This window comes from Colias croceus, chromosome 16 (genome assembly GCF_905220415.1).
Source record: "Colias croceus chromosome 16, ilColCroc2.1".
NCBI classification, from domain to species: domain Eukaryota; kingdom Metazoa; phylum Arthropoda; class Insecta; order Lepidoptera; family Pieridae; genus Colias; species Colias croceus.
The window spans coordinates 29,653-173,831 of NC_059552.1; the positions used below are offsets into that span (position 1 = coordinate 29,653).

The 144,179-nt window shown below is 35.8% G+C and overlaps 4 protein-coding genes and 2 long non-coding RNA genes across 8 annotated transcripts; 5 read left to right on the top strand and 1 right to left on the bottom strand.

Moving 5' to 3' along the window:
• Positions 1-9,803: 9,803 nt before the first annotated feature.
• LOC123698658 lies at positions 9,804-11,066 on the bottom strand. The gene is made up of 2 exons (XR_006752439.1): positions 10,737-11,066; positions 9,804-10,498 (listed from the first exon to the last, which is right to left on the bottom strand). It is a non-coding gene; the product is annotated as an uncharacterized LOC123698658 (long non-coding RNA).
• A 2,442-nt stretch (positions 11,067-13,508) lies between these two features.
• LOC123698775 (poly(U)-binding-splicing factor half pint) lies at positions 13,509-29,020 on the top strand. Of its 2 annotated transcripts, none has more exons than XM_045645562.1 (9): positions 13,509-13,850; positions 16,231-16,303; positions 17,154-17,207; positions 18,224-18,443; positions 19,274-19,477; positions 21,942-22,082; positions 22,758-22,906; positions 25,437-26,171; positions 28,881-29,020. In XM_045645562.1, the coding sequence occupies exons 1-9, from the start codon at positions 13,842-13,844 to the stop codon at positions 28,988-28,990; spliced, it is 1,695 nt and encodes a 564-aa protein (XP_045501518.1). In that variant the 5' UTR covers positions 13,509-13,841; the 3' UTR covers positions 28,991-29,020. The 2 variants fall into 2 exon arrangements, with proteins under 2 accessions (XP_045501518.1, XP_045501519.1); XM_045645563.1 differs by lacking the exon at positions 13,509-13,850 and adding an exon at positions 16,389-16,470 and having other exon boundaries at positions 16,253-16,303.
• Positions 29,021-34,491: 5,471 nt separating this feature from the next.
• LOC123698776 lies at positions 34,492-71,875 on the top strand. 2 transcript variants are annotated; one of them, XM_045645564.1, is made up of 7 exons: positions 34,509-34,642; positions 50,978-51,226; positions 66,986-67,122; positions 69,959-70,271; positions 70,558-70,754; positions 70,904-71,090; positions 71,605-71,875. In XM_045645564.1, exons 2-7 carry the CDS (start codon positions 51,175-51,177, stop codon positions 71,718-71,720), a joined length of 1,002 nt encoding a protein of 333 aa, XP_045501520.1. In that variant the 5' UTR covers positions 34,509-34,642; positions 50,978-51,174; the 3' UTR covers positions 71,721-71,875. The 2 variants fall into 2 exon arrangements, with proteins under 2 accessions (XP_045501521.1, XP_045501520.1); XM_045645565.1 differs by lacking the exon at positions 50,978-51,226 and having other exon boundaries at positions 34,492-34,642.
• On the top strand, positions 59,199-59,932 carry LOC123698778. The gene is made up of 2 exons (XR_006752445.1): positions 59,199-59,358; positions 59,522-59,932. It is a non-coding gene; the product is annotated as an uncharacterized LOC123698778 (long non-coding RNA).
• A 3,067-nt stretch (positions 71,876-74,942) lies between the features above and the next one.
• On the top strand, positions 74,943-76,812 carry LOC123698676 (cytochrome P450 6B2-like). Its single transcript, XM_045645420.1, has 2 exons — positions 74,943-76,302; positions 76,637-76,812. The coding sequence occupies exons 1-2, from the start codon at positions 74,943-74,945 to the stop codon at positions 76,810-76,812; spliced, it is 1,536 nt and encodes a 511-aa protein (XP_045501376.1).
• Positions 76,813-89,078: 12,266 nt separating this feature from the next.
• Positions 89,079-92,489, top strand: LOC123698677. Its single transcript, XM_045645421.1, has 6 exons — positions 89,079-89,122; positions 90,006-90,282; positions 90,704-90,949; positions 91,056-91,198; positions 91,511-91,649; positions 92,127-92,489. Exons 1-6 carry the CDS (start codon positions 89,079-89,081, stop codon positions 92,487-92,489), a joined length of 1,212 nt encoding a protein of 403 aa, XP_045501377.1.
• Positions 92,490-144,179: the final 51,690 nt, after the last annotated feature.

Genomic DNA, 144,179 nt, shown 5'->3' on the forward strand with positions numbered 1-144,179 from the left:
GATCTGCCCCTTTCGAGGGGTGGTGAGACCCTCGATGCCCGGAGCTCGGCAGAACTGTTGGCGGAGACCTTCTACCCCGAGGACCAGGAAAGTGGTGAAAGTGAGGGGCATCGTCGGGTGCGCCGGTGTGCGGAGTCCTTGGACACCGAACCACCGGCGGGCCCGGACGACCCTCCTTTCATCATGGAGGAGTTGAAGAGATCCGTAAGGTCCTTCAACCCCAAGAAGGCCCCCGGGGCGGATGGCCTCACGGCCGACATCTGTCAGCACGCTGTAGATTGTAACCCGGGATGGTTCCTTGCCTTGCTCAACAGATGCCTCTCTGCCGCCTACTTCCCCGCACAGTGGAAGTGGGCGACCGTGGTTATACTGCGAAAGCCGGGCAGGGAATCATACCGGGTACCGAAAGCCTATCGACCGATCGGCCTCTTACCTGTTCTCGGCAAAATCTTCGAAAAGATGCTGGTCGGCCGACTCAGGTTTTACCTGTTGCCCAAAATAAGCCCCCACCAGTATGGCTTTATGCCACAGAGGAGCACCGAGGACGCCCTCTATAGACTAGTGAACCACATCAGAAATATGAGGGAGGAGAAGAAGATTTCTGTTGTGGTATCGCTGGACATAGAGGGAGCCTTCGACAGCGCCTGGTGGCCAGCCATAAAGGTGCGGTTGGCTGAAGTTGGGTGCCCGGCGAACGTGAGGCGGGTGATCAGCAGCTACCTGAGTGAAAGGGGAGTGAAAGTTAGATATGCGGGTGTGGAAGTGAGTAGGGGGACCAGCAAGGGGTGCGTGCAGGGGTCCATAGGCGGACCAATCCTGTGGAACCTCTTGCTGGACCCTCTGCTATGGATGTTAGAGGAGATGGGAGTATTTTGTCAGGCGTTTGCCGACGACATTGTGTTGGTCGTTGAGGGGGACACGGCCCTTGAAATCGAAACGAAAGCGAACCGTGTCCTTAATGTAATAAGCGAATGGGGAAAAGAAAATAAATTGAAATTTGCACCTAATAAAACGTGTGCCCTCCTCTCCACGAGGAGGCTGAAATATGACGTGCCGCGGCTCGCTATGGGGAATGTGGAAATTAAATATTATTCTTGTATAAAAATACTGGGCCTTACAATCGACAGCGGCCTCACCTTTAACGCCCACGTCGGGACGGTATGCCAAAAGGCAATCGCCCGGTATAAACTCTTAGCTAGGGCAGCCAGAGTTGGTTGGGGACTTAGCCCAGATATTATTAGGACTATTTATGTAGCAGTTATCGAGCCGACTATTATGTATGCATCGGCAGCGTGGGCACCCACCGTGGAAAAGATGGGGGTCCAAAAAAGGCTGAACACCGTTCAACGGGGTTTCGCCCAAAAGATCTGCCGAGCATATCGGACCGTCTCCCTGAACTCAGCTATGCTGTTGGCTGGGATACTCCCCCTTGACCTCAGAATACTCGAAGTTTCGAGATTATATGGGATCAAGAAGGGGGTGTCGCACCCAGCGTTAGGAGACAGGGAGGTGGAAAGAATGGCTCCGGCGATTGAGGACCCACATCCGGCAGAGCAGGAAGGGCTGGGGTTCGGGCTGGTGGACGAGGACTCGTATTCCGACGTGGCTAGTAGCCACGTACATAGGATCTATACGGACGGCAGCAAGATTGAGGGTCGAGTCGGAGCCGCCCTTTCCGTATGGGAGGGGGAGGCCGAGACGAAGGCCGTCAAGCTTGCTTTGCCGTCGTATTGCACCGTCTACCAGGCCGAACTCCTAGCGCTCCAAAGAGCAGTAGAAAGAGCCTGCAAGAGTGGAGTGGCGAAGGTCGGCATCTTCAGCGACTCCAGATCGGCTCTCCAGGCAGTCACACTCGGTTCCCCCCACCCCCTTGCTGTGCAAACAAGGGCGGCCCTCCGAAAAGCTGCTTCGCAGAGGCGGGAGGTCGCTCTGTTTTGGATTAAGGCGCACGCAGGGCTAAGGGGGAACGAAAGAGTGGACCAATTAGCCAAGGAGGCCGCTCTGGGGTCGAAGAGGAAACCCGACTACGATCTGTGTCCTGTTTCATTCGTCAAGCGTATCCTGAGACAGGATACGATCGGGGAATGGGACAGGAGATACGATGTGGGGGAGACGGCTGGAGGCACGAAGCTCTTTTTCCCAAGCGCTGCTGCTGCATACAAAATAGTTCGGAAAATAAACATCACTCACCACACCACACAAGCACTGACTGGACACGGTGGATTCGCCTTCTACTTGAACAGATTCAAGCTGAAGGAGAATCCATCGTGTCTGTGTCAGCCCGGAGTCGACGAGACGGTTTCTCACCTGTTGCTCGAGTGTCCGATTTTTGCAAGAGATAGATATGTTATTGAGCAAAAATTGGGCATCGCGATGACGGGTGAGAATCTGCCCGCGGCCCTGGGGGATAAAATGAGAACTGAATTTTTGAATTATTGTGAATATATTGTTGGGGTGGTAAATAAAAGACATAGTGATAAGTAGTGATGTTAGGGTTAAGTTTTATAAGTGTTGTGCCGTATTGTTTTATTTTTTTATTTTATATTATTGTCGTTGTAATGTTCTAATTTATGTAAATTTTAAATGCAATGTTGAATTTTAGTATTTTATAATTATTTTGTAAATTTTAGTGTAAATTGTTAATTTGTATTTTTTACTTTAAAGTGTATTTTATTTTTAGGCCTAATTTGTGAATAATAATTTAATGGTATTTTATTGATTAAAAAGAAAAATAAACACCCCTGGACAATATTCCAGGGAAAAGCACACAACACCCTGAGATGGCGGGTGCTTTTAAAAAAAAAAAAAAAAAAAAAAAAAAAACCTAACCTAACCTAACCTAACCTAACCTAACCTAACCTTACCTAACCTAACCTAACCTAACCTAACCTAACCTAACCTAACCTAACCTAACCTAACCACTGACTGGACACGGTGGATTCGCCTTCTACTTGAACAGATTCAAGCTGAAGGAGAATCCATCGTGCCTGTGTCAGCCCGGAGTCGACGAGACGGTTTCTCACCTGTTGCTCGAGTGTCCGATTTTTGCAAGAGATAGATATGCTATTGAGCAAAAATTGGGCATCGCGATGACGGGTGAGAATCTGCCTACGGCCCTGGGGGACAAAATGAGGAATGAATTCCTGGAATATTGTAAGTACATTGTTGGGGTGGTAAACAAACGAAACTGTGATAAGCTGTGATGTTAGGGTTAAGTTTTATTTTTAGGCCGTACTGTTTCAATTGTATTTTTATTGTAATGTTTTAATTAATGTAAGTTTTAAATGTAATATTGAATCTGTAATTTTATGTTTCAAATGTAACTTTTTATTATTGTATATTGTAATCATTTTAAATTTTTATTGGACATTGTGAATTTGTATTTTTATTTATTTTGTATTACTAATTTGTAATTGTAATTTTAATTGTATTTAATTATTAAGGCCCTAATTGTTAATAAATAATATTGTGTTTTTATTTGATTAAAAGGCAAAAAGAATACCTCTGGACTATATTCCAGAGACAAGCACACAACACCCTGAGATGGCGGGTGCTTTTAAAAAAAAAAAAAAAAAAAAAAAAAAAAAAAAAAAAAAAAAAACCTAACCTAACCTGAGGGAAAGTGAAAGCAAAATGGAAAGATTGAGTTCGCTTCTGGAGGGCAGCATGACTGCCGCCAAAACGGCGAGCTATGCGAGCGTTGTCTCGAGGGGAGTCACTGAGAAACTCCCTGAGGCAAGGGCCTTGCATTCAGTCATGGTGTCGTCCAAAGATGAACAAGAGACAGGCGATGAGGTGCTAGAGAAGATTAGGAAGACTGTGGATGCAAGGGACGGATGGGTAAAGGTGGAGAGAGTAAGAAAGGTTAAGAATAGAAGGGTAGTCGTCGGCTGTGCGAATGAGGAAGAAAGAGTCAAGGTGAAGGAAAGACTGAGTAAGAATGAGGGACTAGTAGTGGAAGATGTTAGAAATAAGAGCCCCCTTCTGGTATTCAGGGATGTGATGAAATGTGACACTGCTGACTTTATCACTGCGCTGAAGAACCAAAACGCAGGCATACTTGAGGGCTTGAAGGGGGAAGAGCGAAATGTTGAGAAAGCATATGTGATGAAAGCTAGGAACCCCCTCCAAAACCACGTAGCGGTAAGAGCGGACCCACAGGTATGGAGAAGATGGATGAATGAGGGATACGCCCACATAGGGTTGGGCAGAGTGAGAGTAATGGATCAAAGTCCCCTAGTGCAGTGCTCGCGCTGTCTTGGGTATGGGCATACGAGGCGGGTGTGTAGGGAAGAGAAGGACCGATGCAGCCACTGCGCTGGTCCTCATATGAGGACTGCATGCGACAAGTGGTTGCGGGGAGAAGCGCCTCAGTGCATTAACTGCACTAAGGCCAAGAAAGGTAGCGCTGAGCACAGCGCCTTTGATCGTGAATGTTTTGAACGAAAGAAGTGGGACGCTCTAGCCAGATCGGCGGTAGCGTATTGCTAGGGTTGCCCAAGGTGAGTCCTTCCAGTACCGAATATTGCAGGCTAATCTCCAGCGGAGCCAAATCGCCACAAGGGAGCTACTGCTCGAAGCCACCAAGCGTAAGGCATGCGTAGCGTTGCTGCAAGAGCCCTATGTTGGTGGGGCGAAAAGTATGAGGACATACAATGGAGTGAGGATCTTCCAGTGCGAAGGGGAAGGGGGTGGCGCAGTAAAGGCGTGTATTGTGGTACTCGACGACACACTGGATGTCGAACTACATACACGCCTTAGCAGTAACAACATCGTTGTGGCCACCCTCAGAACCAAAGCCTGGGAGATGATTGTAGTGTCCTTCTACTTCGAACCCGATAAGCCAGTGGAGCTCTACCTGGACCATCTTAGGCGGATAGGGAGAGAGCTGGGTATCCATAGGATGGTCCTGGGAGGCGATGCGAACGCAAAAAGCCCGTGGTGGGGTGGCGAAGTGGAAGACCCGCGAGGAAGAGACGTGTCTGCTGTACTGGAAGAAATGGGAATGCACATACTCAACACCGGGGACATCCCTACGTTCGATACCATCAGAGGTGGGAAAAGGTACTCCAGCTACGTGGATGTGACAGCGTGCTCCGACGATCTGCTGAACCGAGTGGACAACTGGAGGGTTGAGGAGTGTCTCACGAGCTCGGACCACAACGGCATATCCTTCGGCATCAGACAACATAAATCCACAGGCACGAACATAATACGAACTACACGCATATTTAACACACACAAGGCAAACTGGACTCAGTTTCATGAGAAACTGACCCAGCTGATGTCGGGCAGACAATTAACTATACAAGACATAGACACAATACACAGCACACAACAAATAGATGACGCAATAAACAGATACACTGAAGCAATCACACAGACATGCAGAGACACAATGCCGACCAAAAAACACACGCAGAATTTCACCTTGTCGTGGTGGAATGATGAGCTCGCGCAGATGAAGAAGCAGGTGGCCACGAGGAGATGCAGGATCCGAAACGCAGCACCTGATCGCAGAGACCGCGTGGTTGGATTGTACCTGGAAGAAAGAGAGATGTATGAAGAGGCGGTGAAAGAAGCGCAAGAGAAGAGTTGGAAGGAGTTTTGCCGGAAACAGGATAGGGAGGGGGTCTGGGAGGGCATCTACAGGGTGCTTAGTAGAGCCACAGGGAGAGAGGAGGATCTGCCCCTTTCGAGGGGTGGTGAGACCCTCGATGCCCGGAGCTCGGCAGAACTGTTGGCGGAGACCTTCTACCCCGAGGACCAGGAAAGTGGTGAAAGTGAGGGGCATCGTCGGGTGCGCCGGAGTGCGGAGTCCTTGGACACCGAACCACCGGCGGGCCCGGACGACCCTCCTTTCATCATGGAGGAGTTGAAGAGATCCGTAAGGTCATTCAACCCCAAGAAGGCCCCCGGGGCGGATGGCCTCACGGCCGACATCTGTCAGCACGCTGTAGATTGTAACCCGGGATGGTTCCTTGCCTTGCTCAACAGATGCCTCTCTGCCGCCTACTTCCCCGCACAGTGGAAGTGGGCGACCGTGGTTATACTGCGAAAGCCGGGCAGGGAATCATACCGGGTACCGAAAGCCTATCGACCGATCGGCCTCTTACCTGTTCTCGGCAAAATCTTCGAAAAGATGCTGGTCGGCCGACTCAGGTTTTACCTGTTGCCCAAAATAAGCCCCCACCAGTATGGCTTTATGCCACAGAGGAGCACCGAGGACGCCCTCTATAGACTAGTGAACCACATCAGAAATATGAGGGAGGAGAAGAAGATTTCTGTTGTGGTATCGCTGGACATAGAGGGAGCCTTCGACAGCGCCTGGTGGCCAGCCATAAAGGTGCGGTTGGCTGAAGTTGGGTGCCCGGGGAACGTGAGGCGGGTGATCAGCAGCTACCTGAGTGAAAGGGGAGTGAAAGTTAGATATGCGGGTGTGCAAGTGAGTAGGGGGACCAGCAAGGGGTGCGTGCAGGGGTCCAGGGGTCCATAGGCGGACCAATCCTGTGGAACCTATTGCTGGACCCTCTGCTATGGATGTTAGAGGAGATGAAAGTATTCTGTCAAGCGTTTGCCGACGACATTGTGTTGGTCTTCGAGGGAGACACGGCCCTTGAAATTGAAACGAAAGCGAACCGTGTCCTTAGTGTAATAAATGAATGGGGAGAGGAAAATAAATTAAAATTTGCACCACAAAAAACTTGTGCCCTCCTCTCCACGAGGAGGCTGAAATATGACGTGCCGCGGATCGCTATGGGGAATGTGGAAATTAATTATCTTTCTCAGATAAAAATACTGGGCCTTACAATTGACAGCGGCCTCACTTTTAATGCCCACGTCGGGACGGTATGCCAAAAGGCAATCGCCCGGTATAAACTCTTGGCAAGGGCAGCCAGAGTTGGTTGGGGACTTAGCCCAGATATTATTAGGACTATTTATGTAGCAGTTATCGAGCCGACTATTATGTATGCATCGGCAGCGTGGGCACCCACCGTGGAAAAGATGGGGGTCCAAAAAAGGCTGAACACCGTACAACGGGGGTTCGCCCAAAAGATCTGCCGAGCATATCGGACCGTCTCCCTGAACTCAGCTATGCTGTTGGCTGGGATACTCCCCCTTGACCTCAGAATACTCGAAGTTTGGAGATTATATGGGATCAAGAAGGGGGTGTCGCACCCAGCGTTGGGAGACAGGGAGGTGGAAAGAATGGCTCCGGCGATTGAGGACCCACATCCGGCAGAGCAGGAAGGGCTGGGGTTCGGGCTGGTGGACGAGGACTCGTATTCCGACGTGGCTGATAGCCACGTACATAGGATCTACACGGACGGCAGCAAGATTGAGGGTCGAGTCGAAGCCGCCCTTTCCGTATGGGAGGGGGAGGCCGAGACGAAGGCCGTCAAGCTTGCTTTGCCGCCGTATTGCACCGTCTACCAGGCCGAACTTCTAGCGCTCCAAAGAGCAGTAATTAGAGCCTGCAAGAGTGGAGTAATCGCAAAATGGCGGTTTTGAGATAAACGCGGGAAAGACATTTTTACATATTTGAGGAAGATGTTTATATTTTATAGCCCTTGAAATCTATCAATAAAATTGGAAAAAATACAAGCTTTACAAAGATAATTATCTTATATTTCATAAATTAGTATATCCATTAATAATGCGTATTATTGCGTTTAGGTTTAGCATCAGGCCATGTGAAAATCACAGGACACTAAGTCTAAATACAGTACTTGCGCTCATTACTGCATTATGTTCTAGCGCATGTTGATTACTGCGTTATTTTTTAGTATTTGATACAGGTTTTTAATGTCCGGGGCTAAGTAGATGTACACATAATATCTTCTCACTTTTACACAGATTTAAAAAAAATGCTATACGGTTGAAACCTACTGCGGGGATATTAAAATTAAACAATTTGTAGAAGAAAATTAAGTTTTATTAAGACAACATTTATTTTAACATCAGTTAAACTGACATGTACATGACTTAAAAAACAAACAGCGCGCAGGAGCAGCACACGTGCCGCACGTCTCACTTCACCGAACGACGACGACGCAGAGATTTGCTTCAACAAAACGCAGCACTGTATCGTACGGTTACGATCTCGCGAACTTTTACCTGTGCTTTTACTACACACAAATGCAGTAATGTGGAGAACTGCGTTTTGACGTAGCAATTGGTCTACAGACACTAGAATAAAATGCTACAGTAATGGCTATTACTGCACTTTGTTTTAGGGTATCTTAACAAGAACTGCATTATTTTTTAGCACATGTTTAATACGGCGCTTTTTCTTATCATTGATATAGTTTTCATGTAAGTACTGCAAAAATCGTTAGCTAAAAAACATACTTCCGGGTACTTTTTTTTATGAAATTATTATTTTTTCATGTTAATCCCCCTTGGGATCCCATTTCTTGCAAAAAGTAAAAATCCCAAAAATGTCGATTACTGCATTCTTTGTTATCAGGGCAGAATACGAGGACTGAATTTTTGGAATTTTGCCAACAAATTGTGAGGGTGGTGAACAAACGAAATTGTGATAAGCTACTGTGATATTAGGGTTAAGTTTTATAAGTGTTGTGCCGTATTGTTTTATTATTTTCATTGTAATGTTTTAAATTGATGTAAGTTTTTAAAATGTAATATTTAATTTTAGTATTTTATTATTATCTTAGAAATTTCATTGTAAATTATTAATTTGTATTTTAAACTTTTAATTGTATTCATTTATTTTATCCCGTTTTTTATTATTCTCATTGCAATGTTTTAATAATGTAAGTTTTTAAATGTAATAATATTTAATTTTAGTATTTTATTATTAATTTGGAAATGTTATTGTAAATTGTTAACTTGTATTTTTTATTTTAAATTGTATTTATTTAGGCCTAATGTGAATAAAAAATTGTTTGGTATTTATTTGATTAAAAGAATAAAAAACACCTCTGGACTATATTCCAGAGAAAAGCACACAACACCCTGAGATGGCGGGTGCTTTTATTAAAAAAAAAAAAAAAACCTAACCTAACCTAACCTAACCTAGTAGATTCGTAGTCTATTCTATTGAACGCTACGCTAACAGTAAGCCACTTGGCTAGGGGGGCTGATTAGCGAATTCGTCGGGAAACCTTAGTTGCGTTGTATATTATATTTTGCATTCAATATATTAAATATGTTATATAATTTTTCATTATTTATTTATGTATTTATTCATTTATTTCATTAATTTGTAAATGTTAATATTTTATAAATACAAACACTCACTTATTTATTTAAAATCGATGTTTACCATTAATAAAATCGATTATAAAAAATCTACAATGGAAAAAAATCGATTAAAATAATAATCGATTATTTATTCACTTCCCTAGGTCGGTGTGGATTGAAATTAATAAGAGCATAATGTCTAGGCCCCCAGTTTGATTTTCTCTCCGTTCGTGATCGCCTTGATAAGGAAATTGGACATATTGGACAGGAATTTGGACATTAAAATGATAGGTAGCAGGTAATTAAAAAAACGTAACTTTTCAGAAAAAAAAAACCGATATCTAAGTGACAATAACTTGCCAAAAAATAGATGTAACCTTTTATTATGTTTCAATATAGATTTTATTACTTTTACTAAATGAAAGCCTATTTTCCTTGGTCACGGCATCACATGTGAAAGGCTGAACCAATTTTGTTAATTATTTTTTTATACTATTCCTAGAAGTATGAGGATGGTTTTAATGAAGAGAAAAAGTAAATATGTACCACTGGCGAAGTGGGGCCGACCGCTATGCTAGTATAAAATAAAACTATAGTAGGATTAAAAATTTCTAATCAAAATAAATCTCAATCATTGAACATACTGTATACATGTTGTAAAACAATTGGCAATTGCAATATGAGATACACAAAGTTACTAATAACTATCACAGCATTGAAATGCCTTATAATTTTTATCAGAACCACCACCAGTGGGTATGTGGTATGGTAGAATCAACATAAAAATTGTCAGGACGATGACCAGTATCAATCCATATTTTCAAAACTCTGTCAAATTCATCCACCTCTGACATACTTTCTAAGTCAGCTAAGATATTGTTGAATTGGGGGTCAATGTTAACAAAACCTCGCAGCAATACCTCTATCCCTGAGCGAGTTGTGCAGATGTCTGCAGCTGAGCAGACCAAGTCTAGGTTCATTCGCAGATTGGGATACATGCTTATAAAGCTTTCCAGCCAATCTTTGTTTTGAGTCACCAATGAAATAATAGCAGCCGTCTCCTCTTCATATTGAATATCAAAGAAGTTCCATCTCTGCTGTACTCCAAGATTATAAAAAGATGCAAATACTTTTTCCCCCACTTTAATCCAATCATTAATTTTTCTTCCTTCTATTACCTTGTGTTTTTCTTTAAAATTAATTAACTCTGTAGAAATAACTCTCATGTGTTGTTTAAGCGCCATATTTATAAGATAAATATTTTAAGTCAAGACGTGTAAATAATTATGAACTGAAACAAAAAATTACTTATGACATGTCAATCATGATAATAAAAACAAGACTAAACTCAAAATTGTAATTTATCCAATAAATTTCTTTTGAAGAAAGAAAACTAAAAACTATTAATTATTCATCAGCCATGTCCAAACCATGTCACAACATGGTCATATCACAACTCATTTTCAACTCAAAACAAATAGGGATATGACAAGGATTTCCACTTTCCAGGGAACTGAGGATATACCTACCTAGGTCTTTTATTATTATGTAGATAAATATTAGGTACTAGCAGTCTACCAACACATTTTGCGATTCATTTTTATATTATAGATTAGTCATAGAGATAATATTTTAGTCTTGGACTTTTCTACTGCGAAATTCGGAATCATCTCACATCTGATCTTAGATCTAATTTCATAATTCTAATCACAGAGAAAGTAAACTTTCTACTTTCGACCTTTGGCGAAATTCGGAATCATCATCTGATCTTAGATCTAATTTCAAAATTCTAATCACATTATTCACAGTCCACAGAGAAAGTATTAATTAGATAAAAATACCTATGTAGAGCCATTTTATTAGGCAACATTTGACAGTTCAACTAAATTCAACAACATAACCTAGTAACGACGACATAGAATAACATGATATTTCGTTTTGTTAGAACTGCACATTTGCTTAACTTTTTTCAATTACGATTACATATTTATAATAATAATGACCGATAGAAGTTATTTTAAGATTTCATTTTACTGATAAACCATCCTAAACATAATAAACAATTTCTGAATTGAAGAACTGACGTCGCTACAATTTTGTGTCAATAAACCTTTTTTCTTTTTAAATACTAGAGACGTTACTTTAAAAATCGAAATCTGACATCTAGAATCGAATGCATTGATTACTAGTGAATAAAAATCATCATAAATTAATAAATTCGATTGACAAATGTTTCAAATCCGTATCGATTAAAACACTTTAATCGATGTTTTTAAGCAGGTTACCTCTTTTCGAAGATAAAATTGATAGACGTCAAATGTTGCCTATTAAATTGGCTCGACTATAAGAATAATTCTGATGCCATCATTCGTCAAATCGTCTGTCCAAAGAGTATAATAATATATAATTATATATGCGTCTCTTGTGTCTGTCGTCAACAATGAACAATCGTCAATCGCGTCGATTGTCATCTCGTAAACGTCATTTTGACTTTGACGACAGATCGTTGAGATTTTACCTTGGATTTTACCCCATTTTATTAATTTACACATAGATTTTACATAAACCATTTTATTAAAAAAAATCTCAATATATAATTTGAACGCATACGCATGTTGAAATCTTAATTTGGATCTTAAGACTTTAGAGTCTTTAGTCTTTTAGAAGTCTTTTAGATTAAATGGCGCAAAAACCGGTCCAACTAAAAGCGTTTTTCATTCCAACTTGTCTCTTTCTAACTAGGTGACCATGGCTTAACAAATTATGGGACAAATCGTTTGAACAGCGAGCGGGTAATTAATGTCTATTAGATATTATATTGATGATACGCTAGTCGCTACCTAATTTATGTAAAAGTAACTAAAACATAGTGTACCTATGTATATGGTACCGTAAAAGTGTAAAACCCCATAAACCGGCCACATACATCAGTTTTCCTGATTCGGAAACCGTATCATGAAAAATTCCGTACGACTACCATGCACATGCGTTGCATGCATGCATGCATTAGTCTTGGAGAAGCTTCAGTGGAGTGCACACGTTTGGAAGAAGCATGAATTTCGACGACGATTTCCTCCTTGCAATTGCATTTTTACTTTCTCAGAAAAAGAAAAAGCATCGTCGTTACTGGATACGTATCCACTTAACACTAGATTAACGGAGGGCCAACATTATGTAAATAGAGCTAAATTACGAGCTTATCCAGAAAGGTTTTTGGTCTTTTTCCGTCAGGAATTCCGGATGCATGGGCTTGCATTCGGAAAGAACGGACGGAGAAAAAACCGTTAGGAAAGTTATCGAATGTGTGTGACATGCAATTATAGTCGAGCCAATATTTTAATAGGCAACATTTGACGTCTATCAATTTTATCTTCGAAGAGAGGTAACCTGCTTAAAAACATCGATTAAAGTGAATTAATCGATACGGATTTGAAACATTTGTCAATCGAATTTACTAATTTATGATGATTTTTATTCACAAGTAATCAATGCATTCGATTCTAGATCTAGATTTCGATTTTTAGAGTTACATCTCTGGTATTTAAAAAGAAAAAAGGTTTAATGACACAAAATTGTAGCGACGTCAGTTCTTCAAGTCAGAAATTGTTCATTATGTTTAGAATGGTTTATCAGTAAAATGAAATCTTAAAATTACTTCTATCGGTCATTATTATTATAAATATGTAATCATAATTGAAAAAAGTTAAGCAAATGTGCAGATCTAACAAAACGAAATATCATGTTATTCTATGTCGTCTTTACAAAACAATTTTTGAATTTAGTTGAACTGTCAAAATATGTTGCCTATTAAAATGGCTCTACTATACTTTTGTTATGAATGTACTGCGTTCGGAGGCCCGGTTTTGGAAAACGGATCAGGAAATCGTATCAGAAAAGTCAAGTCAAACAAAATTCATGGTTACCCTAACTACCATTTCCAGTTTCTACACGTCGATGATTGGTTGATTATTGAGTTGTCGAACGTTAGACAAGGACTTAGGATCATTTACCGTTGGGAAACATCTCGCTCGGACCGTTTTTGCTTAGCTTCCGCTTTTATGGAAAAAGTAACACTAGGTTTATAGTAATAGATCTCATTTTATCAAAACAAATATTTTCGGTGTACTGTCTAGTTAATAGAATAACCTCCTCGGGAAAAAAGAAAAACTTACACTATGGAACTCGGAAACACGCAATGTCATTTTGTCATTGTCAGTAATTCGACTGAAGGACTTGTATCCATGGTTATGAATAAATTATTAAAAAAAAAATTGTCAATAATTGTCAGTGTCAACTGTCATCTTTCACGGCGTTTGAGCATTTCTGAGAGCGTTTCTTAAATTCCATAAATTCTACGAAAGCCACATACAAAAAACGATTTGGGATTTGCCTGTGGGATTTGCCTCTTACAATAGTTGACAGTTTTGAAAAACGATTCTTAAATTTCCAACGAAAGCATTGAACATTTCTAGAATCATAGCTGTTGTCACCACCAATATATTATATTTAAATTATAATATAAAGAACAAGTGTTGTTAAGCAATGCGTGATGCAATGAAATAAATAATTCTGGATTTATTTGTAGGCATCAATTATTCTACTGTGTTATGATTTAGTTGTAAACTGTATAAAATATGGAATTGGTAAGTGATCATAAATGTTTAAGTACCTTGCGCTTTGTTGTTTTAATTAATCTAAAATGAGAAATTACTTCTTGGAAATTACCCACATTTGCTTGACAAAAAAATACCATAAACTTCATTTTAACCTCCAAAGGTTAACTTTACCTAGTCAAAAATATTGAAATAAGTAGTCTAAATGTAAAATATGTAATCACACTAGGATAAAGGTTAGTATAACCTCCTTGATATACCTTACTGTTAGCTAAGCTAAGGTAAAAGGAGCCTCCAACCTCTATATAACTATAAGAAGTTTTTAACCAACTTCAAAAAAAAGGTTTGACACTGTTGATAATCAAAAACTATAATGTAAACTGCTATGTATTGAGTCATTTGGAAAGAATCAATTAATGAAAATTTACCAAGCAATGTTGACTGCCTGCTTGGTATAGTGATTGATGCATTTGAGTAGAAACTAGGGGTCTTGGGTTTATTTCCGTTGGGGATGAAGAATTAAATATATCTGTCTGGCCGATATGGCATCAATAATAATTAATCTCTCAGAATTACACAGCAAAAATGTTAAATTAAAATCATTGAAACTTTTACAAGTGTAGAGAGTATTTTTTAAGTATAATTTTAAAAAGCAGATAAAGTTATAGTTTAAGTATATATTTTCTTCTCAATGAAAACAAGTAATAATTTTGATAAATAATAAATAATATATATGGGGCATTTCACGCGAAGCGGACACAGATTTCAGGGTCAGGTTTCAGATTTAGGTTATATTTTAGTATGTTACACCTGTATGTATCCTCGGTGTGTATACGAAATTTTTTTGTATTTAGAAGCTTAGTTTTCAAAATACAGGTCTTTGAAGATGTCAGTAAGCGCGAGGTATGAGGGACTTTGAATGTAATTATCAGTTCAAGAAAAGTAATTTTTAAATAAATTGATGACTGAATAATATACCCCATTAAATAAACTTTTTATCCTCATATTTCGAATTTCGAATTTATTTTTAAATTCCTTATAAAAATAAAAAAATATTTTTCTTTGTCATTTTTTACAAACTTTGCGTATTTTTAATTTAATTTAAGATTGTTAAATAAAAGGCTTATATTATGTTTAAACTTCATGCAAAGTTCAAGAGTGGTCATCGCAAAAGTTTAGAATCTACATGTATTATAATGGCAAAGCGCGGCAATATCCCCATACTAGCGCCTAGCGCGACGCACTGCAATATTCATACAAACGGGGACAAAAAATAAATTCGTGAAATTTGAATTGAATAAGGTGTCAACAGATAGGTCTTTAAAAATTGATTGGAGGTTTATAAATAAGTTTTATGCTAAAATAAATAATTGTAAAAAGAGATAAGTGATATTCACATACACTGGAGATATACAGTGGTGAACATATAATTAGAAACACCTAATACTATGAATTATTATAGTCCTTTTCACGTAGGATGATTCCTGTGACACTTCGTCGTGTTCCGAATTACGTATTTTATGTTTAAAACGCCAAAATAATTTTAGTGCATAGTATTTTTATTTTATGGCGGCATTATTACCAAAAATATAAAAATGAAACATCTTAAGCTTATAAATCAAAAACAGTAATGTTTAGTTTAATATAATGAAAAATAAAATAAAATAACACAAAATTATAATACCTACGCAATTCGTGTACATGAAATGGATCGTTGAAAAATCATAGAGTTGGAAAACATATAATCGGCGCCCATCTTGTGATCGTTTGTCAATCGAGTCAATCGTCTGTACGAGTGCGTCAGCTTTGTATACCAGTTGCATTTTTATATTGATATTTTACGTGGTATTCTGTTATTGTTACTAATTGTTATTTTTGAATTTTTTTTTTGCTGTTGTTTGCTAAGTTTCCTTAGTTAATTGTTGGCGAAATGCCGAAAAAACTAATTTTAGTACTTTATTCAAATCGATTTCATTTCCATATAAAATATTATCGATTATCGGAAACAATTGATACGATTTCAGTAAAGACATCTCTACACGTGTCAAAAATCGATGTGTCACAGAAATCATCTTAGGTGGAAAGGACTATAGTCATCAAATTGATTTGACATTTGTGTAACAACATAATATTAAGAGAGCATTATTTCATATGTAATAGAACACTCGTTTATCTTTTTTCATAAGAAATAAAATTATATGTTCACTACTGTATATAAGTTGAGTTAGTTCATTCATAACAATCATTGCTTCACCATCAAGAGACATTCCATCTCAGTCTGCTAGTGACCATGCATGCTTTTAGCAAAAAATAATTTATTAAGATATTTCGAGAAAATTAATTGTAAAAAATACAATGTTTTTAGAATTTAAATGTAAAGTAACGGTTGCTAATGAGTAACGCGATGCAGTTGCAGGGCATGGAGGCGAGCGCGGCGGGCGCGGGCGGCGCGGCGGGCGCGGGCGAGCCGGCGCTCGGAGACGGTGAGTGTGCCCCAGGCCACGTGCGACCCGCTTGCCGCACTTTGCTCTCGCCCTCTAACGGCCCGGCCTGTGCTCGCTGTTGCAGGCGCGGCGGCGGCGGCGGACCCACGCCCTGTTGCAAACCACCTCGTTATCCCCTTACAGATGAGACGACGTTAAAATGAATAGTGAGCCATTATGCCGTTGACTATGACAGATAAGCACTTTGTTCTTATAATCATGTTACAGTTGAATTTTCATTCAAGTATACTAAGTCGATGATTCTTTTAAGATTTCACGGTTGTGAACGTGAACGAAGAATAGATTCGATCACGGAACCCCATAAAAATATTGGATCGCAAACGTGCGATGCGAGGGCCCGTCGGCGACAGGGCGTTGGCGGCGCGCGACCGACCACAGTGATCCGTTCTGCTTTCTGTTCCAGGCTAGATATAAGTTAGGTGGGCGCGGCGCGGGGCGGCGCGGCGCTCGCTGCACGCAGTGTGCTTACGGTAGTCGGTCTTGTACCGCGCGACGCCCGTCTGCTGGCGGCGGCGCACTCGCGCCCTACATTATGGAAACTGCTTCATTATATTTCATAAACATACCTAACGAAACAGGTCATGCAGACCGCCCCATCTTAATTGTTCGCTTCCGATATTGAAACTGAGAATGAAACACAATAAATATGACGATCACATGGATCGTAGTTCATAAAATTAAAGAATATAAATCTTATTTACCGTTATAAATAATATTTATATGTTTTAATTTTGTGGTGGTGCGCCCGGAGCGCCCGTATGCGATCGAGCCCCCAATTTTCGGATAGGATTTTCTTTACTTTGATTAATCTTTCACTCTAAATTTTCAGGTTTTCTCACTGCGCCGGTGTACGATCTGAACCAAGTTGGAGACGTATACACAGGTAAGACAAGGGTATGGAAATAAGGAAATAAAACTATTTTAACGAATTTTTATCCCGATAAATGTTTATTGTATAAACATTATAAGTACCTATACCAATATCACCCCGCAACCTCGTACTCAGGAAAAAGTTCAAAACTTTGGTGACGTACAGGGTATGACGTTAAAATATGAATGGATAATACGGTAACTGTAGATAGAGGACGTTCTGACACGAACGTTCAGAAAAATACATTTTGTGTTTAGTAAGAATTAGAGATATTTTACATGAAGCGTAGAGTGAACAGGTACCTTCCACCTTAGACCACATATCAGCTTAAAATCAGGCTAGATTGTGGTCATGTGCTTCCTTATTCTCAATAAAAAAAAGTGCCAGTTGGACTTGAACAAACCTATTATTTTTTATGTTGTAATTAAAAAATCTTTTTTTTTCGCAATTATACCTATATCTGTGTTATAAGACATTGCTTAGTACCAAATTTCAAGACACTTTGTTCACAGGAATTGGTACCCTGTAGGTATTGATTCCCTTGCGAATGTCTGCGAATGAAAATAATATTTTAAATCAAATAAATTACACATATTAGTTGTAGATCTTTTTATTACCTACAATTTTGTCATCTTTTTTCCAGTAGACTTTTAGTTTTGTCGGAAATCGAGATAAAACATTTTTTTACACTCAAAAGTTCCCCCCTCCCACTCCCCGATCTCGAATCGACTGTAATTTATTTCCTTTCATTTTTATCACATTCTTCTCCTTTTCTTATGTTTCTTCCTACTGTGATTTTTTTTTTGTGTGAAAAATCATTGACCCTGGCCTATTGACCACGTGATAAACGCGATAAGAATTATTACACGACGACTTGTGTGAACGCCGCTTTCACGACTGATAGCAACGCGACCGCGACGACCGTTTAGGAGTCTCGTGGATGCGCTCCTTTGATATGCAGAAGTGAGTGAGCCGTATCGCACGTTAAGTGGGAAGTTTTTGTGTTTGTAACGACGCGGTGGTCGCAGGGCCGGGCGCCAAGTGGTCCACGCTGCCGGCGATCCTGGGCGGCTCGCTGCCGCGCCTCGGCTCGGAGCAGGCGGACGCGGTGGCGCGCGCCAAGAAGTACGCCATGGAACAGAGCATCAAGATGGTGCTCATGAAGCAGACGCTGGCGCACCAGCAGCAGCAGATGGCCTCGCAGCGCACGCAGGTGCAGCGCCAGCAGGCGCTCGCGCTCATGTGCAGGCGAGTGGCCCCTCCCCCACCCGACTATCTAATCGACCCGCAAAGCTGGGCTAATCTTTTGAAAAAAGTTACTTAACCAGAGAAAAATCCAATAGACCTAAAATCATTTTAATCCTTCCGGTCATTCGCCGACTCGAGCAGACGTGACTATTTTTTTCTTTAATATATGACGAGCTATGCCGGACGGTTTCACCCGCAGGAGAAATCAATTATTTCTGTAAATCATGTGTTATTCCTACCGCCTCCCTGGTACAGTGGTTGACGCGTGAGCGTAGCACAGAGAGGTCCTGGGTTCGATTCCCGGTGGAGACGAAGAAAAAAAATGTCTGGTAAGACACAGAAGACTGATCACCTACTAGTCCCTAAAAAGAAAAATCGATCAGTGAAACAGATGTATAATGCATCTGCCCCTTACCCCACTAAGGGGACACGGGACTTCACATGTGTTATTCTGATGATAACCTATTATACATATTATACTGACGATATTAATGGAAGGTTTCATTCGAATCCGTTCAGTACTTTTGAGCCGATACAAACATACAAATGTTTCCTCTTTATGATATTATTTTAGATGGATATCGAATTATTTTATATTACTAAATTACCTATAGTTTATTTTATAAATACCGAGGCTCCTCGCGTCCGCTTCGACGCGAGCGCATTTTAGTATCGTCATTGAATACGTGATGAGAGCGATATCTGGAGATTCCCCGTTAAGGGTCGAGTCGATGAGTCCAACAGCTGAAAAGATCTGAGCGTCGTGCGGCGTCGCGCGGAGTCGCGCGGCCCCGTGCGGCGCCGGTCGGGCTGACTCGTGCCGTCCGCAGGGTGTACGTGGGCTCCATCTCGTTCGAGCTGAAGGAGGACACGATCCGGCAAGCGTTCCTGCCGTTCGGGCCCATCAAGTCCATCAACATGTCGTGGGACCCGGTGACGCAGAAGCACAAGGGCTTCGCCTTCGTCGAGTACGAGATCCCCGAGGCGGCGCAGCTCAGTCTCGAGCAGATGAACGGCGTCATGCTCGGCGGCCGGTGAGTCCCCTCTTTCCTTCTATCTTTGCTTTATGAGTATGCTCGGAAAACGAGTTGCGATATAAAGTTATGTTTCTTATTAAAAATAATGTTAGCTAAAGAAAGGAATAATTTAATATAAAAGATTTACTTAGACTTTTTTTAGAAGATTAATTCGAAACAAACAAAAACCAAATATATTAATGCATGTATTATGTGCATAATATTTTATAATATATGTTTACCTTCCTTCTTTTTCCTTCACCTTTTCGATTGACCTTATCGATAGATGCGATAAAAGGACAGGGTGCAACCGGATTTTTGATTTGTACCACACAAGTGGCAAGCTAATTTTTGAAAATATTTGAATGTCAATTCCTTAAAAATAGACGTATTGTTCATACACTTAATTTTAATTTGAGGAAAAATAAAACTGAAACTATTATTTAATATATACATAAATGACTTCTCTAAAGCCACTAGAAATAGCATAGTTATGTTTGCTGATGATGGTACTGCAATTTTCACTTCGGAAGACATAATAAACCTTAAAGACAATGTGACAGACTCCCTTGACAAAATGATTACTTACATGGCTTAAAATGAATAACCTGACATTAAACTTAGAAAAAACAAAACTAATGACATTTACTAGACATAAATTAAGTAACCCCCTGAACATAATGTACAAAAATAAATTATTAACGCAAATAGATGATACAAAATTTTTAGGTATATATACAATCTGAATTGGAAGGCTCACATTGAACATATTTGCTCGAAACTAAGCAAACTATCTTATGCCCTTTATATGCTGAGAAAAGTAGCAAACGAGGCAACTCTAACTGCGTATCATACCTATGTGAATTCCATATTACGCTATGGTATAATATTCTGGGGTAATAGTACAGATATAGAAACCGCATTTAAATCACAAAAACGGTGTATAAGAGCTATATCTGGTATAAAGCAAACAGACAGCTGTGTTCCATATTTCAAAATGTTTTTTCTATTAACTCTACCATGTTTATATATATACACACCGGCACAATTAGCGTAACAAAAAAAAAAAGTGAGACTATGAGATAATAACGCATATATTTGACGAAAATGTAATTAGATACAAAATAACAAGTTGATTAACATCTTTTAACAACGACTTTGAAACCACCGTTTTAACAAACAGCCACCAGTGGCTGTTTGTTAAAATTTTCATTCAATTTAAATTCATTTAATGTGACTTGTAATTATTACAAGTCAAATTAAATGGATCTCCCATTGAATATGTTAAAGACTATATTTACCTCGGACATCTTATCTCATTTAAGCTATGCAACGAAAAAGAAATTGAAAGAAGAGTCAAGCAAACATGGAATAAAAATTTATAATATAAAGAGATTTTCAAACGACAACTACCAATTCCACTAAAAGCTAAAGCCATATGGATATATGTCTAACACCTTGCCTGACGTATGCATGCCAAACATGGCCCCTTTCAAAAAAAGCATTTGAATAGAATTAGCATCTGTCAACGAGGCATGGAACGAAACTCTAAGAATATTAAAGATAAAGATAAAATACGAAATAGTTATATAAGAAAAGAACGAAAGCTCAAATGCAGTAAAGTATGTCTGTAAATTGAAGTGGAAATGGGCATTGGGCAGGTCACCTGCGCAGATTGAGAGATGACAGATGGTCACATTCGGTAATAAATTGAATGAAAAAAAGAAAGAAAGAAATAAATTTAAATTGGACACCTTTATATAAAAAGCGTAAAAGAGGAAGACCAATCACACGATGGAGTGATGATATAGAACAGGGATGAGTGGAAGAAATTGGAGGAGGCTTGTACCGCAAAAAGCGGTCCTTATTATATTTAATTACATACTATCTTTCTAATTTACTAACACTTAATTTAATATTTAAAAATATAATTGTTACAGAGAAATATGAATAATGTTAATACTAACCACACTAACAACAAATAAAATTTGTAATTAGATATAAGTAAAGGGATGAATAACGGCTTTATTTATTTTATTTAGTTATCTTATTTTATCAAAACAAATATTTTTTGGTGAACCGTCTAGTTAATAGTGTAACGTCTTTGATGTTAGACTTCTCGTATCTAAGAACAGAAAAAGAGGTTTGAAGGGTAGGCAGTAGGGGCAGGCGCGCCACTCATATTTTAAAACACTCAGATTATGAGCATTCTTATACATTCTCTGTTTCTTATCAGTCACTTTTACTTAGCACAACACAGATTTTTCTGAATCGCAATTACGTCACAATGACAAACGGACACAGTCTCATACTAAGCGAGCGATCGCGCTTTATAAGACTTCCATAATTATTAAATCGAGGTAAATATCGTCAGAAAAGCGCGACACGAGATCCAATACAAATCAGTCACTATTTCCTTCATAATCTCTTTGATCTGTTCCGGGCTCGCGGAGCTCGCTCGCAACGGTCGGTCGGCTTGCAGGAACATCAAGGTGGTGGGGCGGCCGTCCAACATGCCGCAGGCGCAGGCCGTCATCGACGAGATCCAGGAGGAGGCCAAGCAGTACAACCGCATCTACGTGGCCTCCGTGCACCCCGAGCTCACCGAAGACGACATTAAGAAGTGAGCCCCGCATATCGAACGCCCACATACATAATATAATAATAATATACATACAAAGAGCTCTAAAATATAAGTTTCACGATTATTTTTTTTCCTTTTTAACCGACTTCAAACAAAGGAGGAGGTTCTCAATTCAGCCGGTATATTTTTTTTATCTATGTACACTGATTGCGCCGAGGTTTCTGAACCGATTTGAGTGATTCTTATTTTGATTCATGCGGAATAGTTTCGAATTAGTCCCATAAAAAATTGATTGGATATTTGATGATGGAATCGGAACGTGGCCATAGGAACTCAGTAATTAATTGACTCAACTTTATCGAGTTTGGGCTCGTTTGATTCGTGTTGAAAAATACACTAATAAAAATAACTACGTTATAATAATAGGTTTGAATTCGGTGCCGAGCACTAAGCGCTTAGTATTAAGCCTGTGCACCGACTTCAAACCTATTTAGTAAATAGCACATCTAAATAATATGTAGTAATTCATAATATGAAATCTTTTTCATTCTTTACTTTTCCGTTTTTGAAGTCGGTTGTTTTTAACGTAGTCATTTTTACGCTGATGAAATCGCGATGACTATGTTCCGTCTCTGAAGACACACACGTGCCACATAAATCTATCACCGTCATCGCGTCATTTGTGCAAGAGAGAAGGTAACGCCCGTGTTGCAGCGTGTTCGAGGCGTTCGGGCCGATCACGTACTGCAAGCTGGCGCACGGCACGTCGGCGCACAAGCACAAGGGCTACGGCTTCATCGAGTACGCCACGCTGCCCGCCGCGCTCGAGGCCATCGCCTCCATGAACCTGTTCGACCTCGGAGGTGAGGCCCGATGCGCTGTCGTTGCTCGTGTCGATTAATTACACTGGTCTGCAAAAAACATTTTTTTCGCGCTCCTTATTTTTGCACAATATTATTATAGAAGTGATACTTCTGAACAGAAATTAAGTTTAAAAAAATTTGTATCACATCTAGATTTTTTGTGGTTTAATTTGAAAGAAACCCATTTTTTTTTCTAAGAATACATCGTTATTTTAATAATTAGGTTTAAATATTACAAATAAAGTCAAGAAAACTATTACAAACTATAAGAAAATATAATTACACATTATTTACATTGTTTCAATTAAAAGTTTTCTTTTCTTTTAATATTTTATGAGGAGTTTCGCGACGAATCGATCAAATAAAATTAGCAAGCTTTGTTGCCAACTTATTATCTATATTTTCAGTTAGCTTTTCCGTATCTCCTCTCAAACTTCTGGTGAAATCTTTCATAGTGGTCACCAGATACTCTTTTTACAGCTTTAGTCCGCTTAATTTCATAATTTAAGTAAGTTTATTATTAAGTAATATTAGCTCCCGCATTCGCTGTCCTATAAAGACTTGCGCTTACAATGTTGGGTCGTTGAAAAATCCATAACACGTGATTCAATTTTGCTTTATGGTTGAAATTATACACAAATTTTCATTAAGGTATCAGTACAATATTAAAATTTTACCCAAATATTAGGTTAAAATCATCAACCATCACCTTAAAACTTTACTTTGAACTGAGCGCCGCGGAGTCATGATGAGAACTACGGAAGCCGATAAATTCCCTACAAATTAGTGTAAAAATAATGTCTTCAGTAGATATCGTTCTTGCTTTTTATAAATTCGATTCGTTTTTGTGATTAAAAATATGATATAGACCGAATAAAATAGCATTATTGCAAGAGAGACTACCAAACAATACAGAATTTTGAGGTATTTAACCTTTTAACCGCCTACGTCGGATTAATCCGACAAATATTTTCGGGCCCATTTCGCCAGAGTCGTATATTTACGACCAAAATATGAGTGCTCGTTTAATCAGCTTTTTTAGTTAATTACGCTGCATTCTATCAAAAATATGTTTATATTAGGCAAATAGTTAACTAAGTAATCATTTACAGTTTAATACACTTTAGTCTCTTAATTAGAAGTCCTAAAAATAATGTCCAAAGTTAGATGAATTACTAACATTATTTTTAGAAAATTGTATTGATGTGCAACGCCCATGACGACAAAATCCGACATGAGTGACGGGACATATGCCAAGATTTTTCGATACAAAAATAAATATCAAAATATTTCTCGTTATACTGACTAATTAACTTTAAAACAAATACAGCAATTGTTAATAAAACATTTGTTTACAAATATTTGTGAGTATTTCATTTAATTCCTTTAAAATTAAGTATATGAAATGTCAGCGATTCAATTGATGGTTCCCATCCCTAGCCTACATGTTCCGAAACTTACTTTGTTAGTACGCCCTGCGCTACTGTCGGATAAAGACGACCGATTCTTACGTCATAAACGAGTGCCGACTTCTGGAATTTTCCATCAGTGTTGTGCTTGTGCATGAAGTTTTACGTTCGTATGTCGATAAATGTACATGATAGAAATGTATCATGACGACTACTGAAGAGTTAATACGAATTCTAGAAGGCGATGAAAATAATAAATCGTTCAAATTTTTAAACACTTGGTTTTACTGACTTGCGAAAAATGTCGAATAATTTCGTAAGGTACCTAAGTAGTATTCAAGTAGGTAGGTACCTATATCTCCACCAAGCTAAGTTTACACCTCGCTGGAATGCGGCATGTACCCGTATAATATAATGTTAAAAACAACAAATGCAAAGTAAAATCTAACAAACATTTGTTTACTTTTAGTCATAGCAAATCATTTTTTACAGCCCGTACCTACCTAAGTCTCAGTGTGACGTAAACGACGCGAGGTGCAAACTTAGCTTGGTGAGATGTAGTTGTTAGTTAACCACACTCGCAAATGCAAATGTCGTTATTAAAACGAAATATCGACATCACAATGTTAAGTATCGCACATCCCTCTTTCTTTTAGGTATTTAATTTTCGATTCACTGTGCCGGGCGCTAGGGACACGCCAACTGTTCTGAAGTCGGGCGGTTAAAAGGTTAAAAATGAGAATTAAAAAAAAAATTTAGACGTGATACAAAAAAATGAAAGCAGATCTAGATTCAGCATGTTAAGATGTCCATGTTTATTATCATATTTTTATTCAAAGGAGGATTTCTTTGCAGACCAGTGTTATTATTGTTTTTGAAGTGAAACTTCTTTAAGCGCCTCTAGAGTAAAATTTCAAGGTCGCGTCGCGGCAAAACCGTCACGTCACGGAGTGAGGCTAGGATTTCGGTATCTTTGAATCTTTATTTATTTATCTCATTAAGGATGCTCCACTTCATACATTAAATTCGTATCTTGCGATAGAAGTTTCACTTCTGACACTTTTTTGTTATTTTACGTCGACCGCTCGTCGCCGCCGTTCTCACTGGCCCGTCGCTCTCAGGGCAGTACCTGCGCGTGGGGCGCGCCATCACGCCGCCCAACGCGCTGCTGGGGCCGCCCGCCACGTGCGCCATGCCCACCGCGGCCGCCGTCGCCGCCGCCGCCGCCACCGCCAAGATCCAGGCCATGGACGCCGTCGCCAGCAACGCCGTGGCGCTCGGGCTCACCAAGCTCAACGCGCTCGGCGTGCCGCCCGCGGCCGCGCTGCCCACGCTGGCCGCCGCGCTGCCCGTGGCGCTGCCCGCGCTGCCCGTGCTGCCCTCGCTGCCCGCGCCCGCCCTCCCGCCGCCCGGCGTGGTGATCCCGGCGCCGGCGGCCGCGCCCGCGCCCGGCCCGCCCGCGCCCGGCCCGCCCGCGCCCGGCCCGCCCGCGCCCGGCCCGCCCGCGCCTGGCCCGCCCGCGGACGCCGACGGCGGGCAGGCGGCGCTGCAGCGCAAGCTGCTGGACAGCTCGCCGGACACGCTGCAGCAGCAGGAGTCGCTGTCCATCTCGGGGCAGTCGGCGCGGCACCTGGTGATGCAGCGCCTGATGCGGCGGCGCGCGTCGCGCACGCTGCTGCTGCGCAACATGGTGTCGCCGCGCGAGGTGGACGACGCGCTGCACCACGAGATCCGCGACGAGTGCGGCAAGTGGGGCCGCGTGCGCCGCGTCGTCATCTACAACGAGCGGCAGAGCGAGGCCGACGACCCGGCGCGCGCGCACGTCAAGATCTTCGTCGAGTTCGCCGAGCCCGACGGTAAGGGAAACTTGGGAATCACCCGACATCATAATTTAAATTAACTCTAACTGGGAATCGAATCCGTTGATTTTGAAAAAAAAAAAAGAAAAACACCTATAATATTATTAAATCCATAATCGATAGTGTGGATACACTAGTATATACAGGTGGCCCGTTTACTGATTTATAACGACTTGTACGGCAATAAATGGTTCTTTAATCAAAAATTGGCCGTTCCAAATGATTGAAATTAAATTATGGTAAATTTCGTTATTTTTCGATTGTACATGATGTTGTTTTTGAAGATGTTACAATCGAAGGACAACTATGATTTTTTGTGTAAAGAATAACCATAATATGTTAAAGTAGTTTTTAGCAGTACCAGCAAAATCTTGGTAGTACATTTTTTTTTCACAGGATTTTTTCCAAAAATCAATATTTTGCAGTTTAATTATTTACACAAAATGAGCCTATAGCGCGATAGATAGGTTATTGCGCTATACCTATACCAAATTTCATTCAATTCGGTTCAGTAGTTTTCATATCAGAGTGGTTTTGCGTCAAATATATTGAAACTCCGGATTATTAAAAAAAAAAATCATAATTTCTAAACCATAAGTTTTCGCTGAACTAAAGTATGTTTTAAATGATTACTCATAATGCTCTCAAGCTGAAAAAAATTTTTGGACCACTGTAAACGGGCCACCCTGTATATCGAAAATCGAAAAAAATCTAGAATCTAATTATATACAGAAAATGTTATAATTAAAACTTAATCGCTATCTGTCCATCGTACTAAACGTTATGTATATATTCACGGTGTCGGTACATTAAGGATACCAGCAGGCCGAGACAAATGGCAGACGAATAAAATAACGCTAAGGAATAGAAACTGCTATCGCTGATTATTGACATAAGCTTCAATAAATCTATCTATAAACTTTTTTTATTTTTTACTTTCCCAAATTTTGTACTTTTGTTGATTTATCTAGCCTGCAAATTAAAAAGTCCTTTTTATGATTTTATAATATTATGCCCTCTGTTTCAATTATTTAAAAATCTATTTCTACCATCTTTTTGTTTTTCATATATTGTGAGTTAACTATTTGTCTAACAGACTTTGTTCTAATGAAAGAAAATTAAATGTACTACAACTTTATTTTACGATCTTCTCATAGAACGAGCGATTTTGCCAATATTTTGCTTCAAACGGGAGAAAACTAAAAATTTCAAATTTTCGGGAAAATCTGACAATATTTGAAGGGCCACAGCCTAGTTATTATAAGGTTAAGAGAGCTGCGGTTAAGCTTAAATATTTGCAAATTTAATTAGCTTCATTTATGTAGTGAATGTTACTTGTGGGAAACGCACAGTTTATGACTTTTAGAGCAAAAAGTGAAAAAAGTCCAAAATTTTCGCAGTTTACCACGTGGTGAACAGCGAGCACAACTTTTTCGAAGTTGTAAATTGGGATTTACATCACCCTTACTGATCCAAACAACATACCAAAAATGCAGCACTACAGCATGCTTTGCGAATTTAATGTTAACTTCCACCAAAACGACAGGAAATTTTAATATGTATTTTATTTTCATTGTGTTTTGCAAAATTTTGTTAAATTTCGACTGGATTAAAATTTTGTTCGTTGTCGTCGTCGTCGTCGGTAGGGTGACTTAATCCTTAGCGAAACATCATACGCTCATTTCAATTAGCTTCGATAGCGGATTCTATTCCTTTGCGTTTTGACGTTCGTCTCGGCCCTCAGTAATCCGAAAGAGATCTCTTAGCTAGTCCCGAGCGTGTATATTGTATTATTATACAGGGTGTAATCGTTAAGTGTGCACCGGCGATTTTTTCGTAAGTATTACAGATAACAAAAAACTTTAAACTGATATCGAAAGTACTTAACCTAATGAGTAAAATGACCGTAATAAATTTTTAAAAATAAATCGACAAATATCAAAAAAATTATCTTTAAATCCTTCCATACATTAAGTATGAAATATGAATATCCCATATACATTTAATATGAAGATTTTAGCTTTCTTTTTCTTTTTTTGGTTTTCTGCTTTAATTACTTCGCAAATTTGAAGTGGCATTTTCCACGCTTTTTTCGGACATTTTCACGCATTTTCCGGATCTTTTCACGCATTTTCCGGATATTTCCAGATATTTTCCGAGGCATTTCCAAGGCATTTTCCAGGCATTTTCCGGACATTTCCCTGATATTTCCCGGGGATTTTCCAGGCATTTTCTGGACATTTCCCTGACATTTTCCGGGGATTTTCCAGGCATATTCCACGCTTTTCCCGGACATTTTTACGTAAAATATCTTGAAAATCCCTGGGACATGACCGGAAAATGCGTGAAAATGTCCGGAAAAAGCGTGGAAAATGCCACTTCAAATTTGCGAAGTAATTAAAGCAGAAAACCAAAAAAAGAAAAAGAAAGCTAAAATCTTCATATTAAATGTTTATGGGATATTCATATTTCATACTTAATGTATGGGAGGGTTTAGAGATAATTTTTTTGATATTTCTCGATTTATTAAAAAAAAATATTACGGCCATTTTACTCATTAGGTTAAGTACTTTCGATATCAGTTTAAAGTTTTTTGTTATCTGTAATACTTACGGAAAAATCGCCGGTGCACACTTAACGATTACACCCATAGAGCGTGCTGCTCCTTTTTCTGTAATATAATTTGACCCGGGTGGCCGTCGGCAGAGGCGAGCGCGGCGGCCGCGGCGCTGGAGGGGCGCTACTTCGGCGGCCGCACCGTGCGCGCCGCGCTCTACGACCAGGACCTGTTCGACCACGGCGACCTGTCCGCCTGACGCAAGGTGTAATATACGAATACGTTTATACATCTGCCTTTTATTGACCACTTGCCCCGTCCTACCGATGTCCCTTATGAGTTCGAGCAAATAAACGAACTCTTCAGGTTCATGATATAAGAAGAGATATACATAAACCACCGTCAAAATTAAAAAAACAATGAAGACAAATCGAAATTGGTGTTTTATGGGCCCTCTTCACAATGGGCGGCGTCCGCCCAACGAATGATCGTCGATATTGCCGCCATTACGACAATAATTATGAAAAGACATCTATAATGACGGCCGATCATAGATATTTAAAGTGGATTCATTTTAATAGGCAACATTTGACATAGCTATCAGTTTTATCTTCATAGAGAAGTGACCTGCTTAAAAACATCGATTAAAGAGAATTAATAGATATCGACTTGAAAAATATATAGGTAACTAACGGTCCGCCCCGGCTTCGCCCTAGGTACATGTTAAAAGAATAATACATAAATTCATTTTAATTATGATCACAACGCATTTATTAATATGTAGTGATATATTTATTTTCAAATAATCATCATTGCATTAGATTGAAGATATCAGCTTTCAATTTTTAGAGTAACATCTCTAGTATTTAAAAAGAAATAAAAATAATAGTTTAAAAAAAAAAAACTAAAAAACACGCTTTTTGCAAATTGAAAAATGAAATAATTTTATCAAATTAGTGTATTGTCATCGGTCCTCAATAAATCTACAAAGTTTGAACGAAATCTGGTCGTTTAAAGTGGGTCAGAATCGCGCCCAAAGAAGTCGGTTACAAACAAACATACAAACATACAGGTGAAGCAAGGGTGAAGCTAATAAAAAGCGTGTAAAAAGGTTAACTGACGTAACATCGTCAGTTCTTTTAATCAGAAATTGTTTATTATGTTTAAAATGGTTTATTAGTTAAATTAAATCTTAAAATTACTCGTATTAGTTATTATTATTGTAAATATGTACTTAATCGTATCTAATTGAAAAAAGTTAAGCAAATGTGCAGTTCTAACAAAACGAAATAATAATATTATAGTGCATTGGGGGAATTTCGGATGAGGGGTAATTTCAGAAAATTGTGAATACCACTATTAGAGCATCGCTTTATCGTATCGCAAAGGAAGGGCATGAAGATATCTAATATATATAAATCTCGTGTCACAATGTTTGTCCTCAATGGACTCCTAAACCACTTAACCGATTATAATAAAATTCACACACCATGTGCAGTTCAATCCAACTTGAGAGATAGGATAGTTTAAATCTCAAATCGTTTTAGAGAAAGCAGGCGAAGCCGCGGGCGGTAAGCTAGTATTATATATATTATATATATAGGTTTGATATTATTAGCATACATATTTGCTTTTATAATCTATCGATAGTAACGTATTAATTTAACATATACGTATTTACCCCGTGGCCGGAATTACCCTAATGCACCTTAATATATTATCTATTATTTTTATGCCTTCGTTACTAGGTTACGTTGTTGAATTTTATTTAACTGTCAAAAATGTTGCCTATATGACTCTAAGGCCCTCTACACTATTGTGATTGCTTCTACTCGCCAAACGCTGCCCATTCTGAAGAGGGCCCATTAGGTACATATTTTAGTTACTGAAAGTGGGACATTTAAATTATTGAGGGTGATTAAAAAAAATTGTAGTTAATTTCAGTAGTAATTGTCCAAGCCTGGTTTTTACATGAACATTCAAATCAAATCAAATCAAATTATCTTTATTTGCGGAATGTACTTACAAAGATGTTAGGTAGGTACAAATTATAATATAGCTTCTTATACATTCTACTCGTAGTTGAGCGTGCAAATATCATTATAGATTACTAATGATTGGCTGATTGGCATTATAAATCAAACCGACAAATCAGACTAAAAACATAATACATATTGCCAACAGTGGGCTGATAATATTGTTGAACGATAGAGAGATGTTTAATAAACATTCATTCGTATAAATCTATATATTTGACTATTTTACTCTTGACAACACTGACATCTCTGCTTGATAAGACCGGTAGTGAACGAATTATCTTTTTTTTCAAAGATTTGTTTTCCCATAGAATCAAAAGTCAATATTTTACAAATAATTATTAAAATTAATATACTTAATGAATTTTAAATATATTATGATTTCTGTAACAGTTAGGTCCAGTTTCGCCATTCTCCTTTAAAAATTAAATTCATTAGACTCTTAAATGAAATTAATTTAGTAATAACGTGACTATGTTGGCCCATATTAGAATCAGATAGTCAGAGGATTGTGCAGGAGGACATGCACAAGCTATCCGAGGATGTGCTACCCACTTCCTGCACTTGAGATACTGAGGTGAGATACTTATTAAATACTGAGTTTCTGACTACTGAGGTTTTTGGATAGAAAAGATCTTGACTTACGTAATTGGTAATGGAACATGCAATCATTAAAGTCACAGCCAATAAAATTAATTATAACGCACCTTCGGTAGAACAAGGGCATAATTGTCATAAATTGCCAAAATGACTTAAATATGCAGAAATGCTTTAAAAAGGCCCTTTCAACTGGAGGGACAAAGACATTCGTTTAATTCCTACAAAAAACAGCCAGATTGAAATAGTGGCGTTGTCATTTTGGCGCTATTTTGTTTCTCTCTTGGCGAGACAAAGTCTCATTGGTTAGTTGTGCCATCGGCGGGGACTGAGCTAGCTGTCACTTGGAGCGCTAACGTCGTCTAAAAGGGGTGACAGACGTACGAGTAAGTACGCGAACTTGTGGCTCGACGACCTTTTTCGCTCGTGTGTCACCCCAAGTACGCGTACTTAAAAACCGTCGAGTAAGTTCGTTGACGATCCAACATGTTTGAAATTTTACTCGAAGCCCGCCTTGGCTCGCACGTCTGTCACCGCCGCGAGCCGAGTAAGTACGCGAACTTTAAAACCGCGACTTTAAAGTTCGTACGTCTATCAGCCCTTTAAGTAAATATGCCCTATAATGTTTTTGATTTCTGGAACGACAAGGCCATATCTGTCACACTTATGCCTAGTTTACGATTTAAAAATTGGGAGGACAAAGTCGTTCAGACAATTGTGCCCTTGTCTGTCCAAGATTTGTTATACTCCATGGTCTTAAAAGTAACATTTTATTCCGATAATTGCTGTAGAGAGCAAAAAAACAAGTTAGTTTTTTAGAAATTTAAACGATAGGACTGCCAATCAAAATACAACAAACATACCCTCACACCCACAAATCTATCCTCAAAAACTTTCGAGTTTACATAATAAATAATAATATTAGTAAGATATTTATTCGTAAATAATTATTTTTCTTTTTCAAATTTGTTTTTGGAATGTAATTTTTTTGCTGTGAACACATTGCCTATAAAATCGATCATACATAAATTAGGGGACCCAGCATAAAGCCGATGCCGTCCATTCTGGAATGTAAAACGTGCAAAAAAAGCTGGCCCAATATCAATATGCACTCCGGCAGAATACATAAGCCTTATAAAAAATGCCACGAAAAAGGAGGAATTATTTAATGTCAAGGAATTGAATTATGATTCTTTCTTGTTCTGTTATCTTAATATAATATTATTCCAATTTTTAAAGCGATTCCAAAGAATTTTGCTAGGAAACATAATAGTTTCAGATTGTTGAAGGTGTGTAATGGCTGATTAGTAAGTTTTGATCTCTATTTTTGTGATAAAGTACTGCGGCTTTCTAAAGTGTTTAAGAAAATAAAACATTTATACAAAAAAACACGTTATTATCATTCCAAAATTATTAACTTAAAGCTTTAGATATGGCCATATTTACAAATAAATTTTCTTGTTGGTGGAACAAGGGCACAAATGTACACCTACTTAAGAAAAAAATATTATTAAAAAAAAACTAGCAGTTTTTAATATTTGTAAACGATACACCTAAAAGAATATAGTATATAGTTTATGTCATACAAAGCAGAACAACCATAAAAAAATTATTATCATAGCTAGACCACATTAAGTACTACAAATATCTTAAAATGGCTCTCCTGTAAAATTGCAAAAACTGTAATTGTGCCCTTGTTCTACCGAAGGTGCGATAAGAGCAGCTGACAGGCCCATTTCCCCTCTCGGCTGCACCCCACCGATTTGCTGTTTAAACTAATAAATTATATATAGAATAATCTTGTTATTGTTTATTATCTACTTCTTCTTTCATATAATAATAAAGTCACTTTTTCTTTGCTGAGATTTGAGAAATAATATTATGCAAATATAATTGAATATGGCGACTGTTATGATATAAGCTTCTTGGTTAGGTATAACCGATTTAATGTGTTGCATTTTTGTATCAAGATACTGACACAAAATTTTGGCTCATATGTGACAGTATGCGGTTCTACAGGGGTCTTAGTACCTACGCAATGACAAAAAGAAAAATGATGGTCTGAACGCTAGTACCGGCGGCCCAGTCGCGTGGGTGTTAGTCGAACTCGTCGGATAAATTACGAGCGTGTGTGTGCGTCGGATAAATGATTTGTTCCACAAAAATTTTAAGATTTACCTTACCGATAGCCCATAAAAAAGAAATAGGTGGTAGTGCTTAATCATCATCGTGCAGCCATTTACGAAAATCGTCATGTCACTTTTCGGACATACGCCATACCGCCGAAAATCCGCAAATTGTTCCGTTTATTCCTTTTGAGGTTCGGAACCCTAAAAACATGTCAACTTCATATAAATTTATTCAAAAATGATTATAATTAACGTATTCTAATAAGGTTGAAATTACTAGCGCTTAATTTTTCCTAATGGCCGCACGAAGGCTGCGAGTGGCGACTAGTACCTATATGTTAATATGTTATATTGTGGATTAATTGTAGGTGAAATTATATAAAAAATAAGGTAGAAAATTGTATTTTTTATCAGCCGTAACTTGGATATTGTAACCTATGCTCTACCCTAAACAAATTTTCATTAACAAAAGCGCGCTAAGTGATCACGCAACGTGACTACAACTGCTACAGCTCACGATAACATATAATATTATTGTGAACAAATCATTTAAGAAAACGAAATTATATTTATGTTTTTGTACATGCTTATTGATTGTATAAAATATGTGTTTTTGCAATTTCACAATAATAGTACATTAAGAAAAATATTTTTGAAAAGTTAAATTCGTAACTATATTTGTATAACATTCTATAATATTTTATGATTTAATTTCGTTTATGCTACCCGTCAAAATATTGTTGAATGTTTATTATCGTAAATCGTGGCTCACTTGCAGCGCGTAAACAATGCCGGCTACGTTTTCATTGTTGTGATAGTGTCGGCGAGAGGCGAGCGCTCGGTGCGGCGCCCGCATGGCGCTCAGCGAGGGTGCGTTATGCGTAAACAAACACGCAGGCGTACGCGCAGCGCACGTGGGGCGCCCGGCCCTGTGCTGTGGGGTGTGGGGGCCCGGCGCGCCCCGAGCGCTGCTGCCTGCTGCGCTGCTAGACGCTAGTGCGTGTTCAGTTTAGCCGCGGATTGCGTGTGCGGTGTGCGGTGTGGCGTGTGCGAGTGTAGACTGTGTAGTAGCTAGCGAGGCGCGGGAACGCGCGCGCGCATGAGGGACGCGACCGCTGTTATAAATATTGATGGAAATCGATAATCAAGGTGCGTTCTTATTGATGTCAAGGTAGCTGTGATTAATTAATTGAAATTATAAGCCTATATTAAAAGATAAGTAGAAATTGTTTGTATTTGTTAATAAGATAATAATTGTTATCATTCTCTTATCGCACTCTCTTCTATTACTATTTACTACACAACGAGGTGTTGCGGGCATTTACTGCAAAGGTACTTTTTGTCTATTTTCAATATCTTATCTAATAATACTTGATCAGATGTTATATATTTTATTCATTAGTTGTTTTCATAATAACATAATACATAGTTGTAACGCGTCTTTCATATCCTACTTTTATTGCTTGTTTAATCTTTATAATGTTTATCATTTTTTATTAAATAATAATTTATTTATTTATTTAATTTAATTTAGACATACCAACAGAGTACACATGAAAATTATCACAATTAAAACTAAACAACTATCGAATATTATTATGATGTATACACCAATTACAGGTATGCACAAGAAAACTTATAATATAATTACGTTACTGTTGTTTTAAGTGCGTATAATGTTCGTATAACTTACCTACATAGGTAACGGTTTGAAAGAGAATGTTAAAAAACCGGCCAAGTGCGAGTCGGACTCGCGCACGAAGGGTTCCGAACTCCGAACTAGGTTTGGCCGGTAACATATACAACTATTGTACATAATATAATGTGTTCTTAAAACATAATAATAATATAAAATAAAAGTATAATATTTTTGTAGTAGACCGTCGGATTTATGGGAAGAGTAAAACGTGTGCTCTTATTCTATGGAGTTCGTAGAACCAAAAATGGATATATTTGATTGTATTTGTGAGAAGACGAGTATGCCCCAGTCGCCAGCTCGGCAGCGTGACAAGCGGGACAGTCGCGTGACGAGCCGCCAGCGTGACAAGCGGTACTCCGTCAGCTGTTGCGAGTCGCGTGACGAGCCGCCAGCGTGACAAGCGGGACAGTCGCGTGACGAGCCGCCAGCGTGACAAGCGGTACTCCGTCAGCTGTTGCGAGTCGCGTGACGAGCCGCGAGCGCGGAATGTGAACACCATGGGCTAATTATATCGCCTCCTGTAACATTGACGGCTCGAGGGCCGAAGGGTCAGCTACCTCCCAGCTCTGCAAAACATGCGCATAAGTTTTAAAATATACTCTTTTAACTGAAATCTCTTTTAATTATTGAGGGACAAGCTATTTGTTTGAAAGTTCATATGATTTAAGTTTAAAGTACATTATACGTTAACCGGATTTGCGTCGTTCTTTTCTTGTACAAAAAATCACAAAAAAGAATGTCGTTTCCTATAGAGCGATGACTCCACAAGGATGTCCGGATATCACGGCCCGTCCGCGTCGGCGCTTTCAGTAGAGTTAACTGCTGCAGTCTGAAATTTTTTTCATAATATCCCATTTCTTAATCACATTAATAATATTATCCAATGAAAATCTGTTGACATAGAGGGTCGAAAAATGCAAGTGCTGTGATATAACTATGTAGGTACTAGGTACCTATATTGCTTAAAATAATAGTAAAGATATCGTATTTTTAGCACTTATAAAGAAGTCAATATTTATCTGTACCTAAATATATTTATTAAACGGAAGTTATTACGTTGAAAGACGAACCGTGTGTTCTGAATTAGTTAGGTTTAGTGTGATGACAGCTCATTATGGGTCGGATAAGACGAGCGAGTCCCGCTCAGTATGAGCCGCCCCAATCTATGATTTATTATTCACATTTATTTACAGCTACCTTATAATTCATTTCCTATTTTTATCTATACTCAATCATTGTATAAATCCAGTGCCGGATTAGCCACGTAGCAAGAGTAGCAAATGCTACGGGCCCCGCGACTCGGGGGGCCCCGCGGTCTAATACCTGTCTGACCGTAAAAAAATATCAAAAATACACGTACCATAAAAAAATACACGTACCTACCACGAGAAACGTTGGTATCAAAATCTCCAACAATAATTTAAAATTTTACCACGTTTCTACAATTGAGCGCTGGCTACACCAAAAATTGTATTGTACTGCTTGCACTGCGCTACACGCAAGTTGGTAGCACGGCAAAACTAACAGGGGAATCCCCTGATATTGTCATCGAACGAGCTAGTCGTAACAACTAACAACTCGATCAAATAAAATAGGATTCTGTCGACTATCAAACCTTAGATTACACAATAAAAGGCAGATGGAGCATGACAATCATCCATCGCCCTTGTCAAAGAAAATACGAAATCAAAAACGAATACGAACCTCCGCCAGTGCTATAGCGATTATAGTGTCATGCAATACGTCAAAAGGGGTTTGCTATTTTAGTAAAAAAATGCTGTCTTGTGATATTAAAACGCTGTAAAATTTGTTCCCGAAAACAAACAAAACTCAAACTCAAACTCAAACATTTATTTATTCAATTAGACTTCTTTTAGAAGCACTTTTGAAACGTCATTACATATTTTAACATTTACCACCGATTCGGAAAGCAGTATCTACGGAGAAGAATCGGCAAGAAACTCCATAGTTGCTCTTTTTAATAATGTCAGTTTTATATTTAATTTTACAAAATACATTATATGTACATTATAATCATAATATGCCAAAGAACTGTCCTGTGGTTTTTACGCGACAACCCTCCATGGGTTTTTAATTTTTATCGTCCATATATTCCTTAATACTGTAATCGTTCGTTTCAGCCGTGGGACGTCCACTGCTGGACAAAGGCCTCCCTCAAGGATTTCCAGTACGACCGGTCACCGGCGGCCTGCATCCAGCGGCTCCCTGCCACTCGGACCAGGTCGTCCGTCCATCTTGTGGGAGGTCGTCCCACGCTTCGTCGTCCAGTTCGTGGCCTCCATTCCAGAACCTTTCTGCCCCAACGGCCATCGGTTCTACGGGCTATGTGCCCCGCCCATTGCCACTTCAACGTACTAATCCGGCGAGCTATGTCGGTGACTCCGGTTCTCCTACGGATTTCCTCATTTCTGATTCGATCTCGTAGGGAAACTCCGAGCATAGCCCTTTCCATAGCACGTTGGGCGACGCTGAGCTTGTGCACAAGGCCCAGGGTTAGAGGCCACGTCTCTGTTCCGTAGGTCATCACTGGTAACACACACTGCTCGAAGACTTTAGTCTTCAGGCACTGAGGGATTTTGGACGAAAAGATGTTCTTTAACTTCCCGAACGCTGCCCACCCGAGTCGGATTCGACGATTGACCTCCTTCCCGAAGTTGGACCTGCCTAATTGGACGGTTTGTCCTAGGTAGACATATTCGTCAACAACTTCGAGAGTAGAGTTTCCAACAGAGACTGGAGTGGGCACAACATGGACATTTGACATGATTTTCGTCTTGTCCATGTTCATGCTAAGGCCCACTTGTTGTGAAACTCTGTAGAGGTCATCGAGCATTGCATTAAGGTCTTCCATGGATTCTGCCATGACTACGATATCATCGGCAAATCGAAGATGAGAGATGTACTCGCCATTAATATTGATGCCAAGTCCTTTCCATTCCAACAGTTTGAAGGCATCTTCCAAAGCAGCGGTAAAAAGTTTGGGCGAGATCACATCGCCTTGTCTTACACCGCGCTGCAATGGGATTGCCTTTGTACACTGATCTTGTACTCGGACTGACATGGTGGCGTGTTCGTACAAGCTTCTCAATACTTCGATGTACCGATAGTCAATACGGCACCGCTGGAGAGACCTTAACACGGCCCAGGTCTCGATCGAATCGAAGGCTTTTTCATAGTCCACAAACGCTAAGCATAGTGGCAAATTATACTCCTCGGTTTTCTGTATAATTTGCCGCAGCGTGTGGATGTGGTCTATGGTGCTAAAGCCTTTACGGAAACCGGCTTGTTCGGGAGGCTGGAAGTCATCTAACCTGCGTTCGAGACGATTCGTGATAACCCTTGAGAACAGCTTATAAACATGGCTCAAGAGTGATATCGGTCTGTAGTTCTTCAATAGGGTCTTGTCTCCCTTTTTGAAGAACAGAACAACCACACTCCTGCTCCATGCTTCAGGCGTTGTGCCCTCGAGTAAGGCGGAATTAAATAGCCTCTGTAGCATTCTGAGGATTGGTTTTCCACCCGCTCTCAGAAGCTCAGAGGTGATTCCGTCCTCACCCGGCGCCTTGTTGTTCTTAAGCTGTTTCAGAGCTATCCTAATCTCGTACAGGCTGATGTCCGGGATATCTTCGGTGAAATGTCGGGTTAGTCGGGCTCTTGGGTCTTTCGCCGGACTAGAAACAGGCTTGGCAACTGAGGTGTAAAGTTGCCGATAGAACCTCTCGACCTCTCCTAATACCTCTGGCTTGGCCGACACTACTACGCCACGATCTGTCTTCAGCTTCGTCAGCTGGCTCTGCCCAATAGACATATCTCTTGCAAACACTTTCGAGCCTTGGTTTCGCTTAATCGCTTCCTCAATGCTTGAAGCATTAAAGGAGCGAATGTCGTGCCGCAGAGATTTAGATATCCGTCTATTGAGCTGCCTATATGACTTAGCATCTTCAGATGTGCGCAGTGGCATAGAGCGCCGGTCTGCCATTAGTTTCAGAGTTTGGTCCGAGAGTTTTTGCGGATTTACTTTACGGGTTTTAAAGTGGGACCCAACCGCGCGGATAGTTTCTACCAGCCTGTTATTTAGATCGTCCACAGAGACGCTACTGTCGAGGCAAGCGAAGCGATTTTGGAGCTCCAGTTGAAAGCTTTCGGGGTTTTGGATCTGGGCATGGCAAGGGCGGAGCGTAGACTTCATTAGACGTGATCTTTCACGTTTGACATTAATATTCAAGATGCCTCGTACCATTCGGTGATCGCTTCCGGTTTTCACCCTATGGATCACAGAGACATCTTTGAATATTTGTCTCTTCGTGGTCATAATGAAGTCTATCTCATTTTTCGTCCTTCCATCCGGGCTCAGCCAGGTCCACTTCCTGTGATTCGGTTTCTGGAAGAAGGAATTCATCATAAAGAGTCCTTCCTTCTCCAGAAAATCAGCAAGTTTCTGGCCCCTCGGATTACGTTGCCCAAACCCAAATTTCCCCACTCTCAACTCATCATCGCCTCTCTTCCCCAACTTTGCGTTGAAATCTCCCATCACAACATTGAAGTGTGTTTTCGAGGTATGTATGGCTCTACTTACGTCCTCATACATAATCTCCACTTCTTCATCGGAGTGAGCCGAGGTCGGTGCGTAAACCTGTATGACCTTCAGCGAATATCTTTGAGATATTCTGAGTATAAGGCACGCTACCCTGCTCGACACGCTCTCGATGCTTACGATGTTGTTGACGAGAGATTTGTGGACGATAAACCCGACTCCACCTTGGGACTGTTGGTCGCCCTCCCGGTAGAAGAACAAATTACCAGACGTCAACGTTATCGTGTCCTCCCCCTCTCTTCGGACTTCTGATAACCCTATGACATCCCATCGTAATTTGCTCAATTCTTCTTCCAGCTCAACTATCTTTTCGTCCGTCCTCAATGTGCGTGCATTGTATGTTACCAGGGCCAGGGGTCGTGTGGAGTGGTAGCCGGATCTCATCCGGTGATTCTTAGCACCCCTAAGTACCCCTAATACTGTAATAGGCTCTCTGAATTAGTACATTTTTTATATAAGTTTTAAATTTAGAACTACTGAACTCTTTAATATCATGAGGAATTCTGTTGTAAAAGCGTATACCTTGACCCATAAATGAATTTTTAACTTAAAAGATAAAACATCGTTTTACAGGTTCTCTGCAGATTATTTCCGTACAAGGCGTGAATAGGTTGATAACTCGACTTGTATGAATTTTTTTTTATTTGAAAATTGGCATCTGGATCACTTGCTTTATATGGTGAATAAATGACTAAGTCGACAGGTCCGCTTTTAACGCACACACCCAACTTGTGAATTTTTGAACAACTCTCTACTAATGAGTAATAATATGACATCTGAAGATATCAAAAATTTATTTGATGAATAATTGAATAACTGAATATGTAAAGTTAAGCCTGCCATTTATTTAATGAAACTAACTAAATAACTGGAGATATTTAATTAATCACGCTACCCATATTTGCGTGTTCAGTAGTACAAATCGAGTTGTCAACTTATTACCGCATCAATAGAGCGTTATATTATCTGACAAGTAAACCTATCTATAAAGCGCGTCACACACGGTGAAGATACTATAATATTTTATGTTAAGATTCTCTAAAATAAAACGTTATAGTATCTTAAGGTATCCGGTATCAGCGTTCTGACCATCATTTTTCTTTTTGTCATTGCGTACTAAGACCCCTGTAGAACCGCCATCCTGTTACAAATGACCCAAAATTTGTTGGATGAAAATGTAACCAATGAACACAATCAATATTAGATTAATTGTAATGGTGTATAAAAAGTATTATGTCCTATGGAATTCTACTATGGGGCAGGGCAGCAGATATATAAACTATATTTATCTTATAGAAAAGAGCCATTCGCTCTATATATAATTTACGTGCTAGGGACTCACTAAGAGATCTCTTTAAGAATACTGGTATCCTTACTGTACCATCACAGTATAAGTATATTTAATAATATTTTGTATGTACACAAAAACGCCGACTTACACACAAAAGTAGGAGATAGACACTGTTATGGCACAAGGAACAGAAATAAAATTGAAATGCCATTTTACCGGTTAGCCAAAGTTAAAAATTCATTTATGGGGCCATTTTACCGGTTAGCCAAAGTTAAAAATTCATTTATGGGTCTATTTTAGGTATACGCTTTTACAACAGAATTCCACATTGTATTAAAGAGTTTGGTAGTGCTAAATTTAAAACTCATGTAAAAAATATATTCGTTCAGAGAGCCTATTATAGCATTAAGGAATATATGGAAGATGAAAATCCATGGCGGGTTGTCGCGTAAGAACCACAGGACAGTTCTTTGGCTTTTCAATGAAGCTTGAGGATTTTCTAAATTTTTCGGAATTAAGTTCGAAAAAAGGACCATTCACAATTAAAAAAAAGGATACCTCTGGTGATAAATTCTTATGGCAACCTGTAAAATAAAGATCCCAAAGGAGAAATTCGTTTCAAGACAGATTTGGACAATGAAAGCTCTTTTATAGTAATAAATTACAGAAAAGGGGCATACAAAATTTTGACAACATAGGTACAGCTAGAAGTTGTATCCAAAGACACTTAACCGATAAGTTAAGAAAAAAAAGAAGGATTTGATGAATCTATTACCATTAGTAGATCCCGCATTTCATGAATTTTATAAAGATATAAAGACCGATTATTATCGGTCTTCATATTTTTCTTATCTGGATCTGGATCTCGATCCAGATTTAGATACGGAAGATCTGGATCTAGATCCAGATTTAGATACGGAAGACCCCGATGTACAAGAAAATGGAGAAGACTGTGAATAATTACTATTTCCGCCTTGATTTTATTAATTTAAAAATTTATAATTTGATTTGTTTTTTTTAATAAATAAATATTATTTCCTTCAGGTATATTTTTTTATACTTACCTTACCTACATACCTATTTAGTTACCTTATGTACCTTACCTATATACTTACCAACATACTACAAAAATATTTTTTTTTAATTACCTAGGTACCTACTATTTCTACATATACTATACTAGATAACATACATACTTATTAATGTTAATATATTCATTTTTATGCTTATTTTTACGTTTGATTTGTACGTAGAAAATTAAATTTTGAATTCGGGTCTAAATTCATTAGGTGAATACATTGACAAGTCGTCGGTGAACGACTTGATATGTCTGTTTTTGTTATGATAAAAATCAAAATAAGTAAATTCCATGTAATAATCTGAAACGTCGATTCTTATAAAATATAATGCAATTAAAAAAAAAACAAAAATACAAAAAAATGGATTTACCAATAAAAAAGTAAACTTCAAAAGGCTGCCCTGAAAAGTATGCATTTTCGACTTGTCAACCTATTCACGCCATGTACGGATTTGGCTTATTTAATTTTGTACACAAATAATAATTTTACTTAAACGAAGGAATACAAAACTTCAACGTATGCTGCCAGTATTTTGAAAATGAATTTTTTTTTTATGGTAGAAGAAGGCAAACGAGCCGACGCCTTGCCTGATGGTAAGCTAAGTGCGCCGCCCATAGACTACCGTAACTGGGTTACGGGTGTTGCCTACTGGTAAGGGATTTGGAAGGAGTTAGGTAGAAGGGGCGAGGATGGGTAGGGGATGGGAAGGGATGTGGGCCTCCGGACCCCTCACTCACCGTACGGAACGCGACAGTAAACTGTCACTATGGCGCCGATATTCTGTGAGGGTGTGGTACCTTCCCCGGTGCGAGCGTGGCCCAATTCGTGCCGAAGCATGCTCGACTCCCACTATCAAAATATTTTTATGCCATTTTTATGGGTAAAACGGTAAAATGGTTTAAAGATCTTCGAGGTAGTGCTGTTGGATTTTTCGATGGTGAATGTGATTATTTGTATAGTGCAATAAAGGTTCATGATCATTATTAGATAATTTTAATAAGCATAATACTTTTTTTTAGAATCGTGTTTCCCAAACGTAGAAATTGCCTTGCGCATTTACTTGTCTCTCATGATCACTAACTGCAGTGGCGAACGTTCTTTTTCAACGTTAAAACGTATTAAAAACGAGTTAAGAAACACGATGGGCCAAGAACGTCTTAATCACCTTACTTTGATGAATATAGAGTATAATTTGCTTAAAGAAGTCGATAGTGAAAGTGTTATCTCTAAATTTGCCCATATTAAATGCAGAAAAGTTTATTTGTAATAGTTTTGTTTTATTTAATACCCTTTAATTTGAGAAACTATAGCAAACGAAGGGCCTCTTGACAGAATTTGCTACAGGCCCCGCGCTGGCTTAATCCGGCACTGTATAAATCAGGGTTCTAATATGATGAGAGATTTGCCGGTAAACATTAACGTTTAATTATGTTTACGGTACAAACATTATTTTATGATTTAAGCAAGTAAGAAACTTTTGTAGAATACATACAATATTTCTTATTTTTTGACGTTTATACAAAAATGTTGATACTAGGTATTAATAGTTAACTGAATTTGTTTTCAACTAGGAGTAATGCCACAAACATATTTAAGAATTATAGAACTGATGACAGCGACATATCCCAGGCAATTTGCTGTGTTGGCTGTGACCATATAAAGATAGACTATTGAGATTGACAGGCGGAGGCTAGTGACGAGGTGCACTTGTGAGAGTGAGGTCGAGAGCCTCGAGTGCGAGAGGACCCGCTGCGACCTTTCGGCGGTATTTCGAGCCAGCTATTTGCAGCCGCGCACAAATAGACCGCGCAAACGATATATACAGCCTAGATCTGGCCCTATACCTACGCGCTGCTGAAATATCACAACAATAATATAAATAGCCCACACTCATCTTTTAATGTGTTCCGACTGTTAGAAAGTCAAGAATGAACAAACACTCGGTTTATTTCTGATGAATTTTTCTGTCACATCAAATATAGAACACTACAAAATAGAATTAAACTTATTTCCATAAACATGAAATCAAAACATAAAATTAATTTTTTGGCCAAAGGAATTTCGGTTATAACAAAAAAGCGTTGAGCATCAATAACTCACAAAAAAGTGATTATATAAAAGACGAAGTGTTAGTCGCTGACAGCGGGAGGTGAGACGAGGAGTGTAAATCACGGCCAGAGCTGGAGCAGTGGAGATCAAAGGCGATTATATATGGAGCGATACTGTGATTGCGTTGGAAGTGGTCAATTCATGGCCAGGCAGAGCTCGCGGAATTTTAAATGAAATGTAAAACTTTATTGCAAATTAGTTGCGCCCATTGGTGACGCCCACGCTCGAGCTCGTACCAATTTCGTATATTTCCTACACACTATATAAAGCTATTTGAAATTTCTTGCTACTCCTAGATTAATTATTGTTGTTAATGATATTAGAGATAATGCATAAAAGCGATTGTTGCCGGTATATCTTTCTATATATAATTTCGATTGAAAATAGTTAATAACTAACTAACAGTTACTTAACTCTTTTGGTTCTTGTAAGATCATCGATTTTGTGTCGTTTGATCCGATTCGGGGCGAAGTAATACGGCCATTAAATGAAATCTAATGTTCTGAGCTATTGCAATTCGCCTGTGTAAACAAACTTCTCTTCAAACATCATAAACAAATGAACTCAGCCCTTGGTTCTGTTGTGATTATTGTTCTTTTTTTATTTCCCAATCTGTTCTATTGAGTTCAACGTTGGTGGTAATGGTATAGTAGTTAACATCATGTTTTTTTTTTTATATTTTATTATTATAATAATATGTAAGTAGGTATTTATCTTAAAAATATTCGTAACTTTTTATTATTCGTGTAAAATCAAACACAAGAAAATAATTTTTACGCCGTTAGTACACCGACGCATTCGTGTGCGGCAGCGAATCTCTGCGAAACTACTGCGTAGCGAAATATCTGTGGAACGTTAGTAAACAGCAATGTTTTCGCAACTTTTTCGCAATGCGTCTGTGTTAATGGCCATTTCGCAGTTCCTTGCGAAACATTACTGACAAGGACGCAACTATTTCATCTATCTATGTGCTAGAGTGAGACATATCATATGCGAAAACCTGCCATACTACTGACAGATTTTTCGTTGTTTCGCTGCCGCCCGCGAATGCGTCGGTGTACTAACGGCGTTAATGCTGATTGAATTGTCATCTTTAATGATAACAAACACAATTAGATTAAAATTACAATATAATTGAGTAATGGTTTCTTTTATTGCTTGTTTAAAAGTTTTATTTTTGTTTACTAGGTACATTATTAATATACACAGATATTATAAATAATAAAAAGTAAAAACAAAGATGCCTTAACAGTTAACATACCTACTTTTGTTCGTTACTGAGACACGCAAAGATTGTAAGAAATTGCCGCCGCCAAATTGTACATTAAGTAATATCGTTTTTGTAAATTTTGTTTTGTGTGCAATAAAGTGTTTTCTATCTATCTAAGATAAACAATGAAATTTTAGGGTTTGAACCATAGAGCGTGCATCGGTTCAGTTGTCAGAAGGCTTTACCGTCGCAATGAAACGTTTCGTTCTTCAGAAGAACTTCACGATATCTCATAAATCTCACCTGATTTACGTTTTCTTGGTGTATTTAGGGCTTGGCGGCTACAAACGAGACTTTAAAGTTTCCGTACGATTTAATGGCTGCTTGAGGTACCTAACACGTAAGCTTTGGAATTAGCTTGTACGCTTGTTAACGTTTATTTAAGTTATTCTGAATTACAGTTATAACGAAATAATAGAAAGTCCATTCTAAGTTAACATATTATTACATTTAACATTTTATAACATATAATACAGAATTTGATAATCAAAGAAATGTTAGCATTATGTATTAGCGTTTTATTCGGTGCACCAGCACTTTCTTCTATAAAACTCCCTGTTGCAATATTAACCTCTTGTACTTACAAATAAACTATAGATACATAAAATTATACAACAAATCAATATATTATTATATAATGCAGTATTCGATACAATAATAATTGAGTTGAGTGCCAGCGCCAAGTGTGAAGTTCTCAGAGGCGAGGAACACGCGCCGCAGATGCGCACGCGCACCGCATTCCGAAACCGGCTCGATGCGGATGCCATATTCTCCATTTTGCAATAAGTATACTCCGTTTTATATTACTTTTATTAGGAATACCGCATTCTTGATGTTTGTTTAACGCATTCGCCGACTAGATTTTTCTTCGTATGTCATTATTAAAGGGAATCTCAAATTTAGTAGGTATTGGTTTTAAATGATATATATAAATTGTTTATGGCTAGTTTCAAAAATGATATCAAACTCAAACTCAAACTCAAACATTCATTTATTCAATTAGACTACTATTTAGTAGCACTTTCGAATCGTCATTACATAAGTATTTTTAAAATTTACCACCGATTCGGAAAGCAGTATCTATGGAGAAGAATCGGCAAGAAACTCCATAGTTGCTCTTTTAAAATCATGTCAATATTACATAATATGTAACTTATATCTAACTTATACATAATATATCATAATATGCCAAAGAACTGTCCTGTGGTTTTTACGCGACAACCCTCCATGGGTCTTTATCGTCCATATATTCCTGAATACTGTAGTACGCTCTCTGAACTAGTACATTTTTTATATAAGTTTTAAATTTAGAACTACTAAACTCTTTAATATTGAGAGGAATTCTATTGTATAAGCGTATACCTTGACCCATAAATGAATTTTTAACTTTAGCTAATCGGAAAAATGGCATTTCAATTCTATTCCTGTTCCTTGTGCCATAATCGTGTCTATCTCCTACTCTTGTGTGTAAGTCGGAGCTTTTGTGTACATGCAAAATATTATTAAATATATATATATTATACTGTGATGGTACAGTAAGGATACCAGTATTCTTAAAATGATCTCTTAGTGAGTCCCGAGCACGTAAATTATATATAGAGCGAATGGCTCTTTTCTGTAAGATAAATATAGTTTCTATATCTGCAGCCCTGCCCCACAGTAGAATTCCATAGGACATAATGCTATGAAAGTAGCTGAAATAAACCAATCTAGCCGTATCTTCATCGGTGAGATGCCTTATTTTTCGGACTGCATATGCAGCTGAACTGAGCTTACCTGCAGCGGTGTTGACATGGGCTCCCCACTGTAGTTTCTCGTCCAATGTTAACCCTAGAAATACAGTAGACTCAGTAGGATGCAATACCTCCCCGTTCAAGGTAACATCTCTGTTCAACTTTTTTACGTTAGGAAGTAAAAATTCAACACAAGTGGTTTTTTTGGCATTTAATAATAAATTATTGGCAGTAAACCATTCAGATATGTGTAAAAGAGCACTGTTCACTTCGTCAACATTTGGGTTATGCCTATCCACATGAAAAATTAAAGAGGTATCATCTGCAAACAGAACTATTTCACACCTATCCTGCAAATAATAGGGAAGATCATTGATATATACCAAGAATAAGAAGGGACCTAAAATTGACCCCTGTGGAACACCAATGTTAATTGACGCACCGCTAGAACGTTCTCCATTAACAACTACAGTCTGTATCCTATCATGCAGGTATGACGCTATGAGGTTCTAGGCTTTTCCTTTAATTCCATAGTGATTAAGTTTACGTAACAAAGTACAATGTTCAACGCAGGCAAATGCCTTGGAGAGGTCACAAAATATCCCCAGAGCATTTTTTGAGTTTTCCCATGCTTTATATATATGTGTTAGAAGTGCAACTCCAACATCTGTGGTTGAGCGCCCCTTTGTGAAACCAAACTGTTTGGTGTGCAGTAAATTATTAGATGCAAAATGACTACTCAATTGGTTTAATATTAACTTCTCGAATACCTTACTTAATGTTGGTAAAATAGAGATAGGTCTATAATTGTTACAGTTTTCTTGATCGCCCTTCTTAAATAGAGGTATAACTTTACTAAGCTTTAGTAAATTAGGAAATGTACCATAGTCACAACACTTATTAAATATGAAAGCTAAATTTTTCGCAATATTTTCTATTATATTATTATTAACTAAATTTACGGACATTCCCCAAAGATCACAAGTATTTTTTAGATTAAGCGTCTTAAAGGCAGTAACAATATCACTAGCAGTTACGTGTCGTAATTCAAATAATGTACTGCACCCCGCAACATGGTCCCTCAAAAAGGTTTCTGCAAGTGCTGAAGACGAATTTAAACTATGTATTAGTAATAGTAGCAGGGACACTATTGAAGAATTCTTCAAAAGCAAGCGCAACATCAGCACTTTTGTCAATAACCCTGTCATTATTTACAAGTTTTATAGTATTACTTAATTTGCTTTTACCCATTTCACCATTAATAATAGACCAAACTGTTTTAACTTTATTACCAGAGTCGCGTATTTTTTCTTTGATATACCAACGCTTTGCAGTAAAACAAACTTTTTTAAAAATTTTTGAGTAATTTCTAACGAAATTCTTTTTTTTAACGAATTTTTTTTTTCTAACGAATTTCTAAGTAATTTCTAAGAAAAGATGGGTCTTTATTATATTGCTTCATACCTTAAAATTCATAAAGAATGTTCCTGCACCTATGTATACTAGCTGTCGCCCATTTACTAAATGGTAAATCCTAGGTAATATTTAAAGATTTAACTTTAAATATTTTTTAACCGACTTCAAAAAAAAGGAGGAGGTTATCAATTCGGCCGGTATATTTTTTTTTTTTTTATGTATGTACACCGATTACTCCGAGGTTTCTGAACCGATTTACGTGATTCTTTTTTTGTTCGATGCGGGATGGTGTCGAATTGGTCCCATAAAAATTTTATTCGGATAGGCCCAGTAGTTTTTATTTTATGAGCATTTTTGTCTGTAGGTATTTGTAAATTTTGCAAGTGCAAGTTTGAAGTCAGTTGTTTTTAACGCACTTATCACTTGTTCAAATTCATTATGTACTAAATTAAAAAGATTTTTAAACATTTCACAAGGACTATTAGAAAAGGATTGATCATTTAGTACGGGCAGGTTTTTATTAATATTATTCCTAAATTTATTAATGCCTTTTTTAGTTAAAGGCCTAACATTAATCCTTTTAAATGTAGGTATGCAATCCCATTCAAAAACTACTTTCTGGCCACAGTGATCCGATGTCAATGTATTGAGAATATTTTTCTCTAAACAGATGCAGTCACAGTATATAATATTATCAATACAGGTTGCAGAAGTAGGTGTAATTCGTGTGGGTTCGTTAAAAAGTTTATATAGATTAAATGACTGAAATAAATTAACAATTCGTGTAGCCTTTTCTGTTTTTAAAAGTAAATCAATATTAAAATCGCCACATACTGTAACTTTTTTTTTACTCCTGCTTAGACGCTTTAATATTTCTTCCATGACTGTCTCAAACATATTATAGTCACTGGAAGGGGGTCTATAAACCCAAACAATAATATAACGCTCCAGCTCCACACAGGACAGTTCAATCTATGAGTTCAATGGTCCGTTCTACAGAAAGACTAAAAATGTCAGTTCGTTCTTAACATTTTACACTATAATGTACAAAAATAACAGAACCTCCGTGAATAGCCTGTGTCCTAAAGTATATACTTTTTAATTTGTAATTTTCAATATTTACTAACGAATGACATTGTTTAAGCCAATGTTCTGTTACACAAAATATTTTAATATTGTTATAATTCAGAAACAATTCTATTTCTTACAATTTGCTAGCCAAGCCTTGAATATTTTGATGCACAATGGAAAAAGAAATGCTGCTTTGTCTTATATACTAGTTTAAATCTAGCTTAGGGCTAGATTGTCTGTCAACACTTAACCTAGGTTGATGTATATAATTACTACTACATAAAATTATATCATAAAATGATATCTACCGAAGTGTGATCACCTTCAGGTATGAGGTATCAACTAAACTACGGAATGGGCACTTTTCCAAATGCTGTGTGGCATTATCTACTTGTTGTAATAACAGAATGGGCTTTTACCAAAATTGGAAAGATGATGCTTATAATTAATGGAAAGAATAGAGAGAGTAACGCATTTTGTTTAGCTAAAGTTACATTTCTTAATTCTTAGTAGAATCTTATGATCCACCATTAATTATGAATTTTATGTCTTTACAACGAACTTCAGTCTTAAATCAATGAGTTCTTAAAAAGGTAATCAAAGATACATAAAAATTCGTAGCGATAGTTTTATTGTTGGTTAAATTTATAACCGCCGTAGTGAGTGTCCTCAACGTTAGGTAATAAAGCACAGAGCCGCGCAGACCACATGTCGCATGTGAAACGCAGTAAAACAAATGAGATGCGAGCCTGATACTGCCGCTTCCCAAGTTCTCACACTTTCGACCGCTCTTGCGTTACTTTTAATTTCATAGGCGATAACTTTATCATCATATGTTAATGATTGCGTTACTCACTGATAGCGCACACTCGTAGAACCAAAAGCATGCGGTTAATGAGAACATTAAGTGTAGTTAGTTTTTGTGCTCTACAAATTAACTAAAATAGATATTTCATAATAATTGAAAACGTGAAATAATGTAATGCAGTTAACACATTTAAGACATTTTAGACGTACCTACACAAATTTAGACAGCCGACAGCTCATCACTATGTCACTATTTAAAACGTACCTATTTTTTTAACTATTTACATATTTTAGACCAGTTTAAAGGAGCTTATAACCTTTACTTTTACGAGATATTTATTGATTATTAATATGCGTATTGATAGAGGCAATGATCAAATTAAACTTTTTTCAGATGCTGGGAGCTATTTCGTTAGTATTCGTGATGTGTGAAAAACTGCATCGGTTGCTTTGATGACATTGTGATCGCTTCATCTGTGACGACTGGACCAAGAATAACTTTAGTATCAGTCAATAACCGTGAACGGTGTAGTTGGTGTAGTGTAGTGACCACCGAGTGAGCGTGTGTGCGTGACTGTGCTATCATTGACAATGTGCGTGTGTGTATCTCTACTGTTGCTCGCTGCATTGCCCGCTTTTGCAGGTAAGCTCTTTCCTTTATTTGTTTTAGGTATAATCAAATCATTACAGCATGTGTCATACGAAGCACACACGAAGGTACTTACTGGGCAATAAAATCACAAAGCGAATCTGACTAAGGTTAAGACATAAAAGTTTTATTGTCCCTTCGATTTGCTTTGATTTCTTGGAAATGTTCGCTATAGTTGCCGATCGGACGGGGAACGTGTCTCGTGACGTCAGAGGCGCGGCAGCAGGGAGCAGCACGGTCACACATCCGTCGAGTTCCCATAAAAGCTTTTATGGAACGCGTGTGTCGCTGATTTGTGCAGATGCTACAGCACATGGCTCGCGAGGGGACACCATTTTATATTTTGCTTTAAAATCAATTTAATGTTTGTAATCTTCTGATAATAGAGATTAAGTAAATTATGATGCCTAAGAAAAATATGCTGTTTAAAGGCTCTCAATGTATCTATGAAAAAGTAATTATCATTGTTCGTACTGCCGAAGTCAGGTTGTAGTAAACCTAAATTCATTAACGCAATTAATTCTTTATAAATTTATAAATATCAATAAGATATCAATAATAACGAACTGGATAGACTTTTTAAGAAAACATTAACGTAAAACTGCAAAAATGTGTAGATTTAATATTATGTGGAAAATGATTAATGATAATGCTGATTACAACGACCCGGTGATCTTGCTACTAGCTACTCTAAGGATTAATATATTTTCCTAGTCCGATTCTGATTGATTTCCGATTAAAATAAATAAAAAACTAATTCGTTATTTTCAAGATTAACGGAATCGCCAGTTATAAATGGAAATATAAACATTTTCGCACTTCCGAAGAATGCTATGATTCACACAGAAAGCGGAGTGAACCCGTAAAGATCAACATTGTGAAGCAATCTTTGAATACAATAGGATTATTAGTGGTTCATTTTGCAAGAGCTTGAAATCACACAGACATATTATAACCAATATAATATTTCTATATACCATTCTTCATTCATTCATTCATTCATTCTGGTCATTGCCAGTGATCATGATCACGGCCCTGGAGACGATTAAAATATGTAATGTTATGAACTGTTATGAAATACAATGTCAAGGATTTTCATCGCTTTCGTAGCATGATATGTTTGATTATGAAACTATCTATTTGCGTAGGAACGAGGATACAATATAAGCGGTGAACCCTGTGGTTCCCTAAAAATGTTTTAGGTACCTAAATTTTAAGAGACCATGGAGTATGATACGCATTTCATGTGTCTATTATAATTTTTCACAAGATGACAAAATTAGTACTTAACTCATGAAAACATTATAATTTGCTGTGTGGGCGATTCGACGCCTAATCTTTACAGTTTACGAGATAAGATGAAATCTTAACTAATTACCAAAATCTAACCGCTCTTACAACTAAGAAAGATGCCATTTATAATAATTTTGAGGGCTACTTGCATAACGTAATTTAAAGTGTAATTTATCTTAGTTGCGTACATTTGTCATTACGGCTGACCGCAGGGCTGCGGGTTGCGCAGGGCGGCGCGGGCGGGGCGCGGGGCGCGGGGGCGGTGCGGGGATGTCACGTGGGCACTATTTCTGCGCGAGCGCCGACCGTCAATCTCAGAGAGCTCAATCTTACAATCTTTCCGCGTCGCCGTACTCACTGCCAAATATGACCAACGTGAAATCGTTTATGACGTATGCGAAACATATAATTGTATACCTACCTATCTATACTAATACTAATAATATTATAAAGCTGAAGAGTTTGTTTGTTTGTTTGAACGCGCTAATCTCGGGAACTACTAGTCCGATTTGAAAAATTATTTCGGTGTTAGATAGCCCATTTATCGAGGAAGGTTATAGGCTATTATAATATATCATTACGCAACGGCCAACAGGAGTGGAGCCACGGGGGTAAAACCGCGCGGAGCAGCTAGTTATAGATATACTTTGTATAAACTGAGGTAGAAGAACGCAATCAGCTTTAATAATTTTGACCAGCAATAGATAGCGACCGCAACAATATTCTATATTAAGCAAATAACAATGCTATAATCCGTGGAAGCATCACAAGCTGTCCCGGTGCCGCGGCCCACACCCGCCGCCGTCACTCTCAGTTCCGTGTAGCGCCCAGCACACGGTACTGAGTATCTACAGAGAACTGAGCGACACGCGTGCTCGTACTCTTGAAGTCATTAATTATCCCGAAAGTGGGGCGCTTTTCAAATGTCTTCATTTTAATAGCGCGCGCAGAGAGATGCCAAGAAACAATTTATAATTATTTTCTACGACCGCCTAATTTGTTCGCACTGAACTTATCTAGATAGCGCAATTGGATTTTTATTAATTCATCGAGTCGACCGGAATACGCCATCGCTGCCAAATGTTTTATTTGAGATCCGCTGGAACGAATAAATAACGAGTTTAAAAATAGCCGGGTATTATTGTAATGAGACAGAAATATTTGTCAAAAATATGTAGCGAACGACATAGTGCTCGTATTGAGTCACAGAATGCGTATTTGTATTTCGCAGTAAACGAGTCGGTGTTGCGCGCCAGGCGGCCACGTGCTCGCGGCCGTGGCGCCTCTCCGCGAGCGCACTTCCGTCCAATCGCTTAGCGAAAATAAATATATATCCGTTGAAACAAAACCATTTGGCACTGGAACCGAGAGACATCATACGAGAAGGAAATATTTTTATTGAGCGGTGGGACGCGTGGACTTGCTTTAAATCGGTGAGTCAGATCCGCGGCCCGCGCACCAGATGTGGCCGACTCGTTCCGCCCGGGGCGGGGTCCCTGGGCGCACGAGAAATATCTCTGACGCGCGCTTTTTGCGATTTACACGATTTGTCAGCAACACCATACAAAACAACAAAAGCGTTCAGGAATTCATTGACACGTTAGCGGAGGCGTAGTTAGCCGTAATGCCAAGTGCTGAGAGCGCGGCTAAACAGCGGCGGTCCATTTGCTCAGTTATTGAAGCTGTGATTGATTTGCGGTCAGCACACACTTGTTCACGAGAGCCGATGAGAGACGCCTCAGATGTATGATTACGTTTTCATTTCGAGTGACTGCTTATTGTTAAACAGTCTGCATCGGTTAATATAGACTGTTTAATGTTTATGTCTCATGATTTTGCAAAATCTCGCCATTTAATATATCAAACGTATTGCGTCAGTGAAATTCACAACCGATAAAAATATTGGAAATGTAGTTATTGCGTTTGCGCTTATTGTTTTTTGTTCAAAAATGATGGAAAGCTGCCTCGCCGCTCGTCGCCCCGCGACCGCGAATGTAAACAGTTTTAATTGATTCCTTTTATCTCGGCGGAGTTGTGCAAGCTCGCGGATTTATTGTTCGTTTCTAATTTATATTTTTAGCTGTGAGTCGCAAAAATAGGTACTTTTACGAAATTAGGAATCTAGTAGTCTATATTCGTCGGTATGAACTCTTTAAACTGAAATCCACCAAAATATTACATTGGGCTAAATTCTCCAATAATAGGCAGTGAGTAGGCTGAAACGGTTACTGATTAAAATAAACAATCATCAATTATTTTGAAGCGAATGTGTTTATCATAGTTCGAGAAGTTAATTTGGATCTATTTCTTCGGTATGGAAAAAATAGTATAAAGTACAGAAGCATCTAATTGAATGCAAGCGGAGCCCTTTATGATTCATCAAAAGCGACAATTAAATTCATTCAGCACGCGGCGTTAATTTTAAAATTCCACATGATGAATACACGGCAGCTGTTTAACAGCTTTCAGGCCAAATGGAGCAAAGGACTTCACGATTCACAACAAAGGACGGTTTGATTGCTGCACGTCATCGGGTGTTTAATTTTGTAGTAATTTGCATGATAATTGAGTAAATCAATGTGTACCTACGTGGAGGTTGGAGGGTCTGAGGGGGTCTGAGGCGGGAATTAGTAACAATTGGGCGAATAGCTGAAGTGGGCGGAAGTTGGAAGCCACCCGCGGAGCGCACGTGTGCCGGCGCGGGCGCAACGCGATACGCAATAGGGGCACAACATCTCATTTAAACAAAACATTTGAAAATCTTATGCGTATGCCTAATTTTCATGTATTTGTAGATTAATTTGCGAAATGTGAGGATGCTTTTCACGTGTCGATTAGGCGATGAAGGCTGAGGCTCTTGCAAAGCGTTCATATGTTCTCATTTATTTCACATAAAAGTCAAACGTAAAGAACTTAAAGAAGGTGTAATTTATCTCAAGAACAATAAATAGTTACATCCTCTTAGTACTGATTGTATTTCTGTTTTGAGTACTCCTCTGGCAGCCATTTAAACGACTGTATTTACACCATAACTTCATTTAATGCCTGTTACAGCTGAGACGGAAATAGCGTAGCGTTCAATTCTCTTAATGAAAAACATTCCTTAATAAAGCGTATTTATATAGGAAGTGTCTATTTCGTGAATTTACGGAAACGTTGAGCTGACAGTTGATTGACCGGGCTTTGGATACATTTTCCTGGAGGCAAATAATTCTTAGATATACGGATGCTAATTTGAAGCAAAAGTTAATTTGTTAATAATTGTTAAACGTATCTTCTTAATACATTAATGTTTCCATTTCACCTTTAACTAGTTTCTCAAATATTGGTCTGAGCCCGTGTCGTACGCTAGCTTTGTCACACTAGTGGTTGAAGCAATGTTTTATCCCTTTCATCATGTCAATACAAGTGTCATTCATAAAGAATTGCAAATTGTTATTGGAACGAAGTTCCTTATTTTTTCTCTCAAATTGTATAATAATATTTTCCTGTGATATGATATTCCTTTATGTTTCTTTATTTTTTTGCACGAATACGTGCACTCTCTGAGCACACAGAAAGGCATTTTAGACAACTTTACTGTACCTATCGGCCCGTGCGCTCGCTGGGATCGGTCACAATCTGACTGATTGCATTGGGTCCAAACAGGACCAATGCACGGAATGCGTTTTGGTGCGTTGGTGGTGTATCTACCTCTTGTTTGTATATATAATATCACTAGCGGTTCGCCCCAGCTTCGCCCGTGGTACCTACATGTTTACGTTCTTTTTTCATAAAAACTATCCTATCTCTCAAGTTGGATCGAATTGCACATGGTGTGCGAATTTTATTATAATCGGTTAAGTGATTTAGGAGTCCATTGAGGACAAACATTGTGACACGAGATTTTTATATATTAAGAGATATAAGATAAGATAAGATAAGATAAGATAAGATTGGTCGCACCTATCAATTGGCTAAAACTCTTAAAGTTTTTAGGCTAGCAACAGTACTTTAAGTACGATTTTTCGCAGGCAAGTATATATGACTGATTTTGAAATAAAATAATCTTAAATTTGTGATAACTTTCGATAAGTTAGCAAATCGATGGAGTCACCTATTTTGACTTACCTGTTTACACCTATACCTGCTTGCCAGGCATATTCTGTGTATCAAAAACTATCAGTCAAATAAATTTCATTTGGTTATCAAAAGTATGAAGGCGATGAAAAAAATCGATATAAGTTAATTTAATTAAAATAGCCATGACCACTTTTCGATAGGCAAGCAATTATAAGCATTTTTTATATAAAAAATATTGAATAAAAAATACGTCTCATCTGGTTATCAGAACGGTGAAGGACGATCTCCCACTGGCTCTCCTACTATATAGAGCGAAGGTAGAGCCACGTATATTGTGATAGAGCGGCACACTAAACTAGTTGACAATCAGAAATAATATAATATATTGCATAATTGGATATTGCACACCGCGGTATGAGAACGTCAGGTGTGCCCCAGTATCGGCGAGGCGCCACCATCCGGCGATACTTAGGTACTGCTTTCAATCGTGGAAACTATTTTGATAATTTTCAAAAGTTCATTCGTTTTGATAAGTTTATCATTTCATAAGGGACTAAAATAATTAAGAAGGAATATAAGAAGCTAAGGAAATACGAAGGTACTTGAAAATCTATTTTTAAACGTTTGTTTAATTCGCACCAAACGGGAAAGCTTTTACCCTATTTGTATTATTTTATCGAATCGTGTTAATAGTTTTACCATTAGCAAAGTTCCATATAATATGCGTGTTAGTTTAAATATATCGAGATGTTTCTGTGAGTAGTGTCGAAATGTTAACGCGAGGCCGCCGCCCGCCCGCCGCCCGCCACCCGCCCGCGCCACTTCCGATATTTTGCAATAAAATGGACTCCTCGGGAGTTCTGTTTCTGTATTTCATGTTTTGTTTTCATCCAGAATAGGTTGACTTTGTATTGTCAAGGTCAGATAACTGAGAACACTGCCTAGACATAGATCAATGCCTGGTAAACTGTAAAGTATCCTTCCACCACGCCTACAATCTTCATATTATAATCTACTGTTCCCGGAACACTGGATATTAATTATTTGTACGAAACAACACAAGAATGAAATACCTACAACGCGGTTAATCATCACCTGCAGCACTTAAGAATGCCATAATATAATCGTTGTACAACAGATAGCATAAATAGTGTCTATTTTTATACGAAATGAAATTATAATGACAAAAGGTCACGGAATTTTTTTTGGAAACTACTGAAAAAATAAAGAGATGTCGCTCCGTGTCCACGCTCGCTGTATAGTATCTACTATCTATACTATTATTATAAAGCTGAAGAGTTTGTTTGTTTGAACGCGCTAATCTCAAGAACTACTGGTCCGATTTGAAAAATTCTTGAGGAAGGCTTCTGGAGGAAGGCTATTGGCTATATATCATCACGCTAAGACCAACAGAAGCGGAGCCACGCGGGTATAACCGCGAAGCGCAGCAATGAATAAATCGCGTTAAAAATCCATCAAAATCTTTAATTTCGAAATGTATAAAGCTCGCGTAAAACCAAACACAAGAAAAACTACTGAAGAGTTTATTGTAAGTATTGATTTGCTTACTCAAGCCTGAAAAAGAAGGTAGTGCAAATTCTGTGTCTTTAGACCCTTGCGTGTACACTTTTCCTTATCGACAACACCTAAACGTAATATGTATCATCTTCATTTTATCAAAATATTTGATAGTAGGTACCTACTTTAAAAAAATGATTCATATTCATAAATTCAAATAATAACTATTTATGATCGAAGAGTGCTTATGATACATGCACTTGATTCAAAATAGAAGAATGCTAACCGTGACCACCCGTGACTATATAGTCCATTGAATAAAAAGTTCTAGAGTGCGTGAGTTAGTAACGTAAGATGTTTCTTCAGAAACATGTCAAGAGTCCCTAGGTAATAAACATACTAAAACCCCGGGACACTAGGAGGAGCCCCGGAGTGGGGGGAGGGGGGAAAAGGTCCATTTTTTTCATTTTTCGCTTAAATCTAAAAAACGGTACATGTTAGAGAAAAACTTTCAAGGAAAAGTTGAAAGGCCAAAAAATTATCTACAAGTTGTACCAAAACCATTTTTTCCTATATCCTATAGTTTCTGAGTTACACGCAGTAAAAAATGATTTTGGCTCAAACAATTTCCCCATACGATCAAAAAATATTTATTTCTTCCAAAAAACTCACATGTGCAACTTGTGACCGGTATTGATAGATTGCTCTTAATTAGGTCTGTAATTGGTAAAATAAACACATTCCTCCATGGAAGCCTTTAGGAGGAATCGATTGTCAAAATATTATATTAGGGTAGTTTGAGTTACTGAGCTTGATCTTTTTATTTTTTTCTTCCAAAAAACTCAAAAGTGCAACTTGTGACCGGTACAGATGAGTTGCTCATAATTAGGTCTATCATTGATAAAAATACCAGATTCCACCACGGAGGCCTTTACGGGGAATTGAATTTTATTAGGGTAGTTACGATACTTGAACTTTTTGTTTTTTTTCTTCCAAAAAACTCAAATGTGCAACTTGTGACCGGTACTGATATATTGCTCTTAACCCGCCATTGGTGACCTTATATGTCTGTGAGACCGGGCAGTCAAAGAAACCCAAATATTTTTGTCACCGTTTATCGAATTACACTGTGGTTTCGAGTAGCTGCCTAATTTCGCGCCCCCTACCGCTAGTCTATCCCGCGAGAGCGATGCGGGCGCAGGTTACAGAGTTTGAGGATCAACCCGGTGCGTGAGACCGGCGTCACCAACTAAGTAAGTCAAATGGTTATTGTGTATTTTTTTTATTTTACTTATTGTGATAAAGCTGTTGTTGTAATTTATAGATTATATTATATTATTTATTATTTTGCTAGATTTGATCGATATTTTACAAGAAATTCCGAGTTTTTTGTTCAAATTGTGAACACTGTCTCAGCATGCCTTACGAAAGAAATCAGCGTCGTCTCGAGGCTCTTTTGCAAGAAGCAGTATCTGATGAGGATAGATTACAAACGTCATTGGAAATTGAATCTGGAAGTGACTTCGAACCAGATAATTTCGAACCAGATCGCACGTAATAGGTACCAACTTGCTCTAGTTGTTTGGCTGTTGAAGATGAGTGATTTTAGTATTGTATATTTATTTTTTTGGTCGAAGTATTACCATTTATGTTACTTCATTTTATGTTTTCAATGTCATAAGACTGACTAAGCCTAATTTTATTGTTAAATAATTAACATTGTTGTTTTATTTTTGTGTTTTAAAAAACCTTTGTTAAAATACTTGAAAATTTTAGTTATTTCAAAGATATTGTCTTATGCTAATAAAAGAGATTTGATTTATGAAATACCTATGTTTTATTGACAATAAAACATCAAATTTTATATCTATCCCAATAAAAAGAAGCATGAACTGTAAATTACAGAAAAACTCGTAGTCAAAAACCCCGGTGCTTGAGACCGGGGTCACCAACGGTGTAAGTCAAATTCACGTCACCAATGGCGGGTTAATTAGGTCTATGATTGGTAAAATAAACACATTCCTCCATGGAAGTCTTTAAGAGGAATCGATTGTCAAAATATTATATTAGGGTAGTTTGAGTTACTGAACTTGACCTTTTTTTTTCTTCCAAAAAACTCAAAAGTGCAACTTGTGACCGGTACAGATAGATTGCTCATAATTAGGTCTATCATTGATAAAAAAAAAAACAGATTCCACCATGGAGGCGTTTAGGAGGTATTGAATTTATTAGAGTAGTTAGGTAAAATAAAAAGCTTTCGAATTTTTCACATTTCATGGGATGTAGCTCGAAAACGGCTGCGAATAGAAAAAAATGGTTTAGGTACAACTTGTAGATAATTTTATGGCCTTTCAACTTTTTCTTGAAAGTTTTTCTCTAACATGTACCGTTTTTGAGATTTAAGCGAAAAATGAAAAAAATGGACCTTTTCCCCCCTCCCCCCACTCAGGGGCTCCTCCTAGTGTCCCGGGGTTTTAGTATGTTTATTACCTAGGGACTCTTGACATGTTTCCGAAGAAACATCTTACGTTACTAACTCACGCACTCTAGACCCCCCTTGGAGGGACTCATTCAATGGACTATATAGTGGTCGGTATAATATTATTATGTCGTAGTTTTTGTTTTTAATAATAAATAAAAAGTCGCACATAGTAAATGTTATCACAAGTTAGGTGAAATGTACTGAGCATTGATCGCGGCCCAATACAATCATCAGTGGCAGAGCCAAATTATTCATGTGCAATTCATTCAAATAATTAATAGTTGTTAAGACGTTGTATTTTTTGTTAGTTTGTTGGCGATTGTATTGTATGTAGTTTCAATTTATTACATAAGTATTATGAAATAAAGTACACACGTTATCAACTCGTATATTTTCATAAAATTCCCTACATAAACATTAGTAGATACCTACGTGTTTCCTTAATTGAAAATAAAGCTATAATGGGAAAGTGATAAAAAATTGTACACAATGCGTAATTTTGATTTTTATCAAGCTGATTCATTGTATTACCTAAAAATAAACATCCTGTCAGTAGCTTTATAACTATGATTAAGATAAAAAATATGAATTAATTATTTTTTTCCTACTCGTATAGGTACTTCATAGTGTCCGCATGGACTAGAGGCTTAAGGGCCCTTAGTAGGTGAACACGGCAAAATGGACTGTTTTCTATGAGCTATAATTGAAAATATTGAAGTTTTTTCGCACTGGAATTTCTAATATGTATTACAGAACGTATGTGTGATGGGATGACTGTTTCCAAAACACGATTGGAAAAATTTTGCTGGATAAAAAAAATTCCTGAAGTTATCTCAAAAATATCATATAAATGCTCATTACAACCGTATTTTACGATAATAATTCGTATAAAATCACAAATATATAGGTATTTACCTCGTCGATTTCGTGACCGTTTTAGATTTTGAAAATACTAAATATTTTCATTCACTTTTTGATAAAAATGTGAATGGCGCTTACGATTTTTAGTTTCGAGCACGTTGATTCCATACTAAACGCGGACCCCCTCACCGCTTACCTCAGGCCCGAATAGCTGAATTTTCGCTGACCGCCTAACCCCCCTTAACAAAACAAACATACCTATAATGTAAACCATAACCATATGATGATTCTTTCCCATAATGTTATGGATAGCAACAAATAGCTTATTATATTTCAATACTGATATAAGATTAAAAATTCATAATATTAATTTTATGCATAATATTTGAAATTAATGAATTGAAAACCTAATAATTACTTCCGAAATACGAACTATTTTTTATTGTTTATATTGCCCGCATTGACCCGAGTTAAAACTAATTGCAAATAATTAGGTACATTTTTCGAACCGATATACGTACCTACCTAGAAGTTTTTGATTTTAACATTCATTTTTAAATAACGAGGTAAAAACAGTGTATTGTCGTTTTATACCCGACTACAGAAAAGCAAAAGGAGGGTAATGCTTTTGACAGGCTATGTATGTATGGATGTTCATCTGTTCCCTCGTAACTTGCCTTGCCTATGCCTTCGTTGTAAATTGACAATGTCATACAATACTATTCTGAAGTATGCAATATTCTACTATGTAGAGCAGAGATACATTTTCATGTTTGGAAAGGCGTAGTCACACGTTACATATACCTATCTACCGTAGCACTTTGACAACGTGTGACTACGTATACATGGAAATTTATCTCTACATAGTGGAATATTATTGTCCATTTACAACGAAGGCATCTTGGTAGAGTCTACTGTGTCCAATTACTTGCAACTACGTTAGCAATTTTGTTCAGTTCAGTATTCTGAAAATCTTGTTTTATACTTTTTCAGCGCCTTTTTTGTCGTAGTTGTGTTTAAGTTTTTTTACTTTTTATTATATTAATTTAAAATTATCATTTTGCTAAATAGTTTTAAAAATAATTAAGTACCGCCATCTAGGAGTTTAATTTGGAAGTTAGTACATTTGTGAGCTTCAAAGCGAGATGCCACAGTGCCTTTGTGGATTCTGGGCTCTTGCGATAGATGGAGTGCTTATATATATTTTATGTCCTAGTTATCGAATATTAACTATTCTTTAAAAAATATATTTAACTATAGATATGCACCTTCGATTTCACCCGCGTTTCGAAAGAAAAACCCGCACAGTTCCTGTGACAGTTCCTGGATAAAAAGTATGTCTTATTCTTTGTCTTCAGCTCTATATACATACCAAATTTCATTTTAATCGGTTCAGTGCGTGAAAGAGAATCCATCTCACAAACTTTCGCATATTTCAAACTCAAACTCAAACATTCATTTATTCATTTAGACTACTATTTAGTAGCACTTTCGAATCGTCATTAAATAGGTAAGTATTTTTAACATTTACCACCGATTCGGAAAGCAGTATCTATGGAGAAGAATCGGCAAGAAACTCCGTAGTTGCTCTTTTAAAATCATGTCAATATTACATAATATGTAACTTATATCTAACTACATAATATAATATCATAATATGCCAAAGAACTGTCCTGTGGTTTTTACGCGACAACCCTCCATGGGTTTTTATCGTCCATATATTCCTGAATACTGTAGTACGCTCTCTGAACTAGTACATTTTTTATATAAGTTTTAAATTTAGAACTACTAAACTCTTTAATATTGTGATGAATTCTATGGTAAAAGCGTATACCTTGACCCATAAATGAATTTTTAACTTTAGCTTATCGGAAAAATGGCATTTCAATTCTATTCCTGTTCCTTGTGCCATAATCGTGTCTATCTCCTACTCTTGTGTTTAAGTTGGAGCTTTTGTGTACATGCAAAATATTATTAAATATATACTGTGATGGTACAGTAAGGATACCAGTATTCTTAAAATGATCTCTTAGTGAGTCCCGAGCACGTAAATTATATATAGAGCGAATGGCTCTTTTCTGTAAGATAAATATAGTTTCTATATCTGCAGCCCTGCCCCACAGTAGAATTCCATAGGACATAATGCTATGAAAGTAGCTGAAATAAACCAATCTAGCCGTATCTCCATCGGTGAGATGCCTTATTTTTCGGACTGCATATGCAGCTGTACTGAGCTTACCTGCAGCGGTGTTGACATGGGCTCCCCACTGTAGCTTCTCGTCCAATGTTAACCCTAGAAATACAGTAGACTCAGTAGGATGCAATACCTCCCCGTTCAAGGTAACTTATGACCATATATAAGGTATTATGCCAATCATTAATAACCTACTGCATTTCTGTATGGGGAGCCGCCTCGGCCTCGGTTATTATCAAACTAGAGAGAGCCCACCGTTCCATTTTAAAAGTTATGCTGCGAAAGCCCCCTTTCTATCCTACAGTGTCTCTCTACAGGGATGCTAATGTTTTAAATGTACGAGGACTTTATATTTTACATGCAATCATCTCAATGCACAACAAACTCTTAAAATCTAATTTTTACTCAAATACATCAACACGGCTATTAAGAGCACCGACCCCATTGACCAAATGTTTCTTTTCCAAACGTTTTCAAAATTTTATGTTCCCATTCTTATATAACAAATTTAGTAAACTTATTAACTTCCGGCAGTACACGTTACCCAATATTAAATATAAACTATTAAGCATTCTAGTGTCCAAAGACTATAAGCAAACAGAACAGATTCTAAGAATACTATAACTACAATTGTTTAAATAAGCTAAGTATCATGTCCGAAGTTGCATTGTATTAAACGTGTTGGACCCTTTGTGAAACTCCATTTTCATCGTACAATCGTTGTATGGCCCCGCGAGACAGGCTGTGCCTAGTGCGGGGTCCGCTGTTGAAATCTGTACTTATTTTAATAACCTTCCTTTTGGCAAATAAATATTATTTTATTTTTTTTTTTTTTTTTTTTTATCTCTGTTCAACTTTTTTACGTTAGGAAGTAAAAATTCAACACAAGTGGTTTTTTTGGCATTTAATAATAAATTATTGGCAGTAAACCATTCAGATATGTGTAAAAGAGCACTGTTCACTTCGTCAACATTTGGGTTATGCCTATCCACATGAAAAATTAAAGAGGTATCATCTGCAAACAGAACTATTTCACACCTATCCTGCAAATAATAGGGAAGATCGTTGATATATACCAAGAATAAGAAGGGACCTAAAATTGACCCCTGTGGAACACCAATGTTAATTGACGCACCGCTAGAACGTTCTCCATTAACAACTACAGTCTGTATCCTATCATGCAGGTATGACGCTATGAGGTTCTGGGCTTTTCCTTTAATTCCATAGTGATTAAATTTACGTAACAAAGTACAATGTTCAACGCAGTCAAATGCCTTGGAGAGGTCACAAAATATCCCCAGAGCATTTTTTGAGTTTTCCCATGCTTTATATATATGTATTAGAAGTGCAACTCCAGCATCTTTGTGAAACCAAACTGTTTGTTGTGCAGTAAATTATTAAATGCAAAATGACTACTCAATTGGTTTAATATTAACTTCTCGAATACCTTACTTAATGTTGGTAAAATAGAGATAGGTCTATAATTGTTACAGTCTTCTTGATCGCCCTTCTTAAATAGAGGTATAACTTTACTAAGCATTAGTAAATTAGGAAATGTACCATAGTCACAACACTTATTAAACATGAAAGCTAAATTTTTCGCAATATTTTCTATTATATTATTAACTAAATTTACGGACATTCCCCAAAGATCACAAGTATTTTTTTAGATTAAGCGTCTTAAAGGCAGTGACAATATCACTAGCAGTTACGTGTCGTAATTCAAATAATGTACTGCACCCCGCAACATGGTCCCTCAAAAAGGTTTCTGCAAGTGCTGAAGACGACTTTAAACTATTAGTAATAGTAGCAGGGACACTACTGAAGAATTCTTCAAAAGCAAGCGCAACATCAGCACTTTTGTCAATAACCCTGTCATTATTTACAAGTTTTATAGTATTACTTGATTTGCTTTTACCCATTTCACCATTAATAATAGACCAAACTGTTTTAACTTTATTACCAGAATTTTTTCTTTGATATACAAGCGCTTTGCAGTAAAACCAACTTTTTTAAAATTTTTTGAGTAATTTCTAACATAGCTAAGAAAAGATGGGTCTTTATTATATTGCTTCATACCATATAACTCATAAAGAATGTTCCTGCACCTATGTATACTAGCTGTCGCCCATTTACTAAATGGTAAATCCTTGGTAATATTTACAGATTTAACTTTAAATATTTTTACAAATTCATTATGTACTAAATTAAAAAGATTTTTAAACATTTCACAAGGACTATTAGGAAAGGATTGATCATTTAGTACGGGCAGGTTTTTATCAATATTATTCCTAAATTTATTAATGCCTTTTTTAGTTATAGGCCTTACATTAATCCTTTTAAATGTAGGTATGCAATCCCATTCAAAAACTACTTTCTGGCCACAGTGATCCGAAGTCAATGTATTGAGAATATTTTTCTCTAAACAGATGCAGTCACAGTATATATTATCAATACAGGTTGCAGAAGTAGGTGTAATTCATGTGGGTTCGTTAAAAAGTTTATATAGATTAACACGATAACCGCCAAGCAAAAAAGGACATCTTTCCGTTCAGGCCATGTCGGTCAATACTGTCCGACAACTTGACTTTCCGTTCGGGCCACGTCGGTCAACGCTGACCGTTTTAGAAGTGTATTCAATCAACTCGTACAGGCCGTAGGACATTGCTATCAACAATATAGTCATATGTATTGACCCGCGTGGCTCCGTAGATACGGAATATCATGTTGGTTTTCGGAAAATGTAAAGGACTTAGAAAAAAAACACAAAAAAGTAGCAAAATTATTTTACCGCAAATAATAATTATAGTTTGCTTAGCAGGCAGTGTTCTGACTTAAAACAAATATTATTATAATTTATAAAATATATTGTTTTGACATATGTTATTTACTTATTTTATTCTTGAGGATGAATGAAATTTAAAAATATATTTTTTTTTTATAATTGTGACATTAAATACTTAGAATAGAGATTAATATGAAAATATTTTTTAAATGACTGAAATAAATTAACAATTCGTGTAGCCATTGTTTGTAAAAGTAAATCAATATTAAAATCACCACATACTATAACTTGTTTTTACTCCTGCTTAGACGCTTTAATATTTCTTCCATGACTGTCTCAAACATATTATTATAGTCACTGGAAGGGGGTCTATATATATATCTATATTATATATAATATTAGTAGGAAGGTACATACAATATGTATTGTATTGTGTTGATTGAAACCTATAAAACTTTATCCTTATCTTGCTTACACAAAGTTTTCACTTCTAAAAATGGTTCTTAACAATATTTTTTAGGAGCGGCAATATTATAATAGGTATATTTATTGTTGCAGGGCCGCGCGGCGGAGCGGCGCTGCGGCTGAGCGCGGAGCCGCCGGCCTTCGCGCTGAACCAGCACACAGCGCTAGTGGCGCGCGCCGGTGACAGCGCCGCCCTGCGCTGCACCGTGCTGCGCCTGGCTGACCGCGCGGTGAGTGCTAACATCACGCGATACCGTACTCTACACAACATTCTGAGCCAACATGCTTCTCTTGCTTCATTGCTGATATAGCAGACGATTTTAATGTTTATCAAAATAAGGCATTGAATTTACGAAAAATTTGGCATGGGTTGTGTACTAACACACTCACGCTCGGCAGTTGTTTTAAAGGTGTTACGTCTATCCTTGTTGGCGTAAAAGATTGAAAGAAAACCTTTTTAGTTTTATATATTATTTCAATGAGGTAGAAGCGATGAGCGAACTATAACAATATAACTTAGAAATGACAATAAACTCATGTTTCTACCATTAGGTTAGTTTTGTAGACTTTATTTGTGTTAACTTGTTGTAACGTTTAAAATGTTAGATATCTCAAATTGGGATTGTTATACAACTCCGTTTTGATAAATAACTCAATCCGTGTTCTATCCTACACACCATTCTCAGAATATAGATACGGAACACGTCGCAAATAAGCATGACACGAGCACCACTTGAGTGTATCTGCCACTAATGTTTCTCCCAGCTGAGGCTCGAATCTAAAATAAGAGCTGTTTCGACTTAACGGCTGTGTCAAATACATTTTGTATTTAAACGAAAAAAAGCCTGCTTTTGAATGATTATAAATAGATCTTTTCATTCAATTTCGTCCAATGTACCCCTATTGAAGAGAAAATAAACAGATTGGTGATAGCAAGGAAATAAAAAGGTAGGCGTAAATAGAATTTTAATTTCCGATCTTATATTTTTACTAGCTTCCGCCCACGACTTTGTACGTGCATCCCCGTTTTTCCCCGTTCCCGCAAGAATTTCGGGAAATTCTTTCTTAGCGGATGCCTACGTCCTAACATCTACCTGCATGCCAAATTTCAGCCCGAATATACGACCAGTGGTTTGGGCTGTGCGTTGATAGATCACTATATCAGTCACCTTTGAGTTATATAGATTCTATATATGGATTTCGAGATTCACTGGTTTCACTGGATTTCAAGGATTGGCAAGGAGAAAAGATGAAGAAGGAATAATAGATTAACTAAAGGTGTGGAACTTTGTAGGACCCTTCTCAAACTGCTAGACATTGACAATAAGGTATCCATTTACGCGGCATATCTAACAGGCACATTATGAAGAACATTGACAGAGGTACATGACCACTGCCTAGCTCCACGCTCCACACGGCACTAAACGATGCCAATGTCACGCGCTCACCTCACATCCGCCAACATTGCAATGATTATTCAAAATCAGAACATTTTGGCATAATACTTATATCACTCTATCGATGAATATTCTGATGTTAAATTATTAAGATTGACTGCACTTTGCGGCCTTTCACCGTGTTTCCAGGCTTCATTTGAAATGATAGAACATGACACCGCATTTGAAATTTAATGATATATTGAGACAGTAATTGAATACAGGTAACCTATATCCGTGATCACCTGGCGTACATCCGCAATGCCTTGAGACAGATTTCAACGAAGTTTATCTAAACCTTTGATTATTAAGTCAGGCTCCGGATCCACAGACACAATAGAAAATCTAATCTATCGTGTCGTGCTTGGGGCTCAATGGGTTAAATTAAATAATTGTTGTCTATTTGAAGTTGTAAGATAAAGTACAAACTTATTTCTAATTTATCATGTATTAGACTGGATTTTTTGTTGCATATAAATAAATTAATATCTAAAAATGTTGGCCAACTGTGAACGATGCGGGCATTACCTATTATCAAAATATATACATCGATAAACTCGTGGAACTCGTGAACAATCCAAACCATCAAAACTGCGAAATAAAAGTGACAACGTAAAAATAATTCTGGTAAAATTTAGCGGATGCGCTGCCAAATATTCGCGGCATGAATCGGCTTGGATGCGGCATAGTTCGGGAGCGAGCTGGTATGCCCGCGATGTGTGACGCCGGAACCGCATCCTTGAGTAGCGGCCCCGGCGCGGGCGTAGCGTACTACAGCCCAGCAGCACGCATAAATGAGCTTTATATACGACAATCATTACGTACAATATCATTTTTACCGCATAACAAGCGGGAGTGAACTTTTGTACATTGTACCATGTAAATGTAAGCATTTCAATGTATAAAAGAAAATAGTAGGTATTTTATCGTCACGCTGAATGTAGAAAATAAATAGAATACTATTATTTGTTGGCAGTACGTTGCTGGCTCGTAGGAACCCTAAGACCTACGCAAACCGGTCGTCGACTCGCTCTGGGAATAGCGCGCACCCGGAACAGATTCGTATCGTGTGTCAATTCCCATCCGACTCGATGTGTGATTATAATTTATTACTTACCCTGCGCTTAATATTGATGAGATTTATCATCGTGACACTACGCTGGATGAAACTCAAGAGAGCTAAAGATAACGCATAAACTTACTTTAATTTAAACGGTAGAGTCATCCATAACTCTAGACAAAATAGCGATTAAAATAACGAATAAAAGAAAATTTATTGACAAACCGTTTCGCTTTAACCTAAATATACGGTAGTACATGAAAATGAATGCTTTACCACACGTGAGTGGTTTACGACAAATTTGCAATAGAGTAGCGCGGAGCCGTGGCCCAAATACCGCGCTGCTTGTGCTCCACACTAATGCGTAACCGTTTGTGCCGCTTTGCTGCTCCATTATTAAAGTGCTATCGCCATATTAGTCATTTTGTTACAGTTTATACTTTGGTCGCTCACATTATTGCGAATTATTATCTGAAAGCTATTGCTCCCTCGTTATAAATGTAATTTCTATGTCAATGAGCTCATAATTGAAAATTATGTATAACTATAAGTATAAATGATATTTTGCAGGTGTCATGGGTCCGCTCCAGTGATTTGCAGATCCTGACGCACGCGGGCGCGGTGTTTACGGCGGACTCGCGCGTGTCGTGCTCGAGCGCGCGCGACGCGGGCCACGGGCTGCACGCGGGCGGGCTGGACGCGGGCGGGCTGGACGCGCCACCCGACGCCGACGACATCCTCACCTCCGAGGAGGACTGGGACCCGTACGCCAGCCTGCACATCCTGCGCATCGAGCGGCTGCGGCTGAGCGACTCGGGCCGCTACGAGTGCCAGATCAATACGGAACCTAAACTCAGCTTATTCTACAATCTTACCGTAATAGGTACGTTTAGTGCGTATTTCATATTTGTGCATTGTATTGCGTGATGCTGAATGAATCGATTAGTGATAAGGAAATTACTAATAAGCACCTTAACGTGCCCATCATAAACGCTGATATTCAAATTGTGCCCAATATTGACTATTACAATTATTAATATAACTTTATCTGATAAATTCTACCTGGAAGCCAGATGGTCTAACGTAATCAAGTTTTTATTCGTATAAGAAAATACCTTCACATACGTGTCTTTTTAAAGTATTAATATACTTACTTGTAAATGGTTCAGACACAGCGCTCCCCGAGGTGTCGGTGTCGCCGCTGGGCAGCAGCGCGACGCGCGCGGCGCTGGGCGGCGCGGCGCGGCTGGCGTGCGAGGCGCGCTACGTGGCGGCGCCCGGCGCGCAGCTGCCGCCCGCCGCGCTGGCCGCGCTGCCGCCGCTGCGCCTGCGCTGGACGCACAAGGGGGAGACGCTCGATCCACAGGTACTACATTAATGACTGAAGGTAGAGGCTCTGCTAGCTACATAATTATTTGAAATTAAACGTGATTATCCAAAAGTATAAAGTATAATAAAATACCGTTCGTACATTAAGAACGTAAATATGTCTATAAAACAATGAATACACAACAGAGCACACGCGGCGGCATCTCGCTGGACACGGAGCGGTGGGCGGGGCGCGCGGTGTCGCGGCTGACGCTGGCGCGGCTGGCGACGGGCGACGCGGGCCGCTACTCGTGCGCGGCGGCCGGGGCCAGCGCCGACCTCTTCGTGCACCTCTACCGGGACGGCGCTGATGACCAGGAGTATGATATTATTGGTGAGCTTTCACTGCTTGCGTATATGCTACTACTAAATGTTAACAACGGCTTCGATAGCGTGGCTGAAGGGAATTCCCATGTGATTCAACACGGCAAAATATTTCAATATTTTGTAACTTGAAAGAATGATAAACGTTGCCAATATTTTCGAATTTTTATTTTTTATTATTAAAGTTATAGCACAAATAGCTAAATAGTTAGTGGTATATTATTATTATAGCCGTTTATTTGTTTTGTTGAACGCAAAATGTTTGTGTTGGATAGTCGAGTCAAAAACAAGTACTTTTAAAAATAAATGTTTCACTGAGCATTTTTGATAAAATTATAATTAATATGTAATTTTGTCAACGTATTATCACGAAATATAAATAGTTATATGAATTAGTCATCAAAACGTGCATGTATTATCCGGGTGCGATACGCCGGTGTATGTATGATAAGCTAATATTTTGATTTTATCAGTTTGTTAGTAAAATCTAATAAAAATTTTTCCTTATGTCCTTAATATTCCAGGCGGTGAAATGGAGATGCAAAGAGACCAAGCGGATGCCAGGGTCAGCGCTGCGGCCGTTCACAGCAGCGGCATCATGTTAACAGTAATTTGTTTGCTGCGAATGGTTGTTACGTGACAGTCAGTCTTCCAACTCTTTGGCTACCCAGGGAACTGACGCGAGCCAAACTTAGATCTAGGGTCATTGCACGTTAGGAACGATGTGAAAAACTGAACTCGATGTAAATATTGTACAGTTATTTATATGATGTAAATAAATGATTGAATGACGAAGTGTTGCGTTTGATTTGAGAGTGGGAGGGCTGGCACGGGCGAGGCACGCGCGGGGCTATATCGGGCCGATCACAACACACGGTACACACATATACATTGCACACTAGTCTTGCAACAAAGTGGACCCCAATTAATTGCATGTTTATGTCGTTAATCTTTCATTGTTACACACATACTCTTATTCTAAGGAATGCTTTACAATTTTGTCTTTATTATAAAATATTTTATAGGAGTTTCATTAAAAATCTACTTATTAGAAGAATGGATGCGAATCCAAAAGATAATATTATATTACCTATATGTAATTTTAATGATTACATATTTAGTTCCGGCTCAGTTCTACAAATTTATTACATATCAGAATGATGAAAAAATAATAAGTTCACATTTACCCGATAATATAAAATAAATTAAAAAATCCATTTTGAACTTAAGTTTATGGCTATTACTAGAAAATACAGTGTACTTAATATATAGAAACAAAACCACGCGCGAAGCATAGTCTACCCTGGTCTAAAAATAACGCGCTCGAATAAGCTCGCTAAAAGCGGCTCAGCTATTACCGGCTGTAGATGTGTGCGTGCGTGGGATACACACACATACGCGCATAACCGCATTCTCTACATTTTTAGTTAATTTAATTGTTGGTTTCTTCTATTCTTGCCCTATATTATCCACGTACCTACTATTTTAATGGATTAATAGTTTAATAATTTATGCTAAGCGCGCCGAACGCTTCCCCCTACATGTAAGAAGGTATAAGGTTTTATTATAAAACTAGCTTACCGTTCGCGGCTTCGCCAGCTTTGTCTAAAAAATTATAAATTATATACTTAAACTTTCCTCTTCAATTACTCTATCTTTAAAAAAAACTGTATTAAAATCCGTTGTGTAGTTTTAAAGATTTAAACATACAAAGGGACATAGGGACAGAGAAAGCGACTTTGTTTTATACTATGTAGTGATGGAAGCAATCCTGCGAGAGTAGCAATACCATAGACAACGTTTTTGCGTCCTAAACTATACCAGAATTTGTCTGACATTCAAATAATAATTCAATATTCAAGAACTAAATTGATTAAGGTGGGTACAGACTGGTGAAACTTAACATGAAATGTAAACATACCGAGCCAATATTATAATAATCAAACAATTATTTGACCGTCTATATGTCACCATTTTACTTCTATTTTAAGACAAATAATTTAAAAACCAATCTGTTAATATCACACTTTATTAATTCTAAGTTGAGAACAACTCAAATATCGTAGATTTATAACCAACATGTCCTTATCAAACCATCACATTTTATTCCTAAATTATCGATAGAATTTACAGTTAAATCGCAGAAAGTATACAGGAAATAATAATAACGTTTAAAATAATTAGGTATCTAACTTCTATTGTATAATTATTTTACATACAGAATGTTTGTTTGCCAAGCCGCTGACAAAGCGTCCCCTATTTTTTCGTCCGATTCAAAATCCACACAAAATGGCATCACCACCACTGAAATAAAAATCCAATAAGCATTAAATATTTATAAATTAATAATCATAATTTCTATAATTTAAATAATCTTCTCTAATATATAAAAATCAATGCCACTTTTCGTTGTAATTCCATAACTCGAGAACGGCTGAACCGATTTCGATAATTCTTTTTTTATTATATTCCTTGAAGTACGAGGATGGTTCTTATGTAGAGAAAACGTAAACATGTACCACGGGCGAAGCCGGGGCGGACCGCTAGTTAAACATAAAATGAAAGGCCAACGTTGAAAAATGATTAGAAAACCAATTTAAAAAAAGAAGGAGGTTCAACTGTTTATTTTTAATTACAATATTATGTTCACTTGAGATTCAATTATAACTCGTAATACTTAAAGTACAAATTTCAAGAGACGAGGAATTTATTAAACCTTGAAATTTACATGCTTGCGAATAGTACGTAACTGAACACGGAAGTTATTATAATTACATTTATTTATACGATTAATAACTTAAATTATAAAATACAATATGCATAATAATTAATATATATGTTACCGGAAATGAATGTAATCCGTTATTGTATACAATTCCTAGGAAATTTATGTAATTCCTAAATCGCACGGAAAATGTGTGAAATAAATTATTTTATACACATTGCCTAGGAAATCTATACATTTCCTAAATAGCAATCGGAAATGTAAAACATCTAAGATATTGGAAGGTACGCGGGTCGATGGGGGGTGGGCCGAAAATTCGTAATCAGAATTTTTGGTTTGGATAAGGGGGTGGGTTAGGTTAGGTTCGTGTTTTTTGAAACTAGATAGAAATAGGAGCGTCGGCTCACGACCTCTTTTTGTAGAATTTGGAAAAAGACGAATTTCGGCATATTACAAAATGCCGGCCGTTTGTAATCTGATTATACAATCCGACTGGGACGTATACACGGGGACAGCGAGACGAGGGGACTGATTACTTACCAAATTAAAATTTGATTTGATTGAATATAAGTTGATTTAAGAAATGTTAATTAGTAAGATAATATGAACATATTATTATTATTTTACGGTAAGACTGTTACCCAATACAGTGTTTTATTACAGAAATCATTTATTTTATACAATTCCTAGGAAGATTATACATTTCCTAGGATATCTATGCATTAAATAGTTTATTAAACAATATTTTATACATTTCCTAAATGGTATCGGAATTGTACACATTTCCTAGGATTTGTATACAATTTCTTGATTTCATACATTTCCGGTAACATATATACAAGTTCTCGTAAAAGTACAGAAGGGTGAGAAAGGAAGGTTTGCTTTTATACAAAACCTACTAAAGAGATTTGCATTGGCTATTTTTAATCTTCATGAAATACGGCCTTACAGAATATTTACTTCTTATTGTTTTATTTTATTTAAAAAACAATAATTAAAACGTGTTTGATTTAAAATATACATAAAAACCTGACTTTTAAAAGGTATGCGTAAAATTAAATAATTTAAAATTACTTTCATTTATGAAGTTTTCGTGGTTGTAAATCGACGCGACGTTCATAAAAATTTACATATAAAATGCTTGTTATTTTGTTTGTATTGGTATTATTGTATCTCGCGTATTTTTATAGCATTAGAAATTTCAACTATTGGCAAATAAGAAAAGTGCCATTCGTTCAACCGTATCCATTCTTCGGCAGCTGTCTAGATATTTATTTAATGAGAAAAAGTGTGTCACAGTTCTGTGAAGCAATATATGGAAATTACCCAAATGAAAAAGTGGTCGGACTATTTCGCTCTTCGCAGCCGGTCCTCCTCGTCAGAGATCCCAGCATCCTGAAGAGAATTCTGATCACTGACTTTAGTTCGTTTTACCTACGAGGTCTGAACCCTCACAAGCCGCTATTGGAGCCGATGTTCCGGAACTTGTTCTTCGCCGACGGCGACCTGTGGCGCTTGCTGCGGCAGCGCATGAGTCACGCCTTCACGGGGGCTAAACTACGAGCTATGTTTCCTTTGATAGCTGAAAAAGCTGAACGTTTGAAAGACCGAGTGTCCGAAGTGGCCGCCAATGGTGGTGTCATTGATGCGCATGAGCTTATGGCTCGATACGCGACCGACTTCATTGGCAGCTGTGGTTTCGGTATCGATGCTGATTCACTCAACGATGACGACTCCGCTTTTCGAAATCTCGGCAAAAGAATATTCAAATATGGTCTAAGGGAAGCTATGTTATTTTTTCTCAAAGATACACTTCCATCGTATTTCAAACACCTAAAGTATATTCATGAAGTCGAGCGAGAGCTCATAAAACTCGTAAGGGACATACAAGAGGATCGTGGCGGTCGACCGAGCGGAAGAAATGATTTTATAGATATTCTTATGGAGTGCAAAAGAAGTGTCATCACTGGCGAGTCAATGGAACATAAAAATGAAGACGGAACACCACTTAAGATATCTCTAGAGATGGACGACGCGCTGTTGGCTGCTCAAGTTTTTATATTCTTTGCAGCCGGCTTCGAGACTTCGTCGGTAGCAACAAGTTTTTCGTTACACCAACTCGCTCATCATCCACGCGTACAGGCTAAAGCGCACTCGGAAATAGATACTGTGCTCGCACAGCATGGTAATGAAATAACTTATGAAGCAATACAGAAAATGACTTACTTAGAAAGTGTCTTTAAAGAGGGGATGAGAATGTTGACACCTATCGGTTACGTGACGAGGGAATGCGCTAAGAAGTATGCATTCCCTGACATTAATTTAACAATTGACAAAGGTGTCCTTGTTGTGATTCCCTTGCAGGCGTTTCATAATGATCCTCAGCATTTTGAAAATCCAGATGAATTTGTTCCTGAACGGTTTTTATCGAGTGATTTCGGGGTTGTGGATAAATATGTTTTTAATCCATTTGGATCTGGACCTCGTACGTGTATCGGTAAGTTTAAAAATACTTTGATTATAAATTATTAATGTAGAGTGTAGTCTTGACAGATAAACGTCACTAAACTCGGTGTAGAAATATACCTTATACTATAATTAATAATCTAACGTAAAATCGCGTTTTAATTCAATAAAGGTTTATAATTTAAAAAAGAATGCAAATTATATTGCAAGAAGTCAGTATTTGTTAATGTTTTATTCATTAAGGTATGCTTTTAATCTCCCCGAGACCATACTTGCTGCAAAGTATTCGAAACGTCGGGTTATCCAATTATATTATAGATAATCACAACAATAGAGTAATGTCCCACTATATTATATATAAACAGGAGAGCGGTTGGGCACAGTCCAGTCGCTGGCCGGGCTGGTGGCCGTGCTGCGTCACTGCTCGGTGCGCCCCGCCCCGCACACCCCGCGCCGCCCGCCGCTCAGCCCCACTGCCAACGTCGTGCAGGCCTTCCGGGGGGGACTGCCTCTTGCCTTCACTTCCCGAACACGTCTATAGTTAGGAATATATATTATGAAAAGAGGTGGCTGAATGGATGCATTCTTAGCATTATATTTTACATTTTGGTCTTTATATTAATATCTATAATTTTGGGCAATGGTGTCCCGTGTCTGTAGTACCTACTACAATTTTTATAGATCAATAGCGAAGTTCCGTCTAATTTGTAAGGTAGACAGTTATGTTATTACACTACATGGTTCATAGTTTATATATTATGTACCTAGTTGAATGTTGATCATCAAAAAAGTGATGTAGGTAACTTTTGATGTATTAAATTATTAATCACAAAATCATCAATTCTTTTATTTTGTTTTGTTAGCATAGAGCTGTATCCATACATCCACAAGCTACTTGCAATCAACCATTGACTTGGTGTTAAGTCTTAACCCTAGATTACTACCCTTCGTCGATTCGACGACGCGTCACCAAAAAAATCGCTATAATTTTTACGCGTGCGACCGTATGGTTTTCTGACTTCAGCTAATCTCAGCCAACCCGTTGCGCTTGCGATGGACGGTAGTGCTTTGTGCGTGGAAGGTCCACACGCGGTGTTCCAGCAACCATGGCTCGTCACATCGACGAAGGTTAGTATTAACGTAACTTTTCGTACTATTTAGTTAAGTTAAAATTACGTTATTTTATGTTTTATAATGGTGCCTATTATTTTATTTTTAGATACGATTCATATGTTAGTTTTAGAAGTTGAAAGCGATGAGGAAAATTCATCTGCGAGAGAGCCTGAAGACCACATTGAGGCTGAAGAGGCATGAAACGGAGGGTGATGATGAAGTTTCTACTGTAAATAAAGAGCAATTTCCAGATCAAGATTATGAGGCAAGTAGTAATACATCTCCCCACGTTCTATTGAAGATGAGATACCTAGCACTTCAGCTGACCCTAGCGATTACAAGACCATCGCATACCATTCTTCTTGGGAAAGACAAACACATATTATGGTCATCACAACAGTCAAGGCCACAAAGCAGAAGACCTTCAAAGAACATAGATACATAGCACGTGGACCTGTGTGTGATGCTTTTTTCGAGATATTTTAGATCCTCTTCAATGTTTTTCAGGTATAATTACTGGTGACATTACTGATACTCTTTGGGACTCAATTACATAAATTTTAAACATGCCAGAAATAAATAATGTGAAAGTTAAAAATGAGACTGAGCAAAGTAATGCTGCTAATGTGCCTCCATAGCAAACTAAAATAAACATATATGCTATATTATGTCCCTCCGTAAAGCAAAGGTAGACCTAAAAATAGGTGCACTAGGTGCAAAAATCGTTGTGTGGGGAACACAAACTTGATGTGTGTCACAAATGTTTTAGATCCTAAGCTATTATCAAAATTATATTTTTAATTAATTTTCCAGATATTATTTTTGTAAGTAATACTTTATTTCGAGCAATTTAGAGGTATATATTATTTGTACGGAATTTTTCAAAAAAATTAAGAATGTTCATAAAGCGTGTAAACTGTGATCTCATTTTGATGACTGTTTGAATTAAAACTATGTTAAAATAAATATTTTTATATTTTTATATGTAGATTAATACCTTGTCCTTAAAATAAAGACATAACTACAAATATATTTTTTTAATTAAACCCCTAAATCCCCTCCAATAAACAGCGTAATCGAAACGACGAAGGTTAGTATTAAACGTTGAAAAATAAGGTTAGTGTTCTAGGGTTAAATAGAATTCAGGAATACTAATAATAAATGATCACGTGTAACGTGTTCCTTTAGACTTGACGCCTTTAGAGTTTTAATTAAAGTTTAATTCTCATTAATCACCGTATAAATAGACAAAGTAGCGCACACAAGAGGTGGTTTTACAAACAGGCACAAAATAATGTATTCCACGACAAGGGACGCGCTCGAACTAATTATGTTGTCTTTGACAACATTATTAATTTATGAAAAGTTTACCGTACACTTTCGCACAAATCTACACGAGGCGCACTGATATAAATTATTTAGTTCGCTAAATAAATAACAAAGGCCCCGCAAAGTTAAATTATTCGCACCTAAATCATTCAGAGAGATTCCCGTTTCGTAGTTTTACAAATCTGCAATTTTGCCAAGTTTATTTGTATCGTTTCAGCCGCAGTTGAATAAAATAAAGTGTGAAGTGTGGAGGCTCGTAGCCGTAGGTACTGTACGTGCAGCGCGGGGCCAGTGGCGGGGCCGCCCGCCGCCCGCGCCGGCTGCGCTCCCGCGGGACGGCGCGACACGGCGCGGCGCGGCGGGAGACTGCAAGGCGTCATAAACTCGAGCGTGGCTTTATGAGGGCAATTTGTCGAAAGCCGCGATCGACATTCGACACTCGATTTTTGATATCGAAACTTTATTGCGGGCGAGATCGCCGCCGAATGTTATAAACTGAGTCGCGGATTGAACCAACTTGCTCGTCCAATTCTAACTGCCTCTCCATTCTTTTCATGCTATATTTATAACGCCTGCATCGGAACAACTCAGACATAAAATGAGTTCAACGGCTTTTATTGGGAATTGATCGAGTATTCATCATTATATTTGTGGAAATAGTAATAAGGAGTAGGTATACGAACGCTTAGATCATAATATACGAACGCATTTCCTGTAGAATACAATTAAAACAATGAATAAAGCGAACTCCTTGTTGTTTGATTTTAATTTCGAATTTAGCAGCAATTACGTACAATACAATATATTTCATTTAAATCCATATTATTTTATTCCCTGTTCCTGTATTTCTATGTTAATCTGTTTAATGGATCTCTGTTACCGAAATAATAGCATCTTGGCTCGGAATCAATAAGGAAACTTTAATAAAAAAACAGATGTTCAAGATATCGGTTATCTGTGACTTTGCACAGGGATTATATTTGTTATCGTTTTATAGATTTAGTTAAATCAGTAATCTCTAAAGAAAAAGAGAGCATTTAAGCGAAAATAACCTTAACAAAGAATAATATCATGCGTTCATTTTCTGATAGGGGACATTCTACGAAGTGATCCAAGTCATGTATCTCTATTTCATACCTATTTATTCTTATATATATTTTGATTTAATACATATGATCATTATTTAATTTTTATTTGTAACCCACACCAATTATAAAAATAACGACTAGTATACAAAATAGAGATTAATACAAAGTATAAGAATAATACATTCTTTGTTATCAATATAATATCATGTTTCAATGACGAAAAATAATATTATTTTTTTATTCAGATTTAGCGCGATTCCTGTAAACCAAATCGCGTACTTGCCGGCTGTTCGCTATACAAAGGTTACCGGTATCAGAGCTTTACAACAGCTTCCACATACTAAACTATGAGATAATGTATGTAGAGCTCTTATTGAAATTATAATAAAGCTCAGATTATGTGATTTTATATTTTAAAATAATACGAGATATAAACATTTCAAGTTTGTAACGGCAGATACCAGATAATCAGGTTATCAAGGTACATAAAACAGTACTTCTTTCACGTATTTTCTGATTTTCACATACCTAATATGTTTTAGAATATACAGTTAAAAATGAGATGTCTAGTAGGTTATTTCAAATTTGTTACACTTTTAGGTAGTAATGTGAATTTGATGATATTATGTTAATTATTTTTTCAATGTGTCTGGCAACATGTAAAATCCATGAAAACTGTCCGGCTCTTGAGATAACATCTTTTAATACGTCCCGAAGTAACGTATATAAAATTTAGCTTTTATAATAATTATTTTTATATAAAATTTAGCTTTTATAATAATTACTTTACTACCTGTTTCCTGCCAAAGTAACCACAACCCATACTTCTGTGTATTTGTGTCTGTGTCATAAATGCTCATTTTGTGATTGATGATATCTTAAACTATTTTTAGATGAGATTAAGATAATTTTTGACAAGTCATGCATCAATAAAAAATAAAAATATGAGAATGTTGTTTTAGTAAAATAAAGATTAGAGTGGTTGTTAAAAAGATTTATCACGTACGACTACTATTGAAATTATAATAATTGTTTTGTAAAGAATTAATTAAAAAGGTAAACGTGACGATCACATTAATTTGTGATATGTGATAATATGTTTATTTTTATATCATTGTACAAACTCTTTGGAAATAATTACTCTTAAATTCTACGATATCTTCCGCGCGGTATTCGGATGAATTATTTTAAGCATCTTAACATATGGATAAAACAAAGGAGTTGAAGTCTAGGTAATTTAACTGGTTTCGGAGATTTTTTGCTGAAAGTAACATTGAAAAATACTTTATTTACTAGGTAAAGAAAGGGAAAAAGTATTAATCAAACGAATAAAGACAAAACAAAACTAATGACAACAGCTACAAATTCACGATTAAACTCGAAGAATTGAATATAATCAATATTCAATGTAGGTATACACAAAATACAAAATATCAAGCAACTTTTAAATTGTAAAATAAAACAAGCAAAGGTCACCGATGTCCGTTTCTGATTGTGAGCGGATTTGGGATCAGCTTGCAAGAGCGCATCTCACGTGAAAGCGAACCTGTAAAATGGACTGAGCGCCTTCGCAGAGGTCACAAATCACAATATACTAGGGAGTTAGAGATTACTTTTACTTAGCGAGTTGCAAAATTAAAAATATCAATCACTACTTTCAAATTTAGATATTAAAGTAAATAAAGTGATACCTTTAACTTTATCTTTTTAATTTATTATTGTTTATATGTGTGAGGTACGTTTTGTAATCTTATTTCTCTGAGAATATTTCAATAATTTTGAGTATACCTGTAATATAATATTAAAAGTGTATGAAGCTTTTCAATTCAAATGATATGAAACATTGAATAATAATATAAATATGTGAATTATTTTTGGCACATAAATAATTATAATGTATTCCGTAACTGACGAATACATTATTATATAAATTCGCAAAAAATACGTTCGATATTGTCATAGAAATCTAAATAACAGTTTAGCAAAAAATAAATCACAATAATATTATTCTGCTGATTCGAATAGACATGAAAGTACATATAATATTCAAATCGATGCATGGAAACCTAAATTGTAAGTTAAACTATCGCTCAAGAATATAATAATATTATGTAGTGCTTTTCTTTCGCAAGAGAGCCAAGCCCCGATCTCTAGCTAGTGTTTTAATACGACAATCAATAATCACACAGCCATGAAGTATAAATTTAATCTATGTTTTTATATTATTCATCATTTATTATTAGTACATTGAGGAAAATGAATGCTTCAGTACTCAGTAGATAATCTGACGTAATTGTATCATCATTCCATATTAATCTAAATAATTATTACCGCTACTTAGATGACAGTGCACATCCATTGATAGCCCTAAGGGATAATGTTACAGCAGACAGTGCCTCTATTTCACTCAATTAGTTGCATCAATATTAGCTGTTAACATTAACTGCGATATCGAATTTGCATCAGAAACTCTGTTGTCTTCATTCAAATGAATTACAATTTAATGTAATGGACGTTCAATTAGGAATAACGTTGTAGCATAGGAGAGATCGGTCGAGGAAACACAAGTTCGAGGAACTTATGGAGAGAATTCCTCTAACATACGCGTATAATATAAAGACTTTAAACTTGTTGTATTGTTTGAAATATTCTAGAAACTCGTGAGTTGATTCAAACTGAGGCAACCTGTGTTAGAGGAATTAAGTAAGGTAGATAACAAATTGATTTAGACTTTTATAAGCTGTTTAAACACGTCGTGTTTTCTTGTAAGTATGACTTTCAAATTAAAGTTTTAAACTTTGTGATAGAATCGCGTGTTTCTTTAGTTTATTTTCTTCTTCGCTAATAATTATTTTCGAAATATTTTTTCTTTTTTCTATATGAATTGGTTTGGTATTGATTTGATATTGATTCAGAGAAAATACTGAGTTGAACGTAACATTTTCTGAACAAACCACCACGACATATTATGGAATACTGGACAATTTCATTAATAGCCTTTGCAAAGCAATTAGTAGAACATACTCAAACAATAGCAGACGCACCTGTCGATAACTTTTAAACGAGAAGTAAAGCCTTATATTTCGCCAATATAACGCTAGTGTGTGTAAGGTGTGGGCAGAGGTACCCACTTCTCGACGGTTTCATTTTCCATTAGATATTGACCGCTTATCCCCATTACGTGACTCCATACACCCGGCTTTGTTTGCGATCATGTTGTTCCTTTGACCTTTGCGATCTTTTCTTCGCATTGCCTTGTATCATCAACGTTATCGTATTACTCACATTACTGTAAGAAGCTTGAAAATGTATAATATTGTACTGGACGATGTAATCCGAAAATATATAACAAAAGAGATATGATTTATAACTGAGATAGACTCTATGTGCATGTAATGTACAACAAAGTGGGGTTATTAACACCATTCATAACCCAGAATCTCCGCCCTGAATAACTGAATAACTAGTAAAGCATTGGAAGCATTATGTAAGTATCATATTGTGTTTAGAAGTTCGGTTTAAATGTTAGAATTAAATGTGAATTACTCGAACTATATCCCAAATTCAGTACTTCTCCTAATGATATACTTAGGTACATGGTACCTAGGCATAATATTGTTATTAACCGTATGCTTGATTATCCAGTTTCATCTGCTGATTGATGGAAAATAACTCTGGTATATATACGATTATAATAATATAGGATTGCATAAACTATAAAATGTTCACTTCTGACTTTTCTGTTCACGTATACTTTTTTTTGTAATGTTGGTAGCAGAATACAACGTAGAATAGTGGATTTATTTGCCTAAAAACATCAGCCAATGCGTTCAGTACCTTCATTTTGTGTCAAGAAGAAATATTTAGGGAGATATTTAAATAAATAATGCATTATTTTGATTTAGCGAGCCCGTAGCTCGAAATTTCTCCGATTTCGCGTAATTAGATCCCAGGCTGTCGATAAGTGCTTTTTATCTCCATTTTATAACTAAACTCCACGATTAGCTCCCGTTATCGATTCATTTATAGACATTATGTTTGAATCAGATGAAAAGCGTCGATAATTTTAATTTAGATTTTTAGGTTAATATTTTTTTATTAATCAAATAAGTTTGTTGAGTTTTGAATAAGTTATACTATGTTATTTTTAAATTCTTCTGACGTCTACGAATAAGTATCTTTTTTATAACACAGTCATGGTAACATTTCGACATCTTTTATGTCTAAATTCTAAATTTTTACTCTTTTAGTAAAAATTTAGAAATTTCCAAAAATTCCAAAACAATCGCACAAGTACAGATATGTCTGCAATGACAAAAGGCATAAAGTAGGAACATTTATAATATTAATGGCGTTGTATCACGGTAGTAGTTTCGGAACTTCCAAGGCGGGGATTTGCGCTAAAAAGATTCCCGTGTCGCACGGCGGGACACACGATACGTCACGTTACTTACCTGGCGCGCTTCCACGTCTTAGTAATGTTCAACGTACATATATTAGGGACGAACTTTTCATTTTTACGTGTAAAAATATCTTTCAGTAAAGTAAACAACGTGATAAAGACGTTGCGTTGGAACTAGACAATAACTTGAAACGCCCGCTACTTTTGATAAAGCTACGTTTGTTTAAAACGTATTTGCTTCTGTTTCAGTTTTATTAACATTATAGAAACTTATTATTTATCAAAGACTTTTTTAATCCTTTACAGGTTCGATCTACGGTTCTCAAAAGTAAATAATCAGACACATTTTTAAAACAGTTATCGTTTATAAGTAATATTTACTTTCGTCATTATATTTCTTGACGCCTGAAAATAATGTTAGATACTGCCACCGAAATAGATTTCAGTAATAGCTTTGTGGAGGGTGTAATTAAGACGCGTCTTAAGAGGCAGCCATAGAAGGAAGCACCTGACTCGCTCGTGACATTAGCCAAATGATCGAACACTGCGACTATTAGGCTAATCGTCGGTCGTTACGTGGTGTGTGATCATATCTCGATAACACGCGCTAACACGCGGCGACACGCGGCAACACGCGGCAACACGGTACGGCGTGTTTCTTCGGAGTTATGGCTGCTGTAATTAGCCGGTGATTGCTACACGAGGTGTCATGTTTCACTGATACTCAATGTTCACGTTAGACGACTATTACCTGCGACCTAACAAGTATTACTAGGAATAGAAAATGGTATCTATATGCACTTATATCGCTACAATATCTTGTTAAGCTGCTTTATGGCTGTGTCAGTCTTATTCTTATTATAAATCTGGCTTTATTAGTTCGTTTCCTAAATTTTATTTTACTTTACAAAATAGATGGAGAACACTAAGTATTCAGTTGTATTTTTGCTTACGTAATAATTTAGTGAAATATTCATCTCGTTCAGTTTAAATAGTAAAAAAATAGAGTGTAGCATTTGTATTACTCAAATAAAACATATTATCTTATGGAAAACTAATAGCGCTTTATTAGCGATATATATGATATTTTAATTTGCAGTGGTGCCTAAGGCAATAGAAATTTCTGTTCAATCAGCAATAATTGTTTTACTGTTCCAACATGACCCATTTTATTATTAATTTTCCGTGCGAACATAAAAAATGTATTTTCCACATAATATTTCAAAATTTTATCAATATCCATTCCGCGAAATGAAAAATGCTGTATTAATAAAAGGCTCTTTTAACGCTTAACAATTTTGTGAAAATTTCCCAATTTTTAGTTATTGGTAGCTGAAAGTCATTCATGTTTAACTTTTTACAGCGAGAGCTCTCCGCCCGTATGGATATCATATTGGCTCCTTCACTGATATGCTTTTTCTGGAATTACTATCTTATATATAAAATTCTCGTGTCGCAGTGTTTGTAGCTAAACCGGCTTGACCGAATCTCATGAAATGTTGTGTGCATAACGAGTAGGTGTGTCAATCAAATCAATTTTTTATACCCCTAAATCTATAATATAAAAATGAATCCCAAAACGTGTTGGTAAGCGCATAACTTTAGAACAGCTGAACCTTTAATTCTTTCGTCTTACATGGAAAGCTCCTACCACTCACACATCTTTTGCTCATAAGTTGCTCTTTCCTGGGTCCTTACTTATATACTAAAATCAACATTAAATTAAATATTTTTAAAATGACTAGATGGAAATTAAAAAAGTCCCTTAAAGTATGGATGCAAGGCCTTGACTATATTCAGACTGAAGAGTTTTTGAAATTGGAAGCATGAGACAACTAGAAAATTATTTACAATTTTGATGTACACACACACACACACACACACACACACACACACACACACACACACACACACACATACACACAAAAACAAACACACACACACACACACACACATCCACACACACACACCCCTCACCACACACCACACACCACACATGAACACACACTCGCAAGTCGCATGTTTTAGTTTGTATTGTTTAATTATTATAGTAGTTAGCATGAATTTTCATATCTTAACGAATTTATATTGTTATTAAGTGATGATAAAATAAAAAATTGTTTTGTGTAGAAGATATTTTGTAATGTAATAGTTTATTTTCTTAGCATGAGGAATAAAATGTACCACTGGAAGATACTTGTTCCCACGACACAGGGAATCCTAGTGTGGGAGCAAGGGTTTTCAATTTCTGTGCATCTTATATTTTGTGAAATAAAGTTTACACACACACATACACACACACACATACACACAAAAACAAACACACACACACACACACACACACATCCACACACACACACCCCTCACCACACACCACACACCACACACCACACATGAACACACACTCGCATGTTTTAGTTTGTATTGTTTAATTTTATAGTAGTTAGCATGAATTTTCATATCTTAACGAATTTATATTGTTATTAAGTGATGATAAAATAAAAAATTGTTTTGTGTAGAAGATATTTTGTAATGTAATAGTTTATTTTCTTAGCATGAGGAATAAAATGTACCACTGGAAGATACTTGTTCCCACGACACAGGGAATCCTAGTGTGGGAGCAAGGGTTTTCAATTTCTGTGCATCTTATATTTTGTGAAATAAAGTTTATTGTTTATTGTTATTGTTTTTTATAATATTCCTTGAAGTTCGAGGATGGAACTTATGTAGAGAAAACGTGAATATGTACCACGGGCGAAGCCGGGGCGCACCGCTGGCAGAACAATGTCTGCTGGGACAGCTAGTAACCTATAAAATTACAAGTATTCTTCTACTATACATATAAAATTAATAAGCTCTACTTTTGGAAAATAAAGCAATGGTTTTTTTTAATTTTTGTAGCGATAAAACTTTATTTATAATATTATTAATTAAAACATTATCGAAAAATATATTCTAAGCTTTGCATAATAGCTAGTAGTTGATTAATCCAATCTCATATCCAGTATTTATAAATCTATTGCAATGTATTTTCACGCTCGCGCGGATTTAACTCAGGGAAATATTATTAAAACTTAAAATTGCTCTTTATTTGGTACCACTTTGATTGTGGCTCGTCCTTTGTACTTTATCTGAAAGCGATGTGTGTACTCTCGACCTTTGATCTTGTAATTGTATCTATTGAATAAAATTTGATGAGCGCTAATTTATGTGGAAATGATAAACGTATCTGTGTAACATTTGGAGACGTTGATGTTTCCAAATAAAATTATTATATTTAGTGAATAACAAATACAATTATTGGCTACGAGAAAACGAAACTCGAAATAGCTTTATTTTAACCGATTTTCAAATTGTTAAGTCTTCGCTAAGTTTTTTAATTAATCTGTTGGCAGAGGAATTAATTTATGAAGCAGAGGATAATGAAACGTTGGGATCGAACATTTTTTACGTAAATTAATATTAATTGGAACAAGCGAATAATTCGGTTACACGCCGCGGTCTCAGTAAATCACGAGGCCCTTCTAAAATCTAATTTCTTATAAAAATTAAATTTTCTTATCTTAAATACGAGTGGGATTAAAACTTTGTTACGGCGGTGGCGGTGGGGAAACGCAAATGAGGAAGTGAAATATGGGAAGTTGATGTTAATGATGTAAACAATAGAATTAAATTAATACCCTACTTTATGTCCTTAGTCCTGTAGCAACAGTATCGTAGGCGACAATTTATGGAAGGAACAAAGTTGGTAGAGAGAGAAGTTATGATGAATGAATAGGTATTACAATCAAATTAAAATTTAAATATTTTCGGATAATATACGGAATATATCATATGTGGAATTATGCCTGTCGTCATATTGATGAGGGCCAAACTGTTTGTTTCTCATTTTTCACGTTTCAATAGAGCAAAATTCTTAGGCACTTGCCGGGAAAACTTCGTGTAAGCATAAACATAGTGATACCAGCTCATATTATGTTACCCTAAATTTGGATAAAAGTGAGAATTGATCAAGCGATCTTGTATTCGCTTCTTAATGAATATATTTTCAGATTACAAAATGTTTGGTTATGGGTTGCAAATAAGTCATTCTGTTTGCGCTAAGAATTTTTGGAGTGGACCTTCTTTAAGCGCGTTGATATTCAAATTTTTAGGGCATGTCACGTCATGGCAATACCGTCACGTCATGTATGAAGGCGTCGATTTTGAAATCGCTGAATCTTGTCAAAGAAGTTTCACTTCTGACACGTGTGCTCGGCATATTTCGAGCACACATCTTTGTTCTGAGGAACTGTTCAGTCTTATACCACCGGAGCAATTTCACTATCGCACTTCCCGCCTGAAAAATAAGTTCCATCCTCACCATCTCGACTGCTGGCGGAGTTCCACAGTGCGATTTACGTGAAACTTTCTGCCACGAACTGTAAAGCTTTGGAACGACCTTCCACCAGCGGTATTCCCGAACTCTTATAACATGGAATCCTTTAAAAAGTGTACCTTTAAGTATCTGAAAAACCGGCAGCAAGCCAAGGCTAATTAATTCCTACGATATCCCTCTCTTTCCTTTTTATGGACAGCAACGCATCCATTTCCCAGTGGAGTGGATGTTTATGGGCGGCGTGTATCGCTTAACACCAGGCGACACGTCTGCTCGTTTGCTATCTGACAACATAAAAAAAAAAACACAGCTCGGAGATTTAAATTTTTATTAATTCTCTTTCTACATCTTTAATACAAATGAATAAATTATCTCGTTCATAATTATATTATTTTATTTCTATGTATTCAAAATTAAACTTAAATGAATATTGATCGCAAATTGTGAATTGAAGAAATGATGTCGGCAACACAGTGCAACCCAATGAAAGTAGTGAAATGTATCATCTCAAGTTACAACACCAGAGGATGACTCTACTGTGGTACGTATTCAATTCAATTTACCTAGTTAAATCAATCATTAATTTTAGTTTTTAATTAATATACCTATACCTACTTCTTAATTTATTTTAAGATATTTTCTGCATTACATTGTAATACTATTTTATAACCTGTTAATGTTAGGTATGTGTGCTTTTGTAAAATATTGCAGGAAAAAGAATTATTGTTTATTGATTAAGCTATCATTCAATTCAAAATAAATTCTACCCAATAAAAATTATACCTAGGGCTAATTTTCAAGAAATGAAGATTAAAAGAGATTATATTATTATTATAATTATATTTTGTCTTTGGTGGTGGTGTTTATATAGGTGTCGGATGAAATAAAAAGAGTATATTATGTTAAAAGTATGAAATTTAGTTTTATAGCATTCAAATGTTTATAAAATGAGAAATTTTTAAAAAATAGAAAAAAAATCGACCTGAATTTCAGGTGCAAAATGCCTCGTGATCGAATTCTTTCAATTCTTAAAAATTTCCTTAAAAAGTATTTATTTATTAGTTATATAGTTATAACAACTTTTTACCTGTTCCTACGAAAATTGTGCTGAGGCAGTCTCTGTTGCTTTCTATCCTTGATTATAGTGATGTATGCTTTCCAGACCTTATTGAGGAGCTACATAATAAATTAGAATGACTTCAAAATTTTGCTATCAGATTCATCTTTGGCTTGCGCAAATATCGCAGAATATCGCTCGAAACTCAATTGGCTGCCCATCCGACTTCGCCGGAATACTCACATCCTTTCCCTCCTGTACAATATTCTTTTTGATCCTAGATAGTAGTTAGTATTTTTGTTTGATTTATTTTGTTTTGTGTGTTTTTATTATTATTATTATATTTAATACCACAATTTGTCCACAGGTTAACAGTCACCACGACGATAGTTCTATCAATCGGTCTGAAATGCGTCGGCTGGATAGCGCCCATCGAGAAGGAGCACAACTACTTCTGGGAGACATACAAACGCCCGAACCCACAGCTGGACTGCGGGGAGACGCTCGACAACTCGAGAACCATGACCCCGGACTTCCGCGAGGAGGAGCCGCCCTGGACCGCGCACACCTGGAAGTACAGGGAACATAACAGACCATACAGGCTGTCTCCATACTGGCAGATGACGAAAAAGTTTTCCAGACATGTAAGACACTGGTCTTTAACTTTAGATTTAATCCCAAAAGCTGGTTTCTGAGGTGATCTTGTGTACCATATGCCTTAGCTTTTATTGAAATATGTAAACATGATTTTGTCTTAGGAAAGTCTTATTACTTACTTTATTATTTTTTTGTTAGGTACGTTTTTACGATTTCTTTCTAATACTTTTCTTCATAGCTTAATACGATATGTTCGTTAACTTTTACGTAAATTTTAAACAATTTTGATAAACTTGCCAATTTAATTTGTAAAAAGATTGTGTGAGGCTTTTAGTAGGTACCAACATCTAAAATAAGTACATTGTTGTATTTGCATTCCTTCATAGTTAGTTATACACTTCGTTTATCTTAAGAGCGACCATTGTTAAGTGTTAGATAGCTATCAAGTATCAACAACACTATGTACAGGATATACCGTCGACCCTCGGTTGCGGGTGCTGCGTGGTGTACAAGCGCCTGACGCCGCTGAGCGCGTGCGCCGTGATCACCTCGCGCCACTTCCTCACGTCCGCCTCCTCCGTGGCGCTGGTGCTGAGCGGCCACGGCCACCTCAAGACCCTGGAAAACATCCTGGGCGTGTGGTACGACCACGGCCAGAATGTTGGCAACAGCAGCTTCTACGCTTCCATAGCTCGCATTCACTACCATCCGCAAGTAAGTATGTGGTTTATGACAGCTTTAAATTGTAACTTTCGTTTTCAATGATTTAATTACTTAACATTTCAAATTTAATTATACATATATAAAAGAATTGTTCCAGTTCAGTCGTCCGGAGCTGGTGAACCGCTCCCACCCGCTGCCGGCAGTGTTCGACCTGGCCGTGATGGCGTCCACTTACAACGTCTACGGCTACTACCTGTGGACCAGTAGTGCACCCATCTGTCCCAGGGGGGCGGGACATACGTTAGTATCAAATGTGCTGCCTATTAATGTAGAAACAGTCATCGTATAGATATTTTTAATGCTCTGTTATATAGAAAAGAAAACAGTATGCGATTACAGGGTAATTAAAGACGCCCTTATAGAAAGCAATCTACCAGACAACCTACAACATTCCTTATAAATTCTACGTAAGCTTTAGAGAATATAGAACATTAATTTATGAAAATTTCTTCGATACTTAAGTTCAAGTATACCTATACTTGTGAACGGTCTGTGATCGCTTTATTTTCTATCAGTTTGCCATGATATAACTTTTAATCATTTGGTATGAAGGTGGGAGGCGTATCCACCGACGCCCAGGGACGAGATGGTGTTTGCTGTAGGCTACCAGTTCATGTGGGCCACAAAGAGAAAGCCAACGCCCTTCCATAAGTATTTCGTTCGTACAAGGGATTACGTTGTATGTCCAAAGGTAAGAACTTTCAGAATTACGTATTTTGAAATATTTGCATTTAAAATATATTTATGATGAATTCAGTGTTGTATATTAATCTATTTTATTTATATTTGTATAGTGTATAGTATATAGTGTACCATGTGTAGTGTTGTTACCTATGAATGTGTGATAGCTATTCCTCTGCTTTTTAATAACTTCTTTATCCCGACATTTTTCTAGGAATTGCAGTGATTGCATGCAATGTGGTTTGAAACAATTTAAAATATGATTGCATCTGACTAATCTTAATATATATTACATAAACCTTGTCACAATGTTTGTCCTCAATGGACTCCTAAGCCACTTAACCGATTATAACAAAATTCGCACACTATGTGCAGCTCGATCCAACTTGAGAGATAGGATAGTAATTAATCTCAAATCGTTTTAGAGAAAGCGGGCGAAGCCGCGGGCGGTAAGCTAGTATTATATTATTTCTAACGAATATTTCAGACGGAATGGGGCTGGTTCATATGTCTGACGTCGCACCAGTGGGCACGCTTCGGCATGGACTCCGGCGGGCCGCTATTCCGCTGCTTCGAGGGCTACAGCTGGCGATACGACGGCCTCGTGGCCATGCACTCCTTCGGCATGAAGCTGCGATCCGACGACATGCTGCTCTACTACACCATCCTCGATTGCTACCCAGTGCTGGACTTTCTGTACCAAGCTTATAATGGAAAGTTACCGTATGAGTACCTAGACTTCAGGTTCGACGACACGCAGTGGGGAGCTCCCAGACCGAAGAAGTGGGCGTACATTAAAGCTGATTATACGTTGGGCTCGGACTTCCCTACGGAGAAGAGGTGGTGGTGATGTGTTTCAAATATGATACCTGATTTCCAAATTTGAAGCATAAATTACATGTTGGAACTAAAATATATATAGTTTAATGTCGAATTAAATTTTCAATTTATGCATTGGTAAATTTAATTGCATTTTTTTTTATATTTTAAACACGCCGTTTAAAGAAGGAAAAAAAAAGCTGTTGCTCATTCTGATTTCATCCCGGAGAACTCGTGTCATAAGTCTCTCATGTGTTTTGACACAGAAAATATCGTTCTTATCCGTAGAACTATTGTATCCCATCATTTAATTGAAGACAAGCAATAACACGTGAAAGGATTATGCTGGAGCACAAAAAACGGTAAAGCAAATAGAAACTTAAAGTTCAAACGTAGATACGTGCCCCGGCAGCGCATTCAGGCGAGTCGCTTCGGCAAACAATTTAGAATTTCTAAACAAAACGATGCAACTACTGATATCTTGTGTTTACCATATCTTTGTATGGGAAACTGCTTCAGGGGAGGAGTTTTTAACCCGGTTCTTTCAAATATTAATTGTTACAGTCGGGTTATTAGGTAGCTATTTGTATGTGGTATGTATAAGATATATTAATTTAAGTTACAATTTATTAAATTTAAGATACATTAAAGTGATTATGACAATCATGATTTACGATAAAAAATAAGTGTTGCGTCTTTAATTATTTTCACACAATCCAAGATTTTTTATTACTTGTTCCTTTTTTATATCTGTTATTATGGCTTTTTTTGTACAAATGTTATACTCCGTTGGACTCCTCTAACATTAACTGTTCCGACTTTCTGTGCGTGTTTAATTTATCGCCTTTTTAATTTAAAATACGAGCCATTGTTCGTTGCTGACATTTTTTACAAAATTGAGCGCGAAATAAATGTCGTTTCGTTTGTTTCACAAATATCGAGGCGCAAACAAATTATTTCAGCGTGGCTTTGTGCACTAAATAACAACTATTGTCGGTTAGAATTTCGCAAACATTGCACGATTTGTAGGATACATGAAATAAAAACGAATTTGTTTTGGGACTGAATGTAAATTACGAGAGAGCTGTCCGAGTTTGTTCATGATATGTATAATCAATTGAATATATGGAAGTAAGTCCGCATCAAACTTTTGTTGTTTGCTTATTTATTCTGTTTCTCAGAATATATTTGATTTCATTTTACAGTAATTTATTTTTCCAGCAACAGGTTATTCTACTAGACAATACTATACTGCATAACTACATTGGTTCTTTATTCTTTTCATTTATATGGTTGCCTGTAGAATGCAATTAATAAAAACAATAACATTGTGAAATATATGGCTACTACAACACATTTTAATATTATCAGTTACCAATTATTATAAAAATAATTCACTTCGGTCAAATGTTGGAAAAATAGATACTTCTTACAAAAAAGAGCATAGCAAGTGTAACGATGACAACTCGTTAGCATGGAGGATGAATAATTTACACGAGTGTAATGCGAAATCAACAGCAAATCTGCCGCAGAATATTCAGATGAGAGCAGATTTCCATTTGTAGAGATTAGCGATACCACTGAAGTACGTTCATGAACTGTGCATTGGTTATGAAAAATGGTTAATCTTTGGAATTTTTGAGCTTCCTAGACAAGAATGAATTTTGTTTGATAAATTATTGAATTGATGTAGTGATGCAGACGTATTAATATGTATGTATAATTGTATACTGCTTGTTAGATTTGGCTCAAATTATAATGGACCTACACGAGACACGTGGGCCCTCTCCTGGCTTTTATTTCGTTAAGGGCCGATTTTTCAATGCTTGGATAAAACTTATCCGTCCAATAAAGTATTACACGATTATATTAAAATGTCACGTAAACTGTCAAATACGGGCAATTAGAATACGTTTTTAAAATGGTAGTTTTATATATTATTCGACCAATAAGTTTTATCCAAGCATTGAAAAATCGGCCCTAAGTGTTCTAATAGTCACATAAATTTAGGCTAATTTTACTCATATTTACAACCTAAAAATTATTATATTATAATTAATATTTTGTTCCTTTTTTCGACATTTAGAAATAGTTTTGAATATTTTTCAAATATTTTATAAACTGACGAATTTAAAAAATTCTCTAGATAGTAGAGCATAGTATAATATATTACAATGCACGCGGGAGTACACACGTTGCCAAATTAGAAACTGCCAACCAACCTCGCAGTTAGCAAGGTTCTATGTTGAACTACCTGCATGCGATTATCCCTTATAAGCTACTATGCTTAAGGGTGAGATTGACTTGCTAACATTTGCCCTAAAGTTATTATATGCAAATGACAGCACGCTGTCCAGGCAGGTGGAAACCGCGAACGAACAAGGAAGCCGGAAAATATTATTTTGAAACCATTATACTTACTAATATACTATTTTGAAGTAATAAGTCAGCTCAATATAGCCGTTTAAGTATATAGTGAGTAAGAAAATTATTAGAGCTATAGTAGTAGCTTCGAGTCTAAGTTAATATTAAAGCGTTTTGACTGTATTTGCATTCCTGTAATTACTGAGTTTACAGGAATGTATCGGAAGTGATCTTACTCGCTAGCGAGTAATGTAGAGTTTTCTATATAGGAGTAGGTATCAAGAGTAACTTGTTTGACAGATGCTCGCGAAAACTACTCTTTCGATAGGGCTTACAAGTTACACGCTCTCTAATACAGTAAGTAAGATTCGTTGGCTAATTCAAGGTAAGGTGTGGTAAGGGTACTCGTACAAGCGTATAGAGCAGATACTTTTCTATTGATTTGTTATTATAAATAAGTACAAAAATATCTTACCTTGCATTCGTGTAGTGTACTAAGTTGTACAAATAAAGTCATTTGTAATGAACAAGACAAGTTAGAAGTCAAAATTATTCGTTTAAAGCATGTTCTAATAAGGCTCTAATTTACAAAGCGTAATTTATAAATGATTCTAATCTATATTAGTGACGCAGTATTTGGTTAATGGAAATTATAAGTGCGAAACGTTTCTAATTATTCAACATAATTTCACGGCAGAACTAATTTGATAGTATTTAGATAAATCCAAAACGTAATTATAATGAGATTTCAGTTAATTAAAATAAACGACTATGGAAATTCTCCTGACGGATTTTGGAGTGAAATGAACCAAAGTTTGTGATGTTTTTCTTATTCATTGCAGAGATTGGTATAATTAGCCTGTGAGTCTATTTAAATTATGAAAATATTTCATTAATTGGCTTTTATAAATAGAAGTACTATTTTAAATGTAAGTAAATTTGAAGCTCGAGATTAAGTTAAAGTTATCGCATTGTATTCTCTACATCGAAAGTTTATTATTAAACTAATTACATAATTTGAATTGCTAGGTTGTCTCTGATCTGCCTGTAAATTTAATTCACATTCAGTTTTATTTATGTTTATGTCGTTGTTTTTATGTTTGTTATTTGTAAAAAATAAACCCGAATAAAAAGGAAGTTGTCTACACTTTAGCGTAAATTACTTGAGATATAAAAAAGACGTGTGGCACTCGGGGACTGCCGCGGTAAAATTATTGCATGCTATGCCTTCAAGCCACACCTCCGTGCCCGTCGGAGTGGGGAGCGTGAGGTTTTTTCGTTACGGAATTTCTGGATTCGGTCTCCGCGCTCAAGGCCTGTGATAGAAGCTATGCAAAAGCTTAAAATTATTTTATTTTTAATTTTATGTTGAATCAATTCAGATGGAAAAAGTGGGAGCGACTACTAGTATTTTTACTTATAAACAAATAATTAAAATCTTCAATTTTAAGATATTTTTGATTTTGCTGAAAACAATGATCATCTTAACGGATATGAAAGGGTCGTGTTTCAGCAATGTCGTTCTATTCGTCCGTCGACACGTACAGAATGAATGCTAATCCATTCGTGAGCGACTCTTGTTGTTTATACATCAGCTATTCGACGTGACTGGCCTGCGGCTGCATACTTGCTTCAACAAATCTTCATTCTAAACTCCTATTAGTCAGCGTTTACAAGTAATATCTGAAATGGCATTTGTAGATATAGTAAGTCGGTATAATAATATTATGCGGAATTAATTATATTTTCTTGAATATTTTAAGAAAATATAATTAACTCCGAAGGTTTTGCTTCCAATTAAAAGTTTGAAGATTCTATTTCTATTTCAGTTACAGAATTGGCACTCTAAAGTAATTAACTTATCATGGAATTACATATACCTACTAAAAAGTAAACGAGCGAACACAGTTTAAATAGAATATTCGAATACCAATATCAGCAAAACTCCAACGAGTCTAATACCAAACTTACATAAAATCAAATACAAAGCGAGCATAAAACGTTTACAAGTCCGACCCTATAAGATAACAGTGGAATGACAAAAGTTGGTCCTTCGAAGTTACCTACAGTGTGTCGTGTAGCTATAGCATAGCATGTTGTGTAGCTATGTACCTAACAGGTGCATTAGATCTGTCCCCGGCGACTTGTAATGAGCTGCCGTATTGGGAATCGGTTAGAACTGTAGCTGATATTGGCTTAGCAAATTCTTGTGCAAAAGGAAAGGATGAGTGTCTAATGACATTAAATTAAATATTTAAAATATTACTTTCAATTATTGATTGTGTTAGAATAACAAGATTAACTTCTTAAGAAAATAAATTGCCTAATTAGGCCAATAATTCGAAACCCTAGTGGAAATATGTATTCATTTTGTGTATATTATTACTAATTTTTGTGGAATTTAATTCAGAGTTTTATCGTAAAATGAAGGTAAATTATAAACATGCTATTATAAGACACAGAAAGAAAACTAAGCTATTTGTACACAAACGTTGGAGTGCCTCAGAGTGTGCGAGGTGGCATGGCGCTGGCGTAATCATAAATCAGTCCGTTCCATCGTCTTACGTTTTTATTATATTTCTCCGCAAACAAAGCCGCGACGCATTTGTCTCTCTGTATCTCGCCACAACAATGGGAACGAAATCAAATGGTAATTTTAAATTTTAAAGAGACAGATAAATCGCGGAGGCAGTCGTTTGTAGTGAGTTACTGCGGAGGCGCCATCTCGCGGGGCGCGGGCTAATGGCCTGCCATCGGCTTGGCCTAATTACGTGTTAAGCTCTCATAGTTTGACTGAGCCGAATATTCACTCGATAGATTAGCGAATTTATCATATTTAATAGAGATTCGAATTGTGAAAATTGTGGATTTGGAAGTAATATCTTGATTAAGTTGGAATAGCTTTACATTATTGAAATATTTACAGTATAGGTATTAGTTACAATTTAAAGTGAAGTCCTATGTCCCCTAGTGGGGTAAGGGGCAGATGCATTAAATACATCTGTTTCACTGATCGATTTTCTTGAGGGATAAGTAGGTGATCAGCCTTCTGGGTCCTACCAGACCGAGACATTTTTTTTTCTTCGTCTCCACCAGGAATCTCGCGTTAACCACTGTACCAAGGAGGCGGTCAATGAAATAATCAATTTACACCTCGATCTCATTATTTTTGCCACTTTATTTATATCAAAATTATGCTGCTTAAAGCTTAACTGCATAATATTTCAATTGGGATCAAGTTAATGATGTAGGTACCTGGTAGGTACATCCTAAGACATAGGCTCTATTATTATAATGGTATGAATATTTCATTTGAATATACTATTATTATCATGACCAAAAGCGAAATTGGAGATGAAAAATAATGTGGTATAATTCCGGACTCACATTTTAACAAAGGTCCGATATTGGACCAGCCTAATGTGCTAATTTACATGTTATTGGCTGTAGCACCCGCACGCACACACGCGTATGTAATAATGAAAGAAAAGTGGAATGTTGCGTGTGTGTGCGTGCACGTATTCACATTAATCTTTCCTTTCATTAAACTTCAACCTTCGAAGGTTACAAACGTACCACAATCTATTTTTGAGTCGCGTTTAATTATGTTTATTTAAATGAAGATTAGACTAGACGTTTAATTGATCTAAAATGCGTGGTGTCGGGTTCGAATGGTACATAAAATTATAATGAGTTTTCGATGTAGTTCAGGTTACACGGTGAAAATAATATATTATAGAGGTGGTACCTTCTAATTACAGAATGGAGTAGAAATTTAGGTTTTACAATTGGAAATGTGTAGTGCGATGTATGTGTATATTATGTGATAATCAATAAAATAATTGCTTTTAGTAGAATAGCATGGTGATAAATTTAGCTAAAGAGTAAAGAATTCTATTTGTTTAAATATTTAAAGTGAAAACTATGGGTTACGAATTACGTAACTAGTACGATTTTTGAAATTATAAGAACATAATGAGAAGTTTATCTATTATTCCCTTGAAATAGTTAAATAGGGTTTGTCAGACAGTTATTTGATTGTAGAGTAACCACAAAGGAGCGCTGTTGCTTAGTACCTAAATTTAAAGGCGTTTCGCAAGTGCGCGAGTGTCATTACATCTCCTAAACGAATTACAAAATACAGTCGAAGAAGCTCACAATACAGCTTTACAAAATGCAAATACTTAACGAACTGCAATTCTGAACTTAGGAATCGAGTCTTAACCGGCGCCCGGCTCACTGTAACTTTAATTAAACCAACTTCTACTGACATCCCACTAAAGATAATTCTGGCAAGCGAGATCGTCAAGCATGCACGGGATTATGGTCCTTATATCATGGTAAAAGGTATCAGAGAGAAGCCTGGATATGTTTGCGAGGTATTAACTGTTGCGTTTGCAGAGGGCTAATTCTAAAGTGCGATTAGGACTTGTATAAAGATACTGTATTTGTCATCGTCGATGTCTTTTATAGAAATTGATATAAATTTTTAAATATGCAATAAGAAGTAGGCATAAATAAAATTAATTATTAATTAATAACACAATAAAGTATAGTAAATTTGTCTGTCTTACTTCAGTATTCTGCAGTTGACTACACTTTGTTCAACGGTACAAATGTTATAATTGTTTTTCTTACCAGAAATACAAACATATAAGTTTGATAGATGATCATTATAGAAACGACTCTCCATCTGACTTCGATAACATTTAAGCTACATATTGATAAAATCATCAATGAAGATAATCCTGGTGCTATACCAGTGCAGGATATATATAGAGCCATAGAGACGGTAAGAGGTAATGCCCAAAGAGCTGATTTATATTCATCATAACCGACTTAAAGTTGAACAAAGAAAGTGAAAGGAATGGCACAGTAAAATGTTTATTTAAGCGGGTTGCAGCGACCTCGTCTTATTAGTATAATCTACATAATTGGCATTTCCGCGTCGACGATTAGCGTCATCTCATTACATTCATTGCTTTTTTCTTCCAAATAACCCTTCATCCATTTTAATTGGACCTCATTACGAATTGTAATTTATATTTTCTTTTCTAAATTAAAACTACCTTTTGAAATTTAATCACTTTGGTGGATCACGTCTTAAAGGGCTTTCTTGTTCTGAGGATTTCAATGCCGGCCAGCTAACAGTTCATCTGTTCACTTTATGAATTACGAAGGTTGGACAGTGAGATTTATAAACGTCACAAATGTAAATAATTGCGGTTTAATACTTGGGCTTACTTACACGCAATTTTTAAGCCCTTTGCTAGTTGTAAAATCAGTTTTTATTATTAAGCCCAATATTTTGAATATCACAACTAGCTCGATGTGGGTAAATTAACTTGCTCTTTGTATTGATAGTGGATTCAAATAAAACAAACAAACAAATTCAAATCAATGTATATTTTTAGGAGCCAATATACTAATTAAAACACAAAGAACCGAAGCTTAAGTTTACAGCCCCAAATTGTAACAATCGCCAACCATCAGATGACTCGGGAATTTTTGTGAAAAAGGCCAAAAGTCTCTCCTTAAAAACGCACTGCAACTGCTCAAAGAGTCGTCAGCGTAATCACGTAAGTTGTGAAGTGAAGGTTGGAAGTTTTCGTGTAAAAGCTAATGGCGGCAGGACACAAGTGGCGACATTACGCCTAACGACAGACGTTGTCTCAAATCATTCCACTCTTTGTGCTTTGTTTTGTTAATCTTCTGATGCCAAAGGGGAAGCGATACTTTGAGGTTGTGATTTGGTATTCAACTCGTATAAACTTTTAATAAGTGTAATTCATGAATTATTGTCATCATTATATTCATTTGTCGTGGATTATTTCTTAAATAGTTTATAAGCCTGAGTGATGATAAGTAATCATTTTCCCAATGTTACTTGTATTTCCAAATTTACAACTGTTATGAAAGATTAAGAAAACAACATTTAGGAAAATTAAAACAATACAACTCCAACTTCATTCAGATAGAAAACAAAACCAAATACAAATAAACTAGAAACGGATATAGTTTTTAAAGTACACAAATTATAATCGGGAAGTCTTAAAGGTATTAAATGTCTCAAAGGCAATATTGGATCGAAACTAACGAAGTCCAATCCTGTAGCTTGTGAGTTGTGTAATGCATACTATCGCTCTCTTCCAGGAATTGCTTAAGCCTCAATAGGCTTCAGAAAGGTAGTAACGTTAGCAATCTAACGTTACTACCTTTCTGAATTGGAATTCGAAAATTGGAGTCATAATATTAACAGTAATTTACAGAAGAAGTACACAGAGAAACAGCGATTGTGTTAAACGTAAATACGAGTAATATTATTAAACACATTATATTATAATATTTTTTATACTTTTTCAGATTGTAGAATATACATTATACACCCACCTCCACTTTTACATGGGTTGTGACAGGATAAAAAATATTTATACATAGCAAACGTAGCTCAGGAATAATTATTTAGCTTAGTAAAGGTGAATTTTTTATATTGTCCATTAAAGAGCTCTATCTATACAAACAAAAATTTGTTTTACCCTCATTGGTATGAATATGGTAACATACATATATACAGACCAACATTAGAAATTTTTACAGCTGAAAACACATAATCATAACGGGAAGGGAAAATCTTATATATATTTAACTAAATACTTCCTTAATCCTTACTGAAAGGCAGAACGCGTTAAGCGAAACAGAAACAATATTTAAGGAAAATATTCCAACACTAGTTAGGTCGTAGCAAACAATGAAAGTGCAATTATCTCAGCACACATTAGCCATGCGTCACGGCTGACCCGCTGGCCGCCGCCTGCCGCTCGCCGCCCGCCGCCTGCCGGCCGTGGTCGTGGCCGCATCGCCATGTTTATTCTAATCACCTACAGCTTTATGGTCACTATTAGCAAGGGCAGTTAGCATGAAACTTTATGTGAATTAGCTACCGTGTTGAGAGGTTGTTTTAAAAGGAAAATATGTTGATGTGTGTATAATATTACATATTTTGCCAAGTTCATTCAAACCTGACTATATTGTTTTAATGAAACATTAATTTATTAAAATAAACTTAAGTCATTTAATTTGCATAACATGTCACCTTTTCCTTGAAGGAATCATCAACCATGGCTATAGTACTAATCTAGCGTTATTGATTCAAAGCAGTATATTCAATCAGCAGATATTAAATCATAACGGAAACAAGAAGAGTGTCACTCGCAGGGATATCCGAGTTAAATCGCATGTAATGGCGGCGCGCTCGCCGCGCTCAGCTCACTGAGACATTCACATTCTATATTATATTAGTTTTGTTTTTCTGATATTATACAATATGTTGTGTGCAACTCAATATGTTGGTTTAGTACTGTTGTTTATAAATAAATATATACATTTTTAGATTGAAATTAGTTCTCAGTTGTAGTTGCTTAGTGAGAATATATCTTTAAGCTGTGTCTGTGTCCCTAAGAGCAAACTAAGTGGATAGTAACTAAATAAATTTTAAGATACTCTTCCAAAAATCAATGATCTACTTTGAAATGGCCAAGTTAAATCCACTGAGCAGCGAATCAGATAATAAATGGTAATTTTTGTTAGCGATCAGCAATTAGTTGGATTAAGGGATTTGAATACAGAGTCCGGGTCTGAAGTCAATAAGCTTAGTTATATTGACGATAATTATCTTCTCGTATTTCTGGAACTAGCTTATTATTGTGGTACTTTTCGTATATATTAATTACTAATCGGTTTAAAGCATTTATGAACTGTACTAATATTATTAATGCAATAAGTAAATCTTTCTTCTCTTCAAGTATTAAGCTGTCTATTAACAAATTTCACCCAAATCAATTCAGTAATTGAGACGTGAAGAAGATGCAGACAAATAGTTGGAGTATTTTTGAAGTGAAAACTTCTTTAGCGGCGTTGGGTATAAAATCTTAAACTCGCGTCAGGACACGTGGCCTGATCGAAAAAGCGTAAGACGGATTTTTTTTTAGCCCATATATTCCATGCGTAAGACGGATACCATTCCAAAATATCAAACATGCTGAACGTTAATAATCAAGTTTTCACTTCTGCCGGCACTCCCGGAGTGCAACCCGTCTTTTTTGTGCTAGTTAATTTCGCATTTATGATTTATCATAATAGTTAGGATTGTCTGCAATTTATCAACACTTTAAATGAAAATAGTGATCTATAATATAAAAATGAATCGCAAAATGTGTTGGTAAGCGCATAGCTCGAGAACAACTGAACCGATTTCGTTAATTCTTTTTATATTACATTTCTTGAAGTACGAGGATGGTTCTTATGGAGAGAAAACGTAAAAATGTACCACGGGCGAAGCCGGGGCGGACCTAGTATACTGATAAAAATAAAATTACATAATATAAAAAGCTCACTATTGATTATGCAAATGGATTAATAATAGTAATATATTGTTCATATCATAGTAAAATATTCACATTAGAATGAACCTTTTACCACCATTAAGTATCTATTCAGTAGTTTTCGCGTGTTGACTACAGCACTTGATCATTGTAATAAGCTTCGTATTTCTTTTATTTGTTTCTATTTGCGAGGGTTTACTGAAGTGAGGAATAATGACATGGATACGGATTAAAACACTCCCCAAAGTCACAACATGGGATGGCCGTGTTATCTCTCAAGTCGAGGAATTTAATCAGGGCGTTTGGAAAACTGTATCTGAATTCCGTGAAGGAAAATCGCGTTGGATTGATTGTGCGGCCACGCGTAGCACTGTGTACACACTTTGGACTTATATATTTTGTTTATTTATCGAAAAAATAAAATGCTCTATGTAATTTAAACGCTTGTTGTTTTGACAACGTCGGTTAATTTATTTCATACCAATATTATAACATTGAGGATTTTGTTCGTTTATTCCGATGTGAAAAATTTATCAGGGTTCAGTGATCTCAATTATCGAGAAAAGTTATTAGGTATATTTATCATCAAACTAAAAGAAACAAAACAATTCGGGCAATTTAGGGCACAGCTAGGATTAAAATAGGTTTTGATGCAATGAATCTGAAAATATTAACGGTATTTACAACAAAACTATAATTGATTTTTGTCTAAAATGCATCGAAGGACGATTGCTTTTTATATACAATCTATATTGATTATTTCGCTGCAACAGCATTGTCATAAAACGTTTGTAAAATGTGTACGCAGTTGGGGAAGTAACGATCAAATAAAGAAAAACACACGTCAGGCCGCGTGAGGGAAATTGTACGCCCGTTCGTGTTGTGTCAATCTATTGTCCCTTATTGCAAATAGTAATCGCGCTGCTCACTATTTAGTTTGTGTAAATACGAATTAAATTGTAATATTTTATGTTTGGGGAATGTGTGGAAATTAATAGATGGTGTATTTAATTAGAAGAGTGGTCCTAAATAATAAATTATTATTGCTGGATGTTCTTAGTTTAAACATTATATTTTGTTTTGTTTAGTTGATAAAATATAAACCCAGTCAATTTTTGTGTGTTATTAGAAAAGGTTAAAACATATCAATTAAAATATAATTACTCTACATTTAGCACCAACACCATATTACATAAATAAAACGAAAGTGGTTTAGAAAACATTTAAAAGTATTACAGTTGCAGTCAGTTTATATAAAATATTGTAAATTGTATTAAGAGTGCCTCACGCTGAATCCCAAGCGCTTGAGAATTATAATTCAACTTACTTATCATTTCTTTCTGTGTAGAAAATAAGGAGAGCTTTTGAATGTATCCAGTCGTACACAGTTACATATTTCTTATCATCGTATTGTTCCATCTCCTAGAAAATACTTTATTATTAATTCACATCTAATTACTTTCTGAGAGTCTTATCGAAAATCTACTTCTATAGTTCAGCTAATAAGAAATAAATGAGATATATCGATATGTTTTCTTGCTTTCAACTACTTTTATTTACGCTTATTACTTAAACTAATAAGGTAATGGTTCAATAGTTGATGCATAGTGGGCTTAATAAAGCTTATCATAAGTAGTGGTAATCCCGCTAAGACGGGCGAGCTCTGCTAACTATGATCTAGAACTCAATAGGACGGTTTGGTCGGAAATACAGAGTTGAGTGTCTTGGAAATAAGGGTTATAAATGTGTGTTAATCGCATCTTGCTAGAAGTTATATTTTATTGTGTGGTTTTCGAAAAATAGATGAGTTAACGCTAAGAGTTAACGTATTAAATTGATGTTTCGTACTTTAACAAATTCTTTCTTTTTTATCATTCGATGGGTTATTTTTGTTGCTCTACATTAAATTTTACCATTTCTATCATCAATTTGGACAATTTTCAAGAAATTTGTATATGTAAATGGCATTAAAGTATTTAAGAGAGGGAATTGCTCGAACTTATTATTCCTCTGTACGTACTTCTATATCAGTTACATAAACGCAAAGGGAATCTTTATATTATATTGGGCCTTATTAAATATCGGTACTAATAGGTGCTAATAGTTAGCAGCCCCGGGTCCACAGGCTAATGCAATAGAGCGTTGGTTGCTAAGTGATCCTGCTTTTATGGCGATGGCGCGGTGTGGCGACCCGTTCGCCTGGTAAGTGTGAAATTAGTGTGGCCTGTCATTATGCTGGGGTGATAATTATGCAGGGTATTATGTAGGTATGCTTTTGAAAATTTAAAAATAATTTTTGTATTGGTTATATTATTAGTAGAATATGCAAGATACTGATCACTATGTTCTATTGTTTCTATTCCGTTAAATTTGATAGTTAAATTGAGTAATATGCGAGTAAATAAGTAGTTTTCGAAAGTCCTATTTGAATAAGTTGTAGGTGAAAATTTCGATAATTTTTTTATACGCTATGGGCCAAAAGACTTTATTGTCGTAACATTTAAATGAAAACATGTATCGCAAATGATGCCTTTATCCCGTTCCATTCGGCGTCTAGGATCCGCGGGTCATTTCATTTAACTGCAATTGTATGGATTTTGGTATTCACTGGAAGTTTGATTAAACTTTTATTAACAGAGGCCGCGCGCCGACCAATCAGCGAATTGCTCTTTCATTTAATTGTTAATGAATACTTGAGCTTTATTGTACTGTAAAGATGTTAATTAACTGTTAATGGCTGTCATCGGTTACGTTTATTTTGATATGATAATATTATCTTTCAGCATGTCATAATGCCGGCGTATAGAAAAATAGAATAAACTGTTATATAATATAACACTTAGTAATCACATTTAACGTACATTCACAAATTAATTCATACATACATATTACATACCTTGGAATATAAAGTGAAAATTGAATGTAAAAATAATACCTATGTCAATGTTTGCACCATTGTGAAATGAAGAAAAAAAAAATAGAACAAACCTCTTAACAAACCCGCTATTATATTTTTTTATGATACCTGCTTAAGTATAAGTAAGATATCGCTAAATAACTTTTTATTTATTATCTGAAGTGTTTCACTCCACTCTGTTTTTTAATCGAACACAAATAATAAAGGTAAATTCTCTATCGTAAGTTTCTGTTTTCAGGCTATTTTACGAGTAAACCTTGCTGGTATAAAAACCAGCTCGAGACAGAATAAACACGATGGAAGCGGACAGCTACAAAATATAGTGGTTGATGTGGAAATATTTAGTGCACCTAACTCTAGTTCTTACACGTCAATGTCTTTCTAACAAACGTGGTAGGATGTCGTTAGGGATTTACAACATGCGACACGATATCGTAGGATGGTGTATTTTTTATTGTGAATTGTGTTGTGTCTTGGTGCAGAACTTAACTAAATGATCTACTGAAGAAAAACTAAACGATAAGAAAGGTTTAAAATAGGTTTAATTTACTATCTCTACATCTTATTATTAAACAAAATCCTGCATTGCGTCTGTTTGTGCGCGATAAAATCAAAAACTACTGCACAACAGCTTTGAAAACAACTTAGGACCGTAACTGGTATGAGTAGTATTTCTTGGTAGGTACAATAATGTGTGTGTAACCTATGGTTATGTAATTGAAATCATAAATAAATGATAAAATTTTATTTTTCCAACAACTTGAATACACATTTGCAATTTTTTTTAAATATATTTATGTAGATTGAACAAAATTGGTCACTGTTTCCATAAAGTATAGTATATAAACAATAACTAAAATGAAAAGTGAAGTTAGGAACATTGGATGCTGTAGCTACTTACAACTAGAAACACCTGTGTACTCAACGCTTGCCGACATAACGTAATGTTCGTCATATTAATATGTCGTAGTCGTGTCGCGTGCGGTGTCGGTCCCGCGCCGGCGACGCGCGACACTTGGCCGCGCGCCAAACAGCGCTGCCAGCGCTTTTTACCTCGCGATTAGTCGCTGAAAGTGTACAAAAACTCTAACTCACTTACCGCTCTTTATTTTAGCGACTTTGTTGACTTATTTCAGCGTCTGTACAGCGCTTTGTTATCCTTCTTTGTCGTTTTAATTTTTAAGTACCTGTCTCGCTTTTACTGAGACCGTCCAAAAGATAAACCCTTTTAAAGTTTCATGAGCATTAATTAAAGGGAATATACTATACGAACGTAATTTAAGATAAATTATTTTATAGTTTTGGATTATTTAATAATTATGAAATTATTTTACGTTTAAAATTCATAATTAAATATTCTTCATGGTGCAGTGTATTGAAATCAATAAATTGCTGTGATGATAATTAATAATAATTATTTAAATTGGTAAAATATTATGTATTGGCTCTTGGATTTACACTTCAACGTAGGTAATTAAACAATTTGTGCTCGTGTTAAACTGAATTTCGAATAAAAATAATTAATTTTATATTAAATGATACTGAATGTATCTAAAAAATATTATTAGTTAAATACTTTTTTCCTGAATTGTCTATTGTTAGTTATCGTATTCCAATACAAATACCTAAATTATACATTTTTGCAGATTTTTAATTCGCAAATCGCAAGTAGGTGCCCTTTTTGCATCGTTTAATATTTAAACAATTAAACTAAAAATAAACGTCTATCTATTACCATAAGATCACGTTTAAAAAAGATTATTCAAATGACGCTCGTAGCGTGGAGCATCATAGTTGGCGACAACTGCTTAATAAACGGGATCTCGAACAAAGCGCAGCAGCGGCGCAATGGGACAGGTTGAAAAATTATAATACAGAGGGACACAGCCTCACTACCAACCAAACACAATAACAATACGCTCTACAAACAATTATAGACCTTACCCCCTCCACACAAGGTGCAATCGCGCCGTACGATATCGTGGTCGTCTCGTAATCCGCGAACGCAGACTAAGTGCTTAATTATGCGGCTGCGGGTCCGGGATTATGTTTTTATTTTCGGGGCTTCAGCATTATAAATTCCTAAGAATATTCCTGTAAATGTGAGGCTTTAGTTCGCCATTTCTCACGCGCGTGGGAAACAAATTGGAGATAAAAATATAGTTGGTCGTTAAGTTTTTATGGCGCGCGTTTCGGTGGGTTTGATGGATAGCAGCAGCCAGTAAGGTTGCATTCGGACTTTACACACAATGTTCTCTTGGAAAAGATTCTATGTTCTGTTTGAACCATGGAATTTTTTATGTCAAATGTATTTTTCTGTTAAATAGGGCATAAGCCCGTTACGAATTACAACCGTACGTAAACAGTATACTTGAGGAAAAATTTGTATGGAAAATTGATTTTTAAAAGCTTTACGTACACGAGTTATGGTTTATTAATCATGTTTGGCTTTACAAAGGTGTGCGGCTCAGAAAATTTCAGGAAAACGGAAATACGTGAGAAGGGATCACTTTTAATATGGGTATTAGGTAGCTGTATTAATAATTATTTATAAAGAAACGCTTTGAATTCTGTATAAAAACGAAAAAGTACTTTATGGTATCAGTTGCGAAGTATAATAATAAAATAGAGCCATACTATAAATATAAGCCCGAAATCATATTAGACAATAGTAATTATAAAATATACTGGGATAGGACAATCATAACCGATAAAACAATTCATTACAATAGACCGGATATCACTGTACACGATAAATTTCAACAAAATGTTTACTTAATAGATATAGCTATACCTAACACACATAATATACAATCCACTATATCAGAAAAATTAAGAAAGTATCAGGATCTAGCCATAGAAATCAAAACACAATGGAATGTGAAAACAGTTCACATAGTTCCGATAGTTCTATCAGCCACCGGTATAATCCCTAAAACACTTATACACAATTTAAATACTCTAGAATTACCATCACATACATTAAACATGCTACAGAAAGCAACCATCCTTAACACATGCCGAATAACGCGGAAGTTCTTAACATCATCCACTATATCATCAACATACACAATATAAAGTATTCCGTTGCACGCTTGGCCTAGGCCCGCGTGTAATGAGTATCCCTTTCAAGTAAAGGAGTAAAATAAATATAAAAAAATAATAATAATTCGATACCATGTTTAAAGTTAGCAAAATAATAAATATAAAAAAAATATGTATTTATTATTTTTATCCATTAGATAATTTTGTTGTTACAGAATATAAATATTATCAAGAATTTCTTTCGGAAATTTGAAAGTTAAACAACTGGCTATTATTAACACACCTTTTCGCTATGTTGAAAAGAAATTCTTCATAGATATTTAAAAATAAGATTTCATCCAATTCATATTAAAAAACCTGAAACAATAGCGATACTGTAAAATACCTACTAATAATTTAAACGTGACAGTATGTCCGTATGGACGTGTGCTACTATTTCATTAAAAAAAGCTGTACTTGTACAAAATTTTGTACAGGAATAGATTATAGTCAGAATTGGCACATCGGCTAGTTTTTACCTATTTGGATATCAAGATAATGAAGCTGAGATCTAGCTCGTAATAAATAAATATGATATTAAATGTGTACCGATTAAGAAAGTGCAGTATATCGCACGTCGCAACATCGGCTCGTATATGTTGTGGCCTGTAACTGCAAGTTGTTATAACTTATCGGAATTTTACTGCAACGTACAAAGAGATTGGAAACTCCCTCTTGTGCGGTTCAAACTCAATTTCGAATCTGGGTTACAGCATCTTTCGATTCGTTGCTTCTGAGATGTGCTCGGAGTACAACTAACTGTTTTGTAATAATATGATTTTATTATTGTGATATGAAAATTAAAGAAAAATAAACTAAGTAATGTTTGTTGGTAACGGAGAAATTGTGAATCCACATTATTTGGAAACTGTGATTTATACATAATATTAAATTAATGCAGTGACGACACATAAAATTAACTGAAGAATGTGGCTTCGCCGGTCATATGGATGTCTTTAAGAAATTGGCATGATTTTTTGTATTTATTTTACTACATAAAGTCTTGCAAGAAAGCCGCTAAGGTTAACGGCTCTTGCACCAATTGATGAAGCTCTGTCTTTGCAAGCTGATGTGCCATGCATCAAGAAGAGTAAAGGAAATTAAGCTCAAGGATTAATGATTCTAAATTTCTTGTCTTAGCGATCAATTACATTGCAAAAATTCAATCTGACAACCGTTTCCAACACGCTTAATACAACATTAATACTCGTATTTAAATGAAATGCCCGAGAATATTATGTCGAATTTAATTGACTCACGTGTCTTACTCGGCTGGACATAAAGTCCTTATGAATTGTATTCCATTTATAATTGACACACAATTGTGAACATTCTGATACATTTAATACATGGTGCTATTTAATACGGAAAAAATCTGTCATGTTATATCCTGCGTTTAAAATTGAAACTGTAAACGATTTTAAACACAGAGCTATGCAACTAAAATTTGGGGAACAAACAAAAAACACACTAGATTTACAATGTACACACTCAAATAATAGTCAAATAAAAGCGTCGGGTAAATCGAATGCAGTAATAAATACGTTGAAATCGATATTCTAATAGGAGCGGCACATTCGCAGTCCATTCGGGACGTCGCCGATGCGATTTATTTTGAAATATCGTGGAACATGGAAGCAACATGAAGCACGTATCACCGAGATTCATAAATCAGCTCACCTGGAGCGGCGCCAGCTCCTCCTCCGCTTAGATACCTTTAGATACCGGTAATTACTTTATTTTATCGGTTTATTGGCTCCCGGATAAGGCAACGTGTACAGCTCTTTTAATTTCGGCCGCACTGCCCCGATTATGCAGAATACATATGGTATAGCGGGTTTGCTTGCTCTTCTTTATGTTACAGCTTATCGTAACTCATACATATTTTTTTCCCCTTTTCCACTCCGTTATAAGGTTTGTATGAATGAAGTAGCCTATGTCCTTTGCCAAGGTCATATCTGTCTCCGCACCAAATTTCATTAGAATCGGTACGATGGCGTAAGCGTGGAAGCGTAACAGAAATATAAAGCGGTACGAATTGATTGGTTGGCATCATTCTTGTTTTAATACTTGCATTCGTTTACCTTGTTGTCGAAAATATTAGGTAAATCTTAAAAATAAAAAAGTAAAATAAAAAAGTGCAATACATTGATTATCTAATTAATTTACAACGAGATCTAAGGTCTACGCTTTTCAACCGTTGTCAAACTTTTGTTTCGCTTTCATTAATTTAATTTGATCTAATCTGGTGGAAGCTGTCTATTAATGTTCACAACGCGTTCAGAATTATACTGTAATCAATTACGCTTAATGTATGTGTGGATCTCTATTAAATTATCATACAATATACGAGGTATAAGATTTGCATTTTGCTTATTACCACGTTTAATGCCACTACTGTATGATTGAAAATTCGGGTTACTTACATTTTAATCAGACAATTGCAGTTGTAAAAATCACATATGAAGTAGCTTTGCTTTTTCGAGGATCATTCCTTGAAATTTATGTTCCTAGAAACAAATAGACATTGCGTTTTGTGGAATTCACACCATTTCGATTGGACGTTCGAAGGAATATTATATTGCACAAGATACGATCGAAAATCACACCTAGAGGATTGCATTAATCTTGGACGTGGAAATAGATACTGCTCCGTCAGATGCACATGTAATGTGGATCGGAGATAAGGCACGTAGCGGCTATTTAGTTATGGTAATAATGCCTCAGCTATATTTACTAGTGCTGATATTCTGGGACGGTGTATCGGCAATATTGTATTAACTTTATGTTATAATCTGACGTAAATAATTGATCTTTGTGTACCGTTTTGGAGCGTAGCTTGCTGACAGAACTATTATTTGGCAATTATTATCCTCACCTCCACATGTAATTGAAACTGCACTCATCACTTGGAAAATGGTAGGTATTCATTCTCGCATAGCAGACAATAATATGACGAAGTCACATCTTGCGCCTCTGCCATTTTGTTAGGACTTGAAAGAAGTCTAATCTAAAAATATTTGTGGACATATAATACGTGTTATGGAGTACACCAGGACATCTAGTTATCCAGATTCGTAAATGTGTATATTAATAATATAATATAAGTTTGTCTGTAAAGTTGTACAAGCATATTATGCAAGGCACACCGATCGATACCGGCACAATGCGTGCTGTGATTATATAGTAATTGTATCGCTGAAGCAAATTACCATTTGGGCGAAAATTTAATTTTAATCAAATATTCGCAGACGTGTCGCGGATAGAGATCGTCGATCGTCGATCGTCGTGTCGTTGCTTTATCGAATATCCGAACTGTTAGCGTAATTGGAATTAAAAATGTTTTCATTTTTTTTGCCTTTTGGTGGGATTATGTTGATTGTGTTTCTTTAATATGTCGTCACAATATGTCGTCTTGTTAATGACAACGTCTTCAACGTAACTATCTTTGTAAGCTGACTCAATTAATATAATTGAAATTAACAATATTATATTAAGAAAACTTTAACTAATTATATTCATGAAAGATAACTATGAAGATGGAATGATGAAAGAAAACTTGGAAAAGGGCAATCATCTCAATAATTTCTGAAAAGGATGAAAGTTGGAACATTCCGTCAAATATTATCTTATGTCGTCGTCTTTAAAAAATGTATTAATGAAAATGTTATTTAAATTAAGTATAAAACATATTTTTTTAGAAACGATATTCAGCTAATACATAAATCAAATCAATCCATATTCTACTTAAAACAACATGTTAAATCGTAAAGTGTAAATAGGTTATAAAAAAGGGATTCGGCATGGGACGGGGCCGACACGACGCCGGAACGACTCCCGGGAGAGCAGTCAGTGCGTGTAAAGAGCCCTGTTACGACTTACTATGCGTCACATAAACTTTGCTATTTAGATGCTTGCTCTATATACACAACTTATAATACAATATATTTATAAATGTGTTAGATATCTGCTGACTCAATTTTGGTATTTGCAGTAAATGAAAATCTGACAAAGACAACTGCACTGTCTCTACACAGATGCCAGTATGTACAATCTCTCATAGATCATGATAAAAAGAGATGCGTTTTTATATTCATTGACACATTATAAACTTTGAATTACTTCACAAAGCCGCATACACAAGCCAATAAAAATTTTGCTGTTCTATATACCTATAAATTCGAATTCTTTTGATTGTGAAGTAGGTCCTGAATATCACTTTACGGGTGACAATATAACGAGTGATACCTATTACACTAAGTATATGTTCTTTGAGGATATTGATTTTATACATTGATAGTGCGTATCTGAAGGATAACAAACTAACAATATATATAGAGCCATTCAACAATACTTGCCCTATTTCTAGGAAAATTGTAATCAAATATTAACTAAAATTTTCTTAGAAATCTTTATATATCGAATGCCTGAACTCTGAACTTTTGCATAAATCAAATTTTATAAAAAATTATGTAAGTTCAACGCGGGTACTTACAAATTACTATATAAAATTTAAAAATGCATCTATCCCTTCAAGATAAGGTTTGATATAAATCTTAGTACATATCCACAGCAAATCAGTGTTTGCAGATAACAATTAGTGGGCAAAGACAACACGGTTCCATTAATGAGATAAGCCGGACAGATCAATCAGTGCATTATGGGAGGGTGTGGGCGGGCAGCGGCCGCGCGTCAGTGTGCACACCGCACCTGTTTGCTTTGCTCTCTAATTACAACATTTTAAGCCTAATAATTGATTGGTTCGCGATATGGTGTTTGGTTATTTTGAGGTTTGCTTTGATTGTTTGCTGTGGATGTGTATGTGGGCTGTGTAATTTAGACGGTAGATTAATACTAGTAATGCTCATTTGTTGTATTTCTTGTGTATAGATTTTTGTTGATAGTTAACCTGAGCTTTTCATTCGTATTTTTTTAATGATGAAGGTTTATCAGAAAATAAGTATTTTCGGTGTACACAGTGACGTTGAAGTTACATTGACATTGGCGTGTTGGTTCCGTTGGCGCCATTGGCCACTATTGGCCACTGCTAAACTGTCTCCCAGTAATAATTAAGAGCTGCAATAAATTAGCGGCGACTAGTTGGCTGTTGGCTGCTGGCTGCGCTGTCGGAGCCAGCACTTATTGCGCGATGTTTGTACAGCGTGATTAAGGACACCTACAGCTCTGTTAGATATTTGTTAGCAGTATGAACTTTATGCGTTTGTGTAGGTACTCACGGTATTGTAACGGAATAATCAAATTCTAACAGTTGGGAATGTTAAAATATACATGTACCTAAGACACAAAATAATATTCTATTACATAGAGCTATAGAAAAATGTCATTTAAGAATATTGAGAAAGTATTATAGCACATCCATAAAAAGAACGTGGAAAACATTCCTGCACGAAGCACTTTAGCGGGCACTGTATCAAAATGAGTTCATAATTTTTAATGCAAAAATAAAGTTAGTTTTCAAGTATTTACTACAAAGACGCTGCACTTATAAAAGCATAATATAAATAGTCGCAAATAACTAAACGCCAGATAATGTTACACAAAGCAAAAGATTAAAAGAAACAACATAAAGCAGAGAGCGCGGCCATTATTCAGGTCGCGATGACGTACAAATTAATTTATAAGGCAGTAGCTTAAGTAACATCCGTTTTAAAATGAAGCTCACAGAATGCCGAGATTGTCTTACTGTGCCTTTATATGTATATGAGATTCGTTTTCAGCGATGTGCTCCTAATATGTGGATAATTATTTTGTTTTTTTTATAAAATCTATAAAAAAAAAACTATTAATACCTGTGATTAATACGGTGGATAATAATCTTTAAAAGGTACACTGTATTATCTATCAATTTTCATTTACCACAACATCTTATCACTTGTTAAATGGCTTGTTCTAGAATAACTGTATTTGTAACGATAATTGTAAATTAATTATATTAAATAAATCTCTATCACTGATAGATAGGAATACAGACAGATTGAGTCGTTGTATTGAGAGCCGGCAAACACTGTTTAATAATATCGATACTCGTTGATATTGATTTTGGTAAATCAGAGCGATGTAAATTTAAAAATGTTTATCGCCCATTACTCGTATAATGTTTGTTACGTTTATTATCGAAATATATAACGTTATATATTATGTATTCATTAGGTTAGGTACGATACAATCAGGTGCACATGTTTTATATTATTTTGTCGACGATAGTAATTTTGATTTGTTTAGTAGATCGTACGGTTTAAAATATATTATTTTTATTTATTTATGAAAACAGTAATTGATCGCGGATATTCAAGATATTTTTTAGCAATTTTGCACTCAACACATTATTTTTAATTTCTACAATCCATTAGCCAAAATTAACTGATTCAATTACCAGCATGTTCGTTAAATTTAACCAGGCCGTTTAATTATTGTATTATTAATTTTGTTTATTGAGCTGGGCTACAAGAACGGTAGCACGTTATTGCTTGTTCCACATTAGGGGGCCATTACCGCGCTAAACATTAGCATACTGCAGATCGATATTAGTTTAATTTTATAGACAAACCTAAACCAACAGCTGACTGGCTTTGTGTCAAGTGTTTTCGTAATAGACTAAGAGCCAGGCAGTATCTTGTGTATGGATTTTGTACGATTAATAATGTTCATACAGTTGACTGTGTGCTGTTATGTAGTAGTAGTTTGTAGTACCATACACGTATATTCAAATTTTATTTAACCTGATAACCATCGACCGCCTCAACAACATGTTTAAGATCTTACAATAACAAAACATTATAACAAACATAATAAAATGTTATCCCAATATTCTAACGTGATTAAATATCCAGAAATTTCTGGGAGTCATAATAATAAGAACACGGATAATTATTATAAGTGTAATGTGCTATTATTTTATCGACACTAATAAAATATTATTTCGTACAGACAATTTGATTTCGAAGTAATCTGTGCCAATTTATTGCTGTATTTATTATATCTCTTAAGATAGGATAAAGGCAGACAAACAGATTTATGTGTAAGCTTTAAATCCACTAAACTATAAATCAGTAATAGTTGTAAATGGCAGTTTAACCAATCTATGGATGATTGACGGGAAACTGGCGATTGTAGCTGGAGCAACTTCCAAATTGTGATTTAAGTGCTTTGGCAGGCATTTGAAAGTCTTAGATCGTTAATTATTTCCGATTCACAACTTTATGTTAATTTCTTTGTACTACAACTTGTAAAGTCACTTTAAATGTTCATCGTTAGGTACACGAATACTGTAAATTTTGATAATTTAAGCCAAGACAAGATCTGGAATTTTTGTTTCATATCTCGTAATAATAAATATTTTATCATAATAAAATAAACATCTAATCAAATCTAGATACTAGACTTATTTGTTTCTAACATTTAATGCACGATAGTTTTCCCTTTACTTAGTCTTTTCTTTCAATAAAAAACACACAGTTTAATCTTAAAGGTCTTATAATCGGAGTTATTGTAAACAGGCGTTAAGTTATCGATACTTTAAGTTCTCGTTGTTATCAAGCTTGCAGAAGGGAAAGTTTAAATAATCTAGAAATTGCAATCTAGAAACTGTTTTAGCGTTTATCCTTTAAAAACAAAACTCGTTTTCTAATAACATTTTGTTGATAACGTGAATTTGTAGACAAAATATAAGTGGTCTGTAACTTTTTCTAGCAAACAAACAAAGAAATTTCGATTTTACTGAATTTTAAATTGTATATTTATATTAAATTTGTATTTGTCTATTCTCTATTTAAATGCATGATATCCAAATATGAAATTAAAATGTAAATATTATCAGAACGCATCATAAAACGTAAAATATTGAATATGATAAAACATATTATATTAGGTACCAGTAATTTAAACGATCCGATATCAAACAATGCTTATGTTGCTATTATACAGATTTTTTATATTTTTAAATACATATGCATAGATACTCAAACCAACTCGCTAGATATTATGTGGCACCAAATAGAAGAATATTTGGTGGACACTGCGCTGGTTGAGATGGTATGATCGTGAAAATTATTTTGAAGCATTATTTAGATGAATTACAGTAGCAGTTTTATGTACAGTCCTGAACGTCCAAGTGAACGAAGGAGCTGTTTAAAAACAAGCACAGTGCCCAATTCCTTATTTCAATAAATTACGAAATAATCATTAACAAACTCCTTAACTTGTCTCTTGTAAAACTAAACTAAACTTGTTAGAATTATTTCAGCAGCTCCTACACTACGGTCGGATATAATGGTTAGTAGATGCGGAAGTTTGGTCATCGGCAAATTATTTAGACATCATAAAACTTTCACTATGTTCCACTTTACTGTGGCATCAGCATTTATGAGATTCGTCTTCTTGCAGATACAGAGATAGATACTCCCTTACTCTTACGTTAGGAAATTGTATTAGATGTGTCCATAATTTTATTTAAAAACATTTCAGGGAATTGAAGTAAGGTAATTTAATAGAGATAATTGTCAAACTATTTAGTGCGCATTGAGTAAATTAAAAAAAAAATATATCATTAAGTTTTTTTGAGATCTATGGACTTGTAGTAAAAATTGAATAATTTCTTATTGTTTTGTCCATTGCCAACTTTTCAATCACGTCGACTTTTCGTTGTTCCTTTAAGTCCAATTCTCTTACGTTCTGTATCCTTTCTAAGTCATATTATAAACGTGAACGTTTGTGAAGATTGATGGATTGATATTTTTTGCTCTTTATCGGAAAAACTGTTGATCTGTATGGAATTTGGTACAGAGACAGATTATAGTATAGATAGATACATATACTACTTGTAACCCGGGTACAATACGATTGAAATCTCGAGCTCTATCTGCTATTTACACAAACTACAAACGAAGGAGAGACTTACCTGTACTCTTATTTCTTCTGTATGGTCTCTAATGTTGTTGAACTACAGTGAGGTTACATCTTGTTACAACTATTTTCCAAATCTAAACATACGTGTTAGTTAACAATAAAATGCAATAATATAATAATATGTAAAATGAGTTATTATCATTTATTACGTTTCAACTTAATGAAAATGTGAGATAAAATCACTTTGTTCATTATAACGCCAGATTCACACGCCACTTTGAATAATGACTTTTATTAATAACAAAATGTCAATTTGACAAAATTAATTTGAGTAAAAGGCCCAATGTGAGCGTTCCTATATCACGACGTGCCCAAATTAATTAAAAATCGGTTAATAAAAACAGTAAATTCTCGCCATATCGCATCGGGGCCCAATTATTGGGAACACGTTTCATTTTAATAAAGCAATTTAGAAAAAGGGTGATTTGCATCGGAATGAGCAGGGTAGGAAATATTGGAGCAGCCGAGAGCTCCAGATTCCTTCCCATTGTAAATTATATGTGAATTAGTATTATGTTGCGGCCAGCGGTTTGCGTTTGCGAAATTTTTAGTCTGTAATAAACATTTATTTTATTGCAAACGAATACGTGTATTACTCATATTATAGTATGATATATTGATTTAGGACAGCGTTAGCTAAAGCAGTCTCTTTGCGGTTAAAGAAAAGTGATTATTTATTTAGGATTTGTGTGAAGACAACAGTGATCTTACATTATTATTCTAACATACTTCTAGATTCTCAACTCGAATCTATTTGTGATGGACATTTAAGAGGCAAATAAAAGATGTAAAATGGCCGATATTCGACACTAACTAAATTGTGTTTATGATCTACTCCAGATCACAAAATACAATCGTAGGTATTTTTCTCATGTTGTATTTAATACTACGTCTACATGAAATTTTCAAAGTATAAGAAAAAACAATTTTATTTAATCAAATCGTCATTAAACTGAAGGAGAATAAAATTGCTCTGTAGAATAATTTAAAAATAACCAAAAATAAATCATGCCTTTGAAGCAATTAGAGGCATGAAGGATTTTAATTTTTAATATGATCCTTTGTTCAGTAGAAATAACGAAAAGGAATTCCATGAAAGTGTTGTAAATGAAATTTGGCAGTCAGCGATGTTTAATGAGAGCCGACAACAATATTGTTTAGTAGAATTTGATTAATTTGCGACCTGACTACAAATTATTTCCATTTCACGTCTTCAACTTGGAAATTAATAAACATAGGCCAATATTATATTATCCTTTATTTTCATAGACACAGAATATTTCCACTTCTTCTCTTATGGGGCAAATAAGGTGAGCCTGAGGGATGAAGGTTGCAGTACGTTTTGAATTGAAAATTTAAAAAAAAGTTTAAGGACAGAATTAAGTTTTATTTATTTAGTTATCTGTTAAGTACCTAGTACAGATTTTAATGTTAATTAAAAATGCGTCTCAAATGAGAATATTACTCTGACGCCTGACGTCTTTGAGACAAACAACTGAATTAAATGCATCGAAATTTGAAACATAATAAATAATGCATGTTCCCAAATAAGATATTTGAATAATCGTTTGACTCGCACTCGCGTACCGAGAATTGCTTACAAAACGTGATTTCGGCTCGCAAATAACTCGATATTGCGCCGCGAAGCCTCCCAATAAAAACGATCCAGATAGGTTTAGTTCTCTCCATTTCGGTTGGGAGTCTAAATTGATCGTCATGTGACATTCGGGGCTTAGCGCCTCTGCTCTCTGCCCCTCCTCCCTCTCCACACCCCGCGCCCCCCCGCACCCCGTGCCCCGCGTCCCGCACCCTCCTGGCTATCGTAAAGCGAGATATGACCGAATCACCCGCTCCATTGCATAAGTTTCGCGTATAATTTCCGATCCCTTCCAAACTATAAAGCGACTTTGAAACTAGTGTTCGTAAGACGGTACGTCATTGGGAAGCGTACGAAAACAATCTATTTCATAAATTTATTGTAATTCAAGTTAAACTTAAGTAATTGGAATTGTTCGATGGCAATTATAAAGTACCACTTTCAAGAGACTAATCTGAAAATCTTTTGTTCGTAGATTTGTTCTATCATTGATGCAAAACTCTTTAAATATTATGTTATCCTCTTTACTAGTTTCAAAAATAAAATTAAAAATATTCTGTTTACTTGGCGATTCAATTGTATAATCCGATTTATTTTAAATTCTCAAAATGATATTTACTTTTTCTAAACGCTTATTGAAGAAAAGCTAGCAGAAGCTTGTAAAAAGTAACCGAAGTGAACTTTCTGGCGCTTAGAAGTTGGCGAGTCTTAGCAAATTCATTTTTTGCTATCATCAATTTTCTTTATAGCCGTCCCAAGATACCTTAGTCGCAGCGGTCAATGTCCCAAATATTATATAAGTTTTAAACCTCTATAGTCGTGTTGTGCTTGCTTCGTTTGACAATAAACATAAAAATATAAAAAAAAAATATATTAATTTTATCTATAGAGTCTGCATGCATTCCTAACTGAATAAAATAAAATTATTACGTAGAGGGTCGTCTTTCCGTTAATTTGAGAGAGTTCAATCCACTTTTCATCATTTTTGTTTTGCAGATGCAGTTTTGTTGAATGCATGTTTTTTGATAATTGCGTAGAAAAAAGCGACTTTTCGTACATTTAAACAATACAATAATTAGATTTACCACATAATCGATAATCGATAATATTATTATGGTCAGCTATTATAGCATATTATTACCTATTTCTGAATAGTGATTTGAATTGAGCCAAAATTGAGCTTTGAGCTCGCAACATTTTTTTTAGATTTTGATTAGAATGTAATCAAATAAATACTATATTATATTATAATAATACCTACCGGAAATATAAGCTATATACTTAGTACCTAAAGTTAAATTCATGTCACATATTTATGTAGATAAGATTTATCTTACCTCTAGGTAGAGTCAAATATTTTATGGATGGAAATTTTATAAAATGAACACAAATGCAACCGAAACAACCTGTCGCTTTTATTTTCTTCTTTGGCCCCTTAATTAATCACTTTTGCAATGAGAGACAATTATATTATTAATTTTAGTACTAGAGTAAGAGGATGCAGAATGTAGACAACGCCTGTAGCTGGCTCGAAGCGAGCTGGTCCCGTGATCTCCGGCCGTCCCTCAGAACAATTTATTGTGTGCCATAATTTAAATTTTCCCTCTCAACTTGTTTTCATATTATCCAACAGGAATAAATTAGAACAAGGGCTTCCCCGCCCCGCGTTGTTGCCTTGTTTTATATCTTCATTCGGATTTTTGTTATTCCTTTAGTTGAGAACTTTTAGTTAATTATGGCGGTCTTATTTCCTGAATTTGTCTGCGATTCTTTTGTTTTTTATTGCCTTGAGAATAAGTTTAATAGTATTATAGATTTTATCGTCGTCATGTTTAGCTAGATGTGGGATAATTTCATGCATTTCATTGAAAGATACAATAATAAACGATTACTTTTGATTGTTTTTATTAACATTACTTTTGAAGAAACCACCCATTGAAGCAACTGCCTTTAATAAATCCCAAACCACATTGTCAACGTGAAATAATAAGCGCGGATTGCATACACACATTGCATTTATAAGAATCATCTCGTACAACAAAATGGCGAGTGTTACCCAAATTTTATCTCATTAAATTTCCCGCTATAAAATAAGCACTGAGTTTTTATGCGGCCGACAAAATTAAGTGTAAATTTCATATTAAACTCCCTCCGAAAAGCCCGTTTAATTAATTTATCACATTTACTGTACTTTCATGGCTTTCGGCATTGAGTGTCGCGATCCTTAAACTTTATGAGATATTAAAAAATAAACTATTTTAACGCTTTATCGGCGTTTATCGTTTAATTATTGCTTAAAATATATTTCTAAAAATAATTTAATACGTAGTAGGTACCTACATTGATTAACATTTTAAAATTATGATTTATTTTGTTAAAAATTAATTTCAAATTCAAATTCAAATTCGTGACTAAAATAAATTAAATAAGAGCGTGTGTACCGAGCACATGTGTCAGAAGTGAAACTTCTTTGCATGATTCAAAGATACCAACATTTTACTCCATGACGTGACGCGCCTAAAGAAATTTCACTTAAAAATAAACCCCGTATTATTTCTGTAGTTTCATTTTCCTATTAGAAATATAAATTGAGTTTTATCTGTTCTCTATATTCTGATATTTTTGTTTTTGTTCCATTTTTACGCTCAATGGGGATTAAAAGGTACTTCTCGCTTTTAACCAAGTGAGATGAAACGAACGTGGAAAGTAGAATATTTTGTTATAACAAGGCGAATCAATTAGCAGTTGCACTGTTGAAAATATCGGCGATACATCATTTAGCAGGAGCGATTATCTTCAAGTGTCATAAAACTGAACATGCTCACAATCAGTCTCATGCCATTAAATAAAATAATATTGCACGGGATTCTCGCCTCTATCACGAGGGCATAGAGATGGTATTGTTGGGGCAGTGGTATTATTATGCAGCAACAATTTGCGTCGCTCGAGGGCCGCTGATGGCGCACTCAGGTACTGTGATGACGCAAATGTAAATGGATGATAGTGCTTTTTTAATTCTTTCGATGTTACTGACGATATGATCTGCACGTTGATCTGACTTCCAAAAGTGCCTTTATTACCATGCCAGGGTCGTGAAATCCTCTATAATATCATTTGTATGGGTGGGATTTTAGGTCAAAGAACGAAAAAGTTTGACAAGTAGTTCAAATAGAAATAGAAATAGAAATAGAAATCGTTTTATTTGCCACCATGTAACTCTTAGTAATTAATACACAAAACAGAAAAAAAAAGATAGTAATGGAGGCAAAAAGGACTCCCCGTCAGCAAAGCAGCAACCATTATTTAAAATGTGTTGCTGAACTGAATATAATACAACTTCATTTTGACTGAAAATAATACAACTTCATTTTCCACTGCTTAAACGATACATACCTACATGATATTATTTCATTCAGTTACACGACTACGACACGACAATATTATAATTACAACGTTATAGCCGTTGGCAAATTGGATGTTTCGCAGTTGCAGCTACAAAAAGTCTCAAATATTCGTCCATTTGTTTAGTCGGTAAGTCGGGCATTACGGGAATGTTGCGAACTATTAAACTGCAGGTTTTAATGAGCGCATTCACTCAGCCTTCTATTGAGTCAATGGCAGAGCATGTACACCTCTTTGCGTAATGACGATGCATAATATGTGCTCTGCTCGTTGTTTTATCTTCTGTTCAAAACCCAACTGTTTATTATTTTGCATATAATTCTTTAAATGTTACGGGGCTGTGGAGTGTGGAGGTTAGTTTTGGTGGGATAACTGCTGTAATTACAATATGGGTAGGACGTCGGGGCTAAAGCAGGAAGTGAGTGTGCATGTTATTTGAATTGTATTAAAAACGATCCCTATTAGTATTTTTTTTAATAAATGTCTCTAAGCCTATTTTGCTATGAATGATACTAGATAAATTGTTTATTTGTGTACTTTGCTTACTTAAATAATGTACTTACTACTACTCTACATACTCCTCTGGCGCTGAAACCCCAAAGTGGGTCTTGGCCTCTGAGACGAGAACTCTCCAATATGTACTTACTTAAAATAATACTTTAAGATGTTTTAATTTCTGAAGTATGCGCACTTATGCGTGAGGTACTTTTTATGTTATCGTGTGCCTTGTATAAACTTCTCTACATCAATTATTGAACCCCCTTCATATTTTGGTTCCACGAAATTCTATTATATTTATATCAATTAAACAATGTTGATAACGCGGATACCGCTTCAAATATAGATATAATTAATTTATTAAATAATCCAAACAAGCAAAAATTATCCTCATTCTCAGAATGAATTAATAAATTTAACACAATCCACGCAGTGATTATGGCTGCCGGGACATATTTTAACATTTTGTTCATTATTCCAAAATTGTATAACAGTGACAAAATGCATTGAATGTTCATAAACGTCGTGAGTAAAATAATTATTGGAAACCGAATTTTATTGGTATTTATTTTGATATATTAAATCCATAAGAGGAAGTGAGGCGTCGCATAAAACACTTGAGCCTCATTAGCGTGGCCATTACTCGGAGGGCTTCACTATAATTATACTTGCCTGTAGGTACTAAGGTACCATGGGGGAATTATTAATGGAGCCCTATTTTTAGTTGTAAGGTGTGTACGTGTAGTCGATAACGCTTTCTGATGTACCTACAGGGGATTTATCTTAATAATTCTCCTGATAAGTCAATTAAGATTAACCTTCTGCTTATTTTTTTATCTCAGAATTGTTCTAAATAAATGATGAATCTATGAATTGAGAAAAATATAATGAAAATCTGCTACTTATATTATCTTAGGTTGGTTTATTGGTTAGTATGCGACAAAGCAGTGGTCGTGGACGATAGCATTGATAGAATAACATTGCCAAATTAAAAAATGTTAGGTATATTTCCTCACTCTCCAAAGTATAATATGCTAACAAGTGATAACTGCGTTAAAAACAACCGACTTCAAACTTGCATTTGCAAAAATGCCCATACAATAAAAACTACTGGGCCTATCCGAATAAAATTTATGGGACCAATTCGACACCATCCCGCATCGAACAAAAAAGAATCACGTAAATCGGTTCAGCAACCTCGGAGTAATCGGTGTACATACATAAAAAAAACATACCGACCGCATTGATAACCTCCTCCTTTTTTTGAAGTCGGTTAAAATGTATAAATCTATAAAAGCAGTATGTAAAGCTTAGAGTATTCAATAATATACAATATACACAATCAAAATATAAAACCGTGTTCAAAAATCAAAATAAAAAAACTGATATAATAAGTTAGTCATGTGGAACTGTGCAAGTCATAAATTACAACATAAAGTATACACCTCACTAGTTTCACTTACTTTTTGTTTTAATTTAAATAAATTCATTATTTCGACATAATTCGATTCATTATTGTAAGCCGGTCATTTATTTTGGGCTTACCATTTTTGCTGAACGTCGGAAGAGTGGTTGAAAACCTCAAATTAATGGTATGTATAAAAAATAAGCAGTATTTTTTAAAGTATGCGGAAATATCCGTCCCATGAATAGTATACTGCCCACTTCACATTAAGCTAAAGAAAGTTTTATATGTATATAATAATTAAGTACCTACTACAATTATTAGTGCTACTTTTTAAAACATACTAATTAACCAAATTATATTAATGTGTATATTTTGAATATTAAAGAACTCTAGATACATTAGATAGAGCTATCTCATGTATATTTTGTTAATTCGTCTTTTATAAACACAAAACTTTTTGGATGTAGTTTGATCTATAAAAGTTTTTTTTTTTTCATTTTTGTAGAGCAAATATTTTTATAAAAAATTCCTTCATTATTCATAGAAAATGAGTGTTTCACTCATTTGTTCATATCAGCTTTTATAAATATTGGTATCTTGCAACTTTCTTATTAAATGAAACTATACAGTAGAGTAGGTACTCTCCCGTGCTTTTTGAGAATGCTTAAAGCTAAAAGGAACATTAATATTAGAACTTAAAATTAGTGTAACCCACGATCCTCCCAGGTGGGAAGAATATGTAGACAATCCCAAGAATTGCGGACGGGTTAGAAGGGCGCGAATTACGTGGCGTCAACACCCGCAGGTGGCCCGAGCCCCGGTCGCGCGGGATTGCTTGCGCTGATTTATGGCTCCGGGATACGGGGAAGGACTTGATTCCAAATGTTCTGTAGTTTCTATGGTTTTGGCTAGTCTTTCTTTTGTTATAGAAAGGAAACATTGAAATTGAAACATTGATTCTGGTTTGTCAATCATTGATTTTAAATACAGATTTTTGCAGGAAAAGTTAAATCAAAGATGTCAGTAAATTCAGTTAAATGGTTAAGAAATTTAAAATCTGCACACAACTTTTATAGATTTTTTATGTAAGTATGTGTAATTGTGTATTCAGATGGCATATTTCATATTATAATTACAAAACCAAACATTGTTATTAATTTGTATACTTTGAAATTCGTTAATTTGATACAAAATATGAAATAGGAATCTAAAGTCTACCCCATGAAAGCGTCAGTCTTAACTACAACAATGCCGTGAAAGATTCAAACTCGAACAAGATTCAAACATTTGTTTTTTCAATTAGACTAAGAAGCACTTTCGAATCGTCAATACATATTTTTAACAACTACCACCGATTCGGAAAGCAGTGTCTATGGAGAAGAACCGGCAAGAAACTCCATAGTTGTTCTTTTATCATTCCACTGTATCCAATCTCAGGCGATAATATTCTCCACACAGTAGCAGTGTTAGAACTCGATAGTAATAAACGTAGCAGTTATTTATGCATCAATTCGTTATTTGTGCTCTGTTTATTGGATCCGCGATGAACATTAACCTTGCTTTATTACTGCATTTTGCTCTACAAATGGCGTTAGATTTAAACTTCCGACCTCTGTGTAATTTGTTCTAGTGTTCGTTTATCTTGCATTTATTTATTGTCAAGGAGAGCGAATTTGGGAATATTTATTTTTGTATTGTTTTTTAGTTGGGTTGTTATTCAGTTATTTTTACTATTTGAATAATGAATCATTTTTCTGTTACTCGTTCAACTTTTAAATATTATTCTCCTAGAATATAATATTTAAAAGTTGACGAGTGAAATAAAAAACACAGCAATAAACATAATATAATTTATTAGATACAAATAATCAGCTATAAAAAGAAACATTTAACGCAAAATATAAAAGAACTAACTAGACTGTTCCATAAAGATCACTTCAATTCGTCCGCAGATATACGAGAAGTTGAAAATTTACAACCTGAAAATAACTTTACGAGTCAAAAATAGCCCACAAACCGAAGCTGCCTAATCTTCGGACTTTAGACCATCTCGCATTCCGCTAAGCTCACGTGTGAGTGGGGTCAATAGGGGTCAGGTGAATGGTCAGGCGCGAGGGGGGGTGCGGCTGGCCCGTGCGGGTAAGGGGTGTGCTATTGAGATGAGTGACGACACACGACTTCGAGTGCGGACTTTACTTGAGAAATTCGAAGATCTTTAAAATGTGTATTGATTTTCAATTTAAGTGAGAAATGAAAAGAGGTTTGTGGAAAATCGGATTTGTAGAAAATAATACCTGTAGAAGATAAGATACCTACTTTCTTTTGATATTATAACAAAACTATATTATATTTTGTAAACGCAATAATAATATTCTTCAGCTACAGATTAATGCAACACGATCGGTAACTGACTCCATGACATCAAAAAGCTGAAGCTTTCACTTCTAATGCTATTTTCATTCTTATGCACTTTGCTATCTTAATTTTATTGCCATTCAAAATAAACTTCATTTCTAAAAACGTTTCCAAATAGCAATATCAATAGCTACATTAAACAAGCTTATCTAACTGTTACATAAAACAGTGATTAAAACTCGTTTTAATAACATTTTTGTTTATTCGCCCAATAGCTAGATTGTGATCATAATGGCAGCGCAAATCAACATAATATTTGATGCGGCGGTCACACAGCAGCCTGATAGTGGGAATTATGAGGAACGGAATAATTGCTACTCGATTTACACTTTGATTACAGTCGGATAAATGCAATATTCATTTGGTTATTAGATGGAATTAGATAAGGTAAATGGTAGAGGTTGAGATGAGTTCAAAAATAATACTTGCACGTTAAATGTTTGTTAAACTTTAGACCATTAAATAATAATATGTATTCCACAGTTTTACTTGGAGAAAAAAAGTATCTACAATCTACATACTGGAATAAAATAAAAACAAAAATTAGAAAGAAAACTTAGCTAGCAAACACGATATAGTGGGGCCGTTACAAAGTTAACGGAGGTTTAATATTATTACACCTACAAGAGTCGCCCCCTGGCGGCGGTGCGTGAACTTAATTGTGAACTAAGCGCAAATAAGCTGACAAAATGAATAGAATGCTGTGAAAATTGGATAAAAATTGCAACAACCGATTGCGAATAAAACGGTAGACTGCTTCTCCACTGTTAGCGATGCTATGAAACAGTTTACCAATTTCTCTGTTTTATACTTGACTATATAATCCATACTAATATTATAAATGCGAAAGTAACTCTGTCTGTCTGTCTGTCTGTTACTCAATCACGCCTAAACTACTGAACCAATTTTCATGAAATTTGGTATACATATATTTTGATACCCGAGAAAGGACATAGGCTACTTTTTATCCCGGGAAAATGACGCAATCCCAGAAATCCCACGGGAACGGGACCTTTGCGGGTTTTTCATTGACTGCGCGGGCGAAGCCGCGGGCGGAAACCTAGTATAATATATAAAAATATTAATATCTGATTATACTTATGCTAATGCTATTTACTTAAAATTGAATTTATCAATTTTAATAGAACGAGTTCTAAACGATTCGTTAAAATGAATATAATGTGTACTTACCTAAAATAAATAAATAAATAAATATTTCAGGACAATTTTCACACACGGCACGATCTGATCCCATACTAAGCTTTCGCTTGTGTTATGGAAACCAGATGGCTGATAAACTGAACTGCTGCTGATACTTATATAGATAATTATTAACACCCAGACACAGAGCAAACATCTATGTTCATCACACAAATATTTGCCTCGGGTGGAAATCGAACCCACGACCTCTGGCTTAGAAGGCAGGGCCACTACCAACCAAGCCAACCAACCAAAACCAAAGGTCAGTCAAATAATATAAAAAGGTCGTATAAAATATTGGTCTTTTTAGTATTTCAAGATAATTTAACGAAGATAAAATTGGTTCTTTTAATTGTGTCATTTGGTTGTGTAATAATTAAGGCCCAGCAATGTGGACACGGGTCGACTATTTAATACATCTCGAGTTAGCCTAGTATAGCGTATCTCCCAGTGGAGGCAGTGTCTCCATCGCGAAGGGATGCGCAGCTATGACAATTATTTCCGGTTTCCATTCCACTAGCTTCCCTCTAAAAGGCTCTCGAGCGTGAGCATCCACCTCGCATTACGGAGTATCTAAAGATTTCATCAATACTTCGCACAATGTGTTCACAAACATTTTCTTTCGAAGGCTTGGATGGAACGCTGTGCTTAATTCCGCAACAGCGGATTGAGTTTTTAATGTTTAAGATTTACGCTTTCAATACATTATATTATTAAGAATAGGATATTCACTGTTTTTATGTATTGGCATGTTTTTAAATAGGTACAATAAAACTTTCTTTAATTAAAATATAATGGTAATTGAAATTTATAACCTTGTGCTGATATTTTGTTTTAGTTTGTATTAATTGGCAATTCTTTTCTAAAAGTTCAGATAATATTTACTACTATTTTACAAAAGAATAACTATTAACCATTAGTATACTACAAATAATATAATTGTAATACTGTGATACTAAGTACAATGTGTAAAAGTGAAATAATTGAGCATGAAATCTTTCTTATTGGTTGTTTCGAAACGTGATACTCATAGTAACAGCTTTTATAGAATATCCCCATTCTCCTTGTAAACGCGTATTATTATATCCATCGTATTTATTATTTTATTTCACGCAAGATTTAACGATTACATAACGAAAAACACCATTCTCTTTTACACCCGAATACACAAATGTCGTTGACACGTCGTATAGCTGCGTGATATCCAATGAAATGATAGGGATGACATCTTGAGGAACCATTTAATGTTGGCACATTATATTACTCTTGTGACAAGGGAGTAAAGGCTATAATTGAATGTATGTAGATCGCTGTAAAGTGGTAGTAGTTATAATGCAGCAAATGTAGCGTGGAGTTGTCGGTCAAGACGCATAATCCTTTTACCAGTGGTCGTGTTAGTAGACCAACATTTTGATTGTAAGTGCCGATAAAGCATTTTCATTTTCTATTTATTTGGTTTCTATATTGGAAATATAATGTATGAAATGGAAGAATTAATTTAACTTAGATTTATCTTCAAAGTCGCACTTTGAATCTTGCTTGGACTGAGGATTGATGTGATTAACTACGTAATATTTGTCGTTTTTTATTAATAAGATAATATTATATAAGTGACTTATTTAGATAATATTAACGCTTACTTCTTCCTTCACTTCAGTGTAACAGTAACACCGCCCTTACATAACTCGCAGAATTACCAAAGAATATTTCATTGTGTCCATTAAGGTGCAGTGGCTATATCGTAACATTAATCATGCCGGGAATCGAATGGCGACCGTCGCACAAAGGAGTCATCCTTGAGCGGCAAGGGGACGAAGAAGTAGGAACCTTTGGATGTTCTCGATATTTAAAAACTTTCGAGACTCCCAGAAAAATGAAAATTGGAAGGATGTATCGTGCTTCAAGCATGTTTAATTGTTTAGGTTAATATTATATAATAGCTACCTCGGATATTTACTACCTGATGTCTGGTATGTCATTTAAGTGTAACATATATTGATTTGAACTAGTGGAATGTAGGGGATATAATAATTTATATTAGTTTCTTAGGAAGTTTCAGTTGAGTAATAAATTTCTTAAGTTGTGCTATTCTCCGATTTTTGAACGAAGATATAAGCGTTTGAATTCAATAACGCTTGTTGTGGATTAAATTAACAAAATCATATCAATAAGTTCGAAACATTGGATCTATAGAATGTGGAATATATTATAAGGATACGATTGGTTTGATATCACTGCTATATACAGTCCATTTCACCAACCGGCAAGGTCCAGTGGGTTAGGACTCGAATAATCTAACTAGAATGCCGTAGCAAGCACTATCGAATACAATGCTACGAAGTTTCGTAGCGTGCTACGAACGAGCTACGTATCATAGAAATATGGGCCGGATGAAATACAGTGAAGTTAAATTTTTCAATACAAAAAGCAGATTTCACAGCTTGATGTGAGCGTGATTTACTTGATTACACATTAATGTAGATGTGTCAAAATTGCGCAATGGTAAAGTTGCCTTCCTTGAAAAACACAGGAAAAAATCTGTTTTATAAAACTCCTTGGAATATAAGAAATTTCACTAAATCATTAGCATCACTTTAAAAATGTGTATTATATAATGTGTAGGTGGTAAATGTTAAAAATACTTACCTATGTAATGACGATTCGAAAGTGCTACTAAATAGTAGTCTAATTGAATAAATTAATGTTTGAGTTTGAGTGGATGTTAGCTAATTCTTCTAATTGTTTACATTAAGCAGATATTTGATATTATGTAGGCTAGTTTATTTTTCTCATCGTACTTTATCTTAATATTTAAGCTTAACTAATTTTCCATGATGGAAATGCGTCACGACGTTAAGGACGAAGGGTAATTGAATACAAGCATGACATGAAAGCAGTAATTAGGCATGCGGTATTGTGCGTAATTGCTCTAATAATGTTCATTGTGATTCAAGTGATAGTAGAACTTAAAAACAATCGTATTATTTTTTGTTAAAATAATTTTATTCATTTTATTATATAAAAAAACGGAAAATACGTAATTATGTAACTAAATGTTTTTACATAGTGTTAAGTGTTCATGTACTAGTTCATTTTAAAGTGAATAATTATTATCATCTGTTTTTTTATTCATACCTAGCTTAAGCTAATAAAATGTACGTAACTAGTTATTGGCGTGTTATTCGTTATAATACTTGGTATATTTTTTATCAAGTAACATCCAAATTTCGTACATCCGGAATGGGTCGACAAAAAATAAATGACCCCTCAGCGGGACGGGCTGATTTACGCGCACCTTGCTTTTTGTGTCCGGCCCATAACGTCACATAACGCACATTGGACCGTTACTTCCAAGTCTAGTGATGCTGGAGTAATGTCGATACTTGCAACATTTACAAATACCTACATACAAAAATGTTCATAAAATAAAAACTACTGGGCCTATCCGAATAATTATGGGACCAATTCGACACCATCCCGCATCGAACAAAAAAAGAATCACGTAAATCGGTTCAGAAACCTCGGAGTAATCGGTGTAGGTACATATATAAAAAAAAACATACCGGCCGAATTGATAACCTCCTCCTTTTTTAAGTCGGTTAAAGAATTACCTACAAAACTTTTACTAAATAAAAGAATAAAATTTATCTTTTAATAATGATCAGTCTTTTTTTTATGAATCGCGAATAGAGTACATGAATAACTTATAGTACGGTAGATGTAACTGTTTATAAATGTGATACAACAAAAATAAACAAAAAATGAAATTGTGATGAAAAGGAAATGTAATAAAGAATGAGCTATTCAAAACAGACTTGTAACAGAAATGGAAATCAAATCTGACAACACTACGGTAAATATTGGCTGTAATACAAGAGTTTGTTCTGAGATGGAATGCTCGAAAGAAATATAATTTATAAAGAAGTTTTAACTCAATGTTTCGAAGCTGCTCTTTATTTGGATCTCTTGGATCTTCCGGATGCCAATAATTTTAAGAATTTACGGCGAGCGCCCAAAAATGCAAATCTGTTAATGGGTTTAAATATTTATGAGACATTTTAACGGTTTTGTTTTTAATTTTTAAATGTTTTTATTGAACAGTATTATACAATTATTGTAATTCATTAAATATGTCAATAGTAAGATAAAGCGTATCTACATTTTGCTCATTGGTAATTATTGTGATAATAAATTTCACATTCGAATATAATTATTCTCTTTAATTCAAAGTATATTCAAAGTCTTACCTTAAGCCATAGACAGTAATCAAGCAACAAGCAAAAGTAATTTGTGTATATTTATTTAAAATGCAATTTTATTGTAACCTAAAATTAAAAACTAACCTACAATAATAACACTGATTCATCAATCAAAAACAAAAATTGATTGATTAAAATATGTGATCATTATTGCTGTATCTAAAACAATGAACGCAAAGTTTTCAATTGTAAGGTTACAATGTTGAACAAATTACGGAGGCTTGAGTGGAAAGTAATTAAAAATATATAACCCATGTTAGCATTGACGCGGGTCCCTGGCGCATCACCTGCTCGATACAAAACACGATTACTCGTTACATTATCAATTAAATTTGTTTAATTACATTTCCCTAATGTGTGAAAGTGTAATTATATTGAGGGTATTTTCACTAGATATTGTAGAGGGTTTATTTGTATTTTGTAACGTTGCAAAAGACATAGCAGCTCCTTTTTGTAAAGTTATAATCGATGGTTTCGTATAATCGTTTGCAAGAAGATGAAGATCTGCCAGTGTGGTGATTAAACATTGCTATGATCTCAGCTAATATTACTTACCGCTAGTTTCTAAGCTTTGGCTCAATATGTTGTTACGTATCTATGATCACTCAACAATTTTTAGTCGGTTTTTGCTTGGACGAAGTATAAACCGAATTTATAAAGGAAAAATATCCTAATATAGTCCAATTTGCGATCCGTAGTCCTGGCCGTCTGCATTGAATTTAGTCAGCTCTATCCGAGCCTTGCGTGCAGCTGTTATAAGGACAAGGACCAAGTTTGCTGCACGGAATCTCAGGTATATACTACACATAGCTAAGATTTAGGTCGAAACCATACCTAAATAATTATAGCCAAAATTAGTACCAAAACTGCCATACTATCACGCAGAAATGATTAAACCGATTTCTCGTATTCAATGTTGTTTGTATTTGTGCCAGTAAGCAGGAGCAGTCAGGACAGGCTCTACATATTACTTTTTTAATTGACGATATATTTATACAAAAAATATGTGGCTGATTTTTTAATCCCAATTACAAATTCATAGAGACTTGTGAACTACACCAGAAAAGTTTATCCTCTGAGCTCCGTCGCTATGGCGAGGAATTAATTTTATAACAAATCTAATAAAAAGTGAATTATCCTAAACATTAAGTGTAAAAGTTACGCTTTACGATATTTTAATATCTTTATACCGGTTTTGTTTATTATGACGACAGATTATAGCACTAAGACGCGAGTGAAGCTAACTTTGGACTAATCAGAGAGATTACGGCGAGTGAGCGCCTCAAACCGGAATTCGTAAGTACTTTACAGTTTGCGCAAGAAATATTTAAATTCTTCAGGTGTTTGTTTAGTCCATTGTGATGGTTTAAATTGCGACTTGTTTAGCATAACTTTTATAAGGATTACGATAGGACAAGTAAATCGGATTTTGAAGCTCTCAAAACTTATTGTCTTAATGCTGAATAATATTTAAATGTGAATTTACATAATATTAAGTGCTTCGTTTGTGTAGTTGTCGACTGTAAAGCTAGAGATGCTGTATTATAATATATACAGCATGTAAACGGCTACGGCTTTTCCTAAATGTATAATAATACTTCTGAGGTAGTTATTCTAGATGATTCATGACAATTGATTTTCCCCTAGCCTAGGAAAGTTCATGTAGAGCCAACAAATAAAATATATGTTTTACGATTATTGTTATTGATTACTCAACTCAACTCAACAAATAATGTAGTCGGTAAGATTCATTCAACATACTCAGCATCATTTAACATAAAAACACCCACGCTGTCAATTACGTTACGCGCAACGCAATACTACTGAGTATTGCTATTTTCATAAGCAATAGTATTGAAACTATACATATCCATGAAAAGCCGGTACTCCTAGAGAACAGATCCACAGAAAGAGGTCTTTCTCTGAAACATGCTCCAGTCGCACATCGACTAGGCGAGCTTACAACTGAAAATGATCGTCGATAATGAAACAAAATGCCCCACGTTCTCATAAGCCGAGCGCTATAAGGCCCAATGAAGGTTTTATTTAATCCGTCAGTTATTAGCCCAAGTCAGGATAATTATCCCTCGTGAGGAAGTGGAATGACCTTTCAACCTGTAATGAGATTAACCATAGCTTTTATTTCTGAGATCGTTCGGCACGTGACGGTGTCTTTTACCGTGACCTACTTGTACAAGGTGTATAAGGTGGAAATAATGGCGTCATTGTATTTAAATTACTGAAATGTGTATGGGAGGATGTGAAGGCTTTGTTTCGTTGCCCATATGTATATGGGGTTCTTTACATTCAATTTTATTTTGGGATATTTAATTATATTTGTTTGCAGTATTATTTTATGACACAATACATTTTATACACAAACGATAAAATAACATACAAGCCCCTTATTCTTCATTTAATTTGGTGCTCGGCGTAAAACTTTATTTAGTATACTAAATAGTTTAATAAGATTTAGCAATTAAAGTTAACAAAAACGAAATATCACATTTAATCATTCGCAAGAAGTTTATATTATCTACATGTTCTTTTTAACTAATAATTTAATTAAATTAAATTAATCCTCCAATATAACAATTAACGTGAAAAACAAATGTGACAAAGTTCTCAGGTTCACTAACCACTACGCACATAGAGCTAGAGCATCGGCATTATGTAAATAACACAAAATAAATATGTTTTATGCAAAAAAAATTGGAACAAAAGCAATAGGCGAGCCGCTTGTCATACGAACAATGAAATCGTCGGAACTTTTTCCACGTCCCCGTAATTGCACTTTGAAGACGCTCCAATTCATTCAGAGACAACCCAATTAAGAAATGTTTATGCAAATGCCCTTTCAAGTATATATTTCCAAATATTAGCGCTCTAAGTATCGTCGAGGGTAAAAAAGGTTCAAATATCCATCCAATCTTAACGTTTTCGAAGGGACGATATTATGCTGGGGCACGGCTTCTTCCATTCTTAGTGATTTAATTTCCTCCCATATTACAAACATGTTTTAGCATAATTTAAAGGAAATTGATCTTTGCAGCTTTCTGAATAAGGCGGAGGTTGCGGCAGCGTGACGCGGGTACCGCTTAGGATTTGTTATTGACAGTAATACGCCAAGTTTCATGCTTGTATCATCGGCGAAGGGGTGAAATATTGGAGATTGCTTACTTAACGTGAAATGTTTCCATTTTTGAAGGTACGAGATTGTGTACCTGCATTTTATAAATCTATTAAGTATATAGGTTATTATTAAAAGGAGGTGAGTTAAGATTTTTTCAGTTTCAGTTCAGTGTCTGGGTTGCCAAATATGGATTTATTGCGAAACTAAATAATACATCTTTATTTTATACTAGCGGTCCGCCCCGGCTTCGCCCGTGGTACATATTAACGTTTTCTCTACATAAGAACCATCCTCGTACTTCAAGGAATATAATAAAAAAAGAATTATCGAAATCGGTTCAGCCGTTCTCGAGTTATGGAATTACAACGAAAAGTGGCATTGATTTTTATATATTAGAATATAAATGACTTTTTCAATTCAACGTAAAAATAATAACTTCCAATAAATCTATACTAATATTATAAATGCGAAAGTAACTCTGTCTGTCTGTTACTCAATCCCGCCTTAACTACTGAACCAATTTGCATGAAATTTGGTATATAGATATTTTGATACCCGAGAAAGGACATAGGATAGGTTTTATCCCGGAAATCCCACGGGAACGGGAACTATGCGGGTTTTTCTTTGACTGCGCGGGCGATGCCGCGGGTGGAAAGCTAGTTATAATATAATATCATACCTAATTATAGAGGTAGGGTAAAATAAATAATAATATGTATGTAAATAAATAGTTTTTTCAGGACATTGATTAAATCGTGGGAATAATTTGGTTTGTATGTTTCACAAAGATATAATTCGTTTTTCTCTACACACGTTGTCACTAACGTGGTCGTCGTTTAACATTTTTCATATATACTCGGAAATATGTCACAGCGTGAATCGTTTTAGCTGTTTAATATAAACTATAGTTACAAAATACAAAAAAGAAATCTACATAAACTAACTACGAATGGGTCCTCTGTGAATGGGTCAGTGTATTCAGGTATTTATTGCGTCCACCAAATTTTAATTAAACATATTTGTCTATATTTTAATAACAGACAGGTTTAATCACTTTATAATACACTTCTGTAGCAATAAATTATTGTTACAAATGATATTAATTAGCCGTTAATGAAAGGCTAAACGTAGGTTATTTAATTTGCGGCGGACGCGGTGAACGCTCTGCCGCTTAGTGTTAACAAAACATATAATATTAAAACGATTTAAATTATTAACAAGCAAATATTGACAATATGTTATAAAGTATCTATAAACATTAAATATTGTATTTTAAATAAATAAACGGTAACTGTGTGTATTTAATCTTATATTTAATAGTGAAATACGTTATCCTGTGTTTGCTTTCTATTTACATTTTGTTTACGTCTCGGTTCTATTTGAAAATAATGTGTACTTGAAAACAAAAGACTAACGTACATATTTTGTCCCTAAAATTATACACGTCTAAACAAAGACTTATTATAATTATATTGTACCTATTTGACCGCTAAATTCTGCCAATAACGTTGTTGACGGTGGACATAGGTGAAAAATTTTTGCAACGTTTTTGACTAATTTTTGCAGTGAAAAGTGCTTTCGATTGGTTTCACTATGTCTGAATAAATTATTTGGCAACGATTAAAATACATGCATTTAAAAATATAAAAGTTAAAGATAATTCTAAATTGTCACTTAAATTGCTTTAAAAAGCTCAACTAAAATATTATTCTTCATCCCTATAGATTAGGTATATTCTCAACATTAACATGTAGATTTCCACGAGTCTCGTGTAATCCGGCTGAGCAGCGGAGAGTAATGCGATAGTTTGTTAGTTTTCAATAGTCTTAAAACGATAAGTTGGTACGAGTCAGATGTAAGACACAATTAGAGGAGAAACAACAAGTTGCTCGCTGCAAGAGAATAATGGAGTGGAACGCAACTCAGTGGACGGGCCACGAAATGGGATCTACTTTTTAATTGATTATTTTTTGTCATTTTTAACGTTTTTCTTAATACTTTTATTTTCTACAATTTCTGTAAGACTGGTAATAACTTTTAAAGGAATGAATGGAATTTCATACAGATTCTGATCTTTGTCAATTAAAATTTGCCACATAAATATTTCAGTGATTTTATAACAGGGCAATATAGTTTTAAATACATAGTTAGTACATATACAAACGACCTTAAATTATGATGATACGATTACTACTGACGCGGTCTACTCGTTACTATAATCATTATAGTGTTATTTTGTAGCCTCTCACCTACATATCTACGTATCATTAGTCGCTCGTCCAGACCTCTCGGTTCATGGCCCACAGCGAGCTTAAATACCACGTAGAGAGGTTCTGTAAGTGTGTTTGCGATGTTTTGTAAAACTTGCGTGTTGTGACGTCGAACCGCCGCGCGCCGCGTCATAAGAGTTTTACTCTATTTATGTATCGAATAAAAAGTTAGCATTCTCTTCGTAATACATTATATGATAATAATATTTGCCCCGATTTCGCTTGGCTTCAATTATAAGACAAGTACCTAAACATTACTTCTATTAATTGATGTCTATGGAGTAAATTTTAGCTGTTTAATAAGTAATAAATATTCAATGATCAAAATATTTAAGCTTTGTTCAAAGAACTAGGTATATAATATTAGAAAATTAATCTATAAATATTTCAATTAATAATTATGGATGAGTTACTATGTCCAAATTAAAACACTAAACAGAAAATAAACCTTTTTATTTAGTTACACCATGGCTATTGAACTTAATATAAAAATAAAGAAGTAATGAAAATTACCTATCTAATGAGAGCACTCAAGTATAACACACAAACACCTAAATTTGGTGTTAAATATATTTGAAAAGGACTATTTAAGAGCATAGAGTTAAATTCTAGAGATTTCAGGCAGAAATCTCACTTTAAAACTGAACATCTCTTAAACTGCGATTACTTTATAAAAATCAAAGATGTAGTCATGTTATTTGTGAAAAATAATGTTCATATTATGCTTTATGAACATAAAGGAATTACATGTACACCAATATTCGAATGAAAAAAAAAAATACTTTTCGTCTGTGTTATTTAAAACTAAATATATTATACAATTTTTTAAAACCTTCCTCGAAAACCACGCTATCAATTAGTGAATAAAGAATAAAAATCAGTGATGCAGCTTTGCAGTGGAGGACGTTGTTTTATCATGTAGTGATCTATTAAAACAATCGTTTCAAAAAATACGAACACTTTATAAGATTAAGTCACATCATCCATGTAACTGTCATCAGACCGCGTAAATATGAAACGATCTGTATACGCAGCGATGAAAAGTTTTCTCAAAAGTGCTTGAGAGCGCTGTAACAAAGCGAGTGTTCAAGTGAAACTGTTCCGTTTATTTCTAAGAGCTCTGATTAACTCGAAAGCAGCAACAAAAGCGGTGTATCGGGGGCGCTTTTTGCGCTTGAAATGGCGCGGAAAGCCCACTATCGGCCCTCGTTCATCCAGGATGAATGAATGGAAATTTCGTGCACCGGCCCCCATCGAGGAAGCATTCCTGTGATACATTGCCCACTTTGTGTTTTGACACCATTCTTTACTGTAAAGTATTTTAAAGATCTTTTCAAAATAAATTGCTGCTTAAAATTAACGTGTATAATTTTCTTTACTTTAAATGTGAGATGCTTCAGCGTGTCTTTTGTCGTGTAGTGGTGTTTCAGTCATCTGCATTGCATGTTTTGTATGCCCTCGATATGATTGTGTTTACATGTAAGGGTTAATTATTCTAAATAAAGACGAGAAAGAAAGATGAAAGTATCAAAACTAATTTAAAGCATAGGCGAATTTCTGAAACTCTGTTGAAGTCAATTATTTTTGTTTTATTGTTTAATATATAAAACCTGTATATTGAATTTCTATTAAAATTGAAATACTAGCACAATATCATTTCAAAAATTTGGCTGAAATAAAACGAAGTTTTTACAATAAAATTATGCATTCATTGTTATTATTATGCAGTTGTTACCTACTGAAACTAGGTACTTCTCTATCACGTAAACTCATTTTAAAGAAAATTCTAAGTGATCTAAATACTTACAATTAGATCAAACATGGGTATCAGTCTCCATCACGCAGCAGTGTCGCGGGGTCGGAAGTCTTACATCCATCATGATCCATCAGACGTGTTTGCCGCAACTACGTAAATTATGTGGACTTACGCATTACTAGGACCACTTGGCTGGTTTTGTTTTGTAAAAAACAGAAAAGCTAGTTTTAAGAAGCTGTTAAAAGAAATTCTAGTAGTTATCTACTGATATGAAAAAAAGTAGTAGAATGCTTTCGGTATTATTTGGCAACTGAATATTTAAAAAAGTTAATTAACTATACAACGCTATTATTAAATTAAATTAAGGCTTTTAACTTAAAAATTCATAGTACTTATCTATTATAACTTACAGGTACATTTGGATGTAACAAATGAAGGAAATGTGATTCTATATAATAAACTAGCTTTCCACCCGCAGCTTCGCCCGCGCAGTCAAAGAAAAACCCGCATAGTTCCCGTTCCCGTGGGATTTCCGGGATTACTTCATTTTCCCGGGATAAAAGTAGCCTATGTCCTGTCTCGGGTATCAAAATATCTCTATACCAAATTTCATGCAAGTTCAGTAGTTAAGGCGTGATTGAGTAACAGACAGACAGACAGAGTTACTTTCGCATTTATAATATTAGAATGGATTACATCTGTCACCAAGCTAATAGAAACATCATATTAATTTTATATTGGTGTCTTTTACCATTCTGATTTTTGATCACATAATATTTTATCAAGTCTTTACAGATGTAAGTAATTTTTGGTTTTCATTGGGTCCAAATTAAGTCAGGGCATCTTGATTGTAATATTACTTCGCTTACAACGTAATATTAAAAGCAGCCATAGTTTGAATATTTTAATAAGGATTGCTTAAATTTTCTTTGTGCATATATTCTGTTCCAAGGTAAATTAATAAAAGCAGATAATATAACGACATGGCAAATACGAGTCAAATTATTTACATGCACTAACCACTTATCCCGGCTCCGGCCGAGTTGAGGTGGAATAAATTTTTTTGCTTACGTTGTTCGCTCACAAAATGATTGATTAGATTGAGAAGTTTCTCAGTTTCAGTTTTCATTCCTTAATCATAATAAATAATAAAATTCAAATCCTCTGTGTAATATCAGTTAAAATAAAATGAATGAATGCTACAATGCATCAAATAATAAATCGGATTACTTTTATTGAAAATCAAGTCAAACAAAACAAAAACAAAAGCTGACATCCAGTGACATCGATACGTCTTATTTATGTATTTATGACTAATTGGTGTGGAAATTAAGATATATCTGACTTGGCAAGTCGATTCGTTCCATTTCAAACCCAAAGCTCGTCACTTAAGGTATAATATCAAACGGAGTTATGCAAATGGGAGTCAAAGGTGACGTTACATTTTATGAGTTGTGTGTTGGAGAGGAAAATGTTTGTATGTTTGTTTGTTCGAGTGAGCCGAGCTGTAAACACGCTGTTATTTGTGTGCCGAGGAGCTTTCGCGTGGAAATAACAATAATGTTATGTTCAATAGGCACTTGGAAGAAATTTCCGTGTAATTTCATAAGCCTCGAAATATTTGATGAATATATTTTCGTAGATTCTGTATGAGTGCTGCTTATGTAATATGAAAAAGAGTACTTAATATATACGTGTTTATAAACAGAATAAAGAGGCTGTGAATTGTTGCGTACCTTCCGCAATATTTATTATACAATACATAATTCTGGGAAATTAATCAATAAAATCAGTTCAATTTCATTTTGAATGATGTTTAACACAATTTATATATTTAAATAATAATAAGTTTTAATTAAATTCCTGCACAAACTATCATGACCTATAAAAGCTCTAATCAAGCTTTTAAAATAGATTCTTAAATAGATAAAGGTTGTGCGTAGTTAGAAAGAGGAGTCAAGTATCCTAAAAATAAACGTTATGGAGGAGATTAGATAACATATTATAATACAAATAATACGAATAAAGGAATAAGTTTTGCCTTCCAATCATATCGAAATATTTTGTTCAATATGATATTCAAGTACAACTTAATAGGATATTTTCAATGAACATTATCTGTTTAATACTTAATTATGTAGATATAAAAGATTTTTTCTAAAAGTTTATATTATATTGTGTTAAATTGTGGTGGCATTATACCACATGCATGGCAGGCATGGTACAAATATGATACTCTCAAACATGCACCTCTAAACAGTGAATAAGTGAATATATAAAACTGTAAAGAACTAGCAACAAGCAGTATATCAACGAGAAACAGTATCTATAAAAGCTGATGGACAACACAGCGAGTGTTGACGGGACGAGCGATACGACAATTTATGTCTACAATTGATGATCAACGCTTTTAATAGCAAATCCGTCACTCCGTACACGGGAGCGATTACCATGGCAACTGTAATGGCTCATATTGTACGGTGTGATGGGAAGTGGTAAATATATTATGGTGGCAATATACAACAGGACTATGTGTATATAAGTTAAAATATAAGCTTTATTCACGACTATGAATACTAAAATTACTAAAAGTAGCCAAGAGAATGTTAACAACACTCTAAAGAGAGATAAATAATTAAAATAAATTAATATTTAAATCCAAATATTTCGATCGAAAATAAGCTTGGTTCCTTATACACAAAACAGTAACAAAAGAGAAATACGCTTTTATCGTAAAAGGACCACAAGCTAATATATTAGGCAATCACTGCACCGGAGAGCTCTCGCTGCAGTAAGAACAATTTGGTCGAGGACACTCATACAATATGCATACAAATCCGGTTCGATCCGGCTCAAGGTAATATCCTCCGAAGGGCCAAATTGGCAATCGTGTGGACGAAAATATACAGAGAATCCGCCAATGATAGCGGATATTTTATTCAATGAAACTTTGATAAGTAGCATTTTGTATTCGTTTTTAGCTTGGTTTAAGTTTTATTAAATTGGAAATGTCGGGGTCACAAATTAGCAGAGATTGAAAGCATTATCGATTTATGTTTCATGTATGCCGATTTAATATTTTTTTTAGCAAATAAAAATATACTAGCAGCTCTAGATTTTATTATATTTATTTGATACTTAATATCTACTGCAAATGTAATTGCAATGCGCTATACAATATAAAATTTATATTATGTTATTTATCGTGACAATCTATACCAATTATCTTTAATATATATAAATCTCGTGTCACAATGTTTGTCCTCAATGGACTCCTAAACCACTTAACCGATTATAATAAAATTCGCACACCATGTGCAGTTCGATCTAACTTGAGAGATAGGATAGTTTAAACATGTAGGTACCACGGGCGAAGCCGGGGCGGACCGCTAGTTATTAAAAAAAATATAGATAATCAGCAAAGTCGTTAATTTTGTGACATTATTTACTGCATTCTCATGAGTGTTAATACGATGCATTAGGTTATTAAGCCCCAATTTATAGTCACAATGGTATAATGTAAAAGCAAATAAAAGCACAGTTGTTAAGAAGCAGTTCGCATCGAGTACATTAGTCGTGCGGAGCGGGACAGGCCAGTTGCGAATAAATCCCGAATCTTGCTCTCAAAGCGCTCATTTTTAATCAAACGCAAGGCATGGGTGGTCGCGGTTTTAAGGCAATAACATTTTATAAGTGTTGTGATTCTGGTCAAATCGAAATCAAATAAGTAATATATTTATGAACCATTCATGCATACACTATGCTAGATACCATTCTAACAATAAATATTTTCAAATATTCCTAATTATAAATATCCACACTTTACTACAGATCAAAATACACAAGATTTCGTCACATAACGATAGACGCATGCTTGCATCTTGCGTAGAATCAATCAAAACGGCTGGTTGACAAAAGGATTGATGAGCGGCTGTCGTGACGTTGCGTTGGCGTTGCCGTGCGGCACGATGAAAGAATGATCAGCAGCTGACGCGACGTTGCCGCACCTCACGAAGAACTCATGATAAGCGGCTTTCGCGACGATGCCGTGCCTCACGATGAAAACATGAAGAGCTGCTGATGCGACGTTGCCGTGCCGCACGATGAAAGCG

Coding starts and splice junctions, on each gene's coding strand:
- LOC123698776 (XM_045645564.1), top strand. CDS start 51,175: ATGTGCGTGTGTGTATCTCTACTGTTGCTCGCTGCATTGCCCGCTTTT. Junction 51,227..66,985: donor TGCATTGCCCGCTTTTGCAG/GTAAGCTCTTTC, acceptor TTATTGTTGCAG/GGCCGCGCGGCGGAGCGGCG. Junction 67,123..69,958: donor TGCGCCTGGCTGACCGCGCG/GTGAGTGCTAAC, acceptor GATATTTTGCAG/GTGTCATGGGTCCGCTCCAG.
- LOC123698677 (XM_045645421.1), top strand. CDS start 89,079: ATGTATCATCTCAAGTTACAACACCAGAGGATGACTCTACTGTG. Junction 89,123..90,005: donor CAGAGGATGACTCTACTGTG/GTACGTATTCAA, acceptor ATTTGTCCACAG/GTTAACAGTCACCACGACGA. Junction 91,650..92,126: donor ATTACGTTGTATGTCCAAAG/GTAAGAACTTTC, acceptor CGAATATTTCAG/ACGGAATGGGGCTGGTTCAT.
- LOC123698676 (XM_045645420.1), top strand. CDS start 74,943: ATGCTTGTTATTTTGTTTGTATTGGTATTATTGTATCTCGCGTATTTT. Junction 76,303..76,636: donor TGGACCTCGTACGTGTATCG/GTAAGTTTAAAA, acceptor ATATATAAACAG/GAGAGCGGTTGGGCACAGTC.
- LOC123698775 (XM_045645562.1), top strand. Junction 18,444..19,273: donor GCGCTCGCGCTCATGTGCAG/GCGAGTGGCCCC, acceptor TGCCGTCCGCAG/GGTGTACGTGGGCTCCATCT. Junction 22,907..25,436: donor GAACCTGTTCGACCTCGGAG/GTGAGGCCCGAT, acceptor CGTCGCTCTCAG/GGCAGTACCTGCGCGTGGGG.